Here is a 144179-nt window from a genome sequence, read left to right on the forward strand (position 1 = left end):
CCAGGACATGGGTGAGAGGAAACCCCCATCTCTCATGAAGGGGGCCTACCCAGCATTCCCGCCTCCCCCTCCTCTTCTGATGGAAAAATCAGGGCCCTCCATGTTTGCCTGGTGTAACTTTTCTTCTGTATCTGGGAGTGAGAGGCAGTGAGAAGGCTCTCTACTTATCTTGAGGGGATCATCTTCCTTCCGACCAGCCACCTCTATCTGAATATGCTGCTCTGAGTCAGTATCTGACACCACCATCTTTATGGCCCGTGCTCTCTTCTCAGCCTCCGGGTCCTGTGCTGGATGTAGCTAGGGCAGTTGACAATGTGGAAGGGGATGGGGGGGGGGGGGAGCAGGGACATGCTCTCTTACCAAGTCTTCACTGTGGGGGATAATCATGCATCATCAACTCCCTCTATGACTCCTGTGCCACAATCTCTGAGCTTGTTGCCGAACTAATAGGGTGTTCCATTTCTCCTCCTTCCACCTCCTATGCTGGGTAAAAGACAGTCAGCTGCTAGGGTGCAAATGCGCTCCTCTTCTCCTTGTCATCCTGAGGTTGGTAAATGTTGTTTATTCTCTGTTCTGGATGTCCTCGGGTGTTCACTTCTGTGTCATTTAGGCTTCGTCTTGCGGAGCTCACAGCCATGCATCTGCTCTTTCCACCATCCAGGCCACGCCCCCCAAATTTAAAAATACTCGATCCTTTAAATCCATGAAAAATACTTGAATCTTTTCCTAGCCGCATGTCCATGGGATACGCCACTTACTTTTTTTTTAGTATTAGCTAGTGTAGGATCCATGAGTTGGGTGATTCCAAATTTTTCTTGGGCGACTGGCAAGTCAGGAAAATGGATATCAGGTTTACAGCATCTCCTGTAAATATCTCTAGAGGGAAGCTCTGTTTCACTAAGGGTCACCCCTAGAGATTTAACATCAATAAATTCCATCAGTGGGATAGATTCAACAACGGACACATTTACATTAGTTTGACAATGAACCAGTATTTTCCACAGTTGTCAAGATGAAGGAAAGTTACTTTCAAGGGGTGGGGGGTGGAGAAGTTGAAGGGGAGTCTGTAGTTAACATAAACTTCTTGACCAGGGGGAAAGTGCCTGGTCTACTGCTGAACAAGCTAAAGGGTGTTATCGTGTGGATCAGAAGCACCCCGACAACCCCACTAGGTGGATTTCTGTTGTCGGTGTCTTTCTCATCGTGGGTAGTAGACTCACTCATGTGTGAAGATTCCTCTGGTGGTGTGGGGTCCCTTGATATCTACGGCCCTATCCGCACCGTCCAGAAGTTCTTTCCGTCTCTGTGGGTGAGCTTAACGTCACACCGTGAGAGGCAGAGCGCTTTGACCTGTGTGTGGGTAAAGAGAGAAGCAGAGACAGAGGGTAGGTGAGATTGGGGGGGGGGGGGGGGGTGGAGGCAAAACATAACATGGAACAACAAATGCAAAGTGTCCCCCTCATTCTTACTATATCTCAGTACCATGTAATATTTATTGTAACTAGATAGCTCATATACTATTCTTTTGTATTCTATGTTTTTCTATATACGGTCCCCCAGGTAGAGGACCCCGGGTGGTCGACCCCCGTACGACCCCAGGGGCCCTGCCCACCGCAGGCACCGCCTTCTCTATATATTGTTAACCTATCTAACTGTAATCGTAGGTCATGGTTCCCTCTTCCAGAGACACGTCCGTCTCTTTCTTTCGCATCGTCCAATTCGGCCATCACCCGAAAGCTCGCCTCTTTAAACCGGAGGCTCCATCTGCCTCCGTGTGTTGGCGGCAGCGTGCAATAGCTCAGCAAATTAAGGACCTATTATGGGTTATGTGAGTCCTATTAGCAGTCCAGATATAGGGGATGGTGTCCGAGCCATAAACGTCCTAGGCTATGGACAGGTCGCGGCTTTGGTCAAGGGTTTAAACAGTCTCGTAACCGTGCTTCTCTCTAACTGGTCTTATGCGCTGCTCTCCCGAGCATTTGTCACATTGTGAGGTGAGTCTCTTTTAGTGTCTTAAGACGAAGGTTTTGTACTGTATTTCTTACTTTTTGGAGATTTAAACTTTGTGATTGTTTTCCAAGGCCCTCCCTCTGGTAATGGAGGAAAGGTTAAGTCGTATTGTGTAGGCAGCCAGGAGGGTATTTCAATTGGGTCGATTTTCATATGTTGCCAGATCACTTTGAGGTCCCCTGGGGTTCTGACTGTCATTCTGCGCCCTGAATCATTAATTGCCAGACCAAGTGGGAACAGCCAGGAATACTGGATTCCTTTTGATTTCAGAACTTCTAGTAGTGGTCATAGTAACCGCCTTTTCGCCAGAGTTGAGGGTGCAATGTCTTGAAAAAATTGAATTGGAGAGTCACTGTACTTGAGTGGCTGGTGTGTTCTTGCGGCATTCAGTATAGCTTTTGTATCTGTGAAGGAGAGTAAACCACAGATTACGTCTCTTGGTAGGTCTTCTGCTTTGGGTTTGGGTCTAATTGCTCTGTGAATTCTCTCTATTTGGATTTGTGTAGCTCTCTCTTCTCCCAATAAATCTGTAAAGATTTCATTAGCCACTTTACGTAGAGACTCTGCTGCCCAGGATTCAGGGAGGCCTTTTATCCGGATGTTACAGCGCCTGCTACGGTTCTTTTGGTCCTCAATTAAGGTGAGGGCCCGATCTAGGTATGAGCGGTGGATCTCCACCATCTGTGAGGTGGCTTTTGCATGTTTGATGATGGCAGAACAAGATCCCTCTAGGTACTACACTCTGTGGCCAATTTGGTTTAGCTCGGATTTAATGTCAGCCAATTCTGACATTATTGGTTGAGTAACTTTGAGGAGTGCTTTCTGCAGGAATGATTTAGAGATTTGGGCACCTAGGTCACATTCTCCTTCTTCAATTTCGCTGTCAGGCTCTGAGTCTTGAGGCACATGGTCTGGTGCGCTTTGTGATGGAAGTGGTTTTGCTAGAGCGCTTGGGGATTGTGAGCTTTTTCTCTTTAGAAATTTCTGCATGTCTGCTTGATTTTTTTGTCTTTTCGGTGTATCTGGTGGATTGCAACTGCGTTCTCTGGTGCCTTTCACCATTTTATGCTATAATTAAGTTTGAGCAGGGTTGTGACTATTTTTTAGGAGAGCCTTGGAGTGTGATGGTCTTAAAATATTTCTCACGTTGTGAGCTGGGGGGTGTCTTCCTCCACACTATTTTGGTTCAGACAGTCATCTATGCGGGCAGTACGCCACCCGTGAGTAGGTGGTATTGCTAAGATGCAAAGAAAAATTGGGATTTTATAGTTAGGGCAGACTTACAATCTGAAGTCCTTAAAAATTGTGTTTGCTATAGAGCTGGGTGAACTAGTTGCGGAAAAATTAGAGCTGCGCCCTTTTGAAGGTTTCTGCCTCTCTGCAAATCAAGCAAGTGGTTTATTTTAAGGTGCAGGCTCCTCAGGTCTGATCTCTCTTCCCCTGCTCACAAATGCAGAGCCAGAGGGGGAGGTGGGGGGGGGGGGGGGGGAGATGGCGGCGAGTTCGGGCGGGAAAACAGGCTTGGAGGGGACCAGCAGGGAGGAGGGATGTTATGGCTGCTCCCTGGGCTCTGATGGAACCGACCCCTATATGGATGAGTGAGCTCTGTGGGGTCACTGGTACTCACTGCTCTCGCGGTCGTCTCGGCCCTCCTCCGTGTCGGGTGCTGTCACTTCCGCTTGCGGGTCCGTCTAGGCCAGCTCTGTGCACTTCTGCCGGGCGTGTGCAGGTCTCTCCCCAGCTCCTCTCTAACGTCGCCGCTGTTGGAGGCTCTTTGGGGTAGGTCTGCTTCAGTCCCCCTCTTGTTCGGTGCACCCAGGGGAGGCCGCGTAGGAGATCTGGCAGGTTACCTCTCCGAACGCTACTACTGCCGCTCGCGGGCCCGTCTGGGGATAATTGTTCTGTCGCCGGATGTCTGAGGGATTGCTCTTCCACCTCCTCGACCACCGCGTAAGCTCCGGGCTATGTCCGCTGCTTTCTTTTCCTGTTACCAGCGCTTCTGTAGGGACTTTCACGCTCCGCTCCTCCCCGTGACCCGGAAATTTAGTCCGCGGCTCTGTGGAAGCTGCTAGTCCCGGAATTTCCCGTGCAGTCAATTTAATTGAGACGCCACTCAATCTGTTCCTCACTCTGCGGGGGTGCGGATGGTGGTTTTGTACTCGACGTCTGCAAACTTGAAAATGCCAAAAGATACAGTCAAACTTTTATGGCTTAGGAGCCTCGGGTCGGTGCGTCTGTACACTCCGCAGGTTAGGCCACACCCCCTAAAAAATGTTTTTAAAATGACTAGAGATGAGCGAGCGTACTCGTCCGAGCTTGATGCTCGTTCGAGTATTAGGGTACTCGAGATGCTCGTTACACGAGGCGAGCACCACACGATGTTCGAGTCAATTCCATTTTCTTCCCTGAAAGTTTTGCGCCATTTTCTGGCCAATAGAAATGCAGGGAAGGCATTACAACTTCCTCCTGTGACGTTCCAGCCCTATCCCACCCCCCTGCAGTGAGTGGCTGGGGAGATCAAGTGACCCCCGAGTATTTAAAGTGGGGCCGCCCGCGGCTCGCCACAGTAAGACACTGGGAGAGATCAGGGACAGTGCTGGTGCTGCTATAGGGAAAGTGTTAGTGTGGGATCCTGTGTACAAGAACCCCAACGGTCCTTCTTAGGGTCGCATCTGACCGTGTGCATTACTGTTGTGGTTGCTGGTAGCAGTTTTGCACATTTTTTTTTTTTGTATATCCGGCGTGCAACCCCATTACAGCTATAGCGTTCTCAGGCTGCAGTCTGTACTATATAATATAGGGACAGCGTTGCTGAGATAGGGAGAGTGGGGCGCTGCATTGGGACAAACAAGAGGAGCGATACAGCGCTAATGAGACGTTCACAGCTACGCTAGCATCGGAGTCCGCTCTATGCCCGTAATTGCTGAGGGTTTGTGCAGAGGCATATGTCCTGGGCGCAGTGAAAGTCTGCCATGCTTGGGCACTCTGATTTCTTTATGTGTACTGTCTTTAAGTTCCTTGGGCCCACCCATGCGGTGGGTGCACACATACTTCCCATAGAGGTGTTTTACCTGTCTGTCCTCAAAAGACTCACAGTAGTAAGCAAAAGACCACAGCACTCACTCTACCCCACCAGAGTAAAATACTAAGGGGGAGGCAAATTAGAGAAAAATAATATTTATAAATAGAGGAGAATCTTAGTTCTCTGTAGCGAAAAAAATCTAGTTAGATAGATGCAGAGCCACCAACAGGGTTATGGACACAAGCCCCTTGGGGAAACACGTATAGCAGAAAAGGTGGCAGCATATAGTGATGCACAAAAAAAACTCCTTGTCTAAAGGAACATGCTTTATTGTTTCATAGTTTAAAAATTAGGGACGTTTCGACCTGTAAATGTGTTTTTCAAGCCTATAAAGACAATGACAAAAGTGTGTAAACACTAAACAAATATCTCAACGTACATACATATCATAAAATATTTACATAGATAAAAACCAAAGAGAACATACTAAAAAACAAGATGATACACGCCAAAAACCAGATGAAACAAGGTATGGAGTCCATGTTCCGCATGTCCACAGGGTGCAGCAGCTAGCTATTAAATAGCATAGTGATAAGGAAGTAGTGAACAGAGCTCCACCCTTGTGATGTCACATCCAGCTTGCAGTAAATAGGGAGTTGCCTAGTAACCAATCAACCAAGAAAAAAACCTATCCCTAGTGCAGTCAGTGTGTGAAGAGTATAGAGAAATGTACTAATGATGCAGTATTGCATAATAAAGTAACCGCAAATGATTATATGGTGCCAATATATATATATATATATATATATATATATATATAAACAGGACATACAGGACATACAGATTGGTTTCAACTTGATCTAGATCTAAAGCGATTCTTTCGCAATCTACGGCTCAAAAATTCTTTTTCGGGTAGATTAGGTGGTGCTGTTGCGCAGTCCAACGCCCGTAACGCTTTTTCGTTGATGGGCATTGGACTGCGCAACAAGAGCCACTATCAGCCCCCACGTTCTGATCCATGCCTTGAGGCATATATTTCTCTAGTTCAAAAGGATGTGGCTAAATTGAGGCGTCAAGATGGTGGTAAAAAATTTGACAGCCCTAATATGAATAAAGTGGAGTTTAAAGCTCTGAACTCTCTTGCAAAAGACCAAACCATCATTATAAAACCAGCAGACAAGGGAGGGGCTGTGGTTGTCATGGATGCCATCCAGTATCAAAATGAAATCATGAGGCAGCTAAATGATAGGGAAGTATACAAGGTTTTAAAATATGATCCTACCTCGAGACTGCAAATCCAATTTAGGATTATTTTGAATGATGCAGTTATGGACGGAATCATTGATTCCGTTTTATTACGCTTTATCGATGTTGACACGGCCCCATGCGGCATCCCGTACCAGGGTTACCTCCTATGTGTCATCGCCCCCACATACGTCACCATGAGGCTTCCATATACATATCTATGCTATTGTGCGCCGTTTATCCCGGCTGGTACGTGATGATATGTACATGTGACACTTCATCTTACCCAGTAGCTTCTTATATGTGTGTGTATGTATATATATATATATATATATATATATATATTGGCACCATATAATCATTTGCGGTTACTTTATTATGCAATACTGCATCATTAGTACATTTCTCTATACTCTTCACACACTGACTGCACTAGGGATAGGTTTTTTTCTTGGTTGATTGGTTACTAGGCAACTCCCTATTTACTGCAAGCTGGATGTGACATCACAAGGGTGGAGCTCTGTTCACTACTTCCTTATCACTATGCTATTTAAGAGCTAGCTGCTGCACCCTGTGGACATGTGGAACATGGACTCCATACCTTGTTTCATCTGGTTTTTGGTGCGTATCATCTTGTTTTTTAGTATGTTCTCTTTGGTTTTTATCTATGTAAATATTTTATGATATGTATGTACGTTGAGATATTGTTTAGTGTTTACACACTTTTGTTATTGTCTTTATAGGCTTGAAAAACACCTTTACAGGTCAAAACGTCGCCTAATTTTTAAACTATGAAACAATAAAGCATGTTCCTTTAGACAAGGAGTTTTTTTTTGTGCATCACTATATGCTGCCACCTTTTCTGCTATACGTGTCTCCTCAAAAGACTGACAGACTCGGGTAGAGTCCAAAATGCAGATGGTTTACCCCTTGCATTGTCGATGAGGTATCCGACACCCAAACAGAATAAGTAGTGTGTGGACACATAGATTCCCCATTGCTTTGTCACTCGCAGCACCTTGGGCCACACAAGGTGTTTGCTGGGACTGAGCTTGGCCAAGGGCCCTCTCACATCCTTTCAGCACAGGCTACAGCGGGTCCTGGTCATGGTTTCTTGGCCTTGTGACGCCACTTCCTCCTCCTGCTTGGGGTCAGGGGGTCAGCATTGCGCATCATGTATTTTCTCTCGTGTTACCACAGTTATCTGAGAAACTCGTTTGGGCCACAGGAGAGGAGCATAACTGCATTAATGAGACCTTAACAGTTGTACTAGCATCGAAGTCCACTTCCTGCCTACGATTGCTGAAGCTGTTGGCCGAGGCCTATGTCCCGGGGGAACTGCAACGGTGCCAGGTTGGGCCTGTGGAACTTTTTCCTGGCTAATCCAGTCTTTGGAGCGGTGAAAGAAAACGTTACGGATTTACTGAGACCTTCACAGGTGTACTAGCATCGAAGTCCGCTTCCTGCCTACGATTGCTGAAGCTGTTGGCCGAGGCCTATGTCCCGGGGGAACTGCAACAGCGCTAGGTTGGGCCTGTGGAACTTTTTACTGGCTAATGCAGTCTTTGGAGCGGTGAAAGAAAACGTAACAGATTTACTGAGACCTTCACAGGTGTACTAGCATTGAAGTCCGCTTCCTGCCTACAATTGCTGAAGCTGTTGGCAGAGGCCTATGTCCCGGGGGAACTGCATTGGCGCCAGGTTGGGCCTGTGGAACTTTTTTCTGGCTAATGCAGTATTTGGAGCGGTGAAAGAAAACGTAAGTGACTTACTGAGACCTTCACAGGTGTACTAGCATCGAAGTCCGCTTCCTGCCTACGATTGCTGAAGCTGTTGGCCGAGGCCTATGTCCCAGGGGAACTGCAATGGCGCAAGGTTGGGCCTGTGGAACTTTTTCCTGGCTAATCCAGTCTTTGGAGTGGTGAAAGAAAACGAAAGTGATTTAATGAGACCTTCACAGGTATACTAGCATCGAAGTCCGCTTCCTGCCTACGATTGCTGAAGCTGTGGCCCGAGGCCTATGTCGTCGGCGCAGTGTAAGTCTGTCAGGTTTGGCCACTCTGAATTTTTTATTGTTCATGTCTTGGGTAGCATTGGACCCACCTATGCTGTTGGTGCACACAGACTTCCCATTGCAGTGTTTGACCTGTCTGGCACAAAGACACTGACTTACTTGGGCAGAGTGCAGATGGCTTTCCCCTTGCGGTGTCGATTAAGCTATCTGACACCAAGACTGAATGAATACTGTGTGGGCACATGGATTCCCCATAGCTATGTAACTCATGCCCACGTTTGCAGCTCCTGATGGAGGTTGGCACTTTATTGGAATGAAGATCGAACGTCAATTTCTCATTGATTCTCAACTGCATTGTGGGCTATCGCCCCACCCCTTTTAAAGAGGGTCACTACCTGGCCCTGCCAACCCTGTGCAGCGTGTGCCTCCGGTTCCTCCTCATCACAGACGCACTTATAAATAGACATGAGGGTGGTGTGGCTATGAAGTGAGCGTGTGGCATGAGGGCAGCTGAAGGCTGCGCAGGGACACTTTTATGTGTGCTGCGGACGCAGGGTCGTGCGAGGGGGTGGGGTGGGGGGGGGGGGGGGGTTGGGCAGCCTGTAATCCAGGAGAGGAGGCAGCGGTGTGTCCCGCAGGCAGTGATTGTGCTTAGTTGGAGGTAGTGTGGTGCTTAGCTAAGGTGTGCCTTGCTAATGAGGGTTTGTCCGAAGTAAAAATTGTTGGGGGGGGGGGCCCACTCTTGCCGCTATTGTGGCTTAATAGTGGGATCTGGGAAGCTGAGATGCAGCCCTGATTGTTGCCCCATGCCTGCCCTATCCATTTCTGTGTCGTTTCCATCACTTTCTTGGGTTTTCCAGATTTTCACAAATGAAAACCTTAGCGGAGCATAGGTCATATACAAAAATGCTCAAGTAGCCCATTGACTTCAATGGAGTTCGCTACTTGAAACGAACTCTCGAGCATCGCGAGAAGTTCGACTCGAGCAACGAGCAGCAGAGCATTTTGGTGCTCGCTCATCCCTAAAAATGACACAATTGCCAAAAAATAAAAATTGTAATTATGTCCTTTTGCTTTGCTTAGATTCATTCAAAAACTGCCGGGCCAAAAATACACGATACAGCTAGATAAATTTGATAAGGGGTCTAGTTTTCAAAATGGGGTCATTTCTGGGGGTTCTATAAAGTTTTGGCCGCTCAAGGGCTCTACAAGTGGGCTATGGTCCTAAAACACCTTCAAGCAAAATTTCTGTTATGAAAGCCACCAGCTACTGCTTTAATTTTGTGCCCCATTGCACATACAGACATAAGAATAGGGCCATAATGGGTATGTTTCTGAATACAGGACAAACAGGGGTATCCATTTTGGGGTGGAAATTCTCATTTTCATGTGCTCTTAAGGAAAAAACCTACCTTAGAACTTATTCAGACGTCTGTATATCGTCCGGGTTTTCACACCTGGCCGATATACGCTGTCCATCTCTGGAGGGGGAGGAAGCGGGATGGGCTGGGAGCTGTGCACTGAGCTCCCACCCTCTCTTCGCCCCTCGTTAATATTTACAATGGGAGCAGGCGGGACGGGGCGGAACTTAGCTCTGCCCCTGTCCTGCCTTCCCATTGCAAATAGTGGCGATGGGCGGAGAGGGGGTGGGAGCTCAGTGCACTGCTCCCAGCCCATCCTGCCTCCTCCCCCTGCAGAGAGGTACAGCATATATCGGCCGGGTTTTCGTCTTATACAGATGTCTGAATAAGCCCTTAAAATGTCATATTTGCAAAAATATGAAATGTTATTTTTTTCTCCTCTAAATTGAATTAACTCCAGAAAACAAACTGTGGGGTGAAAATACTCATTACCCCCTCAGTGAATAAATTAAAGGGTGTAATTTTTTAAATGGGTCATTTTAGGGGGTATCTATTATTCTGACACCTATGAGCCAGAATTGGTGTAGGAAAACAAAGTGTTCCTCAAAATGTTGATAATCAATGTTAAATTTGTACGTCTTCTAAGTGGTTAAATAAAGACCGTTTTTCAAATGTCCATCCAGAATAAAGTAAGCAAACAGAAATATATATCTTACAAAAAATGTGTACAGTATGTTTGCACATATTTGAGATATCGCAATTGAAAATGTGAAAAAATGACAATTTTTTAAAACATTTTTACAATTTTGGCACTTTTAATAAATATACACAAATTCTATCAGACTATTTTTACCATCTAAATGAAGTACAACATGTACTTAAAAAAACCAATGTCAGAATCACTTGGATATGCAAAACCTTTATGGAGTTATTCTATGTAAAATTGAAACATGGCAGATTTTCAAAATTTGGTCTGGTCATTAAGGCACAAACAGGCTTGGTTACTAAGGGGTTAAAACATACCTCAGCTTTTCAAATGATTATCCCCAGTCACCTGAAATACTTTGAGTGGAGAAATGGAAAAGGGACCCACCCAAGTCTCCATGCTGCAGTAAAGGGGGCTTTTTAATACAATTTGCCTAAACACTGAAGGAAGGAGATAGACTGTTTCCTTTCCTCCACAACATTTTGTCTGCCTTTTAGAGCTCTTTCCCACGAACGTATATCAGCTGGCTGTTTACACGGCCAGCATACGCTGTGATCTGATGCATTGGATTCCAATGCATCAGATCACATGGCCATATTCCTGAGACGTAAAAGCGCCCAGCCAGGCCAATATAGCGCCAGGCGTTTTTACATCAGGCCCAAAAGATAGTCCTGGAACTATCTTTTCGTCCGAAATACGTCGACCTCTGGGAGCCTATGGCAGCGGCCGGAGGTGGAAGGGAGTTTAGCACCTCTGGCTGCTGCTAAACTCCCTCCCTCTGCTCTCCTCATCCCATACATGCTCACCTCTGCTCTACTCCCCACTTGTTCTTTGCAATGGAAGGGTTTGGGATGGGGGCGGAGCTAAGTACAACCCCGTCCTGCAAACAAGGGGCAGGATGGGGGTGGAGCTAAGCTCCCAGCTTTGTCCATAGACATCAATAGGGGGAGGCAGGATGGCGCTTAGCTCTGATCCCTCCCATTGCAAACAACAAGCAGGGAGGAGAGCAGAGGTAAGCCTGTGATGGGGAGGGAGTGGAAAGGGTGACAGCATGTCATCGGGTCCCATGCCGTGTGACCGGGTGCACAAACGTTAGATTTGTGCGCCCGTCCACAAGCTTCTAGCCCCAGATGATAGCGTATATCGGCCGGCCGTGAAAACGCCGGGCGATATACACTCATGGGAAAGAGCCCTTAAAATGTATAAGACAGGAATCTGGGAGATATGGACACACCTTAAAACACTTCTCCAATGGTCTTGTTAAAGTACCGTTGCCAATAGTATAGACATAATATGATAACTCCTCAACACACATGATCTTCTGATAATGAATTTACATCTGCATGTGCTGTCCAAGCTGTATTTTATGAAATGTAGTGATAAAATAGAAGTATTAGTTTTAAATATCATTTAAAATAATGTAATTATTAACCTATATTTTTTCCAGCGTGCCCAAAATGAGATGTTATACGTGCAGTTCTTGACAGAATGCAGAGATTATCTGGTAAGGATTTTAACATACTAAAGTATTTTAAAAATTCAACACAGAAATGTGTTAATTTATTTAGAACTAGCTTACCCGTCGCGCGTTGCTGCGAAGACAAACAGACAGACATACATACCTTTTTTATATATATAGATAACCAATCACAGCGCAGCTTTCATGTTACCTCAGTGGTATAATATATAACAACCAATCGCAGCGCAGTTTACATGTTACCTCAGCTTTATAATATATAACAACCAATCACAGTGCAGCTTTCATGTTACCTCAGCAGTAAGAGAAATAACAACCAATCACAGCGCAACTTTTATTCTGCCTCAGCAATATAAAAAATAGCAAACAATCACAGCGCAGCATTCATTTTACCTCAGCATTCTCAATATCCAGCAATTGTCTTGCGAAACGTTCGGCGGATGCATCATTTTGTAGTTGAACGAGCTTGCTCGTAATGCCTTTTGTTTTCGTGCTTGAGATGGAAATCAAACGATCTTTGTCTGGGGGAATAACAGTCGACGATGCTCGCACGTGCTCCACCTATCATAGGATAGATGTACTATGCCAGTAATCTTCCCAGGAGTGTACTCAACAACTTCCCAAAGTTTCATGGCGTTTGGATGAATGGTGTAGTAATGCATAAAGGACAGGCAGACAGACATTCATTTTTATATATATAGATGACATCAGGAAGTGAGAGAATTAGATTCCGTACGTAAAATTTGGACGCTAATTCTTTTGTGCTTAGAATTGACTAATCGAGTTGGGACCCATTAGCTTTTCCTATTTTTTTTTATTTTTATAAATCAATCTTTATTGAGTTTTATATTTTTCTCCAACATTAAACCCAGAGGGTCTAGACATAATAGCGCATTTACATGACAAACTTCACTGGGGTGGGATACATCAAATTATCACCTTTGCCATCCGCTAATGTGCGACTATAGGTCAGCATGTCTGTACCTCTATTAACACATCTATATCTGCAATACAATAGTGTTGTAACCAGTTGTAAATAAAGAACGGGGGGGGGGGGTGAGGGAAACTCTCAGGGCGAGGGGGTGGGGGTGGGGGTGAGGGAGAGGATAAATACTCCTACCTTCTGTCTCCATTCTCTTTGTTTCGAAGAGTTCCTGGGGCTCTCCCACCCGACTTGCTTAGTAGGGTTATTGTCCACTTCATCCGTCTATCCTCTGTCCGGGGCATCTCCACATTCAGCTTCCACAGGTGAAGGGGTGGGATCTCTGCCCCTTACCCTCTTTCTTTATGAGCCAAGGGGCTCACTAATAGTATGTTCATTATGCTTTGTTTGAATGCTTCTTTTTAGGGTATCCGCTTCCAGGGTGTCCACATCTCCACAAAACCATCCCATCTCCCGCTTTTCCAGCTGGAGAGTTCCTGTAGGTTGCATATTAAATCAACCTTCCCTTTCCACTGTGAGATTGAGGGAGGAGATTTTTGTAGCCACATTAGGGGAATCAGTGCTTTCGCTGCGTCAATGAGAATTGCAATTAATCTGTGTTTGAGCGGATGGAAATACGCAGAAGGTTTCCACAGGAATATTTTTTCAGCTGTTAGGGCAAAACCGGGTTTTATAGTCCTCAGTATATTCTCCACCTCTCTCCAGAAATTAAGTAGTTTTGTACAGTCCCACCAGATATGTCGGTAGGATCCCGTCATGGTGTCACACCTCCAGCACCTGTCGTGGGGCGCTAATTTGTATGCGTGTAGCCATTGAGGGGTTTTGTACCACCTCGATAGTAGTTTGTAATGCCCCTCTTGAAGAAGGACACACGGAGAGAGGCCGAAGGATAGCTTAAAGGAGATGTCTCGAGGAAGCAGTTAATTTTTTTTTTTTTGCCCAGTCCCCCCCATTAAGTACACATTACTAAGCCCCCCTGTAAATGACATTTCTAGCTGGTTCGTACTTACCGTTCCAGCAACTTATAAAAGTTTCCTCAAGATGGCCGCCGGCTCTTTCCCCGTCGCTCGCTGCAGCCCGACGTGCGCGCTCCCGAGACGCCGCCAGCTGTGTCTCCATGGCAACCGGACGCATCGCAGCCGCCGACCAGACGCCCTGCAGCCGCCGACCAGACAGCAGGTAACCGGCGCTAGCCCCCGGCTCCCCAGCGCTAGACCCTCAGCCCAGGTGAAGGCCCCGGAGCCCAGCGCTAGGTTCCGGAGCCCAGCGCTAGTTCCCCCGGCCTAGCGGCAGCCCCCCTCGGCCTAGCGACAGCCCCCCCGGCGCAGCCCGGCGCAGCGGCAGCCCCCCCCGGCCTAGCGACAGCCCCCCCCGGCGCAGCCCGGCGCAGCGGCAGCCCCCCCCGGCCTAGCGACAGCCCCCCCATCACAGCGGCAGCCCCCCCCGGCCTAGCGACAGCCCCCCCCGGCGCAGCCCGGCGCAGCGGCAGCCCCCCCCGGCCTAGCGACAGCCCCCCCATCACAGCGGCAGCCCCCCCCCGGCGCAGCGACAGCCCCCCCCCGGCGCAGCGACAGCCCCCCCCCCGGCGCAGCGACAGCCCCCCCCCCCGGCGCAGCGACAGCCCCCCCCCCCCGGCGCAGCGACAGCCCCCCCCCGGCGCAGCGACAGCCCCCCCCCCCGGCGCAGCGACAGCCCCCCCCCCGGCGCAGCGACAGCCCCCCCCCCGGCGCAGCGACAGCCCCCCCCCCCGGCGCAGCGACAGCCCCCCCCCCGGCGCAGCGACAGCCCCCCCCCCGGCGCAGCGACAGCCCCCCCCCCCCGGCGCAGCGACAGCCCCCCCCCCGGCGCAGCGACAGCCCCCCCCCCCGTCGCAGCGACAGCCCCCCCCCCGGCGCAGCGACAGCCCCCCCCCCGGCGCAGCGACAGCCCCCCCGGCGCAGCCCGGCGCAGCGGCAGCCCCCCGACCCATCACTTACCTGGGAGGCTTCTCGGGGCTGCTGGGCTGGGCTGGGCTTCTCCGCTGGGCAGCTCCAGTTTCTGCACCTTCCTCTAACAGAGGATGGTGCAGAATGGCCGCTTCAGCGCGCTCCCGAGCAGTGACAGCTCGTCTGCGCATGCGCAGAAGAGCTGTAGCGGGGAGCACACTGAAGCGGCTCGTGCTGAATGGAGAAGACCGGACTGCGCAAGCGCGTCTAAAAAAGCAAGCTGCCAGCGAATTTAGACGGAACCATGGAGACGAGGACGCTAGCAACGGAGCAGGTAAGTGGAATAACTTCTGTATGGCTCATATTTAATGCACAATGTACATTACAAAGTGCATTAATATGGCCATACGGAAGTGTATACCCCCACTTGGTTTCGCGAGACCACCCCTTTAAGGATGAGTTTTACCTCTGCTTCTGATAGGGATATGTTCAATTCCTTCTCCCATGAGTTAATAAAACCTGGTCTAGAGGTTATTGATGATGAGTAGAGATGAGCGAGCGTACTCGGAAAAGCACTACTCGCTCGAGTAATTTGCTTTATCCGAGTATCGCTGTGCTCGTCCCTGAAGATTCGGGTGCCGCTGCGGCTGACAGGTGAGTCGCAGCGGGGAGCAGGGGAGAGCGGGCGGGAGAGAGGGAGAGAAAGATCTCCCCTCCGTTCCTCCCCGCTCTCCCCTGCAGCTCCCCGCTCCGTGCCGGCACCCGAATCTTCAGGGACAAGCACAGCGATACTCGGATAAAGCAAATTACTCGAGCGAGTAGTGCTTTTCCGAGTACGCTCGCTCATCTCTAATGATGAGATAAATTTCCTGTGGATTTGTGAGATTATTTTATGGCGCGGGAATCCCTTTTCTATTGCTTTTTCGAATGTAGTTGTTGGTCTAGTGGATTTGTATGACTTAAGAAAATTCTCTAGAATCTTTATCACGTGTGCTTTCTGTAGAAATGGGAGTTGAACATCCGGGCATAGTATTTGTAAGATTTCACCCGCTTCTTTGTGTGCTAGTGCCTGAATGTCACCCACTCTTAACTCCGGCAAGCGCTTCCAGATCCCTCTAGTCACAGGGTCTGTGGGGATGTTCATTAGTTTGCATAGAGTTCCTACAGGGGCCACTGGGGATGGGTCTGGGGCTAGTGTGTTTTTCAGTTTATCCCAGGCCTCACAGGGGTCCTTCAACTGAGGGTGAAAACCCTTGGAGTTATATTGGTTCTTTCTTGGGAGCCAGAGGTCTTCTATCAGGATCTCTCCGTATGTGCTCCCTGCTAATTGTTGCAGCATTGGGTCTCTTACGGGGCTCACCAGCTCCAGCCAATAGCTCGGCTGTGTGGCTCTGTATACATAGTGAACGCATGGCATATCAATCCCACCCTCCCATCTCCTCTTGATCAGCATGTTATGGGCTAAGCGGGGTCTTTTCTGTTTCCATACATAACTGGAGAATGTCATGCGTATGTTTTTGAAAAATGCACTGGGTATATAGATAGGGAGCATGCGTAATTTGTATGTAATGGTTGGTAGAACGTAAGATTTTATAATATTTTTTCTTCCAAACCAAGAGATATATGGAATATCAAATGAGCGGAGCAGGTTCTTGACATGTAGGAGGAGTGGTTGGAAGTTCACGGCAAAGAGGCTTTCGGCTTTTTTAGTGATCTTTATACCTAAGTAATCTATGGAAGTTTCGGACCACACAAATGGTGAGTTGGCTTTTAATATTTCACTACTGGCCTTTGAGACCGAAACGTTTAGTATATTAGACTTGGAGTAGTTGACCTTGAAATCTGAGATCTCACCAAAGTTCTCTAGGAGTGATATTAGGTTTGGGATCCCTTTTTCCGGTTCCGTGAGCAGAAACATAATATCATCCGCAAACGCAGCCAGTTGGAGCGAGTGCGGTCGAATGGAAATCCCTTTTATTCCTGGATGAGATCTCACCTTTTGTAAAAGGAGTTCCAGTGCTAGCACGAAAAGTGTCGGGAAAGTGGACACCCTTGGCGGGTGCCATTCCGTATGTCAAAGGTGGGGGAGAGGGTATTGTTAATACTCAATCTTGCATGCGGGTTACTATATAATGCGAATATTGCTGATATGAATGCTGGGGGGAAATTAAATTTCTCTAAAGCGCTCTTCATATACAACCAGTTGACCCGGTCGAACGCTTTTTCAGCGTCTGTTCCTATCAGTAACATTGGGATCTTTTTTGATTGTGCGTATCTGACTGCGTGTAGCAGTCTATAACAATTTTCTTTTCCTTCCCTGCCTCTAATGAATCCTGTCTGTTTCCTGTTTATCAGGGAAGGGATAAGGTCCTCCATTCTCTTAGATAAGAATTTGGCCCACAGTTTTACATCCAAATTAATTAATGAAATGGGCCCGTAATTAGCGTATGATTCTGGATCTTTGTTATCCTTATGAATGAGTATGATGTGGGCTTCCTGTGCTTGTATGGGTAATCTACTTCCTTGTAATAGGGAGTTAAATAGTTCTTTTAGTCTTGGGGCTAGCGATGCTTTGAAGGTTTTGTAGCAAGCCGATGATAGACCATCAGGTCCTGGAGATTTACCTGACGGACTAGAAGTGATTAAGTCTTCAACTTCCTGATCTGTCGCTTGGGACAGCAGGAACTGTGAGGCCTCATCCCCTAATTTTGGTAATTTGACTGTGCTCAAGAATAGATCAATTTTCTTTTTGAGGGTCAATTGTTCGGTCACTCCTCCCCCCTCTCTTAGGTTGCATAGTTGCGAATAAAAGTGCTGGAATGCTTTGGCTATTTCTTGGGATGAGGTAACCGTGGTTCCTGTTTGGTTTTTAACCGACCTAATGAAATTCCGTGACCTTGATTTTTTTGAGCATGGCTGACATGAACCTGCTCCCCTTATTCCCATGCAAATACACAGTCTGCTTCAGGAAGAGGTGTCTCTTGTTGAATCTTACCTCCAGTAGACGTTTAAGGTCTCGTCTCTTGGAAGTCAGTTCCTCCTGTACCTTTATAGTTTGTGACAATTTTGAGGTTTGCTCCAATTTTGCTATCTGCGATAGCAGGCTATCAATCTCCCCCTGTTGAAGTTTTTTCATTCTGAATCCCAGCGATATGAGTGCCCCCCTCATGACGGCTTTATGAGCCTCCCACACCACGGGATACTCCATATCCTCAGTAGTGTTCACGTGAAAGTATTCTTCTATTAATTCAGTTAATTTGGCTCTCTCCGACTCCGAGTCCAGCAAAGACTCGTTTAATCGCCATCTCCATTCCCCGGGCCCTTCCGAACCTATTTTAACATCTACGTGTGTGGGGGCGTGGTCTGAGATTGATATTGTGTCGATGTTTGTTTTTACTACTTTTGTCAGGAGGCTCGAGGAGATACAAACATAGTCTAGCCTCTGATAGGATAGATGAACTTGTGAATAGAATGTGAAGTCTTTTGAGGAGGGGTTTAGCATTCGCCACGCGTCCACGATGCCCAATTCTTGTAATGCTTTGTTCAATTTGTTTAGACGCCCCTGCGATACCTGGGATTTTCCTCTTGATGAGTCTAGGATAGGGTTCAGTGTTACATTCCAGTCTCCCCCGGCTATTATATACCCCACTGCAAACTCCTTCAATACTTTAACCTGTTTGATTAACCACTCGGTTTGGTTGACATTTGGGGCGTACATGTTGGCAATAGTTTTTTTTTACGTTATTAATTGTGCCTTTTAGTAGGAGGACCCTCCCCATTTCATCCGAATATTCCGCTGCAGGGACAAAGTTAATGGATCTGTGAAATAGTGTGGAGACACCCTTGGAAGCGGAGTGAGGATGTGAGCTGTGGAAGGCCTGGGAAAATGCCTTACCCGGCATGGCAATGCATTTTCCTCCCTTAAAATGTGTCTCCTGTAGAAGGAGGATTTTGGTGGCGTGTTGAGGCCCCGGACATTGAAGGTCGTAATGCGAAGTGCTTCCGTGGACATTGTGGTCAGAGTTGGACGGGACAGCCGGAGGAAGTCTCGATTCCTGTTTCAAGAGATACAGAGGTTATAGCAATAAAATACGTTAATGATATTGTTTATATACTCTCCTACTAGATCGTTCTATCCCTTTGTTATCTCGGCTCAATTTAAGTAGGGGTTTAGTGTTTTCGTTCCAATGGGGAATGATGGAATAAGATGCTCTGGGAAGGAGATTGGGAGGAAGAGTAGGTAGGTGGGTGAGGGACTTGGAAAGGAAAGAAGGAAATAGGGAGGTGTAGAAAGTAAATATAACAAATATACTTAACAGTCGGAAGTATAGCAACAAACACCCTTTATCAAGGGCACGGACGTATGCGGTAAACTCTTGGCTACGTCCGTAAAAAAACTTGGGGTGGTGCTTTTATTGTAAAGTCCTCTTTAAACTTCTCTTTGCCTGATCGGGTTGAGGCGCCCAGGCACCCTGATCCTTAATGGGCAAAATTTTGAGTTCCTTCTTCAGGTGATAGTGAAATGGTTAGACCCGCAACGGGCCTAAAATTCTGTCAAACTTTGTGTTGCCCTGAATGATGAACTGCTCAAACCAACAGTGTGTGTGTGTGTGTGTGTGTGTGTGTGTGTGTGTGTGTGTGGGGGGGGGGGGGGGGGGGGTTAACTGCATAATGCTGGGTGAGGGTTCTTCTCCCCTCACTCTTCCTTTTAAACTGGGGTTCAAAGTCCACCTTGAGGTCCTAGTTGTTCAGTCAGGTATTGCCATTTTCTCCATCTTCTTTGGTTCTTTTATTTTGTTTGTTCTTTGGGGATTTTGCTTGTCCCACTAGGCTCCACGTGTCGGGTGTTGCTAATCTGGGCATTCTGGGGAATTCCGGGAGCGGCAACCAGTTAGGGAGGTCAATGGGTTCTAAGTCCAAGTATTGCCAGCACATCTGAAGGTCCTCAGGTGCGCGGATGTTGTGTCTCTTGCCCTTGTACGTTATTCCCAGCCCGTAAGGGAACAGCCATGCATACCTGATATTCTTGGACCTCAAGACGTCCAGTAGGGGTTATAGTAGCCGTCTTTTAGCTAATGTTGTGGGGGACAAGTCCTGATTGATCTGTATGTCCGCATCAGCGTATTTCAGGTTTCTGCTATTCCTAGCTGCTTCTAAGATGGCGGCGGCATCCGGGAAGGCCAGAAATTTACATATGATATCTCTCGGTGGGTCAGAAGCTGTAGGTTGTGGTCTCAGTGCCCTGTGTGCTCTCTCGATTGCCATAGTAGCCGCTCTATCTGTACCCACTAGAGAAGAGAAGATTTCCAGCAGCACTTTTGGTATCGCTTCTGCCGCCCACGACTCTGGGATACCTTTTATGCGCACATTGCTGCGGCGGCTGCGGTTCTCCAGGTCTTCTTGGAAAAGGAGAGTTTTATTTAAATATGAGTGTTGGTCTTTCAGAATTTGCTCCATCTCCAGGAAATGTGATGTTATGGCTGCAGATGTGCACTCTAGATCCTCCACTTGTCTCCCCAGATGTCTTAAGTCCTCCTTGATCTCTGCTAAGTCAGCTCTCACTGGTTTCATAGCTTTGTCCATCAGTTCTTTCATAAATCCCCTGGAAATCTGGGCCCCATCTTCCTCCAAGGAGGACTCATCCCCTCTCTCAGCCTCAGGCATAGCAGTGGTGGCAGATGTCATCTTGCCTGCGGGACGGGGGGAGCGTGCGCTCTGTTCTTTCAGGTATTTCTGCATACCCGTCTGGCACTGAGCTTGGCGAGGGGTCCCCAGCTGTTCTTCACTCTTTTCTTTGCTTATTTTACCCATTTTGGGTTAGTGTAGCTTCTGCAGGGTGTCTGTATCGGCGCCTCTGTGATGGAGCTTTCAGCCTAAGCAGTCATTACCTTTCGCGGTCAGGCTCCGCCCCAAGTCTTATGTTTTTAAAGCTATAACTCCCAACCCGTGAGGGGAAGGATCTGAGCTTTATAGGTAGGTGAGTGAGACATGCTTGTCCTCATCAGCTTACGTGCAGTTTTTCTTTCGTGGCCTCTTAATGGTAGAAAGGCAATAGTATCTCAGGCTCCTCAGCCTAATGGCAGTTTTCTTTATTGTTCTGGTCTGTATCTTTATGCAACTGTAAGGGGGAGGGTGTGCAAGTCCAGTGTTTCAGGCTGCAGTTTATGAGGGGGGGGGGTATCTGTGGATGTTTGTGAAGGTTTATTGCAGGCACCTAGTCAGAGTCCACCAGACTGCAGGGGGTTAATAAAGGGCCCTGCTGTGTGAGCTTTCCCGCTGCAGAGAGCGGTTAATATTGCGGCTGCTGTTTAGTGAGGTCTCCTGTCGGCACTTAGAGGTATTTGGAGCGGCGACTGGGGTCTCCTGAGAGGTGTTGTGTACTCACAGCGTGTGGTATGATGCTGCTGTGCCACCGCTGGTTCCCGAGCGCTCGCGGACCGGAAGTGAAGCTCCGCCGGGGTCAGCGCTGCAGAGGGGACCGCAGCTCTCAATGGTGAGCATCTCACCTGTACCTCAGTTTCCTGGGCACGCCTGGTGGTCAGTGGGGCCGAGCGGTGGGTCTCCAGCCAGGTAAGAGGGCTGTCTTGTGTCTGCGCGGCGCTCCGCTGTTTCGCGCGCTTCCGGCCGGGTCAGAAATTTAGTCCCCGGCTTTCTTCAGGCGCTAGGCCTCAGTTGCCATATGTCGCCCAGGCGCTCGTGGAACTCACTGTTTGTTCCCGGTCCTGCGGGGGTGAAGGTGGGGTGCAGGGAGAGGCGTCTGGAGGTTCGGAGAAGCTGGGGGAAGCTTCTTTTTCTTCCTTGGCTAAGGAGCCCCGGAGCAGCACGTCTGCTTAGATTTTAGGTTAGGCCACGCCCCCGCTTTTCCTATTTATGACATAATCAATGCTCGTGCCAAATTTCAAGTTTTTATGATATCGAGAAGTGAGAAAATTAGATTTCGTACGTAAAATTTGGACGCTAATTCTTTTGCGCTTAGAATTAAATAATTGAGTTGGGACCCATTAGCGTTTCCTATTTAAGACATAATCAATGCTTGTGCCAAATTACATCGGGAAGTAAGAGAATTCGATTCTGTACGTAAAATTTGGACACTAATTCTTTTGCGCTTAGAATTGAATAATCGAGTTAGGACCAATTAACTTTTCCTATTTATGACATAATCAATGCTCGTGCCAAATTTCCTGTTTCTATGACATTGGGAAGTGAGAAAATTAGATTCCGTACGTATAATTTGGCCGCTAATTCTTTTGCGCTTTAAATTGAAAAATCAAGTTGGGACCCATTAACTTTTCCTATTTATAACATAATTAAAGCTCGAGCCAAATTACATCAGGAAGTGAGCTAATTAGATTCCGTACGTAAAATTTGGACGCTAATTCTTTTGTGCTTAGAATTGAATAATCGAGTTGGGACCCATTAGCTTTTCCTATTTATGACATAATCAATGCTCGTGCCAAATTTCAAGTTTCTATGACATCGGGAAGTGAGAAAATTAGATTTTGTACGTAAAATTTGGACGCTAATTCTTTTGCGCTTAGAATTGAATAATCGAGTTGGGACCCATTAGCTTTTCCTATTTACGGCATAATCAATGCTTGTGCCATATTACATCGGGAAGTAAGAGAATTCGATACCGTACGTAAAATTTGGACACTAATTCTTTTGCGCTTAGAATTGAATAATCGAGTTGGGATCCATTAAATTTTCCGATTTATGACATAATCAATGCTCGTGCCAAATTTAAAGTTTCTATGACATTGGGAAATGAGAGAATTAGATTTGGTACTTAAAATTTGGACGCTAATTCTTTGGTGCTTAGAATTGAATAATCGAGTTGGGACCCATTAACTTTTCCTATTTATGACATAATCAATGTTCGTGCCAAATTACATTGGTAAGTGAGAGAATTAAATTCTGTACGTAAAATTTGGACGCTAATTATTTTGCACTTAGACTTGAATAATCGAGTTGGGACCATTAACTTTTCCTATTCATGACATAATCAATGCTCGTGCCAAATTACATCGGGAAATGAGAGAATTAGATTCCGTACATAAAATTTGGACGCTAATTCTTTTGTGCTTAGAATTCACTGATCGAGTTAGCTCCCATTAGCTTTTCCTATATACGACATAATCAATGCTTGTGCCATATTACATTGGGAAGTAAGAGAATTTGATTCCGTTCATAAAATTTGGACACTAATTCTTTTGCGCTTAGAATTGAATAATCGAGTTGGGACCCATTAACTTTTCCTATTTATGACATAATCAATGCTCGTGCCAAATTTAAAGTTTCTATGACACTGGGAAGTGAGAGAATTAGATTCCGTAGGTAAAATTTGGAAACTAATTCTTTTGCGCTTAGAATTGAAAAATCAAACTGGGAACCATTAACTTTTCCTATTTATAACATAATTAAAGCTCGAGCCAAATTACATCGGGAAGTGAGATAATTAGATTCCGTACGTAAAATTTGGACGCTAATTCTTTTGTGCTTAGAATTGAATAATCGAGTTGGGACACATTAGCTTTTCCTATTTATGACATAATCAATGCTTGTGCCAAATTTCAAGTTTCTATGACATCGGGAAGTGAGAAAATTAGATTTCGTACGTAAAATTTGGACGCTAATTCTTTTGCTCTTAGAATTGAATAATTAAGTTGGGACCCATTAGCTTTTCCTATTTACAACATAATCAATGCTTGTGCCATATTACATCGGGAAGTAAGATAATTCGATTCCGTACATAAAATTTCGACACCAATTCTTTTGCGCTTAGAATTGAAAAATCGAGTTGGGACACATTAACTTTTCCTATTTATGACATAATCAATGCTCGTGCCAAATTTAAAGTTTCTATGACATTGAGAAGTGAGAGAATTAGGTTCCGTACGTAAAATTTGGACGCTAATTATTTTGCGCTTAGAATTGATTAATCGAGTTGCGACCTATTAACTTTTCCTATTTATGACATAATCAATGCTCGTGCCAAATTTCAAGTTTCTATGAAACCGGGAAGTGAGAAAATTAGATTTCGTACGTAAAATTTGGACGCTAATTCTTTTGCGCTTAGAATTGAATAATTGAGTTGGGACCCATTAACTTTTCCTAGTTATGACATAATCAATGTTTGTGCCAAATTACATCGGGAAGTGAGAGAATTAAATTCCGTACATAAAATTTGGACGCTAACTCTTTTGTGCTTAGAATTGAATAATTGAGTTGGGATCATTAAATTTTCCTATTTATGACATAATTAATGCTCGAGCCAAATTTCATGTTTCTACGACATTGGGAAGTGAGAGAATTAGATTCGGTAAGCAAAATTTCCACGCTAATTCTTTGGCACTTAGAATTGAATAATCGATTTGGGACCATTAACTTTTCCTATTTATGACATAATCAATGCTCGTGCCAAATTACATCGGGAAGTGAGAGAATTAGATTCCGTACCTAAAATTTTGACGCAAATTATTTTGCACTTAGAATTGATTAATCGAGTTGGGACTAGAGATGAGCGAGCATGCTCGTCCGAGCTTGATGCTCGTTCGAGTATTAGGGTGCTCGAGATGCTTGTTACTCGAGACGAGCACCACGCGGTACTCGTCTCGATTAAATGAGCACTGACCATTGAGTTCAATGGAGACGGCAATACAGCTGGCTCCATTGAAAGCAATGGGCTGCCGGCGATCGCCGGATGAATTGTCGGGAAGGGCTTAAATATATAAGCCCTTCCCTGCAATTCATCCAGAAATGTGTAAAAATAAAAAATATATATATACTCACCTTGTCCCGGCAGACGGAGTTCAGCGCGGCTGGCCTGCAGTGGGTGTGAAGGGGGTGTGAGTTAGACATGCCCCTGATTGGCTCAGCGTTGAGCCAATCAGAGGCAAATCTCACTCACACCCATTCATTAATTCATGAATGAGTGAGTGTTGCCTCTGATTGGCTCAGCGCAGCTCTCAGCTGAATGACAGCAGTTCAGTACCACAGTGCAGGGGACAGCAGGAGAACACGAGGCTGTGCCCCAGCAGCTGAAGGGAGGTGAGCATCTATTTTTTTTTTGTTTTTTAAATCACTTTTAATTCATTTCCAGGCAATGGCTTATATGTAAGGTCCTTCCCTGAAAAATAATTCAGATGTGCCAGCGGACCATTGTCTTCAATGGAGTCTCCGGCAGCAGCAATGGCTCCATTGAAGAGAATGCCTGCATTTTTATTCTTTCTTACACTAAAATCTTTCTTTTTCAGGTAAGGGCTTATGTTTTTAAGCCCTTCCCGAAAATTCATCCCGCGCTGCCAGCAGCCCATTGCTTTCAATGGAGCTGGCTGTATTGCCGGCTCCATTGAATTCAATGAGCTAACATCGTTCTTCTCTGACACAGCTGTTACAGCTGTGGCAGAGGAGAACGATCGTTATGCTGACAGTGCGGGGGGGGGGCTCACTCTTGCCACTATTGTGGCTTAATAGTGAGACCTCGGAGCCCGAAATGCAGCCCTGCATGTTGCTCCTCGCCTGCCCTATCCATTTCTGTGTTTTTTACATGACTGGTGATTTGCTAAGATTTTCACAAATGAAAACCTTAGCGGAGCACCAGTCATATACAAAAATGCTCGAGTCGCCCATTGACTTCAATGGGGTTCGTTACTCGAAACGAACTCTCGAGCATCACTGAAAGTTCGAATCGAGTAACGAGCACCCGAGCATTTTGTTGCTCGCTCATCTCTAGTTGGTACCTATTAACTTCTTACTATTTATGACATCATCAATGCTCGTGCCAAATTTCAAGTTTCTATGACACTGGGAAGTAAGAGAATTAGATTTGGTACGTAAAATTTGGACGATAATTCTTTGGCGCTTGGAATCAAATAATCGAGTTGGGACCCATTAACTTTTCCCATTTATGACATAATCAATGTCCGTGCCAAATTACTTCGGGATGTGAGGGAATTAAATTCCGTACGTAAAATTTGGACGCTAATTCTTTTGCGCTTAGAATTGAATAATCGAGTTGGGACCTATTGACTTTTCCTATTTATCACATAATCAATGCTCATGCCAAATTTTAAGTTTCTATGACATCGGGAAGTGAGATAATTAGATTCCGTACGTAAAATATGGACGCTATTTCTTTTGCGCTTAGAATTGAATAATTAAGTTGGGACCCATTAGCTTTTCCTATTTACAACATAATCAATGCTTGTGCTATATTACATCGGGAAGTAAGAGAATTTGATTCCGTATATAAAATTTGGACACCAATTCTTTAGCGCTTCGAATTGAAAAATCGAATTGGGACCCATTAACTTTTCCTATTTATGACATAATCAATGTTCGTGCCAAATTACATAGGGAAGTGAGAGAACTAGATTCCTTACGTAGAATTTGGACGCTAATTATTTTGCGCTTAGAATTGAATAATCGAGTTGTGACCATTAACTTTTCCTATTTATGACATAATCAATGCTCGTGTCAAATTACATCGTAAAGTGAGAGAATTAGATTCCGTACGTAAAATTTGGACGCTAATTCTGTTGCGCTTAGAATTGAATAATCGAGTTGGGACCATTAACTATTACTATTTATGACATAATTAATGCTCATGCCAAATTTTATGTTTCTACGACATTGGGAAGTGAGAGAATTAGATTCCGTACGTAAAATTTGGACGCTAATTCTTTTGCGCTTAGAATTAAATCGAGTTAGGACCCATTAACTTTTCCCCTTTATGACATAATCAATGCTCGTGCCAAATTTCATGTTTCTACGACATCGGGAAGTGAGAGAATTAGTGGCAATGATAGAAATCGAATGATCTACGTGGGGGGGGGGGGCGTAACTGTCAACGGCACCCGCACGCGCGCCATTTATTATAGGATAGATGTACTATGCCAGTAATCTTCCCAGGAGTGTACTCAACAACTTACCAAACTTTCATGGCGATTGGATGAATGGTGTAGTAGCGCATAAAGGACAAACAGACAGACAGACATACATTCATTTTTATATATATAGATCAGTGTCCACTGATATATGCTGTTTCTTCATTTGCTAGTCTCTATGTATTTAGTTACATATATTGGTGAGTGGTCATAAGCTGGTTGTAATGCTATAATTGTTAGTTACTTTTATTTTCTTTTAAGAAAGGTGCAGGTTGTACAGTGGATGAACTTCAGTTTCTTGAAAGTGTGCTGGTAAGTATATGATAATATAAACAATTATTTGCCTTTTTTTTTTTATTACTAGCTTACCCGTCGCGCGTTCCTGCGAAGACATACATACATACATACGTTTTTATACATCTAGATAACAACCAAACACAGTGCAGCTTTCATGTTCCCTCAGTATAATATATAACAACCAATCACAGCGCAGCTTTCAAGTTACCTCAGGAGTATAATATATAGCAACCAATCACAGCACAGCTTTCATGTTACCTCAGTGGTATAATAGATAACCAATCGCAGCACAGCTTTCATGTAACCTCAGTAGTATAAGAAGTAGCAACCAATCACAGCACAGCTTTCATGTTGCCTCAGCAGTATAATATATAGCAACCGATCACAGTACAGCTTTCATGTTGCCTCAGCAGTATAATATATAGCAACCAATCACAGTGCGGCTTTCATTTTACCTCAGCATTCTCAATATCCAGCAATTGTCTTGCGAAACGTTCGGTGGATGCATCATTTTGTAGTTGAACACGCTTGCTCGTAATGCCTTTTGCTTTCGCGCTTTAGATGGAAATTAAACGATCTTTGTCTGGGGGGCATAACTGTCGACGATGCTCGCACGCGCGCCACCTATCGTAGGATAGATGTACTATGCCAGGAATCTTCCCAGGAGTGTACTCAACAACTTCCTAAAGTTTCATGGCGATTGGATGAATGGTGTAGTAATGCATAAAGGACAGACAGACATACATACATTCATTTATATATATATAGATGAGATCAGGAAGTGAGAAAATTAGATTCCATACGTAAAATTTGGACGCTAATTCTTTTGTGCTTAGAATTGAATAATCGAGTTGGGACCCATTAACTTTTCCTAATTAGGACATAATCAATGGTCGTGCTAAATTTCAAGTTTCTATTACATTGGGAAGTGAGAGAATTAGATTCCATACGTAAAATTTGGATGCTAATTCTTTGGCGCTTAGAATTGAATAATCGAGTTGGGACTAGAGATGAGCGAGCACCAAAATGCTCGGGTGCTCGTTACTCGGGACAAAATTTTCGCGATGCTCGAGGGTTCGTTTCGAGTAACAAACCCCATTGAAGTCAATGGGTGACTTGAGCATTTTTGTATATCACCAATGCTCGCTAAGGTTTCCATTTGTGAAAATCGGGGGAATTCAAGAAAGTGATGGGAACGACACAGCAACGGATAAGGCAGGCGAGGGGCTACATGGTGGGCTGCATCTCAAGTTCCCAGGTCCCACTATTAAGCCACAATAGCGGCAAGAGTGCCCCCCCCTCTCCCAACAACTTTTACTTCTGAAAAGCCCTCATTAGCAATGCATACCTTAGCTAAGCACCACACTACCTCCAACAAAGCACAATCACTGCCTGCATGACACTCCACTGCCACTTCTCCTGGGTTACATGCTGCCCAACCCACCCCGCCCGCGCACGACGCAGTGTCCACAGCGCACACCAAAGTGTCCCTGCGCAGCCTTCAGCTGCACTCATGCCACACCACCCTCATATCTATTTATAAGTGCGTCCGCCAGAGGAACCGCAGGCACACACTGCAGAGGGTTGGCACGGCTAGGCAGCGACCCTCTTTAAAAGGGGCGGGGCGATAGCCCACAATGCTGTACAGAAGCAATGAGAAATATAATACTGTGCCACCTCCATCACGAGCTGCACACGTGGGCATAGCAATGGGAAACCTATGTGCCACACACTATTCATTCTGTCAAGGTGTCTGCATGCCCCAGTCAGACCGCGGTTTTTTATAAATAGTCACAGGCAGGTACAACTCCGCAATGGGAATTCCGTGTGCTCCCTGAAACCCACCGGCTGTACATAAATGTATCCCATTGCAGTGCCCATCACAGCTGAGGTAACGTCCGATTAAATGCAGGTGGGCTTCGGCCCACAATGCATGCCCCAGTCAGACTGGGGTTTTTTAGAAGTGTACATATGGAGTTACAACTCCGTGTGGACTGACAGCATGGGTGGGTGCCAGGAAGCCACCGGCGGTACATAAATATATCCCATTGCATTGCCCATCACAGCTGATGTAACGTCAGCTTTAATGCAGGTGGGCAAAAAATTAATTGGATTATACTGTATGCGAGGGCCCCAAATAATTGGTGTACCAACAATACTAATGTACCTCAGAAAAATTGACCATGCCCAACCAAGAGGGCAGGTGAAACCCATTAATCGCTTTGGTTAATGTGGCTTAATTGGTAACTAGGCCTGGAGGCAGCCCAGTTAAAATAAAAATTGGTTCAGGTGAAAGTTTCAACGCTTTAATGAGCATTGAAACATATAAAAATTGTTTACAAAAATTATATGACTGAGCCTTGTGGGCCTAAGAAAAATTGCCCGTTCGGCGTGATTACGTCAGGTTTCAGGAGGAGGAGCAGGAGGAGGATGAATAGAATACACAGATTGATGAAGCAAAAAGGTCCCCGTTTTTGATGGTGATAGAGAACGATGCTTCCATCCGCCGGTGCAGCCTACATATTGTTTAGGTATCGCTGCTGTCCGCTGGTGGAGAAGAGAAGTCTGGGGAAATCCAGGCTTTGTTCCTCTTGATGAGTGTAAGCCTGTCGGCACTGTTGGTTGACAGGCGGGTACGCTTATCCGTGATGATTCCCCCAGCCGCACTAAACACCCTCTCTGACAAGACGCTAGCCGCAGGACAAGCAAGCACCTCAGGCCACGTGTCCAGCTTCGACACCCAGTAGTTGTAGGGGGCAGAGGCGTCACCGAGGACGGTCGTGCGATCGGCTACGTACTCCCTCACCATCCTTTTACAGTGCTCCCGCCAACTCAGCCTTGACTGGGGAGCGGTGACACAGTCTTGCTGGGGAGCCAGAAAGCTGGCAAAGGCCTTGGAGAATGTCCCCCTTCCTGCGCTGTACATGCTGCCTGATCTCTGCGCCTCCCCTGCTACCTGGCCCTCGGAACTGCACCTTCTGCCACTAGCGCTGTCGGATGGGAATTTTACCATCAGTTTGTCCGCCAGGGTCCTGTGGTATAGCATCACTCTCGAACCCCTTTCCTCTTCGGGTATGAGAGTGGAAAGGTTCTCCTTATACCATGGGTCGAGCAGTGTGTACACCCAGTAATCCGTAGTGGCCAGAATGCGTGTAACGCGAGGGTCTCGAGAAAGGCATTCTAACATGAAGTCAGCCATGTGTGCCAGGGTACCTGTACGCAACACATGGCTGTCCTCACTAGGAAGACCACTTTCAGGATCCTCCTCCTCCTCCTCCTCCTCCTCCGGCCATACACGCTGAAAGGATGACAGGCAAGCAGCATGGGTACCCTCAGCAGTGGGCCAAGCTGTCTCTTCCCCCTCCTCCTCATGCTCCTCCCCCTCCTCCTCAACATGCTGAGATATAGACATGAGGGTGCTCTGACTATCCAGCGACATACTATCTTCCCCCGCCTCCGTTTCCAATCGCAAAGCGTCTGCCTTTATGCTTTGCAGGGAACTTCTCAAGAGGCATAGCAGAGGAATGGTGACGCTAATGATTGCAGCATCCCCGCTCACCATCTGGGTAGACTCCTCAAAGTTTCCAAGGACCTGGCAGATGTCTGCCAAGCAGGCCCACTCTTCTGTAAAGAATTGAGGAGGCTGACTCCCACTACGCCGCCCATGTTGGAGTTGGTATTCCAGTATAGCTCTACGCTGCTCATAGAGTCTGGCCAACATGTGGAGCGTAGAGTTCCACCATATGGGCACGTCGCACAGCAGTCGGTGCACTGGCAGATTAAACCGATGTTGCAGGGTCCGCAGGGTGGCAGCGTCCGTCTTGGACTTGCGGAAATGTGCGCTGACCCGGCGCATCATTCCGAGCAGGTATGATAAGTGTGGGTAGCTTTTCAGAAAGCGCTGAACCACCAAATTAAAGACATGGGCCAGGCATAGCACGTGCGTGAGGCTGCCGAGCTGCAGAGCCGCCACCAGGTTACGGCCGTTGTCACACACGACCATGCCCGGTTGGAGGCTCAGCGGCGAAAGCCAGCAGTCGGTCTGCTCTGTCAGACCCTGCAGCAGTTCGTGGGCCGTGGGCCGTGTGCCTCTTCTCTCCTAAGCTGAGTAGTTTCAGCACGGTCTGCTGACGCTTGCCCACCGCTGTGCTGCCACGCCACGCGACACCGACTTCTGGCGACGTGCTGCTGCTGCTGACACATCTTGATTGCGAGACAGAGGTTGCGTTGGAGGAGGAGGAGGAGGAGGAGGGGGAGGGTGGTTTAGTGGAGGAAGCATACACTGTCGCAGATACCAACACCGAGCTGGGGACCGCAATTCTGGGGGTGGGTAGGACGTGATCGGTCCCAGGGTCTGACTCTGTCCCAGTCTCCACTAAATTCACCCAATGTGCCGTAAGAGAGATATTGTGGCCCTGCCCGCCTGTGCTTGTCCACGTGTCCGTTGTTAAGTGGACCTTGGCAGTAACCGCGTTGGTGAGGGCGCGTACAATGTTGCAGGAGACATGGTCGTGCAGGCTGGGACGGCACATCGGGAAAAGTAGTGGCAACTGGGAACCGAGTAACGCGGGGCTGCCGCCGCCGCCATCATGCTTTTGAAAGCCTCCGTTTCCACCAGCCTATACGGCAGCATCTCCAGGCTGATCAATTTGGCTATGTGCACGTTTAACGCTTGAGCGTGCGGGTGAGCGGCGGCGTATTTGCGCTTGCGCTCAAACAGTTGCACTAGCGACGTCTGGACGCTGCGCTGAGAGACATTGCTGGATGGGGCCGAGGACAGCGGAGGTGAGGGTGTGGGTGCAGGCCGGTAGGCACTCGTGCCTGTGTCCTCAAAGCGGGGTTGGATCTCAGTGGCAGGTTGGGGCACAGGGGGAGAGGCAGTGGTGCAAACTGGAGGCGGTGAACGGCCTTCGTCCCACCTTGTGGGGTGCTTGGCCATCATATGCCTGCGCATGCTGGTGGTGGTGGCTCCCCAGCTGATCTTGGCGACAAAGGTTGCACACCACTGTTCGTCGGTCGTCAGGCATCTCTGTGAAAATGTACATTCAGCCAATCACAGCCAATGACAATGATGTCATTGAATGGCCGTGATTGGCTGAAGGCACGTGTGTTTTCTGGAGGCAGGGATTTCAAGCCCTGTGTCCAGAAAGCAATGCTGATGTCATTACAGAGGAGAACAATCTTTATGCTGACAGTGTGTGTGTGGGGGGGGGGCACTCTTGCCGCTATTGTGCCTTAATAGTGGGACCTGTGAACTTGAGATGCAGCCCAACATGTAGCCCCTCGCCTGCCCTATCCGTTGCTGTGTCGTTCCCATCACTTTCTTGAATTGCGCAGATTTTCACAAATGAAAACCTTAGCGAGCATCGGCGATATACAAAAATGCTCGGGTCGCCCATTGACTTCAATGGGGTTCGTTACTCGAAACGAACCCTCGAGCATCGTGAAAAGTTCATCCCGAGTAACGAGCACCCGAGCATTTTGGTGCTTGCTTATCTCTAGTTGGGACCCATTAACTTTTCCTATTTATGACATAATCAATGCTCGTGCCAAATTACATCGGAAAATGAGAGAATTAGATTCCGTACGTAAAATTTGGACGCTAATTCTTTTGCGCTTAGAATTGAATAATCGAGTTGGGACCTATTAGCTTTTCCTATTTATGACATAATCAATGCTTGTGCCAAATTTCAAGTTTTTATGACTTCGGGAAGTGAGGAAATTAGTGGCAATGATGGAAATCGACCGATGTACATGGGGGGGTGTAACTATCGACGATGCTCGCACGCGCGCCATTTATTATAGGATAGTTGTACTATGCCTATAATCTTCCCAGGCGTGTACTCAACAACTTCCCAAAGTTTCATGGCGATCGGATGAATGGTGTAGTAGCGCATAAAGGACAGACAGACAGACATACATTCAATTTTATATATATATATATATATATAGACTAATTTATTACTTGTTTTCTGATTATTTTGTGCTTGTCTGTAATTTCTAGGTGGCGATTGGAAACGATCTTGCAGTGATTGCACAACGGATTGTTGATCAACTACTAAACCTACTGGTAACCATATTTTCTGATCATGTAGTTTACTTTTCAAATTTATATCAACACTAGCTTATCCGTCGCGCGTTGCTGCGAAGACAGACATACATACATACATTTGTTTTTATATATCTACATAACAACCAATCGCAGCGCAGCTTACATGTTACCTCAGCTTTATAAAATATAACGCCCAATCACAGCGCAGCTTTCATGTTACCTCAGCAGAAGGAGAAATAACAACCAATCACAGCGCAACTTTTATTCTGCCTCAGTAATATAAAAAATAGCAACTAATCACAGCGCAGCATTCATTTTACCTCAGCAGTATAATATATAGCAACCAATCACATCACAGCTTTCATGGTACCTCAGCAGTATAAGAAATAGCAACCAATCACAGCACAGCTTTCATGTAACCTCAGTAGTATAAGAAGTAGCAACCAATCACAGCACAGCTTTCATGTTGCCTCAGCAGTATAATATATAGCAATCAATCACATCACAGCTTTCATGGTACCTCAGCAGTATAAGAAATAGCAACCAATCACAGCACAGCTTTCATTTTACCTCAGCATTCTCAATATCCAGCAATCACCTTGCGAAACGTTCGGCGGATGCATCATTTTGTAGTTGAACACGCTTGCTCGTAATGCCTTTTGCTTTCGTGCTTGAAATGGAAATCAAACTTTGGCGCTTAGAATTGAATAATCGGGTTGGGACTAGAGATGAGCGAACACGTTCGGCTCCGCCCCTTTTTCGCCCGAACACCGAACTTTGCGAACACTTCAGTGTTCGGGCGAAAAAGTTCGGGGGCCGCCGTGGCAGCGCGGGGGGGTGCGGCGGGGAGTGGGGGGGAGAGGGAGAGAGAGAGGGCTCCCCCCTGTTCCCCGCTACTGCCGCCCGCGCCGCCGCGCATCTCCCCGCCCCCCGGCGGCACCCGGACACTTACGCGCGAACACTGCAGTGTTCGGCAAAGCCGGTGTCCGGGTGCGGATGTGTCCGTAACGGACACGTTCGCTCATCCCTAGTTGGGACCTTTTAACTTTTGCTATTTATGATATCAATGCTCATGCCAAATTACATCGGGAAGTGAGAGAATTAGATTCAGTACGTAAAATTTGGACGCTAATTATTTTGCGCTTAGAATTGAATAATCGAGTTGGGACCCTTAAACTTTTCCTATTTATGACATAATCAATGCTCGTGCTAAATTTCAAGTTTCAATGACATTGGGAAGTGAGAGAATTGGATTCCATACGTAAAATTTGGACGCTAATTCTTTTGCGCTAGAATCAAATAATCGAGTTGGGACCCATTATCTTTTCCTATTTATGACATAATCAATGCTCGTGCCAAATTTCATCTTTCTACGACATCGGGAAGTGAGAGAAGTGGTGGCAATGATGGAAACCAAACGATCTACGTGGGGGGGGGGGGCGTAACTGTCGACGACGCTCGCACGCGCGCCATTTAACATAGGATAGTTGTACTATGCCTATAATCTTCCCAGGAGTGTACTCAACAACTTCCCAAAGTTTCATGGCGATCGGATGAATGGTGTAGTACCGCATAAAGGACAAACACACACAGACAGACAGACAGACAGACACATTCAATTTTATATATATAGACTAGCGTACCCGTCGCGCGTTGCTGCGAAGACAGACATACATACATACATACGTTTTTATATATCTAGATAGCAGCTTTCAAGTTACCTCAGCGGTATAATATATAACAACCAAGCACAGCACAGCAGCTTTCATGTTACCTCAGCAGTATAATATATAGCAACTAGAGATGAGCGAACGTACTCGTCCGAGCTTGATACTCGTTAGAGTATTAGCGTGTTCGAGATGCTCGTTACACGTAACGAGTACCACGCGATGTTCGGGTTACTTTCACTTTCATCTCTGAGACGTTAGCGCGCTTTTCTGGCCAATTGAAAGACAGGGAAGGCATTACAACTTCCCCCTGCGACGTTCAAGCCCTATACCACCCCCCTGCAGTGAGTGGCTGGCGAGATCAGGTGTCACCCGAGTATAAAAATCGGCCCCTCCCGCGGCTCGCCTCAGATGCGTTGTGACATAGCTGAGGGACAGTGCTGTTGGTGCCGGAGCTGCTATAGGGAGAGCGTTAGGAGTTAGTGTAGGCTTCAAGAACCCCAACGGTCCTTCTTAGGGCCACATCTAACTGTGTGCAGTACTGTGGAGGCTGCTTTTTGCAGTGTTGCACATTATTTTTTTTTGGTATATCGACCGTGCAGAGCATTGCGCTCTGCAGTAATACTCCAGGGACAGAATTGTGTAGGCAGGGCCAGAAGACATATATTATTGATTGAATATACGCAGTGGTCCTTTTCAAAAAAATATTGGGCAAAAAATCTATTTGGTCTGCCTGTCACTGTGCTCAGTGTTCTGGGTCCGTGTGTGCTGGGTGTAGTAGTTCTACAAATAAATACGCAGGCAGCTAAGTGTTACAGCAGGCTTGCGCCAAATTATTTCCTGGCTCAGAAATCACCGCTCTGTTGCAGTTAATAACAGTGCGACACTCTGCAGTTCTGTCACACACTCCAGGGCCAGAAGACATATATTATATTGACTGAATATACGCAGTTGGCCTTTTCAAAAAAATATTGGGCAAAAAATCTATTTGGTCTGCCTGTCACTGTGCTCAGTGTTCTGGGTCCGTGTGTGCTGGGTGTAGTAGTTCTACAAATAAATACGCAGGCAGCTAAGTGTTACAGCAGGCGTGCGCCAAATTATTTCCTGGCGTTCCGTAAACGAAGTCAGCCTCCAAGCACAGGCCAATAAGCGGCACATTTAATTACAGCGTTCTGTTTCTGCACTACTGCTAATACACCATGCTGAGGGGTAGGGGTAGGCCTATAGGACGTGGACGCGGGCGAGGACGCGGAGGCCCAAGTCAGGGTGTGGGCCCAGGCCAAGCCAGTGCGGTGGCCAGGGGTAGAGGCAGGGCCAGACCGAATAATCCACCAACTGGTTCCCAAAGCGCCCCCTCGCGCCATGCCACCCTGCAGAGGTCAAGGTGCTCTACGGTGTGGCAGTTTTTCACAGAGACGCCTGACGACCGACGAACAGTGGTGTGCAACCTTTGTCGCGCCAAGATCAGCTGGGGAGGCACCACCACCAGCATGCGCAGGCATATGATGGCCAAGCACCCCACAAGGTGGGACGATGCCCGTTCACTGCCTCCGGTTTGCACCACTGCCTCTCCCCCTGTGCCCCAACCTGCCACTGAGATCCAACCCCCCTCTGAGGACACAGGCAGTACCGTCTCCTGGCCTGCACCCACACCCTCACCTCCGCTGTCCTCGACCCCATCCAGCAATGTCTCTCAGCGTAGGGTCCAGACGTCGCTAGCGCCACTGTTTGAGCGCAAGTACGACGCCACGCACCCGCACGCTCAAGCGTTAAACGTGCACATTGCAAAATTGATCAGCCTAGAGATGCTGCCGTATAGGCTTGTGGAAACGGAGGCTTTCAAAAGCATGATGGTGGCGGCGGCGGCCGCGCGCTACTCGGTTCCCAGTCGCCACTACTTTTCCCGATGTGCCGTCCCAGGCCTGCAAGACCACGTCTCCCGCAACATTGTACGCGCACTCACCAACGTGGTTACTGCCAAGGTCCACTTAACAACGGACACGTGGACAAGCACAGGCGGGCAGGGCCACTATATCTCCCTGACGGCACATTGGGTGAATTTAGTGGAGGCTGGGACAGAGTCCGAGCCTGGGACCGCTCACATCCTACCCACCCCCAGAATTGCGTGCCCCAGCTCGGTGGTGGTATCTGCGGGGGTGTATGCTTCCTCCACTAAACCACCCTCCTCCTCCTCCTCCGCAACCTCTGTCTCGCAATCAAGATGTGTCAGCAGCAGCAGCACGTCGCCAGCAGTCGGTGTCACGCGGCGTGGCAGCACAGCGGTGGGCAAGCGTCAGCAGGCCGTGCTGAAACTACTCAGCTTAGGAGAGAAGAGCAACACGGCCCACGAACTGCTGCAGGGTCTGACAGAGCAGACGGACCGCTGGCTTGCGCCGCTGAGCCTCCAACCGGGCATGGTCGTGTGTGACAACGGCCGTAACCTGGTGGTGGCTCTGCAGCTCGGCAGCCTCACGCACGTGCCATGCCTGGCCCATGTCTTTTAATTTGGTGGTTCAGCGCTTTCTGAAAAGCTACCCCCACTTGTCATACCTGCTCGGAAAGGTGCGCCAGCTCTGCGCACATTTCCGCAAATCCCACACGCACGCTGCCACCCTGCGGACACTGCAACATCGGTTTAATCTGCCAGTGCACCGACTGCTGTGTGACGTGCCCACACAGTGGAACTCTACGCTCCACATGTTGGCCAGACTCTATGAGCAGCGTAGAGCTATAGTGGAATACCAACTCCAACATGGGCGGCGCAGTGGGAGTCAGCCTCCTCAATTATTTACAGAAGAGTGGGCCTGGTTGGCAGCCATCTGCCAGGTCCTTGGAAACTTTGAGGAGTCTACCCAGATGGTGAGCGGGGATGCTGCAATCATTAGCGTCACCATTCCTCTGCTATGCCTCTTGAGAAGTTCCCTGCAAAGCATAAAGGCAGACGCTTTGGAATCAGAAACGGAGGCGGGGGAAGACAGTATGTTGCTGGATAGTCAGAGCAACCTCATGTCTATATCTCAGCGCGTTGAGGAGGAGGGGGAGGAGCATGAGGAGGAGGGGGAAGAGACAGCTTGGCCCACTGCTGAGGGGACAGATGCTGTTTGCTTGTCATCCTTTCAGCGTGTATGGCCAGAGGAGGAAGAGGAGGAGGGGGAGGAGCATGAGGAGGAGGGGGAAGAGACAGCTTGGCCCACTGCTGAGGGTACAGACGCAGCTTGCCTGTCATCCTTTCAGCGTGTATGGCCGGAGGAGGAGGATCCTGAAAGTGATCTTCCTAGTGAGGACAGCCATGTGTTGCGTACAGGTACCCTGGCACACATGGCTGACTTCATGTTAGGATGCCTTTCTCGTGACCCTCGCGTTACACGCATTCTGGCCACTACGGATTACTGGGTGTACACACTGCTCGACCTACGGTATAAGGAGAGCCTTTCCACTCTCATTCCCGAAGAGGAAAGTGGTTCGAGTATGATGCTATACCACAGGGCGCTGGTGGACAAACTGATGGTAAACTTCCCATCCGACAGCGCTAGTGGACGAAGGCGCAGTTCCGTGGCCCAGGGAGCAGGGGAGGCGCAGAGATCAGGCAGCATGTACAGCGCAGGCAGGGGAACACTCTCTAAGGCCTTTGACAGCTTTATGGCTCCCCAGCAAGACTGTGTCACCGCTCCCCAGTCAAGGCTGAGTTGGCGGGAGCACTGTAAAAGGATGGTGAGGGAGTACGTAGCCGATCGCACGACCGTCCTCGGTGATGCCTCTGCCCCCTACAACTACTGGGTGTTGAAGCTGGACACGTGGCCTGAACTCGCGCTGTATGCCCTGGAGGTGCTTGCTTGTCCTGCGGCTAGCGTCTTGTCAGAGAGTGTGTTTAGTGTGGCTGGGGGAATCATCACGGATAAGCGTACCCACCTGTCAACCGACAGTGCCGACAGGCTTACACTCATCAAGATGAACAAAGCCTGGATTTCCCCAGACTTCTCTTCTCCACCAGCGGACAGCAGCGATACATAAACAATATGTAGGCTGCACCCGCGGATGGAAGCATCGTTCTCTATCACCATCCAAAACGGGGACCTTTTTGCTTCATCTATCTGTGTATTATATTCCGCCTCCTGCTCCTCCTCCTGAAACCTCACATAATCACGCCGAACGTGCAATTTTTCTTAGGCCCACAAGGCTCAGTCATATAATTTTTCTAAACAATTTTTATACGTTTCAATGCTCATTAAAGCGTTGAAACTTTCACCTCAACCAATTTTTATTTTAACTGGGCTGCCTCCTGGCCTAGTTACCACATAAGCCACATTAACCAAAGCGATTAATGGGTTTCACCTGCCCTCTTGGTTGGGCATGGGCCATTTTTCAGAGGTATATTAGTACTGTTGATACACCAATTTTGGGGGGCCCTCGCCTACAGTGTAATTAAACTAAATTAATTTTTAGCCCACCTGCATTACAGCTGACGTTACATCAGCTGTGTTGGGCACTGCAATGGGATATATTTATGTACCGCCGGTGGCTTCCTGGCACCCTCCCATGCTGTGGGTCCACAGGGAGTTGTAAATGCATCTGTTTCCACTTCTAAAGAACCCCAGTCTGACTGGGGCATGCCGTGTGGGCCGAAGCCCACCTGCATTAAGCACGACATTACATCAGCTGTGATGGGCACTGCAATGGGATATATTTATGTACCGCTGGTGGCTTCCTGGCACCCACAAATGCTGTGGGTCCACAGGGAGTTGTAAATGCATCTGTTTCCACTTCTAAAGAACCCCAGTCTGACTGGGGCATGCAGTGTGGGCCGAAGCCCACCTGCATTAAGCACGACATTACATCAGCTGTGATGGGCACTGCAATGGGATATATTTATGTACCGCCGGTGGGTTCCAGGGAGCCACCCATGCTGTGGGTGCACACGGAATTCCCATTGCGGAGTTGTACCTGCCTGTGACTAAAATTAAAAAACCGCGGTCTGACTGGGGCATGCAGACACCTTGACAGAATGAATAGTGTGTGGCACATAGGTTCCCCATTGCTATGCCCACGTGTGCAGCTCTAGATGGAGGTGGCACAGGATTGGATTTCTCATTGCTTCTGTACAGCATTGTGGGCTATCGCCCCGCCCCTTTTAAAGAGGGTCGCTGCCTAGCCGTGCCAACCCTCTGCAGTGTGTGCCTGCTTTTCCTGTGGCAGACGCACTTATAAATAGACATGAGGGTGGCGTGGCATGAGGGCAGCTGAAGGCTGCGCAGGGACACTTTGGTGTGCGCTGTGGGGGGGGGAGGGGGGGCGGTTGGTCAGCATGTAACCCAGGAGAAGTGGCAGCGGAGTGTCATGCAGGCAGTGATTGTGCTTTGTTGGAGGTAGTGTGGTGCTTAGCTAAGGTATGCATTGCTAATCAGGGCTTTTTAGATGTAAAAGTTGTTGGGGGGGGCCCACTCTTGCTGCTATTGTGGCTTAATAGTGGGACCTGGGAACTTGAGATGCAGCCCAACATGTAGCCCCTCGCCTGCCCTATCCATTTCTGTGTCGTTCCCATCACTTTCTTGAATTGCCCCGATTTTCACAAATGAAAACCTTAGCGAGCATCGGCGATATACAAAAATGCTCGGGTCGCCCATTGACTTCAATAGGGTTCGTTACCTGAAACGAACCCTCGAGCATCGCGAAAAATTCGTCTCGCGTAACGAGCACCCGAGCATTTTGGTGCTCGCTCATCTCTAATAGCAACCAATCACAGCACAGCTTTCATGTTACCTCAGCGGTATAATATATTACAACCAATCGCAGCACAGCTTTCATGTTACCTCAGCAGTATAAGAAATAGCAACCAATCAGAGCACAGCTTTCATTTTACCTCAGCGGTATAAGAAATTGCAACCAATCACAGCACAGCTTTCATTTTACCTCAGCATTCTCAATATCCAGCAATTGTCTTGCGAAACGTTCAGCGGATGCATCATTTTGTAGTTGAACACGCATCCCGTTGCTCGTAATGCCTTTTGCTTTTGTGCTTGAGATGGAAATCAAACGATCTTTGTCTGGGGGGCATAACTGTCAACGATGCTCGCAGGATAGGTGTACTATGCCAGTAATCTTCCCAGGAGTGTACTCAACAACTTCCCAAAGTTTCATGACGATTAGATGAATGGTGTAGTAGCGCAAAAAGGACAGACAGACATATATTCGTTTTTATATATATATAGATGACATCAGGAAGTGAGAGAATTAGATTCCGTACGTAAAATTTGGACGATAATTATTTTGCGCTTAGAATTGAATAATTGAGTTGGGACCTATTAACTTTTCCTACTTATGACATAATCAATGCTCGTGCCAAATTTCAAGTTTCTATGATATTGGGAAGCGAGAAAATTACATTCCGTACATAAAATTTGGACGCTCATTCTGTTGTGCATAGAATTGAATAATCGAGTTGGGACCCATTAGCTTTTCCTATTTATGACATAATCAATGCTCGTGCCAAATTTCACGTTTCTATGACACCGGAAAGTGAGAAAATTACATTCCGTACGTAAAATTTGGACGCTCATTCTTTTGTGCATAGAATTGAATAATCGAGTTGGTACCCATTAGCTTTTTCCTATTTATGATATAATCAATGCTTGTGCCAAATTTCAAGTTTCTATAACATTGGGAAGCGAGAAAATTAGATTCCGTACGTAAAATTTGGACGCCAATTCTTTTGCGCCTAGAACTGAATAATCGAGTTGGGACCCATTAACTTTTCCTATTCATAACATAATCAATGCTCATGTCAAATTTCAAGTTTGTATTACATTCGGAAGCGAGAGAATTCGATTCCGTACGTAAAATTTGGACGCTAATTCTTTTGCGCATAGAATTGAATAATCGAGTTGGGACTGATAAGCTTTTCCTATTTATGACATATTCAATGCTCGTGCCAAATTTCGAGTTTCTATCACATTGGGAAGCGAGAAAATTAGATTCTGTACGTAAAATTTGGACGCCAATTCTTTTGCGCCTAGAACTGAATAATCGAGTTGGGACCCATTAACTTTTCCTATTCATAACATAATCAATGCTCATGTCAAATTTCAAGTTTGTATTACATTCGGAAGCGAGAGAATTCGATTCCGTACGTAAAATTTGGACGCTAATTCTTTTGCGCATAGAATTGAATAATCGAGTTGGGACTGATAAGCTTTTCCTATTTATGACATATTCAATGCCCGTGCCAAATTTCAAGTTTCTATGTGAGAAAATTACATTCCGTACGTAAAATTTGGACGCTAATTCTTTGGCGCATGGAATTGAATAATCGAGTTGGGACCCATTAGTTTTTCCTATTTATGACATATTCAATGCCTGTGTCAAATTTCAAGTTTCTATGTGAGAAAATTACATTCCGTACGCAAAATTTGGACGCTAACTTTTTTGCGCATAGAATTGAATAATTGAGTTGGGACCCATTCACTTTACCTATTTATGACATAATCAATGCTCGTGCCAAATTTCACGTTTCTATGACACCGGAAAGTGAGAAAATTACATTCCGTACGTAAAATATGGATGCTAATTCTTTTGCGCAGAGAATTGAATAATCGAGTTGGGACCCATTAACGTTCCCTATTTATGACATAATCAATGCTCGTGCCAAATTTCAAGTTTCTATGACATTGGGAAGCCAGAAAATTAGATTCCGTATGTAAAATTTGGACGCTAATTCTTTGGCGCTTACAATTAAATAATCGAGTTGGGACCCATTAGCTTTTCCTATTTATGACATAATCAATGCTCATGCCAAATTTCATGTTTCTACAACATCGGGAAGTGAGAGAATTAGTGGCAATGATGGAAATAGAACGATCTACGTGGGGGGGGGGTCGTAACTATCGACGACGCACGCGCGCCATTTATCTTATCATATCATAAATGTACTATGCCTATAATCTTCCCAGGAGTGTACTCAACAGCTTCCCAAAGTTTCATGGCGATCGGATGAATGGTGTAGTAGCGCATAAAGGACAAACAGACACGCACACAGACAGACAAACACACACGCATACATTCAATTTTATATATATATAGACTAGCTTACCTGTCGCGCGTTCCTGCGAAGACAGACATACATACATTCGTTTTTATATATCTAGATAACAACAAATCACAGCGCAGCTTTCAAGTTACCTCAGCGGTATAATATATATCAACTAGAGATGAGCGAGCACCAAAATGCTCGGGTGCTCGTTACTCGGGACGAAATTATCGTGATGCTCGAGGGTTCCTTTCGAGTAACGAACCCCATTGTAGTCAATGGGCGACCGGAGCATTTTTGTATTTCGCCGATGCTCGCTAAGGTTTCCTTGTGTGAAAATCTGGGCAATTCAAGAAAGTGATGGGAACGACACAGCAACGGATAGGGCAGGCGAGGGGCTACATGTTGGGCTGCATCTCAAGTTCACAGGTCCCACTATTAAGCCACAATAGCGGCAAGAGTGGGCCCCCCCCCTCCCAAAAACTTTTACTTCTGAAAAGCCCTCATTAGCATGGCATACCTTAGCTAAGCACCACACAACCTCCAACAAAGCACAATCACTGCCTGCATGACACTCCACTGCCACTTCTCCTGTGTTACATGCTGCCCAACCGCCCCCCCCTCCCCCCACAGTGCACACCAAAGTGTCCCTGCGCAGCCTTCAGCTGCCCTAATGCCTCACCACCCTCATGTCTATTTAGAAGTGCGTCTGCCATGAGGAGGAACCGCAGGCACACACTGCAGAGGTTGGCATGGCTAGGCAGCGACCCTCTTTAAAAGGGGCGGGGCGATAGCCCACAATGCTGTACAGAAGCAATGAGAAATAGAATCCTGTGCCACCGCCATCAGGAGCTGCACACGTGGGCATAGCAATGGGGAACCTATGTGTCACACACTATTCATTCTGTCAAGGTGTCTCTGCATGCCCCAGTCAGACTGGGGTTCTTTACAAGTGGACACAGATGCATTTATAATTCCCTGTGGACCCACAGCATGGGTGGGTGCCAGGAAGCCACCGGCGGTACATAGAAATATCCCATTGCATTGCCCAACACAGCTGAGGTAGTAATGTCGTGCTTAATGCAGGTGGGCTTCGGCCCACACTGCATGCCCCAGTCTGACTGGGGTTCTTTTCAAGTGTACAGATGTAGTAAAAACTCCGTGTGCAACTACAGCATGGGTGGCTCCCTGGAACCCACCGGCGGTACATAGAAATATCCCATTGCATTGCCCAACACAGCTGAGGTAGTAATGTCGTGCTTAATGCAGGTGGGCTAAAAATTTATTTGATTACACTGTAGGCGAGGGCCCACAAAAATTGCTGTATCAACAGTACTAATGTACCTGAAAAAAATTGGCCATGGCCAACCAAGAGGGCAGGTGAAACCCATTAATCGCTTTGGTTAATGTGGCTTAAGTGGTAACTAGGCCTGGAGGCAGCCCAGTTTAACGAAAAATTGGTTCAAGTTAAAGTTCCAACGCTTTTCAGAGCATTGAAACATCTAAAAATTGTTTAGAAAAATTATGAGTGAGCCTTGTGGCCCTAAGAAAAATTGCCCGTTCAGCGTGATTACGTGAGGTTTCAGGAGGAGGAGCAGGAGGAGGAGGAGGAGGAATATTAGACACAGATTGATGAAGCAAAAATGTCCCCGTTTTGGATGGTGAGAGAGAACGTAGCTTCCATCCGCGGGTGCAGCCTACGTATTGCTTACGTATCGCTGCTGTCCGCTGGTGGAGAAGAGAAGTCTGGGGAAATCCAGGCTTTGTTCATCTTGATGAGTGTTAGCCTCTCGGCACTGTCGGTTGACAGGCGGCTACGCTTATCTGTGATGATTCCCCCAGCCGCACTAAACACCCTCTCCGACAAGACGCTAGCCGCAGGACAAGCAAGCACCTCCAGGGCATACAGCGCTAGTTCAGGCCACGTGTCCAGCTTCGACACCCAGTAGTTGTAGGGGGCAGAGGCGTCACCGAGGATGGTCGTGCGATCGGCTACGTATTCCCTCACCATCCTTTTACAGTGCTCCTGCCGACTCAGCCTTGACTGGGGAGCGGTGACAGTCTTGCTGGGGAGCCATAAAGCTGTCCAGGCCCTTAAAGACTGTTGCACTGTCTGGGCTTTACATGCTGCTCGATCTACGCACCTCCCCTGCTCCCTGGGCCTCGGAATTGCGCCTTCTGCCACTAGCGCTGTCGAATGGGAATTTTACCATCAGCTTGTCCGCCAGAGTCCTGTGGTATAGCAACACTCTCGAACCCCTTTCCTCTTCGGGAATGAGACTGGGAAGGTTCTCCTTATAGCGTGGGTCGAGCAGTGTGTACACCCAGTAATCCGTAGTGGCCAGAATGCGTTGAATGCGAGGGTCACGAGAAAGGCATCCTAACATGAAGTCAGCCATGTGTGCCAGGGTACCTGTACGCAACACATGGCTGTCCGCACTAGGAAGATCACTTTCAGGATCCTCCTCCTCCTCCCCCTCCTCCTCCCCCTCCTCAGGCCATACATGCTGAAATGATGACAGGCAAGCAGCATGGGTACCGTCAGCAGTGGGCCAAGCTGTCTCTTCCCCCTCCTCCTCATCCTCCTCCTCCTGAACGCGCTGAGATATAGACAGGAGGGTGCTCTGACTATCCAGCGACATACTGTCTTCCCCCGGCTCTGTATCCGAGCGCAAAGCGGCTGCCTTTATGCTTTTCAGGGAACTTCTCAAGATGCATAGCAGAGGAATGGTGACGCTAATGATTGCAGCATCGCCGCTCACCACCTGGGTAGACTGATCAAAGTTTCGAAGGACCTGGCAGATGTCTGCCAACCAGGCCCACTCTTCTGAAAAGAATTGAGGAGGCTGACTCTCACTGCGCCGCCCATGTTGGAGTTGGTATTCCACTATAGCTCTACGCTGCTCATAGAGCCTAGCCAACATGTGGAGCGTAGAGTTCCACCGTGTGGGCACGTCGCACAGCAGTCGGTGCACTGGCAGATTAAAGCGATGTTGCAGGGTGCGCAGGGTGGCAGCGTCCGTGTGGGACTTGCGGAAATGTGCGCAGAACCGGCGCACCTTTACGAGCAGGTCTGACAAGCGTGGGTAGCTTTTCAGAAAGCGCTGAACCACCAAATTAAAGACGTGGGCCAGGCATGGCACGTGCGTGAGGCTGCCGAGCTGCAGAGCCGCCACCAGGTTACGGCCGTTGTCACACACGACCATGCCCGGTTGGAGGCTAAGCGGCGCAAGCCAACGGTCGGTCTGCTCTGTCAGACCCTGCAGCAGTTCGTGGGCCGTGTGCCTCCTATCTCCTAAGCTGAGTAGTTTCAGCACGGCCTGCTGACGCTTGCCCACCGCTGTGCTGCCACGCCGCGCGACACCGACTGCTGGCGACGTCCTGCTGCTGCTGACACATCTAGATTGCGAGACAGAGGTTGAGGAGGAGGAGGAGGGTGCTTTAGTGGAAGAAGCATACACTGCCGCAGATACCACCACCGAGCTGGGGCCCGCAATTCTGGGGGTGGGTAGGACGTGAGCGGTCCCAGGCTCTGACTCTGTCCCAGCCTCCACTAAATTCACCCAATGTGCCGTCAGGGAGATGTAGTGGCCCTGCCCGCCTGTGCTTGTCCACGTGTCCGTAGTTAAGTGGACATTGCCACTAACCACATTGGTGAGGGCGCGTACAATGTTGCGGGAGACGTGGTCGTGCAGGGCTGGGACGGCACATCGGGAAAAGTAGTGGCGACTGGGAACAGAGTAGCGCGGGGCCGCCGCCGCCATCATAGCTTTGAAGGACTCCGTTTCCACAACCCTATACGGCAGCATCTCAAGGCTGATAAATTTGGCTATGTGGACGGTTAACAATTGAGCGTGTGGGTGCGTGATGGCGTACTTGCGCTTGCGCTCCAACATTTGCGCTAGCGACGGCTGGACTGTGCGGTGCGAGACATTGGTGGATGGGGCCGAGGACAGCGGAGGTGAGGCTGTGGGTGCAGGCCATGAGACGGTTGTGCCTGTGTCCTGAGAGGGGGGTTGGATCTCAGTGGCAGGTTGGGGCACAGGGGGAGAGGCAGCGGTGCAAACCGGAGGCGGTGAACGGCCTTCGTCCCACCTTGTGGGGTGCTTGGCCATCATATGTCTGCGCATGCTGGTGGTGGTGAGGCTGTTGGTGGTGGCTCCCCGGCTGATCTTGGCGCGACAAAGTTTGCACACCACTGTTCGTCGGTCGTCAGGCGTCTCTGTGAAAAACTGCCAGACCTTAGAGCACCTCGGCCTCTGCAGGGTGGCATGGCGCGAGGGTGTGCTTTGGGAAACACTTGGTGGATTATTCGGTCTGGCCCTGCCTCTACCCCTGGCCACCGCACTGCCTCTTGCAACTTGCCCTGCTGATGCCCTTGACTCCCCCTCTGAAGACCTGTCCTGAGTAGGCGTTGCACACCAGGTGGGGTCAGTCACCTCATCGTCCTGCTGCTCTTCCTCCGAATCCTCTGTGCGCTGCTCCCTTGGACTTACTGCCCTTACTACTACCTCACTGCAAGACAACTGTGTCTCATCGTCATCGTCCTCCTCAAAAGTTCTTGAGACAGTTGGCGGAAGTCCCCAGCCTCTTCCCCCGGACCCCGGGAACTTTCGAATGGTTGGGCATCAGTGACGATGAACTCCTCTGGTGGGAGAGGAACCACTGCTGCCCAATCTAAGCAGGGGCCCGAGAACAGTTCCTGGGAGTGTTCCCGCTCCTGAGCAGGTGTCATTGTAGTGGAGTGAGGAGGCTGGGAGGAAGGAGGAGCAGCAGAGGATTCGGATTTGCAGCACTGGACGGCGCAGAACTGTGGGTGGATGATAGCTTGCTCGAAGCACTTTCTGCCATCCAGGACAGGACCTGCTCACACTGCTCATTTTCTAATAAAGGTCTCCCGCGTGGACCCATTAATTGGGCGATGAATGTGGGGACACCAGAAACGTGCCTCTCTCCTAATCGCGCAGCAGTCGGCTGCGACATACCTGGATCAGGAGCTCGGCCTGTGCCCACACCCTGACTTGGCCCTCCGCGTCCTCGACCACATCCACGTCCACGTCCACGTCCTCTAGGCTTACCCCTACCCCTCAGCATGCTGTATTACCAGTGATTTGATTTCCCAGGCAGGAAATAAATTGGCGCAAGCCTGCAGGCCAAATATAATGTTTTCGCTTTTTTGCAAAGGGAAGACCCCACTGCGTATATTCAATGAACAAGAAGTTTAATATCTGTGGTGTGGCCCTCAAAAAGTGTCACACAACTATAGTGTAGCAGAGTTATTAACTCTAGCAGAGCAGGTATTTGCCAGTCAGGAAAGACAATGGCGCTAGGCTGCAGTAAAGCGTAGCTGGTTGCGTCTGATTTTTGTACGTTGTACACGCAGCACACACGTACACGCAGACCTTAGGACTGACACTGGCTGGCCAAATATAATTTTTTTCCTTTTTAGCAAAGGGAAGACCCCACTGCGTGTATTCAATGAATAATAAATGTCTTCTGGCCCTGCCTACACAATTCTATCCCTGTAGTATTAATGCCGGGTGCAATGGTCTGCACAGCCGGTTTTGAGAAAAAAAAAAATATATGCAACACTGCTAACAGCAGCCTGGACAGTACTGCACACGGATAGAAGTGGCCCTAGAAAGGACCGTTGGGGTTCTTGAAGCCTACACTAACTCCTAACACTCTCCCTGCCTAACCCCCACTTCTGTCCCTATTGCAGGGCGCAATGCTCTGTAGATCCAATTTTGGACAAAAAAAAATAAAAAATACTGTGCTAACACAGTACTGCACACTAGTAGATGTGGCCCTGAGAAGGGCCGTTGGGGTTCTTGAAGCCTACACTGACTCCTAACGCTCTCCCTACAGCAGCACCAGCAGCAGCACTTTCCCTCAGCTAAGTCACAAGGCATGTGTGGCGAGCCGCGGGAGGGGCCGATTTTTATACTCGGGTGACATCTGATCGCCCCAGCCACTCACAGCAGGGGGGTGGTATAGGGCTTGAACGTCACAGGGGGAAGTTGTAATGCCTTCCCTGTCTTTCAATTGGCCAGAAAAGCGCGCTAACGTCTCAGAGAGGAAACTGAAAGTAACCGGAACACCGCGTGGTGCTCGTTACGAGTAACGAGCATCCCGAACACCCTAATATTCGCACGAATATCAAGCTCGGACGAGTACGTTCGCTCATCTCTAATATCAACCAATCACAGCGCAGCTTTCATGTTACCTCAGCAGTATAATATATAGCAACCAGTCACAGCACAGCTTTCATGTTACCTCAGCAGTATAAGAAACAGCAACCAATCACAGCACAGCTTTCATTTTACCTCAGCATTCTCAATATCCAGCAATTGTCTTGTGAAACGTTCGGCGGATGCATCATTTTGTAGTTAAACACGCTTGCTGGTAAGGCCTTTTGCTTTCGTGCTTGAAATGGAAATCAAACGATCTTTGTCTGGGGGGCATAACTGTCTACGATGCTCGCACGCGCGCCACCTATCGTAGGATAGATGTACTATGCCAGTAATCTTCCCAGGAGTGTACTCAACAACTTCCCAAAGTTTCATAGTGATTGGATGAATGGTGTAGTAATGCATAAAGAACAGACAGACAGACAGTCCTATATATATATATATATATATATATATATATATATATATTATAGATGATATTGGGAAGTGAGAGAAATAGATTCCGTACGTAAAATTTGGACGCTAATTCTTTTGCGTTTAGAATTGAATAATTGAGTTGGGACCCACTAACTTTTCCTATTTATGACATAATCAATGCCCATGCCAAATTACATCTGGAAGTGAGAGAATTAGATTCCGTATGTAAAATTTGGACGCTAATTGTTTAGCGCTTAGAATTGAATAATCGAGTTGGGACCCACTAACTTTTCCTATTTATGACATAATCAATGCTCATGCCAGATTTCATGTTTCTATGACAACGGGAAGTGAGAAAATTAGATTCTGTACGTAAAATTTGGACGCTAATTGTTTGGCGCTTAGAAGTGAATAATCGAGTTGGGACCCATTAGCTTTTCCTATTTTGGCATAATGAATGCTCGTGCCAAATTTCAAGTTTCTATTACATTGGGAAGTGAATTAGATTTTGTACGTAAAATTTGGACGCTAATTTTTTTGCACTTAGAATTGAATAATCAAGTTGGGACCCTTTAACTTTTCCTATTTATGACATAATCATTGCTCGCGCCAAATTACATCGGGAAGTGAGAGAATTAGATTCCATATGTAAAATTTGGACGCTAATTCTTTTGGGCTTAGAATTGAATAATCGAGTTAGGACCCATTAACTTTTCCTATTTATGACATATTCAATGCTCATGCCAAATTTCAAGTTTCTATGACATTGGGAAGCGAGAAAATTGGATTCCGTACGTAAAATTTGGACGCTAATTCTTTTGCACTTAGAATTGAATAATCGAGTTGCGACCCATTAACTTTTCCTATTTATGACATAATCAATGCTCGTGCCAAATTTCATGTTTCTACGACATCGGCAAGTGAGAGAATTTGTGGCAATGATGGAAATCGAACGATCTACGTGGGGGGGCGTAACTGTCGACGACGCTCGCACACGCACCATTTATCGTAGCATAAATGTACTTTGCCTATAATCTTCCCAGGAGTGTACTCAACAATTTCCCAAAGTTTCATGGCGATCGGATGAATGGTGTAGTAGCGCATAAAGCACATACAGACAGACAGACAGACAGACAGACAGACACGCAGACATACATTCAATTTTATATATATAGACTAGCTTAGCCGTCGCGCGTTGCTGCGAAGACAGACAGACATACATTCATTCGTTTTTATATATCTAGATAACAACCAATCACAGCGCAGCTTTCATGTTACCTCAGTGGTATAATATATAACAACCAATCACAGCGCAGCTTTCATGCTACCTTAGCAGTATAAAATATACCAACCAATCACCGCGCAGCTTTCATGTTACCTCAGCAGTAAGAGAAATACCAACCAATCACAGCGCAACTTTTATTCTGCCTCAGCAATATAAAAAATAGCAACCAATCATAGTGCAGCTTTCATGTTACCTCTGCGGTATTATATATAGCAACCAATCACAGCGCAGCTTTCCTGTTACCTCAGTGGTATAATTTATAACAACGAATTGCAGCAAAGCTTTCATGCAACCTCAGTAGTAAAAGAAGTAGCCATCAATCACAGCACAGCTTTCATGTTACCTCAGCAGTATAAGAAATAGCAACCAATCACAGCACAGCTTTCATTTTACCTCAGCATTCTCAATATCCAGCAATTGTCTTGCGAAACGTTCGGTGGATGCATCATTTTCTGGTTGAACACGCATCCCGTTGCTGATAATGCCTTTTGCTTTCGTGCTTGAGATGGAAATCAAACGATCTTTGTCTGGGGGGCATAACTGTCGACGATGCTCGTACGCGTGCCACCTATCGTAGGATAGTTGTGCCTATAATCTTCCCAGGAGTGTACTCAGCAACTTCCCAAAGTCTCATGGCAATTGGATGAATGGTGTAGTAATGCATAAAGGACAGACAGACAGACATACATTCATTTATATATATCAGGAAGTGAGAGAATTAGATTCCGTACGTAAAATTTGGACGCTAATTGTTTTGCGCTTAGAATTGAATAATCGACTTGGGACCCATTAACTTTTCCTATTTATGGCATAATCAATGCCCGTGCCAAATTTCAAGTTTCTATGTGAGAAAATGACATTCCGTACGTAAAATTTGGACGCTAATTATTTTGCGCATAGAATTGAATAATCGACTTGGGACCCATTAGCTTTTCCTATTTATGACCTATTCAATGCCGTGCCAAATTTCAAGTTTCTATGTGAGAAAATTAGATTCCGTACGTAAAATTTGGACACTAATTCTTTTGCGCTAGAATTGAATAATCGAGTTGGGACCCATTAGCGTTTCCTATTTATGACATAATCAATGCTCGTGCCAAATTTCAAGTTTCTATGACATTGGGAAGCGAGAAAATTAGATTCTGTACGTAAAATTTGGACGCTAATTCTTTGGCGCTTACAATTGAATAATCGAGTTGGGACCCATTAGTTTTTCCTATTTATGACATAATCAATACTCGTGCCAAATTTCATGTTTCTACGACATTGGGAAGTGAGAGAATTAGTGGCAGTGATGGAAATCGAACGATCTACGTGCGGGGGGGGGGGCATAACTGTCGACGACGCTCGCACGCGCGCCATTTATCGTAGGATAGTTGTACTATGCCTATAATCTTCCCAGGAGTGTACTCAACAACTTCCCAAAGTTTCATGGCGATCAGATGAATGGTGTAGTAGCGCATAAAGGACAGACAGACAGACAGACAGACAGACAGACAGACAGACAGACAGACAGACAGACAGACAGGCACGCATACAGACATACATTCAATTTTATATATATAGACTAGCTGATATATCCAGCTTTGCCCGAGTTAATTTGGTACTGGCGTTTATCTGGTGTTCACACGGAAAATCTTATGAAGTCGTGGTTACTTTAGAGATACTGAGGAAAAACATATTCCCCATTTTGCATAGTTCTCTGCGTTACCCAGGAAACACCACGGGGAGGCAACCATGCGACGTTTCCTTTATATAAAATGACATCAGGAAGTGAGAGATTTAGATTATGTACGTAAAATTTGGATGCTAATTCTTTTGCGCATAGAGTTGAATAATGGAGTTGGGACCCATTAGCTTTTCCTATTTATGATATAATCAATGCTCGTGCCAAATTTCCTGTTTCTATGACATCGGAAAGTGAGAAAAATACATTCCGTATGTAAAATTTGGATGCTAATTCTTTTGCGCATAGAATTGAATATTCGAGTTGGGACCCATAAGCTTTTCCTATTTATGACATAATTAATGCTCGTGCCAAATTTCCCGTTTCTATGATACTGGAAAGTGAGAAAATTAGATTCCGTACATAAAATTTGGACGCTAATTCTTTTGCGCATAGAATTGAATAATCGAGCTGGGACCCATTAGCTTTTCATATTTATGACAATCAATGCTTGTGCCAAATTTCATGTTTCTATCACATTGGGAAGTCAGAGATTTAGATTATGTACGTAAAATTTGGACGCTAATTCTTTTGCGCATAGAATTAAATATTCGAGTTGGGACCCATTACGTTTTCCTATTTATGACATAATTAATGCTCGTGCCAAATTTCCAGTTTCTCTGACACCGGAAAGTGAAGAAATTACATTCCGCACGTAAAATTTGGACACTAATTCTTTTGCGCATAGAATTGAATATTCGAGTTGGGACCCATTAGCTTTTTGTATTTATGACATAATTAATGCTCGTGCCAAATTTCACGTTTCTATGATACCAGAAAGTGAGAGAAATACATTCCGCACATAAAATTTTGACGCCAATTCTTTTGCGCTAGAATGGAATAATCGAGTTGGGACCCATTAGCTTTTCCTATTTTTGACATAATCAATGCTCGTGCCAAATTTCCCGTTTCTATGACACCGGAAAGTGAAAAAATTACCTTCCGCACGTAAAATTTCGACGCTAATTCTTTTGCGCTAGAATTGAATAATCGAGTTGGGACCCATTAGCTTTTCTTATTTATGACATAATCAATGCCCGTGCCAAATTTCCTGTTTCTATGACACCGGAAAGGGAAGAAATTACATTCCGTACGTAAATTTTGGACGCTAATTCTTTTGTGCATAGAATTGAATAATTGAGTTGGGACCCATTAGCTTTTCCTATTTATGACATAATCAATGCTCGTGCCAAATTTCCCATTTCTATGACACCGGAAAGTGAAAAAATTACATTCCGCACGTAAAATTTGGACGCTAATTCTTTTGCGCATAAAATTGAATAATCGAGTTGGGACCCATTAGCTTTTCTTATTTATGACATAATCAATGCCCGTGCCAAATTTCCTGTTTCTATGACACCGGAAAGGGAAGAAATTACATTCCGTACGTAAATTTTGGACGCTAATTCTTTTGTGCATAGAATTGAATAATTGAGTTGGGACTAGAGATGAGCGAACGTGTTCGGCTCCGCCCCTTTTCGCCCGGACACCGAACTTCGCGAGGAATTCCGTGTTCGGGCGAAAAAAGTTCGGGGGTCGCCGTGGCAGCGCGGGGGGTTGCGGCGGGGAGTGGGGGGGAGAGGGAGAGAGAGAGAGGGCTCCCCCCTGTTCCCCGCTGCTGCCGCCCGCGCCGCCGCGCCTCTCCCCGCCCCCCGGCGCCCCCCGAATACTTACGCGCGAACACGGAAGTCCTCGGAAAAGCCGGTGTTCGGGTGCGTAAGTGTTCGTTAAGAACACGTTCGCTCATCTCTAGTTGGGACCCATTAGCTTTTCCTATTTATGACATAATCAATGCTCGTGCCAAATTTCCCATTTCTATGACACCGGAAAGTGAAAAAATTACATTCCGCACGTAAAATTTGGACGCTAATTCTTTTGCGCATAAAATTGAATAATGGAGTTGGGACTAGAGATGAGCGAACACCAAAATGTTCGGGTGTTCGTTATTCGAAACGAACTTCCCGCGATGTTCGAGGGTTCGTTTCGAATAACGAACCCCATTGAAGTCAATGGGCGACCAGAACATTTTTGTATTTCGCCGATGCTCGCTAAGGTTTTCATGTGTGAAAATCTGGGCAATTCAAGAAAGTGATGGGAACGACACAGCAACGGATAGGGCAGGCGAGGGGCTACATGTTGGGCTGCATCTCAAGTTCCCAGGTCCCACTATTAAGCCACAATAGCGGCAAGAGTGGGGCACACCCCCTCCCAACAACTTTTACTTCTGAAAAGCCATCATTAGCATGGCATACCTTAGCTAAGCATCACACTACCTCCAACAAAGCACAATCACCGCCTGCATGACACTCCACTGCCACTTCTACTGGGTTACATGCTGCCCAACCGCTCCCCCTCCCCCCCACAGCGCACACCAAAGTGTCCCTGCGCAGCCTTCAGCTGCCCTCATGCCACACCACCCTCATGTCTATTTAGAAGTGCGTCTGCCATGAGGAGGAACCACAGGCACACACTGCAGAGGTTGGCATGGCTAGGCAGCGACCCTCTTTAAAAGGGGCGGGGCGATAGCCCACAATGCTGTACAGAAGCAATGAGAAATAGAATCTTGTGCCACCGCCATCAGGAGCTGCACACGTGGGCATAGCAATGGGGAACCTATGTGCCACACACTATTCATTCTGTCAAGGTGTCTGCATGCCCCAGTTAGACCGGGCTTTTTAATTCATAGACACAGGCAGGTACAACTCCCTATTGTGAAGTCCCTGTCGACCGACAGCATGGGTGGCTCCCTGGAACCCACCGGCGGTACACAAAAATATCCCATTGCATTGCCCAACACAGCTGAGGTAGTAATGTCGTGCGTAATACAGGTGGGCTTCGGCCCACACTGCATGCCCCAGTCTGACTGGGGTTCTTTAGAAGTGGACACATGTAGGTTAAACTCCCTGTGGACCCACAGCATGGGTGGGTGCCAGGAAGCCACCGGCGGTACATAGAAATATCCCATTGCATTGCCCAACACAGCTGAGGTAGTAATGTCGTGCGTAATACAGGTGGGCTTCGGCCCACACTGCATGCCCCAGTCAGACTGGGGTTCTTTAGAAGTGGACACATGTAGGTTAAACTCCCTGTGGACCCACAGCATGGGTGGGTGCCAGGAAGCCACCGGCGGTACATAGAAATATCCCATTGCATTGCCCAACACAGCTGAGGTAGTAATGTTGTGCGTAATACAGGTGGGCTTTGGCCCACACTGCATGCCCCACTCAGACTGGGGTTCTTTAGAAGTGGAAACAGATGCATTTATAATTCCCTGTGGACCCACAGCCTGGGTGGGTGCCAGGAAGCCACCGGCGGTACATAAATATGTCCCATTGCATTGACCAACACAGCTGAGGTAACGTCAGCTGGAATGCAGGTGGGCTAAAAATTAATTTGATTACACTGTAGGCGAGGGCCCACAAAAATTGCTGTATCAACAGTACTAATGTACATCCCAAAAATTGGCCATGGCCAGCCAAGAGGGCAGGTGAAACCCATTAATCGCTTTGGTTAATGTGGCTTAAGTGGTAACTAGGCCTGGAGGCAGCCCAGTGTAACGAAAAATTGGTTCAAGTTACAGTTCCAACGCTTTTAAGCGCATTGAAACTTTTAAAAATTGTTTAGAAAAATTATTTTAGTGAGCCTTGTGGCCCTAAGAAAAATTGCCCGTTCAGCGTGATTACGTGAGGTTTCAGGAGGAGTAGCAAGAGGAGGAGGAGGAGGAATATTAGACACAGATTGATGAAGCAGAAATGTCCCCGTTTTGGATGGTGAGAGAGAACGTAGCTTCCATCCGCGGGTGCAGCCTACGTATTGCTTACGTATCGCTGCTGTCCGCTGGTGGAGAAGAGAAGTCTGGCGAAATCCAGCCTTTGTTCATCTTGATGAGTGTTAGCCTGTCGGCACTGTCGGTTGACAGGCGGGTACGCTTATCTGTGATGATTCCCCCAGCCGCACTAAACACCCTCTCCGACAAGACGCTAGCCGCAGGACAAGCAAGCACCTCCAGGGCATACAGCGCTAGTTCAGGCCATGTGTCCAGCTTCGACACCCAGTAGTTGTAGGTGGCAGAGGCGTCACGGAGGACGGTCGTGCGATCGGCTACGTACTCCCTCACCATCCTTTTACAGTGCTCCCGCCGACTCAGCCTTGACTGGGGAGCGGTGACACAGTCTTGGTGGGGAGCCATAAAGCTGTCCAGGCCCTTAAAGACTGTTGCACTGCCTGGGATGTACATGCTGCTCGATCTCCGCACCTCCCCTGCTACCTTGCCCTCGGTACTGCGCCTTCTGCCACTAGCGCTGTCGGCTGGGAATTTTACCATCAGCTTGTCCGCAAGGGTCCTGTGGTATAGCAACACTCTCGAACCCCTTTCCTCTTCGGGAATGAGAGTGGGCAGGTTCTCCTTATAGCGTGGGTCGAGCAGTGTGTACACCCAGTAATCCGTAGTGGCCAGAATGCGTGCAACGCGAGGGTCACGAGAAAGGCATCCTAACATGAAGTCAGCCATGTGTGCCAGGGTACCAGTACGCAACACATGGCTGTCTTCACTAGGAAGATCACTTTCAGGATCCTCCTCCTCCTCCTCAGGCCATACACGCTGAAAGGATGACAGGCAATCAGCCGGTGTACCGTCAGCAGCGGGCCAAGCTGTCTCTTCCCCCTCCTCCTCATCCTCCTCATGCTCCTCCTCCTCCTCCTGTACGCGCTGAGAAATAGACAGGAGGGTGCCCTGACTATCCAGCGGCATACTGTCTTCCACCGCCCCCGTTTCCGAGCGCAAAGCAGCTGCCTTTATGGTTTGCAGGGAATTTCTCAAGATGCATAGCAGAGGAATGGTGACGCTAATGATTGTAGCATCGCCGCTCACCACCTGGGTAGACTCCTCAAAATTACCAAGGACATGGCAGATGTCTGCCAACCAGGCCCACTCTTCTGAAAGGAATTGAGGAGGCTGACTCCCACTGCGCCGCCCATGTTGGAGTTGGTATTCGACTATAGCTCTACGCTGTTCATAGAGCCTGGCCAACATGTGGAGCGTAGAGTTCCACCGTGTGGGCACGTCGCACAGCAGTCGGTGCACTGGCAGCTTAAAGTGATGTTGCAGGGTGCGCAGGGTGGCAGCGTCCGTGTGGGACTTGCGGAAATGTGCGCAGAGCCGGCGCGCCTTTACGAGCAGGTCTGACAAGCGTGGATAGCTTTTCAGAAAGCGCTGAACCACCAAATTAAAGACGTGGGCCAGGCATGGCACGTGCGTGAGGCTGCCGAGCTGCAGAGCCGCCACCAGGTTACGGCCGTTGTCACACACGACCATGCCCGGTTGGAGGCTCAGCGGCGCAAGCCAGTGGTCGGTCTGCTGTGTCAGACCCTGCAGCAGTTCGTGGGCCGTGTGCCTCTTATCGCCTAAGCTGAGTAGTTTCAGCACGGCCTGCTGACGCTTGCCCACCGCTGTGCTGCCACACCTCGCGACACCGACTGCTGGCGACATGCTGCTGCTAACACATCTTGATTGCGAGACAGAGGAGGAGGAGGGTGCTTTAGTGGAGGAAGCATACACCTCCGCAGATACCACCACCGAGCTGGGGCCCGCAATTCTGGGGGTGGGTAGGACGTGAGCGGTCCCAGGCTCTGACTCTGTCCCAGCCTCCACTAAATTCACCCAATGTGCCGTCAGGGAGATGTAGTGGCCCTGCCCGCCTGTGCTTGTCCACGTGTCCGTTGTTAAGTGGACCGTGGCAGTAACCGCGTTGGTGAGGGCGCGTACAATGTTGCGGGAGACGTGGTCGTGCAGGGCTGGGACGGCACATCGGGAAAAGTAGTGGCGACTGGGAACTGAGTAGCGCGGGGCCGCCGCCTCCATGATACTTTTGAAGGACTCAGTTTCCACAACCCTATACAGCAGCATCTCAAGGCTGATGAATTTTGCTATGCGGACGGTTAACGTTTGAGTGTGTGGGTGCGTGGCGGCGTACTTGCGCTTGCGCTCCAACAGTTGCGCAAGCGACGGCTGGACGGTGCGCTGAACTACACTGCTGGATGGGGCCAGAGGACAGCGGAGATGAGGGTGTGGGTGCAGGCCATGAGGCTGTAGTGCCTGTGTCCTGAGAGGGGGGTTGCATCTCAGTGGCAGGTTGGGGCACAGGGGGAGAGGCAGGGGTGCAAACCGGAGGCGCTGAACGACCTTCGTCCCACCTTGTGGGGTGCTTGGCCATCATATGTCTGCGCATGGTGGTGGTGGTGAGGCTGTTGGTGTTGGCTCCCCGGCTGAGCTTTGCGCGACAAAGGTTGCACACTACTGTTCGTCGGTCGTCAGGCGTCTCTGTGAAAAACTGCCAGACCTTAGAGCACCTCGGGCTCTGCAGGGTGGCATGGCGCGAGGGGGCGCTTTGGGAAACAGTTGGTGGATTATTCGGTCTGGCCCTGCCTCTACCCCTGGCCACCGCACTGCCTCTTGCAACCTGCCCTGCTGATGCCCTTGACTCCCCCTCTGAAGACCTGTCCTCCTGAGTAAGCGTTGCACACCAGGTGGGGTCAGTCACCTCATCGTCCTGCTGCTCTTCCTCCGAATCCTCTGTGCGCTGCTCCCTCGGACTTACTGCCCTTACTACTACCTCACTGCAAGACAACTGTGTCTGATCGTCATCGTCCTCCTCACCCACAGAAAGTTGGTGAGACAGTTGGCGGAAGTCCCAAGCCTCTTCCCCCGGAACCCGGGAACTTTCGAATGGTTGGGCATCAGTGACGATAAACTCCTCTGGTGGGAGAGGAACCGCTGCTGCCCAATCTAAGCAGGGGCCCGAGAACAGTTCCTGGGAGTGTTCCCGCTCCCGAGCAGGTGTCATTGTAGTGGAGTGAGGAGGCTGGGAGGAAGGAGGAGCAGCAGACAGAGGATTCGGATTTGCAGCAGTGGACGGCGCAGAACTGCGTGTTGACGATAGGTTGCTCGAAGCACTTTCTGCCATCCAGGACAGGACCTGCTCACACTGCTCATTTTCTAATAACCGTCTCCCGCGTGGACCCATTAATTGGGCGATGAATGTGGGGACGCCAGAAACGTGCCTCTCTCCTAATCGCGCAGCAGTCGGCTGCGACACACCTGGATCAGGAGCTCGGCCTGTGCCCACACCCTGACTTGGCCCTCCGCGTCCTCGGCCACGTCCACGTCCTCTAGGCCTACCCCTACCCCTCAGCATGCTGTATTACCAGTGATTTGATTTCACAGGCAGGAAATAAATTGGCGCAAGACTGCAGGCCAAATATAATTTTTTCCCTTTTTTGAAAACGAAAGGCCCCACTGCCTCTAGTGAATGAATAATCTAAGTTTAATAACTGTGCTGTGGCCCTGCTAATGTGTCACAGAACGTGAGGGTAGCAGAGTTATTATAACTCTGGCAGAGCAGGTATTTTTTTCCCAATTAAGGAAAGCAAATGGCGAAGCCAGCAGTAAACCGTAGCTGGGTGCGTCTGATTTTTAAACGTTGCACACGCAGCCGACACGTGTCCACCGCCCTTAGGACGGACAGAGGCAGGAGAAATAGAATTATTTTCAGTTTTTTTCCACCAAAAGGCAGCACTGCGTATATTCAATGAACATGAGAAGTTTAATAACTGTGCTGTGGCCCTGCTAATGTGGCACAGAACTTGAGGGTAGCAGAGTTATTATAACTCTGGCAGAGCAGGTATTTTTTTTCCAAATTAAGGAAAGCAAATGGCGAAGCCAGGAGTAAAACGTAGCTGGGTGCGTCTGATTTTTAAACGTTGCACACGCAGCCGACACGTGTCCACCGCCCTTAGGACGGACAGAGGCAGGACAAATAGAATTATTTTCAGTTTTTTTCCACCAAAAGGCAGCACTGCGTATATTCAATGAACATGAGAAGTTTAATAACTGTGCTGTGGCCCTGCTAATGTGGCACAGAACTTGAGGGTAGCAGAGTTATTATAACTCTGGCAGAGCAGGTATTTTTTTTCCAAATTAAGGAAAGCAAATGGCGAAGCCAGGAGTAAAATGTAGCTGGGTGCGTCTGATTTTTAAACGTTGCACACGCAGCCGACACGTGTCCACCGCCCTTAGGACGGACAGAGGCAGGACAAATACAATTTTTTTTCACTTGTTTTACAAGCAAAAGGCCGCACTGCGTATATTCAATGAATAATAACTGTGTTGTGGCCCTGCCTACACAATTCTTTCCCTGCAGTATCAATGGAGGGTGCAATGCTCTGCAGAGGCGATTTTGAGAAGAAAAAAAATATGCAGCACAGCTAACAGCAGCCAGCACAGTACTGCGCACGGTTAAATATGGCCCTAGAAAGGACCGTTGAGGTTCTTGAAGGCTACACTCACTCCTAACACTCTCCCTGCTTATGCAACACTTCTGTCCCTAATGCCGGGTGCAACGCTCTGCAGAGCCGATTTTGAGAAAAAAAAAAATTGCCACTGCTAACAGCAGCCAACACACAGCTATCAGTGGCCCTAATAAGGACCTTTGGGGGTCTTGAAGCCTACACTAACTACCAATTCTTCCCTACAGCAGCTCCGGTACAAACAGCACTGTCCCTAATCTAACTCACAAGGCATCTGAGGCGAGCCGCGGGAGGGGCCGACTTTTATATTAGGCGGACACCTGATCTCCCCAGCCACTCACTGCAGGGGGGTGGTATAGGGCTTGAACGACGCAGGGGGAAGTTGTAATGCCTTCCCTGTCTTTTAATTGGCCAGAAAAGCGCGCTAACGTCTCAGGGAAGGAAGTGAAAGTAACCCGAACACCGCATGGTGTTCGTTACGAATAACCAACATCCCGAACACCCTAATATCCGCACGGATATCAAGTTCGGACGAACACGTTCGCTCATCTCTAGTTGGGACCCATTAGCTTTTCCTATTTATGACATAAGCAATGCTCGTGCCAAATTTCCTGTTTCTATGACACCGGAAAGTGAAAAAATTACATTCCGCACGTAAAATTTTGACGCCAATTCTTTTGCGCTAGAGTTGAATAATCGAGTTGGGACCCATTAGCTTTTCCTATTTATGACATAAGCAATGCTCGTGCCAAATTTCCTGTTTCTATGACACCGGAAAGTGAAAAAATTACATTCCGCACGTAAAATTTTGACGCCAATTCTTTTGCGCTAGAATTGAATAATCGAGTTGGGACCCATTAGCTTTTCCAATTTATGACATAATCAATGCCTGTACCAAATTTCCCGTTTCTATGACACCGGAAAGTGAACAAATTACATTCTGTACGTAAAATTTGGACGCTAATTCTTTTGCGCATAGAATGGAATAATCGAGTTGGGACCCATTAGTTTTTCTTATTTATGACATAATCAATGCTCGTGCCAAATTTCCTGTTTCTATGACACTGGAAAGTGAGAAAATTACATTCCGCACGTAAAATTTGGACGCTAATTCTTTTGCGCATAGAATTGAATAATTAAGTTGGGACCCATTAGCTTTTCCTATTTTTGTCATAATCAATGCCCGTGCCAAATTTTAAGTTTCTAAGGCATTGGGAAGTGACAGATTTAGATTATGTACGTTAAATTTCGACGCCAATTCTTTTGCGCTAGAATTGAATAATCGAGTTGGGACCCAACTACTTTTCCTATTTTGGAGATAATCTATGCTCGTGCCAAAATTCATGTTTCTACGATATCGGGAAGTTGGAGAACTTTTGGCGAGTCAGTCAGTGAGTCAGTGAGTCAGTGAGTCAGTGAGTCAGTGAGTCAGTGAGTCAGTGAGTCAGTGAGTGAGTCAGTGAGTCAGTGAGTCAGTCAGTGAGGGCTTTCAGCTTTATATATATAGATTGAGAACTATATGATATGCATAGGGCTTGTATCAGGGCTTAGTCGCACGGGCGCATCGGTGCCCGTGTTACTGCAGGAAGAGAACGGCCACACTTTAGGATGGACATCTCTCTGCAGCGCCAGAAGAAAGAACATGTGGCCGGCTTCATTGCTGGTCATTTATTCTTTCTTCGGCGCTGCGGGGAGTCGTCCGTCCTGAAGTGCCGCTGTCTTCCCACAGTAGGGGTTCAGTCACAGGGGTGCATCGGCGCCTGTGTGACTAAGCCCTCACACTGAATCTTTTTACTACAAACTGCCTTATCTATTCATAGTGATTAGTTAAGGAAATCTTCATTGAACCTGTCTACTTTAATGGTCATTTAAAGGGACCATATCACCACATTTTTGCTATTAACAAAAAACAGATCTAGAAACATTTTCCATTTTCTAATTTCTTTATTTTCTAAATGAGAAATTCTTTCCATTCTGTACTCAGTATATGACTATGGGGGTTGTCAGCTTTCCTGAGCTACATTTTACAGCATTTAGAGTATTAAGAAATATGCTTTACAGCAGCTTCATGTGCCATTCACACAATGGACAGAAGCTGACCCATTAATTTGTATAGGAGTCTGTTCTAGAAATGCTATGTGACCTTTGCAGAGGTCATTTTGCTTTTACTTACATTTTTTATCTATTATTTAGAACAGTTTAAAGAGATGTTATGCAGCTTACTTAACGTTTTCAGTGCCAAACACTGAATGAAGCATAAGAGTGGATTCACATGAGCGTACATAGGTGTGTACATAAGTGCGCACCCACGTACGTGCGCAAACACGCATGAATGCAGGTCCGTTTATTGCTTTCAATGGAGCCGCGGCTGCTGATACCCAGGCACTGGTCTGCTGATACCCGTATTTGTTTTTCAGGAAATAGCTTTAAATATAAGACATTTTAGTGTAAGAAAAAAATAAAAAAATATATACTTACCTGGTCGCCGCTGCTGTGTCCCCCGTGGGGATGAATGCGGCATGCGACAGATGTTTTCTTCATCCCCGCAGGGAATAAAGAATTCCCTGCTGCACCTGTCACACATGTGGCAGATGCAGCAAAGGAATTCTAAATCCCTACGGGGAATAAAGAATTCCCTACCGCAGCTGTCACATTCGACAGCTGCAGTAATAGATCCAGCTTCTGGCACACAGTAATTGTTTTTCAGGGAAGGGCTTTAGGTATAAGCCCTTCCCTGAAAAACAAGGCATAGTAGTGTGAAAAATAATAAACACGACATACTCACCTTCCTTCAGCTGCCAGGGCTCAGCCACATCCTCTCTGCACTGTCCCCGACTCTGAAAAGCTGTTCTTTCAGCAGACGGGGATTTAAAATCCCAGCCTTCTAACAGAGCTGCTTGTGATCGGCTGAGCATCTCAGCCAATCACAGGCAGCTCTAGCCTGTCATTCATTCAGCAAGAGCTGCCTGTTATTGGCTGAGGTGCTCAGCCAGTCAGATGCAGCTGTCTGTGATTGGCTGAGCACCTCAACCAATCACAGACAGCTCTCACTGAATGAATGATAGGTGAGAGCTGCCTGTGATTGGCTGAGCGCCTCAGCTGATCACAAGCAGCTCTTTCAGCAAACGGGGATTTTAGCTGAAGAAAGGTGAGCATGTGGTGTTTATTATTTTTTACACTACTTTGCTTTGTTTTCCAGGGAAGGGCTTAGGTATAAGCCCTTACCTGAAAAATAATTACTGAGTGCTGACAGCTGGATCCGCTACTGCAGCTGTCATCTATGACAGCTGCGGTAGGGAATTCTTTATTCCCCAAGGGAATTTAGAACTCCTTTGCTGCATCTGTCACAGATATGGCAGGTGCAGCAGGAAATTATTTTTACTCCTGTGGATGAAGAAAACATCTGCTGCATGAGGCCAATGTGTTCCTTATCCCCACGGGGGACACAGCAGCAGCGGCGACAGGTAAGTATATTGTTATTTATTTATTTTTTTTACACTAAAATGTTTGTTTTTCAGGGAACAGCTTATCTTTAAAGCTCTTCCCTGAAAATCGATTACAGGGTGCTGGCACACCATTGTCTTCAATGGAGCCGCTGGCAGTAGCCACGGCTCCATTGAAGACAATGTGTACATTCCCTATGGTACATGCATGTCCTACCTTTGCAGGTGCATGCCTGTAAAGCACAGACATGTGAACACACCATAGGTAATGCATTGCATCACAGAAGGGGAAATCAAGAATTAAAAACAATCACAGAAAAATGGCCATTACTTACTGACTGAGGAGTGCATATAGATGCATCCTCCTGTCACCATGCAGGTAGCTGACTACCAAATGGAGGAGCCAATAACACCTGTGTGAGACACCGATAAAGCAACCACTCACACTGCCTCCTGATAATGAGGGGGGTGGCTGCTTGGTGTATACTCCCACACATAGTGGGTACAGGGTGCCAGACTGATATATGTAGTTCACCATGCAGACCAGCAGCCTATTAATGACGCTATGATAATTCGGCGGGTTGCCCTGCATATCCATCAGTGAACCACATTGGTACTGCCACCCTGGGCTCCCCCTGGAGTCTTAATGCCACACTGCATGTGAATAATAGATAATAAATGCAAGGCATTGGTTGGATGTTGGCCAAGATACATGAGCCCACTAACCACTTCACGGTTCCTTGCGTTGTAGTGGGTCCCTACACTAATATAAATGCATCACAGAAGAGGATATGCAGGGTAACCCAAGATACAATTTTTTCGCACGCCTTTTGTATGTGTTTACCTTTCAATGTAATTCTGCCAGTGATGTTATTGAGATGAGTGCTTCAAAGCTCTCTCAACGGGCTCTTTCACATAGCCGTGTTTTTACATGCGCCCACCAGTGCCATAAAAATGCATTGACGGCGCACAAATGTAACGTTGAGCCTGCAATGCCGTTGGGCCTCCCTTCCCTCTTTCTCTTCCCTCCCCCTCGCGGGCTCACCTTCTCTCTCCTCCCGTCTGGCTGTTTGGGAGGAGAGAGAAGGTGAGGGGGTGAAACGGGGAGGAGTTTAGCCCTGCTCCACCCCCTCCCATTGCAAAAAGCCAGAGAGGAGGAGAGAAGAGGGAGGTAATTTAGCAGTCACGCTGCTAAACTCCCTCTCACCTCCCTACTCCGGCTTCTGTCATTGGCTCTCATAGGAGCCCATGCAGCGGCTGACATATTTTAGTCCGAAAGATAGTTCCAGGACTATCTTTTGGGCCGGCGTAAAAGCACTCGGTGCTATATTGGTCCTGCCGCATGCTTTCACGCTATGGGAATACGGCCATGTGATCTGATGCATTGGAATCCAATTAATTTAATCGTAGCGTATAACGACCGGCCGTTAAAAACAGCGGCCGATATATGCTCGTGTGAAAGAGGCCTACAGACTCTTAAGATCTGTGCTTACTGTGAAAGGATTTCTGATGACACATTCCCTTTCAGATCCTATGCACTTCACACAATCCCTATCCAGCTGTAGCCTTTCCTGATGATGCACTGATTCATTATCATTGTGAATATGAGCCATCTATCATTCATTAGTGGAGGTGAAATGAACTGAATGAAGTTAATACTTGTCTTCCAAAAATAGAGATGCTATTTCTAGTAGCATCCTATTCTGGATAAAATAAAAATCTCCTAAGCAGTGAATCCCTTCAATTAAGTCCACATGATCTATATTTAAAGATTTGGCTTGTTATATGGTTTAACTTCAAACTATATAAAAGCAATACTATTATGTATAGAAATAAGACTTTTTTTCTTCTTTCAGAAATATTAAGGCATTGCTAGTACTTCCTCCCATATTATGCATTTCATTATTCTTCTATTTTCTTTTAGCGCAGTCAAGGCTTACTACTCCTTCTGTTGAACGCTGTTTGTGATACATTGGTAAGATCCCAAATAATCTGAATAGTATTCCTATATTAAAGTAAGTTATCTTTCTATATTCATTTGTGCATGTTATATATTTTTTCTTATAGGGAAACCTATTTGGATTATTGGTAAGACATGCATATAGTTAATTTCAGTAAAATTAAAATATAAATTATGTGACTCAGTTAGAAATATACACTTCTTATATTACCCCTTTTCGTAATAGTCTATTACCCCTTTTTGCTGAAAATAAGACAGGGTCTTATATTAATTTTTGCTACAAAATATTTAACTTTTTTACATGTATAGCTGCCTGGACACTCTCTTGATTGTCTTTTTTTATTAACTGTAACTAGGGCTTGTTTTTGGAGTAGGGCTTATAAAATAAAAAATCATGCTTCATGCTCAAATATCCTGAAAAATCATGCTAAGGTTATTTTTGGGATAGGTCTTATTTTCAGGGAAATGGGGGTATTTGTTTTGAATGCATACCTTTTTGTAAAACTTATAACTTTTTTTTCCTGTGTTTGTCAATGATCCAAACTTTAGGTTTTCTAAAGCTTTAATTATTTCTTTGGGAAATGCAAGTTTCAGAATTCAGACAATATAGTTTACGAAAAAGCCACAAAAGTTCTTCAACTTAGAAGATGGATTTTTTTTAACAGATTTTCTTATGCATAAATAAAAATTCCTCTAATTGAAAATCTACATTTAGTTTTCATTGTATTACTTTTCAAATAAGGTAACTAAGCCAACTGATCTAACTGAAATTTAGAGGGTAGACAGACTAATAATTGCTTCCCTCAGTTGTTCCTGTACTGGTTTGCCCAATTTCATTTTTATAAATTTCATGGAAAAGTTTTTTGACTGTTGCTTAAATACATTGTACCATATACTTTACATTGTCTGTGAAATAGACGAGCGTGTGTGTGTGTGTGCGTACATAGGTCCGCACAAAACCACGCGTCTATTAAAACCACTGGTTCCTTATGTTGTGTTCACATGTTTTAGTTTTACAGACATGCAAATGAACGTACCTGCAAAACATAGGACATGCATGCACCATAGGTGTGTGGTGTGTGTTAATATTCCCCAGGGGGAATCCCCTTATCACTAAACACTGTGACAGCACTGTAAAGAATCCTCTGCCACAACTGTCACAGCTGTGGTAGAGGATCGCTTTCAATGGGACTGGCACTTCTGCAGTCTCATTGCAAGCAATGGTCAGATGGACCATTATGTAACATAAATTGATGTTGAAGTAACCTTTCTGTTATTCATAATAAATAATTTAAATTCTGAATCTTGTACTGTGTTTCTAAAAAAACAAACACCTTATATAATTTTTTTTCCCCAAAAGAGGTGCTAGGTCTTATTTTCCGGGGAGGTCCTATTATACTTACCTAGCGGACTCGATCCAGGTTGGGGTCCCTCCTCTTCATAACTCTAGCACGCGCTTCCCCACAGTCCTCGGTGCTTATACAACATCACTTCCTGGTTATGGGTTTAAACAATCCCACCTCCAGGAAGCGATGGCTGTGATTGGTTCTTCAACTACTGCTCAGCCAATCAATGCAGTGCTGGATCCAGTGCTGCATTGATTGGCTGAGCAGCAGTCAATGAACCAATCACAAGCAAAATATGATGTACAGCAGCACTCACCACCACCAATCGGGGGGGAAAAAACTTAGAAGAAGATGTAGCTTTAAAGCTGGTCTGCACGCCTAGACCGGATCGGGTCCAAATTCCCAAGGAGAACAGCGTCATATAATAAAAAGATGTCAGGCAGCAGATTGGTGCACTTTGAATTTTATGTATCCAGATGCATACACCAACAAATGTGCCTCCTCCACACACAAAAGACAAAGACTCGGTCATTGAGTCGAAACGTCGCATCTTTTGTGTGTGGAGGAGGCACATTTGTTGGTGTATGCATCTGGATACATAAAATTCAAAGTGCACCAATCTGCTGCCTGACGTCTTTTTATTAAATGAACCAGTCACAAACATTGCTTCATGAAGGTGGGATTTATGAACTGATGAAGCGGCGACTCAGCCAATTCAAAGAACCCGTCTTCATACAGCGATGACTGTAATTGGTTCTTCGAGCACTGCACTGATTGGTTGAGCAGCACTCGAATAAACAATCGCAGCTATTGCTTCCTGGAGGTGGGATTAATAAATTTCATAACCAGGAAGCTATGTTTTATCGATAGCCGAAGACTGAAGCAAGCATACTGGAGCTCCGGAGAGCAGCAAGAGGACCCCGACTCTGTTTTCTCAGTAATGTATTATTTCTTGTTATGTAATCTAGCCAGGACTTATTTTTGGGTAGATTTATATTTCAAGCCTCCCCGAAAGTTCTGTAAAATCAGGGTAGGGCTTATTTTGTGGGGTGCACAGTATTATATAACAGCATGATCGTAATTTGGCGAAATGTACAGTTTGAAAAATTGGAAAATCACATGCATTCAAAGCACATCAGTTCCTGACTATTAAGAAAGAAAGTAGTAGTTCCTCTGCAATAAGGATGTGTAACTAATTTCTTCAGTAAAAACATGATATTTTTAGCTCTTATTTTCTATTTCTGATTATATTTTATAAGTATTTTCTAATAACTGCTGATATAACTTTGTTTTTCTATTAGGGTATCCTTACAATGGGCTGAATAATTCAAATCTTCCTGTGAGTTACAGTTACTATAGAGACTAACTATATTTATATTTTTTGTTTTTATTAAGAACATTAAAATATTTTAAAATACTTCTATGGTAAAGATTTAGCAAAGTTTAACTTGATGCATAATGATGACTTTATGTGCAACTGTTTGTTTATTCTTTCATTGTTACAATGGATTTTGTCATCTTAAGAAAAGAGATCAAGAGCCTTTGAATGGCTTAATATAAAACTTTTGCACATGTACAACTTCTAGGAGTGGGTTTGTTACGGAGCAGGAATGTGGGCTAACCCTGCTCCATATGTGGTGAGTGCCACGTGTCTTTGAAATCTGCCACCTACCCACAGCAGCCTAAATTCACGCACAGATCATAGCTGTTAACCCTTTAAATGCCACTGTCAATTCTAACAGCGGCATGCATTCCAATGGCTCGATTTCCATTCAGGGATCCCAAACAGCCCCCTTGTGATGAGGTCAGCAGGTGCTTTTCGGTGATATGTCTTGATAGACTGTGTGTAAGAATACCGCATAATGTTATACTATGCTATTGCATTAGATTGCATGAGCGATTGAATGATCGCAAACATAAAGGGGTTGTCTCGCGATAGCAAGTGGGGTTAAACACTTCTGTATGGCCATATTAATGCACTTTGTAATATACATCGTGCATTAAATATGAGCCATACAGAAGTTATTCACTTACCTTCCTTGCACTGGCGTCCCCGTCTCCATGGCTCCGTCTAACTTCAGCGTCTAATCGCCCGATTAGACGCGCTTGCGCAGATGGGTCTTTTCCCTTCGGCTCGGTCCGGCACCAGCTGCGTTCTGGCTCCGCCCCCTCCTACGCGGCATCGCGTAGCTCCGCCCCCGTCACGTGTGCCGATTCCAGCCAATCAGGAGGCTGGAATCGGCACACGTGACAGGGCGGAGCTACGCGATGACGCGTAGGAGGGGGCGGAGCCAGAACACCGCTGCTGCCGGACCGAGCCGAAGGGAAAAGACCCATCTGCGCAAGCGTGTCTAATCGGGCGATTAGACGCTGAAATTAGATGGCACCATGGCGACGGGGACGTCAGCAACGGAGCAGGTAAGTGAATAACTTCTGTATGGCTCATATTTAATGCACGATGTATATTACAAAGTGCATTAATATGGGCATACAGAAGTGTATAACCCCACTTGCTGCTGCGAGACAATCCCTTTAAGTGCCTTTAGTGGACAAAAAAATGTAAAGATGAGTGAAATTTTTTTTTATTATATATTTAAATATAAAGAACATTAAGCATTTTTAAAACTCCTTTTTGTTATTATAATACTAAATACTGATTGTGTTTAGTATTATAATATTGATACTGATTGTGTTTGAATATTATAATAATTATTAGCGAACACTGCTTGAACTGACTACCTGCCTTGAGCTGGTAGCTGAGCTTGATGGTCCAACACCAGCTGATTGATGTACTCTGCAAATATCCTGCTCTCTGCATATTTTGCTTGCGTGTTTTAAGCCCACAGTGAGAGACTCTTAAGTTCCCTTTATACAGGACTACTAACAGGCAAACAATGCCCGACACTCGTCCCTGTGTCTCCGTGTTCCCGTGCTGTTACACGGGAGCTACTGGTGATGGCTCGCTCACTGAGCGACCAACAGGGGGGCGGGGCACTGCAGGAGATTTCTCTCCTCTCGCTTCCTCCGCCCTCTCCATAGAGATAACACAGCAGCCATTCACTACTGAACGGCCGCTGTTTAAGCTGGTATTTTGACCCTACAGTTTTTTTAAATCAATCTAAGCAAAGGAGAAAGACAAGATTACAATTTTCATTTTTTTGGCAATTGCGTGACTGGAGCGGGGCTTCTAGTGATTTCCCCTCCCCCATGACAGCTGCAGGTTGTCGTTTACCTCCAGTAGCTGACTGCATGGAGTTGTCATGTTCACAGTCCATGTGGCTTTAATCCCCACAGAGAGTGTGTTTTTATGGCCCTGGGGATTAACCCTTTCCAATCCACTGTCTGACCTCTGAAGACATTATGATTTATGGCTGTACAGCTCCGATGTTGGAAGACATCCGTCGGGGTTCTCTTACTGTATATTGCCAGCCTCTCTGCTGTCGGAGCCTATCCAACATATCACCTCATGCAGTACTGGCTTTAGCCAGCATATAGTGCTGTTGTTTAACGGCAGAAAAAGAGTAAGCCCCCTAGGAAAACCAGGATACAAATTGGATTGGAAAGGGTTAAAGCTCCCTAAAGCAGGACATAAAAACTCTATGATGTGCTCACTACGCGGTTAAATTTTAAGAGCTTGAACAGTCTGTTTAAACATAGCTCACTTTGGCATGAGGCCCTCAAGGTATATGCTGATGTATCCTTTGCTCAAGAACCCATTTTATAGAATATAAACCCCCTAAATGATCTCTTTTTGCTACAAACCTTGATAGGAATAAAAGGAGTACTAATTGCAATCACTAATTCAATATCATTTTCTCAGCATGACTTATATGTAGACCCTTTATGTCATTTCATAATTCTTGTCTGTGCCATTTTTTCACATTTTTTAATGGAAACTGCTAAGGTACAAAAAGGCACCTTAATAATTGGGCATGACTTCAGTTATGGATCTGACTATAAATTCCACTTCTGGATCTAGATTACCTTCAACTATAGTCCTGCTCTTGCATAGAGAAGATTTGTATGATGTTTGGCACTGTCTTCTTTGAGAGATACTATACCTTTTTATCTTTGTCCCATTCTTCCTATTTAAGAATTGATTTCTTTCTCTTGGTTGCCAGAGGATTGAAAGAGGTTATACGGACCAAGATCATAACCATCACCTGGTCAGATCAAGCCCCAGTGTCTTTATCACTGGAGATTTAATGAATATATTCTTTCCCATCCAGAGCACAAATATAACTTGAAAACCAAATTGGAACTGTTTTTTGCCATCAAGGCCTCATGGCCACGGGCAGGTCAGGTTCCGTGAGTGGGAGCCCACCATGTGATCCCACCCTGCCTGCAGCATGGGGACATTACTTACCAGCCTGGATGCGTGTGGGTTGTCCGCTGTCTCCTCCGGCACAGCTCCCACACATGCGCAATGGAGATTTTAATATTTTTTTTTAAACTCCTGCTTTCCCGCAGGACCCACAGCACACCCGGAGTGACAGTTCTGGGTGTGCCGCAGATTAGAGTTCTTCCATTGACTTCAATGGAAGCCATCCCCACAGGACCTGCGGCAAAAGGCAATATTGTATGTAAAACAAATGCACATGCTTTAATTTAAACTACGGGCGTCTATGAATAGTCTATGGGTGGCTTGAACTCTGGATCATCTGCGCGGGTGCCCCACGCGGATCCTGGAATTCAAACCCACCTGTGGACATGAGCCCCAACTCTTAGTCAGTTTCTAGTATCTTCTCACTGTAGAATGCTCACAAAGCCTATATGAGAGGTTTATTTATAAAATACTGTTTTAGGGCTAAAATAAAGAGAGAGGAAGGCTTAAACTTTCCTGACCTCTCAAATTAACCCCTTCAGTGGCACGCCTGGAAATTCTGAGCTCCACTGCCCATTGTAATATAGACCAGCTCCACTGGCCATTGCAATATAGTCCGGAAGATTTCAGGGCTATGTTTCACTATCGGACCTGCAGAGCACAATGCCATAAGGTGTGGCAGTGTGCTCTGCCTGCACAGACCCACAGAGAACACTGCAGGACTTTAAAAAAATGAAGCAGGAAGATATAACTAATCTGCTGGCAACTTCCAGCTTCTTTTTTAACCCCTTAGTGATGGAGCTTTTTTGCCTTTTCATTTTTTCCTCCTCCCTTTTAAAAAATCGTAACTCCTTTATTTATCCATCGACGTCGCTGTATGAGGGCTTTTTTTTGCAGGATGAGTTGTAGTTTTCAATGGTAGTATTTATTATACCATATAATGTACTGAAAAACTTTAAACAAAATTCTAAGTGGAGAGAAATGAAAAAAAAAAACAACATTCCACCATCTTTCGGTGCGTCCTGTTTCTACGGCGCACAAACTGCAACAAAAATGACATGATAGCTTTATTCTATGGGTCAGTATGATTACTACGATACCAAACTTGTATAGTTTTTTTTGCTGTAGTCCTATTTTTTTTAGGATATTTAAGTTTTTTTAAATTATTTTTTGTGTCGATTTTCTGTGCACAATAACTTTTTTATTTTTCCACCGACATAGTTGAGTAAGGGCTCATTTTGTGCGGTACATCCTGCCATTTCCATTGGTACCCGTGTTGCATACAATTGACTTTTTGTTTGTTTTTTATTACATTTTTTCTCTGAGATAGGGTGACCAAAAAGTGAATTTCTGGCGTTCTTTATTTTATTTTATTTTTTGGACCACGTTCATTGTGCGGGTAAAATAATGCATTAATTTGATAGGTCAGTCTTTTATGGATGCAGTGATACCAAATACATATTTTTAGTTTAATATTTTGATTTTTTAATTGCAAATATGTCAAAAGTTTTTTTTTTAACTTTTATTATTTTTACACTTTCTTTTAGTCCTCCTAGAGGACTACAACCAGCGATACTTTGGTCGCTCCTGCAGTATGACGTACAGGCAGTCTATCAAGCCACCCCACAGGGATGAGAGGGTTAATAGCTGCGATCGGCCATATGGACGATCGTGGCTATTGCCCCGCCAGCTCGGAAACACAGAATTTTAGCAGTGTTTTTGAACACATTTCACAGGTTTTGACAGCACTTTTTAACGCACCCCATCAATGTAATGAGTGATGAGGTGCATTAAAAAATGCAAAAACATACAAAAATAGAACAGACAGCACTCGAAAATTGCAGCATTAGAAACACTGCATTGGAGCGCAGGTCTGCGAAGCCCCATTGAAGTCAATGAGAGTGTTGTATCATGATTAGCATGGTGCTTGGGATGCCACATTAATTACAGTTAAAATCAGTCAGTGTGAGAGTGGCCTGACTCTTTGGTTCCTAAGCGGTCAAGGCCAGAAACTGCTATGATAACAGTAGAAATAATTTAAAAAACTGGCTAGCTGCATGATGGGTGTCCATGGGAAAGGAGTTATTTAATTTTTATGTTTTCCTCCTCCCTTCACATAGAAATTGTAATGGAAATAGTTATACTGTAGCAGCATATTTTTACACTGAACTAACACAGTAAGACACAAGTGAAAAACAGCTACACAGACAACAGGCACCAAAATACTTACCAATAGTACTAAACTAACAGACAGGTGGAAATATCTATAGAAAATAAGTACAAGGTAGTGGTTTGTATTTTGGCTAGAATACATAAACTCACAAGCCAACATCAAGGGTCCCCATTGGGTTGTGAGTCCAAACTCTAATAAGACAACTAAAACCACAAAAACATGGCATTAGTCTCAATAGGCATGGCCCCAAGTTGGAACCTGGTTTGCCCTAGATGGTAACAAGCAGGGACACCACACAAGTGAAATAACATAACAGGCATCTGGTGACCTACAGTTAGAAGGGAATACAACACAGAACATACAACGTACCAGATGTCTGCACACCTACAGACATAGACATCACACCCGTTTCGCCCGTCATTCATTTGGGGAGAGCTGCCTGTGATTGGCTGAGCACCTCAGCCAAGCACATTCAGCTCTTTCAGCAGGCAGGGATTTTAAACCCCCGCCTGCCGATAGATCAGCACCACAGTGCAGGGGACAGCAGGAGAAGACACGGCTGTGCCCCAGCAGCTGAAGGGCGGTGAGTATCTATTTTTTTTGTTTTTTAAACCACTTTTACTTGATTTTCAGGGAAGGGCTTATATTCAAAGCTGGTTTTACTGCTCTGCGATTCCTTGAGCTCTATTATATGCGCTCAATGGGGCCGGCGGCAGCAGCGCCGACCCAATTGAGAACATATACTACAGAAATCATTCTCCTCTGATTTTAAGGGAAGGGCTTATATTTTTAGGCCCTTCCCGAAAATTCATCCTGCGCTCGCCCGCAGCCCATTGCTTTCAATGGAGCCGGCTGTATTGCCGGCTCCATTGAATTCAATGGGCGGACATCGTTCTTCTCTGCCACAGCTGTTACAGCTGTGACAGAGGAGAATGATTTCTGTAGTATATGTTCTCAATGGGGTCGGCGATGCTGCCGCCGGCCCCATTGAGCGCATATAATAGAACACAAGGAATCGCAGATCGCAGATAGGCGCGATCTGCGATTCCTTGTGTCCTATAATTTATCGGACATCCGCATAAAAAGCGGCCATGTGTCCGATGCCATTGTGAAGCAATGGTTCTATTTATGCGCAGATCGCATGCGCAAATCGCGCGAAAAAACGCCCGTCTGACCGAGGCCTCACACTGCTTTTTTTTTAATACCACACTTTTCCACTGTAATTGGAGAATCCATAAGAGCCCTAGTCAGAGGGGAAAACATCCCCTCTAGTGTGACTGTAGTCACTGTCAGAGCGGGTCAAGGGTCTGCTCAGATCTTGTAGCTTTGACATATGACAATGCTGCTTCCTCCATTCTCTACATAGTGCTTATAAAGGAAAAGTCAGAAGTGTTTAAAAAACCTCTGATGTCTTCTTCTTCAGGTCTTTGGCTGTGTCTGGCAGCTGAGAACCCGACCTGCAAGAGCAGGAGCTTAAGGCCGGCTGCCCACGAGCGTGACGGGCTCCGCCGCGGAATATTCCGCGGCGAAGCCCGTCACGGCGCCCCCCAGAACCCCTATACTTACCAGCGGATCCGGCTTCTTCGTACCCGCATGACGCTTCCCCGCCCACCGCCGCCGCGTCATATGACGCGGCGGCGGTAGGCGGGAAAGCGTTTTCATGCTATCTTCCTCTGTGTTACAGCGGGAGATAGCGTGAACGGACGGCTTCCATTGACTGTAATGGAAGCCGTCAGCGCGTACACCCTCGGCAAATAGAGCGTGCCGCGGGTGAGTACGGGAGATTTCACGGTGCATAATTCCGCGGTGGAATTACGCACCATGAGCACTGAGCTATTAGGTTCAATAGAACCTAATAGCTGCGGGCAACGCAGCGGATTTTCACCGCGAATTACGCGGCGGAAATCCGTTCGTGGGAAGGAGGCCTTAGTCATATGCCACATATATTTATTATCCGGTGGATTAAAGCCAAGAACCAAGTGTTGAATATTTATTGTGCTTGGTCCTTAATGGGTTTATGATCAGATTATTTTAGTTAAATAACTAAAAACTGTTGTCACAAATATATTTTCTCTTTGCAGATTAGAAATTTGAAAGTGATGAAAACATAAAGAAAGACAAATCACAAAATTATCATAATTATATTAAATAAAAATGAATGATATTGATTGTAATAAATCTCATTATTCCTGATTTATCTAAGAGCTGGTTTTACTTTTATAAAATGTCTTTTTTTTATCACTATCTCTATTTATATGGACAGATTTTCTTATAGCATGCTATCATTATATAAAAAACACAATCACTCCTTTTGAACTTATAGATATGTATTCAATATAGAGCAGCTAACAACATTGAGGCACATTTATTACAGATATTGTGCCTGAATACTGACAGCGCAAAAACACATGGGCGCATGCGCTAATATGGTCACCGCTACGGAGTGTATTAGTGCATGAATCGGATTTTTTTTCAGACTATTCAATCTCCGTGCTATTACGTGCAAGTTTGAAAAAATAAACGGGATTGTAGGTCCTACCCTAACTTTCTCGCATGTAGTATTAACTACGTGCAAGAAAGATAGGGGAAATCCTATCTTTTCTCCCAGTTACTATTAACCCTTTCCAATCCAATTTGTATTCTGGTTTTCCTAGGGGGCTTACTCTTTGTCTGCTGTTATTCAATGGCGCTATATGCTGGCTAAAGCCAGTACTACATGAGATGACACGTTGAATAGGCTCCGACAGCAGAGAGGCTGGCAATATAAAGCAAGAGAACCCCGACGGATGTCTTCCAACATCGGAGCTGTACAGCCTTAAATCATAATGTCTACAGACATCAGGCAGTGGATTGGAAAGGGTTAATGCGCGAAAATCCCAATAGTGGAAACAATGGTTTGGGTTTTGTCCCACATAACAGGACTAAAACACGCTCATCTGTTTAAGTCCTAATGTTGGAAGTATTTTTCTACAAATCTCTTTAGAATATTGATTTGTAAAAAATCAGAACAGTTGTTAACTAGAGATGAGCGAGCACCAAAATGCTCGGGTGTTCATTATTCGAGACGAACTTTTCGCGATGCTCGAGGGTTCGTTTCGAATAACGAACCCCATTGAAGTCAATGGGCGACCCGAGCATTTTTGTATATCGCCGATGCTCGCTAAGGTTTCCATGTGTGAAAATCTAGGCAATTCAAGAAAGTGATGGGAACGACACAGCAACGGATAGGGCAGGCGAGGGGCTACATGTTGGGCTGCATCTCAAGTTCCCAGGTCCCACTATTAAGCCACAATAGCGGCAAGAGTGGGGCCCACCCCCTCCCAACAACTTTTACTTCTGAAAAGCCATCATTAGCATGGCATACCTTAGCTAAGCATCACACTACCTCCAACAAAGCACAATCACCGCCTGCATGACACTCCACTGCCACTTCTCCTGGGTTACATGCTGCCCAACCCCCCCCTGCACGACCCAGTGTCCACAGCGCACACCAAACTGTCCCTGCCCAGCCTTCAGCTGCCCTCATGCCACGCCACACTCATGTCTATTTATAAGTGCGTCTGCCACAGGAAAAGCAGGGACACACTGCAGAGGGTTGGCATGGCTAGGTGGCGACCCTCTTTAAAAGGGACGGGGCAATAGCCCACAATGCTGTACAGAAGCAATGAGAAATCCAATCCTGTGCCACCTCCATCTGGAGCTGCACACATGGGCATAGCAATGGGGAACCTATGTGCCACACACTATTCATTCTGTCAAGGTGTCTGCATGCCCCAGTCAGACCGGGATTTTTAATTCATAGACACAGGCAGGTACAACTCCCTATTGTGAAGTCCCTGTGGACCGACAGCATGGGTGGCTCCCTGGAACCCACCGGTGGTACATAAAAATATCCCATTGCAGTGCCCATCACAGCTGAGGTAGTAATATCATGTTTAACCCCTTGAGTGGCACGCCCGGAAATTTTCCGGGACGAGCTCCACTGCTCATAGTGACATAGCCCGGAAGATTTCCGAGCTATGTATCACTATGGGAGCTGCAGAGCACAATGCCACAAGCTGTGACAGTGTGCTCTGCCTGCACAGACCCACACAGAGCAGTGCAAGGGCTTTGAAAAACCAGCAGAAGATATTGCCGATATGTCGGCAACCTCCTGCTTTGTTTACAGGTTGCCATAGAGACCATCGGCTTGTCAGAAGCAAGCCGATGGTCTCTGTGGCAGGGAGAGCTGGTGCTTGGCTGTCAGATCTCTTACAGCAGAGATCAGAGAAAACTTCCGATCTCTGCTGTGTTAACCCTTTACATGCTGCAGTCTATGTGACTGCAGCATGTAAAGGGCTGTCACCATCGGACCCCTGGAATGTTATCAGGGGTCCTGATGGGTCCCTGTGGAAGTCCCCTAAAGGGACAAAAAAAACAAAATTAAAAAAAAAGGTAAAAAATTATAAAAAAAAATAATAAAAACACTTGTCTCCCTTTACTTTGTAAAAAAAAAACCAAAAATACAATCACACATGTGGTATCCATGCGTCGTAATGACCCAGAAAAGGAAGTTAATACATTATTTAACCCCTTAATGACATGGCCCCATTTTTTCTTTTTTCCCCATTTCTTTTTTTCCTCCCCCCTGTTTAAAAAAATCACAACTTGTCCCGCAAAAAACAAGCCCTTATATGGCCATGTCAATGGAAAAATGAAAAAGTTATGGCTCTTGAGATGCAACTGCAAAATTAGTTGAAATTCAATGATTAGACCATTTTAAAAAACCTGCCCTGGTGGGCACGACAGGGTGGTAGGAAACCCGCCACTCAAGGGGTTAATGCAGGTGGGCTTCGGCCCACACTGCATGCCCCAGTCAGACTGGGGTTCTTTAGAAGTGGACACATGTAGTTACAACTCCGTGTGGACCCACAGCATGGGTGGGTGCCAGGAAGCCACCGGCGGTACATAAAAATATCCCATTGCATTGCCCAACACAGCGGATGTAACGTCAGCTGTAATGCAGGTGGGCTAAAAATTCATTTGATTACACTGTAGGCGAGGGCCCACAAAAATTGCTGTATCAACAGTACTAATGTACCTCAGAAAAATTGGTCATGGCCAACCAAGAGGGCAGGTGAAACCCATTAATCGCTTTGGTTAATGTGGCTTAATTGGTAACTAGGCCAGGAGGCAGCCCAGTTAAAATAAAAATTGGTGGAGGTGAAAGTTACAACGCTTTAATGAGCATTGAAACGTATAAAAATTGTTTAGAAAAATTATATGAGTGAGCCTTGTGGGCCTAAGAAAAATTGCCCGGTCGGCGTGATTACGTCAGGTTTCAGGAGGAGGAGCAGGAGGAGGAGGAATATTATACACAGATTGATGAAGCGAAAAGGTCCCCGTTTTTGATGGGGATACAGAACGATGCTTCCATCCGCGGGTGCAGCCTACCTATTGCTTAGGTATCGCTGCTGTCCGCTGGTGGAGAAGAGAAGTCTGGGGAAATCCAGGCTTTGTTCATCTTGATGAGTGTTAGCCTGTCGGCACTGTCAGTTGACAGGCGGGTACGCTTATCCGTGATGATTCCCCCAGCCGCACTAAACACCCTCTCTGACAAGACGCTAGCCGCAGGACAAGCAAGCACCTCCAGGGTATACAGCGCGAGTTCAGGCCACGTGTCCAGCTTCGACACCCAGTAGTTGTAGGGGGCAGAGGCGTCACAGAGGATGGTCGTGCGATCGGCTACGTACTCCCTCACCATCCTTTTACAGTGCTCCCGCCGACTCAGCCTTGACTGGGGAGCGGTGACACAGCCTTGCTGGGGAGCCATAAAGCTGTCAAGGGCCTTAAAGAGTGTTGGCCTGCCTGTGCTGTACATGCTGCCTGATCTCCGCGCCTCCCCTGCTACCTGGCCCTCGGAACTGCGCCTTCGGCCACTAGCGCTGTCGTATGGGAATTTTACCATCAGTTTGTCCGCCAGGGTCCTATGGTATAGCAACACTCTCGAACCCCTTTCCTCTTCGGGTATGAGAGTGGAAAGGTTCTCCTTATACCGTGGGTCGAGCAGTGTGTACACCCAGTAATCCGTAGTGGCCAGGATGCGTGTAACGCGAGGGTCACGAGAAAGGCATCGTAACATGAAGTCAGCCATGTGTGCCAGGGTACCTGTACGCAACACATGGCTGTCCTCACTAGGAAGATCACTTTCAGGATCCTCCTCCTCAGGCCATACACGCTGAAAGGATGACTGGCAAGCAGCATGGGTACCCTCAGCAGTGGGCCTGGCTGTCTCTTCCCCCTGCTCCTCCTCAGGCTCCTCCCCCTCCACCTCCTCTTCCTCCTCCTCAACGCGCTGAGATATAGACATGAGGGTGCTCTGACAATCCAGCGACATACTATCTTCCCCCGCCTCCGTTTCCGAGCGCAAAGGGTCTGCCCTAATGCTTTGCAGGGAACTTCTCAAGAGGCATAGCAGAGAAATGGTGATGCTAATGATTGCAGCATCGCCTCTCACCATCTGGGTAGACTCCTCAAAGTTTCCAAGGACCTGGCAGATGTCTGCCAGGCAGGCCCAATCTTCTGTAACGAATTGAAGAGGCTGACTCCCACTACGCTGCCCATGTTGGAGTTGGTATTCCACTATAGCTCTACGCTGCTCATAGAGCCTGGCCAACAAGTGGAGCGTAGAGTTCCACCGTGTGGGTACGTCGCACAGCGGTCGGTGCACTGGCAGATTAAACCAATGTTGCAGGGTCCGCAGGGTGGCAGCGTCCGAGCTGGACTTGCGGAAAATAGCGCTGACACGGCGAACCTTTCCAACAGGTCAGACAAGTGTGGGTAGCTTTTCAGAAACCGCTGAACCACCAAATTAAAGACGTGGACCAGGCATGGCACGTGCGTGAGGCTGCCGAGCTGCAGAGCCGCCACCAGGTTACGGCCGTTGTCACACACGACCATGCCCGGTTGGAGGCTCAGCGGCGAAAGCCAGCGGTCAGTCTGCTCTGTCAGACCCTGCAGCAGCTCGTGGGCCGAGTGCCTCTTCTCTCCTAAGCTGAGTAGTTTCAGCACGGCCTGCTGACGCTTGCCCACCGCTGTGCTGCCACGCGGCGCGACACCGACTGCTGGCGACGTGCTGCTGCTGACACATCTTGATTGTGAGACAAAGGTTGCGTAGGAGGAGGAGGAGGGTGGTTTAGTGGAGGAAGCATACACCGCCGCAGATACCAGCACTGAGCTGGGGCCCGCAATTCTGTGGGTGGGTAGGACGTGAGCGGTCCCATGCTCTGACTCTGTCCCAGCCTCCACTAAATTCACCCAATGTGCCGTCAGGGAGATATAGTGGCCCTGCCCGCCTGTGCTTGCCCACGTGTCCGTTGTTAAGTGGACCTTGGCAGTAACCGCGTTGGTGAGGGCACGTACAATGTTGCGGGAGACGTGGTCGTGCAGGGCTGGGACGGCACATCGGGAAAAGTAGTGGCGACTGGGAACCGAGTAGAGCGGCTCCGCCACCGCCATCATGTTTTTGAAAGCCTCCGTTTCCACAAGCCTATATGGCAGCATCTCCAGGCTGATGAATTTGGCTATGTGAACATCTAATGCTTGAGCGTGCGGGTGCAAGGTGGCGTACTTGTGCTGCGCTCAAACAGTTGCACTAGCGTCGGCTGGACGCTGCGCTGAGAGACATTGCTGCTTGGGGCCGAGGACAGCGGAGGTGAGGGAGTGGGTGCAGGCCGAGAGACGGTCGTGGCTGTGTCCTGAGAGGGGGGGTTGGATCTCAGTGGCAGGTTGGGGCACAGGGGGAGAGGCAGTGGTGCAAACCAGAGGCGGTGAATGGCCTTCATCCCACGTTGTGGGGTGCTTGGCCATAATATGCCTGCGCATGCTGGTGGTGGTTAGGCTGGTGGTGGTGGCTCCCCGGCTGATCTTGGCGCGACAAACCTTGCACACCACAGTTCGTCGGTCGTCTGCAATCTCAGTGAAAAACTACCACACCTTTGAGCACCTCGGCCTCTGCAGGGTGGCATGGCGCGAGGGGGCGCTTTGGGAAACAGTTGGTGGATTATTCGGTCTGGCCCTGCCTCTACCCCTGGCCACCGCACTGCCTCTTCCAACCTGCCCTGCTGCTGCACTTGCCTCCCCCACTGAAGACCTGTCCTCAGTAGGCTTAGCAAACCAGGTGGGGTCAGTCACCTCATCGTCCAGCTGCTCTTCCTCCGAATCCTCTGTGTGCTCCTCCCTCGGACTTACTGCCCTTACTACTACCTCACTGATAGACAACTGTGTCTCATCGTCATCGTCCTCCTCACCCACTGAAAGCTCTTGAGAGAGTTGCCGGAAGTCCCCAGCCTCATCCCCCGGACCCCGGGAACTTTCCAAAGGTTGGACATCGGTCACGACAAACTCCTCCGGTGGGAGAGGAACCATTGCTGCCCAATCTGGGCAGGGGCCAGAGAACAGATCCTGGGAGTCTGCCTGCTCCTCAGAATGTGTCATTTTCATGGAGTGAGGAGGCTGGGAGGAAGGAGGAGCAGCAGCCAGAGGATTCAGAGTTACAGCAGTGGACGGCGTAGAAGACTGGGTGGTCGATAGATTGCTGGATGCACTTTCTTCCATCCACAACAGGACCTGCTCATACTGTTCATTTTCTAATAAAGGTCTACCGCGTGGACCCATTAATTGTGAGATGAATTTGGGGACCCCAGAAACTTGCCTCTCTCCTAATCCCGCAGCAGTCGGCTGCGATACACCTGGACCAGGAGCTCGGCCTGTGCCCACACCCTGACTTGGGCCTCTGCGTCCTCACCCGCGTCCACGTCCTCTAGGCCTACCCCTACCCCTCAGCATGGTGTATTACGAGTAGAGCAGAAACAGAACGCTGTAATTAAATGTGCCGCTTATTGGCCTGTGGTTGGAAGCTGACTTCGCTTACGGAACGCACAGCAGAGCCAGGAAACAATTATGTGCAAGGCTGTAGTCAGACCTAGGTGCGTATGACTGAGCTACTGGAATTCACAGGGCAGAACCAGTCAAGTGGCCAAAGGCCAGTGGTAGGCCTTAAGTATTTTGCTTCAATTTTTTAAAATAGTGATGTGAAAAACCAGACAGACACCCTATGCAGCGTATATATGTATACTCTTTCTCGCTGGCGGGATGACGGCGATCATATAACAGATACAGCAGAGCCAGGAAACAATTATGCGCAAGCCTGCTGTAACGCTTAGCTGGGTAATAATGAGTGACTACTACCCCCAGCAGACACGCAGTAAACTGTACACGGTCACAGCCTTCACTGGGTAATAATGGTCGACTACTACCCCCAGCACACTTGCAGTAAACTGAAGACGGTCACAGGCAGCCCAAAAATAGTATTTTTTTCCAATTTTTGGGAAAAAGCCCACTGCCTATATAGCCTGTATATGGATTTCCCTGTTGGAGGATGACTGTGGTTATTGAAAGCACAGTGCAGCCAGAAAAAATTATGCGCAAGGCTGGGTATTAATGAGCGACTACTACCCCCAACAGACACACAGTAAACTGTAGACAGTCACAGGCTTAGCTGGGTAATAATGAGCTACTACTACCCCCAGCACACATGCAGTAAACTGAAGACTATCACAGGCAGCCCAAATATAGTATTTTTTTTCCAATAATTGGGGAAAAGCCCACTGCCTATAGAGGCTGTATATGGATTTCCCTGTTGAAGGATGACTGTGGTTATTGAAAGCACAGTGCAGCCAGAAAAAAATTATGCGCAAGGCTGGGTATTAATGAGCGACTACTACCCCCAGCACACACGCAGTAAACTGAAGACGGTTACAGGCAGCCCAAATATAGTATTTTTTTCCCACTTTTTGGGAAAAGCCCACTGCCGATATAGCCTGTATATGGATTTCCCTGTTGGAGGATGACTGTGGTTATTGAAAGCACTGTGCAGCCAGAAAAAAATTATGCGCAAGGCAGGGTATTAATGAGCGACTACTACCCCCAGCACACATGCAGTAAACTGAAGACGGTCACAGGCAGCCCAAAAATAGTATTTTTTTCCAATTTTTGGGAAAAAGCCCACTGCCTATATAGCCTGTATATGGATTTCCCTGTTGGAGGATGACTGTGGTTATTGAAAGCACAGTGCAGCCAGAAAAAATTATGCGCAAGGCTGGGTATTAATGAGCGACTACTACCCCCAACAGACACACAGTAAACTGTAGACAGTCACAGGCTTAGCTGGGTAATAATGAGCTACTACTACCCCCAGCACACATGCAGTAAACTGAAGACTATCACAGGCAGCCCAAATATAGTATTTTTTTTCCAATTTTTGGGGAAAAGCCCACTGCCTATATAGGCTGTATATGGATTTCCCTGTTGAAGGATGGCTGTGGTTATTGAAAGCACAGTGCAGCCAGAAAAAAATTATGCGCAAGGCTGGGTATTAATGAGCGACTACTTCCCCCAGCACACACGCAGTAAACTGAAGACGGTTACAGGCAGCCCAAATATAGTATTTTTTTCCCACTTTTTGGGAAAAGCCCACTGCCTATGTAGCCTGTATATGGATTTCCCTGTTGGAGGATGACTGTGGTTATTGAAAGCACAGTGCAGCCAGAAAAAAATTATGCGCAAGGCTGGGTATTAATGAGCGACTACTACCCCCAGTACACATGCAGTAAACTGAAGACGGTCACAGGCAGCCCAAATATAGTATTTTTTTCCCACTTTTTGGGAAAAAGCCCACTGCCTATATAGCCTGTATATGGATTTCCCTGTTGGAGGATGACTGTGGTTATTGAAAGCACAGTGCAGCCAGAAAAAATTATGCGCAAGGCTGCAGTAACACCTAGCTGGGTAAAAGTGAGTGACTACTACCCCCAGCAGACACGCAGTAAACTGAACACGGTCACAGGCAGCCCAAAGATTTTTTTTTCCAATTTTTTTGAAAAAGCCCACTGCCTATATAGCCAGTATATCTCTTTCCCTGTACCACTGTCCCTGCCTCAGCAGTACTGCCCCTATACTCAGTAAAATGACTGCAGACTGAAGACGCTGTGGTCTGCACGCCCGATATACAAAAAAAAAAAGTGCAAAACTGCTAAAAGCAGCCTCAACAGTACTGCACATGATCAGATGTGGCCCTAAGAAGGACCGTTGGGGTTCCTGAAGACGAAGATAACAGCCTAACACTCTCCCTATAGCAGCTACAGCAGGACAGCACTTTCCCTAATGTCTCTCAGCGTGCATCTGTGGCGAGCCGCGGCCGGCCCCAGTTTACATACTCGGGTGTCACCTGATCTCCCCAGCCACTCATTGCAGGGGGGTGGGATAGGGCTGGAACTTCACAGGAGTTGTAATGCCTTCCCTGTGTTTCTATTGGCCAGAAAACGGCGCAAAATTTTCTGGGAAGAAAATGGAAGTGACACGAACACCGCGTGGTGCTCTTCTCGAGAAATGAACATCTCGAGTACCCTAATACTCGAACGAGCATCAAGCTCGGACGAGTACGTTCGCTCATCTCTAGCCTTTTTCCTTCTTTGTATTGTTTTTTGTAAATTACAACCCTCTATATAAGGGCGAGCACCCACTGGCGTTTGCGTTTTCCGCGGGAAAAAACGCAACGTTTTCGCCGCGTTTCCCGCGTTTTTCGCCGCGTTTTCGCGGCTTTTCCATTAATTTCCATTGACTTTCATGGGTGCATTAGGAGAAAAATAAGGACACATATGCAACTGACAGTTCCTATGTTAAAAACGCAAACGCAACGCAAAAAAAACGCCAGTGGAGAGGAACACATGTTATCTCTATGCCTGTGCAGGAAAAACGCAAAACGCAAAACGCAGGTAAAAAAACGCCAGTGGGTGCTCGCCCTCAGACTATATTTTCATGGCTGATAGCGAGTCATGCCTGAGATTCTTGGGCACGACTCACATTACACAGGACACAGACACTGCACATTTACATGTACTATTCTTGTGCGAGACTTGCATGAAAATAAGACATGCTGTGATTTTACCACCTCACAGCATCGCTACAAGAGAAAAATTGGATAAGGATTCTTACAATAGTAGCCCGGAACCAGAACAGGTAGTAATGAATTATACAATCATAGAATGGTAGAGTTGCAAGGGACCTCCAGAGTTATTGGATCTAATCCCCTGTTCAATGTAGGATTCACTAATGCATCCTAGACATATGTCTGTTTGAAAAATGATATTTCAGGAACATTGTTCTCCTTTATAACAATCTTCTACTGGTTCTTCTTCACCTGAGACAGTGGAGCATAACCTCGCCTTCAGAGAAGTTATTAAAAGAGGCGTCCCTGGCTTCCTACAGGCTTCCTTAAAAAGGGACCTTCATCTAGAAAATTTTCATACTGTCACTGCTGATGACCTAAATATGGAGAATCTCTTCTGCAATCTACAATCATACTAAGGGCTTATTCAGATGGGTGTATATCGGTCGGGTTTTCATGCCTGGCCAATATACGCTGCCCTTCTCTGCAAGGGGAGGGGGCGGGGTGGGAGCTAGTGCACTGAGCTGCCGCCCCCTCTACACCCTCCCTCCACCCCTAGCCACTGTTTGCAATGGGAGGGGGCGAGGCAGGACTTAGCTCCACCCCATCCTGTCCTCCAATTGCAAACAGTGGTGAGGGGTGGAGAGGAGGCAGGAGTTCAGTGCACCAGCTCCTGTCCCACCTCCCTCCATTGCAGAGAGGGGCAGGGGGTATATCAGTCGGGCGTGAAAATCCGACCGATGTACGCCCGTCTAAATAAGCCCTAAGGTACAGATTACCTCTTATCCACCAACACATAGAAACAGCGGTTTTTATATTTTCAGAAATACATTTCTCAAGATATGCAAAAGATTTCCTGTTACCTAGTATTAATCATCTTACTACACGTACATCTCATGTTTAATAACGAATTGGCAAATTTTCCACTGCGCACAATTAATTAGTAGGTTCTCATAATTTCTTGGAAAAAGAGGTCACCTGTCTATATGAAAAAGTCATCGATCTTGAAGATAGGTCATGAAGAAACATCAAATTTCAAAGAATTCCAGAATTTGGTATCTCCTGCTGATCTTCCTCATAACCTACTCCAGCTTTTGTAAACTTTGCTTCCTTCTTTATCTTGACTAGATATACTATTGAAAGAGCACATAGAATATTTAAAACTCATTGTGTCTTGGAAGATGCTCCAAGAGACATCTTGGCCTGAATCCATTTAAATCAGACCAAAGAGAAACCCATAAATGAGTAGAGGCCAAATGGATCTTTACTAGAGATGAGCGAACGTACTCGTCCGAGCTTGATATTCGTGCGAATATTAGGGTGTTCGGGATGCTCGTTACTCGTAACGAGTACCACGCGGTGTTCCGGTTACTTTCAGTTTCCTCTCTGAGACGTTAGCGCGCTTTTCTGGCCAATTGAAAGACAGGGAAGGCATTACAACTTCCCCCTGTGACGTTCAAGCCCTATACCACCCCCCTGCTGTGAGTGGCTGGGGCGATCAGATGTCACCCGAGTATAAAAATCGGCCCCTCCCGCGGCTCGGCTCAGATGCCTTGTGAGTTAGCTGAGGGACAGTGGTATCGTGCTGGAGCTGCTGTAGGGAGAGCGTTAGGAGTTAGTGTAGGCTTCAAGAACCCCAACGGTCCTTCTCAGGGCCACATCTAATAGTGTGCAGTACTGTGTTAGCACTGTAATTTTTTTTTTTTTTTTCAAAATTGGATCTGCAGAGCATTGCGCCCTGCAATAGGGACAGAAGTGGTGGTTAGGCAGGGAGAGTGTTAGCAGTGAGTGTAGGCTTCAAGAACCCCAACGGTCCTTTCTAGGGCCACATCTATCCGTGTGCAGTACTGTCCAGGCTGCTGTTAGCAGTGTTGCATATTTTTTTTTTTTTCTCAAAACCGGCTGTGCAGACCATTGCACCCGGCATTAATACTACAGGGATAGAATTGTGTAGGCAGGGCCAGAAGACATACATTATTCATTGAATAGACGCAGTGTGGCTTGTCCTTTTGAAAAACAAGGGAAAAAATTCTATGTTGGCTGCAGGCTTGCGCCAATTTTTTTCCTGCATGGGAAATCCCAGATCTGCTGTAGCGAATAACTTTGCATCACTGCAGTTCTCTGACACATTTGCAGGGCCACAACACAGTTATTAAACTTAGCAGTATTCATTGAATACACGCAGTGTGGCTTGTCCTTTTGAAAAACAAGGGAAAAAATTATATTTCGCCTGCCTCTGACAGTCCTCAGGGCTCAGCTACGTTTTACTGCAGGCTTGCGCCACTTTCTTTCCTGCCTGGGAAATCAAATCACTGGTAATACACCATGCTGAGGGGTAGGGGTAGGCCTATAGGACGTGGACGCGGGCGAGGACGCGGAGGCCCAAGTCAGGCTGTGGGCACAGGCCGAGCCAGTGCGTTGTCCAGGGGTAGAGGCAAGGCCAGACCGAATAATCCACCAACTGTTTCCCAAAGCGCCCCTCGCGCCATGCCACCCTGCACAGGTCAAGGTGCTCTACGGTGTCGCAGTTTTTCACAGAGACGCCTGACAACCGACGAACAGTGGTGTGCAACCTTTGTCGCGCCAAGATCAGCTGGGGAGGCACCACCAACAGCATGCACAGGCATATGATGGCCAAGCACCCCACAAGGTGGGACGATGCCTGTTCACCGCCTCCGGTTTGCACCACTGCCTCTCCCCCTGTGCCCCAACCTGCCACTGAGATCCAACCCCCCACTGAGGACACAGGCACTACCGTCTCCTGGCCTGCACCCACACCCTCACCTCCGCTGTCCTCGGCCCCATCCAGCAATGTCTCTCAGCGTAGCGTCCAGACATCGCTAGTGCCACAGTTTGAGCGCAAGCGCAAGTACGACGCCACGCACCCGCACGCTCAAGCGTTAAACGTGCACATTGCAAAATTGATCAGCCTAGAGATGCTGCCGTATAGGCTTGTGGAAACGGAGGCTTTCAAAAGCATGATGGCGGCGGCTGCCCCGCGCTACTCGGTTCCCAGTCGCCACTACTTTTCCCGATGTGCCGTCCCAGCCCTGCACGACCACGTCTCCCGCAACATTGTACGCGCCCTCACCAACGCGGTTACTGCCAAGGTCCACTTAACAACAGACACGTGGACAAGCACAGGCGGGCAGAGCCACTATATCTCCCTGACGGCACATTGGGTGAATTTAGTGGAGGCTGGGACAAAGTCAGAGCCTGGGACCGCTCACGTCCTACCCACCCCCAGAATTGCGGGTCACAGCTCGGTGGTGGTATCTGCGGCGGTGTATGCTTCCTCCACTAAAGCACCTTCCTCCTCCTCCTCCTACGCAACCTCTGTCTCGCAATCAAGATGTGTCAGCAGCACGTCGCCAGCAGTCGGTGTCACGCGGCGTGGCAGCACAGCGGTGGGCAAGCGTCAGCAGGCCGTGCTGAAACTACTCAGCTTAGGAGAGAAGAGGCACACGGCCCACGAACTGCTGCAGGGTCTGACAGAGCAGACCGACGGCTGGCTTGCGCCGCTGAGCCTCCAACCGGGCATGGTCGTGTGTGACAACGGCCGTAAGCTGGTGGCGGCTCTGCAGCTCGGCAGCCTCACGCACATGCCATGCCTGGCCCATGTCTTTAATTTGGTGGTTCAGCGCTTTCTACCCCCACTTGTCATACCTGCTCGGAAAGGTGCGCCAGCTCTGCGCACATTTCCGCAAATCCCACACGCACGCTGCCACCCTGCGGACACTGCAACATAGGTTTAATCTGCCAGTGCACCGACTGCTGTGCGACGTGCCCACACAGTGGAACTCTACGCTCTACATGTTGGCCAGACTCTATGAGCAGCGTAGAGCTATAGTGGAATACCAACTCCAACTTGCGCGGCGCAGTGGGAGTCAGCCTCCTCAATTATTTACAGAAGAGTGGCCCTGGTTGGCAGCCATCTGCCAGGTCCTTGGAAAATTTGAGGAGTCTACCCAGGTGGTGAGCGGCGATGCTGCAATCATTAGCGTCACCATTCCTCTGCTATGCATCTTGAGAATGTCCCTGCAAAGCATAAAGGCAGACGCTTTGCGCTCGGAAACAGAGCCGGGGGAAGACAGTATGTCGCTGGATAGTCAGAGCACCCTCCTGTCTATATCTCAGCGCGGTGAGGAGGAGGAGGAGGAGGAAGAAGATGAGGAGGAGGGGGAAGAGACATCTTGGCCCACTGCTGACGGTACCCATGCTGCTTGCCTGTCATCCTTTCAGCGTGTATGGCCTGAGGAGGAGGAAGAGGAGGAGGAGGAGGATCCTGAAAGTGATCTTCCTAGTGAAGACAGCCATGTGTTGCGTACAGGTACCCTGGCACACATGGCTGACTTCATGTTAGGATGCCTTTCTCGTGACCCTCGCGTTACACGCATTCTGGCCACTACGGATTACTGGGTGTACACACTGCTCGACCCACGGTATAAGGAGAGCCTTTGCACTCTCATTCCCGAAGAGGAAAGGGGTTCGAGAATGATGCTATACCACAGGGCGCTGGTGGACAAACTGATGGTAAACTTCCCATCCGACAGCGCTAGTGGCAGAAGGCGCAGTTCCGAGGGCCAGGTAGCAGGGGTGGCGCAGAGATCATGCAGCATGTACAGCGCAGGCAGGGGAAACATTCTCCAAGGCCTTTGCCAGCTTTATGGCTCCCCAGCAAGACTGTGTCACCGCTCCCCAGTCAAGGCTGAGTCTGCGGGAGCACTGTAAAAGGATGGTGAGGGAGTACGTAGCCGATCGCACAACCGTCCTCCATGACGCCTCTGCCACCTACAACTACTGGGTGTCGAAGCTGAACACGTGGCCTGAACTCGCGCTGTATGCCCTGGAGGTGCTTGCTTGTCCTGCGGCTAGCGTCTTGTCAGAGAGTGTGTTTAGTGTGGCTGGGGGAATCATCACAGATAAGCGTACCCACCTGTCAACCGACAGTGCCGACAAGCTTACACTCATCAAGATGAACAAAGCCTGGATTTCCCCAGACTTCTCTTCTGCACCAGCGGACAGCAGCGATACCTAAGTAATACGTATTCTGCACCCGCGGATGGAAGCATCGTTCTCTCTCACCATCCAAAACGGGGACATTTCTGCTTCATCAATCTGTGTATAATATTCCTCCTCCTCCTCCTCCTGCTCCTCCTCCTGAAACCTGACATAATCACGCCGAACGGGCAATTTTTCTTAGGGCCACAAGGCTCACTCATATAATTTTTCTAAACAAGGTTTATACGTTTCAATGCTCTTAAAAGCGTTGAAACTTTAACTTGAACCAATTTTTCGTTAAACTGGGCTGCCTCCAGGCCTAGTTACCACTTAAGCCACATTAACCAAAGCGATTAATAGGTTTCACCTGCCCTCTTGGTTGGCCATGGCCAATTTTTTGGATGTACATTAGTACTGTTGATACAGCAATTTTTGTGGCCCCTCGCCTACAGTGTAATCATAGCAATTTCTATGTTCTTCGCCTGCACTCATGGTACAGAAAGGTGTGTGGGGTTGGCCTACACTTTAGCTACATAAATGTAACTTGTGCCTTGTCTATACTGCAGCTACTGAAATGGAACGAAGACTGCGCTCCCACTATACTGCTGCTTCGGAATGGTTACTGGGGCCTGTCTTGAGTGCTACTATTACTGAAATGGAACGCATACTGTGCTCCCCCTATAATGCTGCTAGTGATATGTTAGTGGGGCCTGTCCTAATGCTACGGCTGAAATGTTACTAATTTTGGGCTCTGCCTATACCGCTGCTAATGGTATGTCTCTGGGGTGTGGAAACAGAGGCTTCCCAAAGACATGATGGCGGCGAGGCCATTTCCCACCAACGCGGTTACTGTTAAGGTGCATATAACCACGGACACGTGGAGAGGACACGTAGTGCCTCAAAAACATCCCCCGCCACAGCCCACTTAATCCTGGCCACATTCCGAAAACCAACAAAATAAAACCACGCTACTAGGTCCGCAGTCACCAACACATTACCACCAACGCGGTTACTGTTAAGGTAAATATTACCAGTCTGACTGGGGCATGCAGTGTGGGCCGAAGCCCACCTGCATTAAGCACGACATTACTGCCTCAGCTGTGTTGGGCAATGCAATGGGATATTTTTGTGTATCGCCGGTGGGTTCCAGGGAGCCACCCATGCTGTAGGTACACAGAGAGTTTAACCTACATGTGTCCACTTGTAAAGAACCCCAGTCTGACTGGGGCATGCAGTGTGGGCCGAAGCCCACCTGCATTAAGCACGACATTACTACCTCAGCTGTGTTGGGCAATGCAATGGGATATTTCTATGTACCGCCGGTGGCTTCCTGGCACCCACCCATGCTGTGGGTCCACAGGGAATTATAAATGCATCTGTTTCCACTTGTAAAGAACCCCAGTCAGACTGGGGCATGCAGTGTGGGCCGAAGCCCACCTGCATTAAGCACAACATTACTACCTCAGCTGTGTTGGGCAATGCAATGGGATATTTTTGTGTATCGCCGGTGGGTTCCAGGGAGCCACCCATGCTGTAGGTGCACAGAGAGTTTAACCTACATGTGTCCACTTGTAAAGAACCCCAGTCAGACTGGGGCATGCAGTGTGGGCCGAAGCCCACCTGCATTAAGCACAACATTACTACCTCAGCTGTGTTGGGCAATGCAATGGGATATTTTTGTGTATCGCCGGTGGGTTCCAGGGAGCCACCCATGCTGTAGGTGCACAGAGAGTTTAACCTACATGTGTCCACTTGTAAAGAACCCCAGTCAGACTGGGGCATGCAGTGTGGGCCGAAGCCCACCTGCATTAAGCACAACATTACTACCTCAGCTGTGTTGGGCAATGCAATGGGATATTTTTGTGTATCGCCGGTGGGTTCCAGGGAGCCACCCATGCTGTAGGTGCACACGGAGTTTAACCTACATGTGTCCACTTGTAAAGAACCCCAGTCTGACTGGGGCATGCAGTGTGGGCCGAAGCCCACCTGCATTAAGCACGACATTACTACCTCAGCTGTGTTGGGCAATGCAATGGGATATTTCTGTGTATCGCCGGTGGGTTCCAGGGAGCCACCCATGCTGTCGGTCGACAGGGACTTCACAATAGGGAGTTGTACCTGCCTGTGTCTATGAATTAAAAAGCCCAGTCTGACTGGGGCATGCAGAGACACCTTGACAGAATGAATAGTGTGTAGCACATAGGTTCCCCATTGCTATGCCCACGTGTGCAGCTCCTGATGGCGGTGGCACAGGATTATATTTCTCATTGCTTCTGTACAGCATTGTGGGCTATCGCCCCGCCCCTTTTAAAGAGGGTCGCTGCCTAGCCGTGCCAACCCTCTGCAGTGTGTGCCTGCGGTTCCTCCTCATGGCAGACGCACTTCTCAATAGACATGAGGGTGGTGTGGCATGAGGGCAGCTGAAGGCTGCGCAGGGACACTTTGGTGTGCGCTGTGGGGGGGGGGGGCGGTTGGGCAGCATGTAACCCAGGAGAAGTGGCAGTGGAGTGTCATGCAGGCAGTGATTGTGCTTTGTTGGAGGTAGTGTGGTGCTTAGCAAAGGTATCCATTGCTAATGAGGGCTTTTCAGAAGTAAAAGTTTTTGGGAGGGGGGGGGGGCCCACTCTTGCCGCTATTGTGGCTTAATAGTGGGACCTGTGAACTTGAGATGCAGCCCAACATGTAGCCCCTCGCCTGCCCTATCCGTTGCTGTGTCGTTCCCATCACTTTCTTGAATTGCCCAGATTTTCACACAAGGAAACCTTAGCGAGCATCGGCGAAATACAAAAATGCTCGGGTCGCCCATTGACTTCAATGGGGTTCATTACTCGAAACGAACCCTCGAGCATCGCGATAATTTCGTCCCGAGTAACGAGCACCCGAGCATTTTGGTGCTCGCTCATCTCTAATCTTTACCAGTGCCACATATTGATATATTAATGTTTCCTGATCTTTCTTTAGCAACATTGTAACTCCACCAACAATTTGCTCCAGTTACCTTTGCTCTTCCTGATGCCAACATTATGTACAAATGGGGCTTTTTACTAAGCTCCTTATTTCAAGAAATGGAGCATCCTATGTTGCAGCTTCTGTGACAAACAGATTGTCCCACCTAAAGAAATTGGACATCCCTATTGATCAAGCTGCACCTCCTTCAACAAGTAAGACCCCTCTTCAAATCACACAAGAATAATCCCCAGTGGGCAATAATGGTCATTACTCTTAACTAGAGATGAGTGAGCACCAAAATGCTTGGATGTTCGTTGCTCGAGTCGAACTTTTTGTAATGCTCGAGAGCTCGTTTTGAATAACGAACCCCTATTGAAGTCAATGGGGGACTCAAGCATTTTTCAAGGTGACCGATGCTCCGCATAGGGGAGGTTGTGTGAGTCACCTGAAAACATCAGAAAGTCATGGAAACACCACAGAAACAGATAGGGAAGGGCAGGGGCAGCATACATGGGTGCATCTGAGGCTCTCAGGTCACACTATTAAGCCAAATTGTGGGCAAGAGCCTGGCGGCCACCCCCCTGACAATTTACTTGGGACAGACCATAAGCAGCAAGGCACACGCGCTGGCACATCTTAGCTAAGAACCACACTAGGTGCAACAAAGGAAAATCACCGCCTGTGGGTGACACCACTGCCTCTTCTCCTGGGTTACATGCTGGCATTGCTGTCCAATTCCCCGCATGAGGCTGCGTCAACAGTGCACACATAATTTTCCCTACGCAGCATTCAGCTGTCCTCATGCCACACACTCGCTTGATAGCCACACCACCCTCATGTCGATTTATAAGTGCATCTTGGATGAGGAGGAACCAGAGACACACTCTGCAGAGGGTTGGCAGGGCCTGTCAGCGACCCTCTTTGAAATTGTGGGCGATAGCCCACAATGCTGATGAGAATTGCTGATAAATTAATGTACAATCATAATTACAATGCCGTGCCACCTCCATCACAAAATTGTCAGGAGCTGCAAACATGGGCATAAAGGGGACTCAGATGCCAGTACTTCTACACATCTCCACAATGCAGCAGTGCATACTAACACCAAACATTGGTTTGAAGCAATAGGTGTTGCAAAGGTAGCCACCACAGGTATACAGTGACCCTGTGAAAGTCTCATTTAATCAGTTACACTTCCTGTGAATGCTCCAATTCAGTATCTGGTATAACTGTAGTAACACGAAACACGAGAAATAATACATGCCGAACATCGCTGACCCCGAGGGATGCGTGCGTTTATCACACCTAAACCATCCGGCTGTTTACCACTCAGGGCATTGTCAGCGGACATCTAAAAACAGGCAGTGAAAACTGAGTTGACCTATTATAAAGCCGGGATGCTTGCGAAAGCCTAGTTCAAACTACTAGGTACAACAAATGTGGGCATAAAGCGGACATGGATAGTACTGCTGTGAATGTCTCATTTAGTCAGTTACGGTTCCTTTCATCGCTCCAAAGACTGCATGAACCACAAGGAAGTTCCACTGGCCAAACCTGGCACAGTTGCACCCCACCCAGGACCTCAGCCTTTGCCCACACCCGCATAACATTTCTGTAGCAAGAGTATAGGCAAACCCCTTAAACCTTTATGTAGCCAGAGTATAGTCAAACCCCTGAAACATTTCTGTAGCAGCAGTATAGGCGAACCCTTGAAACATTTCTGTAGCAAGAGTATAGGAAAACCCCTGAAACATTTCTGTAACAAGAGTATTGGCGAACCTCTGAAAAATTTGTGTACCAAGAATATAGGAGAACCCCTGAAACATTTCTTTAGCAAGAGTATAGGCGAACCCCTGAAAAATTTCTGTAGCAAGAGTATAGGCAAACCCCTAAAACCTTTCTGAAGCCAGAATATAGGCAAACCCCTGAAACATTTTTGTACCAAGAGTATATAGCTGACTCCCGGAAAAATTGGTGTACCCAGAGTATAGGTGAACCCCTGAAAAATTGGTGTACCCAGAGTACAGATGAACACCTGAAAAATGTATTTACTCAGAGTATAGGCGAAGCCCAGAAAAATTGGTTTGCTATGAGTGTAGGCGAAGGCCTGAAAAATCGGTTTGCTGTGAGTATAAGCAAGCCCGGAAAAATTGGTTTGCTCTGAGTATAGGCGAAGCATAGAAAAATGTGTGTACCAAGAGTACAGGTGTATCCCCTGAAAAATTGGTTTACTCACGGTGCAGGTGAAACCCAGAAACATTTTTTTAAAGATACAGCTCGTTGTTGCTTAATTTGCTAAAAGAGCCTGGAGGCAGCCCTCTGAAATTAATTTTAACAGAGCCTTTTGGCCCTCTGAAAAATTGGCTGTTTAGCGTGATGACATGCTGGTTTAGGAAGCAACTTCTCCCTTTTTTGGGGTGATAGAGGATGCATGGTTCTCCTCTTCCAGCTGAAAGAATCTTTATGTGCCGCTGCTTTCCACCGGTGGAAAGAGAAGTCTGGGGAAAATCAGCCTTTGTTCATCTTAATGAGTGTAAGCCTGTCGGCACTGTCAGTTGATAGGTAGGTACGCTTATCTGTGATAATCCCCCCCAGCAACACTAAACACCTTATCTGATAAGACGCTAGTGGCAGGGCAGGCCGACACCTCCAAGGCATACAGCGCAAGTTCGTGCCACGTGTCCAACTTTGACACCCAATAGTTGTATGGCGCAGAGGGATCATGAAGGACATCGGTACGGTCGGCAATGTACTCCCTGACCATTTTTTTACACTGTTCCCTAGACTGGGGAGTGGTGACACAGTCTGGCTGGGGAGCCATAAAACTGGCAAAGGCCTTGGAGAGTATTTCCCTGCCTGCGCTGGACATGCTGCGTGATCCCCGCGCCTCCCCTGCTACTTGGCCCACTGAAGTATGTCCTCTACCTCTAGCATTGTCACATGGGAACCTTAGCATCAGCTTTTCCATCGGGGCCTTGTGGTATTGCATCACTGTTGTACTCCGTTCCTCTTCGGCAATGAGAGTGGAAAGGTTCTCCTTATACCGAGGGCTGAGAAGGGTGAACACCTAGTAATCCTGGTTAGCCAGAGTGCGTCTAACGCGAGGGTCACAGGAAAGGCAGCTTAACATGAAGTCAGCCATGTGTGCCAGAGTCCCAGTATGCAACACATCGCTGTCCTCACTAGCAGAATGACTTTCAAGATCCTTCTCCTCCTCCTCTTTAGCCCATACATGCTGAACAGATGAAAGGAAAGTAGCATGGGTACCCTCTGCAGTATGTCTGTTCCCCCTTCACCTCCTCCTTCTCCTCCAATACGTGCTGAGAAACAGTCATCAGGGTGGTCTGGCTATCAAGCGACATACTCTCATCCCCCATCTCCTGTTCCAACCACAAAGCATCGGCCTTTATGCTTAGCAGCAAACTTCTCAGCAGGCAAAGCAGCGGGATGGTTATGCTGATAATGGCTGTGTCGCCACTCACCATTTGTGTAGACTCCTCAAAGTTTCCTAGGACCTGACAAATGTCTGCCATCCATGCCCACTCCTCTGTGAAGAACTGCGGAGGCTGACAACCACTCCGCAGGCCATGTTGCAGCTGGTATTCTTCAATGGCTCTATGCTGCTCATAAAGCCAGGCCAACATGTGCAACGTAGAATTCCAGCATGTGGGCAAGTCGCACAGCAGTCGGTGCATGGGCAGCTGGAAGCACTGTTGCAGTGTCCTGAGGGTGGCAGCATCTGTGGTGGTCTTCCTGAAATGGGCGCACATACAACGCATCTTGGTGAGCAGGTCAGACAAATGGGGGTAAAAACCACTGAACCACGTGGGCCAGGCATGGCCAGATTGAACACGTGGGCCAGGCATGGCTCGTGTGTTAGTCTGCCGAGCTGCAGAGCCACCACCAGGTTATGCCCATTATCACACACGACCATGTCTGGTTGGAGGTTAAGCGGCAAAAGCCACTGGTCGGTCTGCTCTGTCAAACCCTGCAACAGCCCTTGGGCAGTGTACCTCTTCTCTCCCAACCTGCTGACACTTGCCCACCACAGTGCTGCAGCGCTTCAAGCTACCGACTGCCAGCGACATGCTCATACGTGGTAATAGAGAGGTGGCGGGGGTGGAGGAGGAGGGGGGGTGATTGGAGGAGGTGGCATAATATGCTGGTGAAACCTTCACTGAGGTAGGACCCGCAATCATCAGTGTGGGTAGCATGTCAGCAGGCCAAGGGTCAGACTCGGTCCCAGCCTCCTTCAAGTTCACCCAATGTGCCATCAGGGAGATGTGGAGAAGTGCAGGCGGGCAGAGACACTACGTGTCCATCGTTAAGTGGACCTTCCCAGTAACTGCATTGGTGAGGGCACGTTTTATGTTGCGTGAGACGTGCTGGTGTAAAAATAGTGGTGACTGGGGACCGAGTACTGAGGGACTTCTGCTGCTATAGTGTTGCGGAAAGCCTCCATTTCTACTAGCCTGTATGGCAGCATCCCCAGAATGAGCTGTTTTACGATATGCACGTTTAAAGATTGTGTATGCAGGTGGGTGGCCGTGTATTTCCGCTTTCATTCCAACGATTGGGTTATTGACAGCTGAACGCTGACCTGGGACACATTGGTGGAGGCAGTGGAGGATTGTGGAGGTGAGAGTGTGGGTGCAAGCCGAGAGGCGCTCATGCCTGCGTCCTGGGAGGGGGATTGCATCTCTGTGCCAGGTTGTGACACTGGGGAAGAGGCAGTGGTGTGACCCACAGGTGGTGAATGGCTTTAGTTCCACCTCAAGGAGTGCTTAGCCATCATATGCCTGCACATGCTGATGGTGGTGAGGCTGCTAGTGGAAGCTACCCAGCTGATCTTGGTGCGACACAGGTTGCACACCACTGATCGTCGGTCGTCCGCACACTCTCAATAAAAAACCTCCAAACCTTCAAACACCTAGCCTTCTGCATGGAGGCTTGCCTCAAGGTGGTACTGTCGGGAAAAGTTGGTGGATTGTTTGCTCTGGCCTTGCTTCTCCCCCTGGCCAACCCACTGCCTCTTCCAACCTGTCCTGCAGCAGCACTTGCCTCCCCCTCTGAAGCCCTGTCGTTAGTAGGCTTTGCAAGCCAGGTGGAGTCAGTCATCTCATCCACCAGCTCTTCCTCTGACTCCTCAGTCTGCTCCTCCCTTAGACTTACTGCCCTAACAACCACCTCGCTGACAGAACTGTGTCTCATCCTCATCATCCACAAATAGCTCTTGAGACAGTAATTCGAAGTCCCCTCCCTCATCACCCTGTGAAAGTTCCGCATTTTCGGCATCGGTCACGACAAACTCCTCACGTGTCTGTGAAACCGTTTTTTCAGAGGGACCAGAGAAGAGTTCTTGGGTGTATGCCCGTTTATCATAATCTCTCCTTTTCCTGGAGTGACCAGGCTGGGAGGAAGGAGGAGCAGCCTGAGGATTCAGAGGTGCATTCCCTTGAGTGGCATGAGTGGACTGTGTGGAAGACTGGGTGTTGGGTAAAAGTAGTGGAGGCGTTATCCGCTATCCACATCAGCACCTGATCGCATTGCTGTGTCTATCACGTGAACCTGCAAAATGTGACATGAAGCTGGGGAGTGGAGATACGCGGCGCTCTACCAATCCCTCAGCAGCAGGCACTGTTTTATACTGCACAGGACCTCGGCCCCTGCCCACACCCTTATTGGGACACCCATGTCCACGTCCACATCCTCGGCCTCGACCCTTACCCCTATTCTTCACTAGGATAAAGGTTAGAGCAGGGACAGAAAAAATTTAATCAGTGGATAACGCTGATCCTTGAGGCTAATTCACTGCCTACAGAGACTGGAATATTTGAGAGACCCTGAGCAAGGCCAGAAACTATTAAACCAGTGTACAACACTGAGACCTAGGCCTAAATCACCGCCCACAAAGACTGGTAGATTTGACAGACTCTGAGCAAGGCCAGAATAAAATGAACCAGTGTAAGGCACTGGAATCTAGGCCTAATTCACTGCACACAGAGACTTTTAGATTTGAGTAACTCTGAGCAAGGCCAGAAAAAAATTAACCAGTGTATAGCGCTGATAACTAGGGATAATTCACCGCCCACAGAGACTGGTAGATTTGAGAGACTCTGATCAAGGCCAGAAAATATTTAACCAGTGTATAACTCTGAAACTTGGGCCTAAATCACCACCCACAGAGACTGGTAGATTTGAGAGACCCTGAGCAAGGCCAGAAAATATTAAACCAGCGGACAACACTGACACCTAGGCCTAAATCACAGCCCACAGAGACTGGTAGATTTGACAGACTCTGAGCAAGGCCAGAAAAAAATGAACCAGTGTAAAGCGCTGAAATCTAAGCCTAATTCACCGCACACAGAGACTTTTAGATTTGAGAAACTCTGAGCAAGGCCAGAAAAAAATGAACCAGTGTATAGCGCTGATAACTAGGCCTAATTCACCGCACGCAAAGACTTTTAGATTTGACAAACTCTGAGAAAGGCCAGAAAATATTTAACCAGTGTATAACGCTGAGACCTAGGCCTAAATAACTGCCCACAGAGACTGGTAGATTTGAGAAACCCTGAGCTGCACCAGAAATAATTAACCCACTGTTTACCGCAGATACCAAGCCCTAATTCAACGCCCATAGACTTGTAGATATGACAGGCTGTATGCAGACCCAGAAAAAAATGTAACCAGCGCGTAGCGCTGAGATCTAGGGTTAATTCACCGCACACAGAGACTTTTAGATTTGAGAAAATGTGAACAAGGTCAGAACAAATTTAACCAGTGTATAGTGCTGAGAAATAGGTCTCATTCACCGTGCACAGATAATTTAGACTTGAGAGGCACTGAGCTGCATCAGAAATAATTAAGCCACTGTATAACGCAGATACCTAGCCCTAATTCACCGCGCACAAACTTGTAGATATGAGAGGTGGTATGCAGGGGCAGAAAAAATTTAACCAGTGTGTAGCGCTGAGATCTAGGCCTAATTCCCCGCGCAAGAGACTTGTAGATTTGAGAAACTCTGAACAAGGCCAGAACAAATTTAACCAGTGTATAGCACTGAGAAATAGGGATAATTGACCGCACAAAGAGACTGGTAGATTTGAAAGACGCTGAGCTGCTCCAGAAATGATTAAAGGGGTTGTCCCGCGCTGAAACGGGTTTTTTTTTTCAATAGCCCCCCCGTTCGGCGCGAGACAAACCCGATGCAGGGGTTAACAAAAAAAAACGGACAGTGCTTACCTGAATCCCCGCGCTCCGGTGACTTCTTACTTACCTTGTGAAGATGGCCGCCGGGATCTTCTCCCTCGGTGGACCGCAGGTCTTCTGTGCGGTCCATTGCCGATTCCAGCCTCCTGATTGGCTGGAATCGGCACGTAACGGGGCGGAGCTACGAGGAGCCGCTCTCCGGCACGAGCGGCCCCATTCAGAAAAGCTGAAGACCGGACTGCGCAAGCGCGTCTAATCGGGCGATTAGACGCTGAAAATTAGGCGGCACCATGGAGACGAGGACGCTAGCAATGGAACAGGTAAGTGAATAACTTCTGTTTGGGACATATTTAATGCACAATGTACATTACAAAGTGCATTAATATGGCCATACAGAAGTGTATAACCCCACTTGCTTTCACGGGACAACTCCTTTAAGTCACTGTATACCTAGCCCTAATTCACTGCACATAGACTTGTAGATATGACAGGCTGTATGCTGGCCCAGAAAAAATGTAACCAGTGTGTAGTGCTGAGATCTAGGGCTAATTCCCCAAACACAGAGACTTTTAGATTTGAGAAAATGCAAACAAGGCCAGAACAAATTTAACTAGTGTATAGCGCTGAGAAATAGGGCTCATTCACCAAGCACAGAGACTTTTAGACTTGAGAGGCGCTGAGCTGAGCCAGAAAAAAATAACCTACTGTACAGCATTGGTAGATGCACTGCAAAGTAGCCCCCACACATGGACATATAGCGTACACCAATACACGTGGGCAGAATACAGCTGGGATGCTTGAAAAAAAAAATGGTGCACTACTGGTCCCCGCCAGCCAAAATAATAATGCACACAATGAGAGGAGTAGTCCTAAAAAGGACTGCTGGGTTTTTGTAGTCAGGATCCCTACACTAATCTTTCCCTATCTCAGCAGCTTTATCCCTAAACTCTGCCAGAATGCGTCTGAGGCGAGCCACAAGCGGCAACAGTTTAAGTACTCGGCGGTCACCTGATCAGCCCAGCCACTCACTGCTGTAGATGTGCAGGGAGTTGGCATGTCACAGCAGGAAGTGCTAAAGCCTTTCCTGCATGTTTATTGGCTAAAAAATGGCGCTAAACATGCGGGGAAGGGAAATGAAATTTACTCGAGCCCCACGTGGTGCTCGACTTTAGTAGGAAGTATCTAGAGTAGTCTAATACTCGATCGAGCATCAAGCTCGGATGAGTGTGCTCACTCATCTCTACTCTTAATAGATAGTTACTTTATAATGTTATTTCTTTTCTTACTATTCAAATTGCTTCTGATACTTATTTGTATTAAAGAGCTATTCGTGATGTTTGGATATGTTAATTCCCCTAAACTATTATTCAATTTTTGTGCAGTGCACACTAGGTGAAGTAATACAGTGATGCCTCATCTATCGCAGGGGTTACGTTCCAGAGACCCCTACGATACGTAAAAATCAGAGAAGCATGCTCGGACAGGTATGCAGTTACTCGAGACGAGCGATGCTCGCTTGTGTAACTGACTTATCCAAGTATGCTCGCTCATCTCTACTATGGTAGTGATGTACTGGATTTCCTGTATGTACCACAAAATTCCACAATATAGCAAGAGACTCTCCGAAAACAGAATTATATATGCTCTATCTAAAATCCGCAATGCACTGAAGCCGCAATCATTGAACCGCGATATAGCAAGAGATCACTGTATATTGCTTTGCAGTTTTTTAATTTGTTCTTCTTTTACCTGTTTTTGTTATATTGTTGGTCTTTTTGCAAGTTATGTGTCATGCATCTTACTCCAGATCTAGACTTCTCTATCCTATTGTTCCGATTTTACAAAAGGAGGAATTACATGATATTTCGCACTGTCTTCATGGCTCTGAGATGGACTATACCTTTCTATCTTTACCTCATTCTTCTTATTCAACATTGATTTATTTTTCTAGAATGCCAGGGGCTCCTTTGATTTCCCTCTTCAGTGTCAAACCCCCCCCTTTACAGTACCACACCCTAGTGAGCTTGCAAACTTCTCTCTGCCTAGCAACATTATATTTTCTCATCAGCATCCTTGGTTCCAATCTTGGTCCTCCATTTACATTTTTTATCTTTTATTCTTACAGACATTGAAATTGGATCTTGGTAATCTTTGGGCATAAAAAAAAAATTGGCGACCTATATGAAAATAATTCTATATTTGATTTTCCTACATCATGTAAGCTATATGAGATATAATAATGTTACTTGTTCTCTGACTTTTCAGGTCAAGCATTCTTGTCTCTACCTTGATAATTAAGCAGCTACACTTATAAACCTGTGAGTGGGATCCCCCAGAGTTGGAGCTCAAGTCTGTATACAATTGACAAGCTTAACACAGAATAGAAGAGAGAAGTCTGATCCGTAGGTCTCATTAAGAAGCGACTCCAAGTATTCAAGGGGACTACTCTACAGCAGTAGTGCACCCTCGTAGATTCTGTACTTCTGCATGTAACAAACTGAAGTCTGACTATAGAGCATCAATCTTTTCTGTAAGCTCTGATAGGCACTCTACTATCGCTTTTAATAACTTTAATAATGGTTGGAATAGCCGCAGGAGGCGTGGTTGGTGCATTGGAAAACCCTGAGATTCACTAGAAACACTAGGCTGAGAGTCATATTTTTTACGAGCATAATACGGACATTGTAATCCCCATGATTTTGCATTGGGGGATTCTGGTATTATTCACTTGTGTATTTTATGTGTGGGAAAAAATGCAGCATAATTTATTATGGTCTGTATTTTGAGGGGTGCATTTTTAAAATTGGTTAATACATACAGATCCCTCAAAGTCAATTCATAAGTAAATTGTTCCTGTAAAATATAGGTTTTGGATATTTTTTTTAAATTAGAAAAGTTGTCCCTGTATTTTATGTGATGGATGATGGGGTTTACGGGTCCGACAATGTGATGAATGGCACCCAGGGACAGACCACATGGTTGACTTATTTCCAGCTCCCATGATGCTGCACTCATGCAAAATAGAGCCCAATTCGCACCCTGAATTGCCTGGCACACCCCAACACAATTTGCTGCCACAACTCACCATTTCTGACAGGGAGGTCAACCACCTTTGTTTTTCACCAGTTGGTAGATAATTAATACTCTTCAGAGTTATAGATCGCTTAAAGCATCAAGAAAGCTGGCTAAATAAAGTTTAAAGCTTTATTCTAAAATTGGTTAGCAGTACGTAGAAAAGGAGATATTTATAAAGGGGTAAGGAGCATACAAATATACACAAAACAGTAAGAAAATAAAATAGAAAATACCAGTCTATGGAGTTGTTTCAAATAGTCCTGGGGCGAGGAGTGCGCAGAAAGGGGGACAGGCTGGCATTTAGATGCCACTCATAGGTCTGATAATTTGAGGAGGAGATCCCCATTTGTTTTAAAGCCTCTTTGAGTCATTCCTCCTTCAAGTTCTTTTTCTAGATGTGCTGGCTGAGTATATGCACAGATCTTCCAGATGGAAACATTTTGGCCATATTTCTCTAGGAGGCCATTCAGTAGGAAAGCTATGATGGTCATGTTTTATATAATGAATTTACCTACTCATGGGTACCTAACATGACATGCAACTACTGATTAGCTTCGCAGATATGCAATTCTGTGGTTTCCAGGGGTCGCACAGCAGTGGGAGGGACTGTGCTGCATCTGTGGTATACTCGTGGTTCCAAATATATTACCACAGAGTTGGGCTGGGTCCATTGAATGATCCATAATCCCCATTATTAATTCCTCTATAGATTGATAACAATATCAACCTCCATGCTGTAACATCTGGATTTGTGTATTGGACACAAGATGGGAGACAATGGTGGAGGGATATAAACATTTGACATCAAATTGTAACCTGGTAACTTTGTTATCACCACAACAAAGGGCTTCCTTGCTGGTCTCAAAAGGAGCAAGGGACATTAAAGGCACCTCCTTTATAGGTATGAAAGGAGTGGGATAAATAGAGCTATGAATGCAGCTTCTGCAGGGCCCACACAATGGCTAAACTCTCTTTATCTACTGTGGCAGAGGAGCTCTTCCCTGCCCACGTTTATAGGCTGGACTAGATGGACACTCTCTCCCTTCAGCCTAAAATACTATTTTACTATGTTATTATGTTACTATAAGAAGAGCATCTAGGCCATATGCACTGGCACCAATCTATACCACAAACCAATTGATGAAGTCTGGGGCATGCAGAATCGGAGCACGGGAGCCATCTGTTTGCAATCAGGTGCAATTTCACTACATGAGTCTGTTTTTTCTTGGTCAGGTCGGGGTAGGGCTTAGTCGGGGCATTGTAGTTAGTTATGAATATACAGTAGTACCCAGCAATACCCAAAAAGAACATTACTTGCTTGTTTGGTTTTGAGGGTAGGCCAGACAAGGATGGCATCCACTTTCCCAAGTTCTGGGTTTACAGTTCCTCCTCTTACTCAATACCCTAGGTGCTGAAGACAGCAATGTCATCCAAGTAAGCGACTACAAACTGTTCAAGCCCCTCAAGCTACTGATCCACCAAGTGTTGGAAAGTGGATAGAGCATTTTTAATGCTGAAGGGCATTACCCTGGGCTCGTAGAATTTGAATGGGGTGATGAAAGCAGACCTCTCCTGTGCTTTCTTGGTCATGTGTATATGCCAATGATAGTTATGTACTGAGCACTGGGCAGCTGGTCCAATAACTCATTGATGCATAACATTTGATAGGCATAAGATACTGTGATGGCATTCAACCTCCTGTAGTCCATGCAGAGCTAGGTCATCCGGTTCTTTGTTGGCACCAGAACTACAGGGGAGACCCATGCACTCTGGGACTTCTGGATAATGCCTAGACAAAGCCTCTCGTTAATCTCTTACTTCAAATCTGCCTGCAACTCAAGAGCAACTCGGTAGGTGGGCTGCCTAACAGGGGGTGTTCCCGAGTGTTTACATGGTGAACTGTCAACTTGGTCCTCCCCAGTTTCCCAGTGAAAGTCAATAGGAAGGAGAGAAGTGTGTCCAGATATAAAATGGGAAAATGAAACCAGCAAATCTCACAAGGGTGATAAGTTTTTGAGAAAAATGAAAGATAACTACTAGAGATGAGCGAGCACCAAAATGCTCGAGTGCTCGTTACTCGAGTCAAACTTTCAGTGATGCTCGAGAGTTCGTTTCGAGTAAAAAACCCCATTGAAGTCAATGGGCAACTCAAGCATTTTTGTATATGACTGGTGCTCCGCTAAGGTTTTCATTTGTGAAGTCACCAAAGTTATGTAAAAAACACAGAAATGGATAGGGCAGGCGAGGAGCAACATGCAGGGCTGCATTTCGGACTCCGAGGTCTCACTATTAAGCCACAATAGTGGCAAGAGTGAGACCCCCCCCCGCACTATCAGCATAAAGGTTGTTCTCCTCTGCCACAGCTGTAACAGCTGTGGCAGAGAAGAACGATGTTAGCCCATTGAATTCAATGGAGCCGGCAATACAGCCGGCTCCATTGAAAGCAATGGGCTGCCGGCGAGCGCAGGATGAACTTTTGGGAATGTGTAAAAATTAAAAAAAAATGCATACTCACCTTTCCGCTGCAGCCGGAGTTCAGCCGCATCTGGCCGGCAGTTCTCCTGAACTGCTTTCTGTAGTATTCAGCAGGTGGGGATTTAAAATCCCCGCCTGCTAAATGAGCTGCCTCTGATTGGTCACAGCCTCACCAATCAGAGGCAGCTCTCACTCACCCATTCATGAATTCATGAATGGGTGAGGGAGTGCTGCCTCTGATTGGCTCAGCGCAGGGACCAATCAGGGGCAGCTCTCAGCTGAATGACAGCTGAATGACAGCTGAGAGCTGCCCCTGATTGGTCCCTCCGCTGAGCCAATCAGAGGCAGCACTCACTCACCCATTCATGAATTCATGAATGGGTGAGTGAGAGCTGCCTCTGATTGGTAAGGCTGTGACCAATCAGAGGCAGCTCATTCAGCAGACGGGGATTTTAAATCCCCGGCTGCTGAATACTACTCACAGCAGTCTGCCGGGACAAGGTGAGTATATATTTTTTTTTACTTTTTACACATTTCTGGATGAATTTCAGGGAAGGGCTTATATTTTTAAGCCCTTCCTGAAAATTCGTCCCGCGCTCGCCGGCAGCCCATTGCTTTCAATGGAGCCGGTTGTATTGCCGGCTCCATTGAATTCAATGGTCAGTGCTCCTTTAATCGAGACGAGTACCGCATGGTGCTCGTCTCGAGTAATGAGCATCTCGAGCACCCTAATACTCGAACGAGCATCAAGCTCGGACGAGTATGCTCGCTCATCTCTAATAACTACCTTACCCAACTTGTACAGGAGCCAAGTAGAGAGGGATGGCCACTCTGGACTTAGTACTAACTAACAAACCGGACCGAATAATGGGGGTGCAGGTTGAGGGGCACTTGGAAAATAGTGACCACACTATGATTAATTTCCAGTTGTCATTTAATAAGAAACCTTACCAGGGAACAAAAAAAAAACTAAACTTTAGTAAAGCAAGATTTGAGAAGCTCAGAACTACTATTGGTAACATTAAAGGAGATGTCCCGAGGCAGAAAGCCAAAATTTCATATTAGCCCATTCCCCCTGTCACCCCCCGACATTAAGCAGCCCTTGTGAGCGGTTATAAACCGCATTGTACTTACACGTCCGCAGAAAAAATGACTTTTAAAACTTCTCCCTCTAAGATGGCGCCTGCTGGGTCCCTGGGTGCGTTCCACGGTGCACCGCTCGCTCTTCCTGGATGCCTCATGCGCGCTCCCGAGACGCCGGTCACGTGAGCAGGTGACTGACGTCATCGGTGGAGGCGTGTTCTTGTAAATGAATGGAACGCCGATCCAGCCGCCTGATTGGCTGGTCGGCAGAAAGCGTCACAGCGGGGAGGTGCTGTCTACCGGAGAAAACAGCAAACAGCTGTTTCTCCCATCTCTTCACTACACAGAAGCTCCGGTAAGTACACCCCCCCCCCCAGTGCCCACAGCACGGCAGACAACTCACCCCCAGCGCCCACAGCACGGCAGACAACTCACCCCCAGCGCCCACAGCACGGCAGACAACTCACCCCCAGCGCCCACAGCACCGCAGACAACTCACCCCCAGCGCCCACAGCACCGCAGACAACTCACCCCCAGCGCCCACAGCACCGCAGACAACTCACCCCCAGCGCCCACAGCACCGCAGACAACTCACCCCCAGCGCCCACAGCACCGCAGACAACTCACCCCCAGTGCCCACAGCACCGCAGACAACTCACCCCCAGCGCCCACAGCACGGCAGACAACTCACCCCCAGCGCCCACAGCACCGCAGACAACTCACCCCCAGCGCCCACAGCACCGCAGACAACTCACCCCCAGCGCCCACAGCACCGCAGACAACTCACCCCCAGCGCCCACAGCACCGCAGACAACTCACCCCCAGCGCCCACAGCACCGCAGACAACTCACCCCCAGCGCCCACAGCACCGCAGACAACTCACCCCCCCCCCCTCCAGCGCACACAGCACGGCAGACACCTCACTTACCCAGGCGGCTATATTGAGTTCGTCCCGGCTGGCGGCTGCTGATCGTCCCGGCTGGCGGCTGCTGATCGTCCCGGCTGGCTGCTCCTGGTCGGTTGTCCCGGCTGGCTGCTCCTGGTCGGTTGTCCCGGCTGGCTGTTGCTGATTAGGGGTGAATCACCCCTGTTTAAAGGGACGCCGGGAGCTGAATAGCCGCCCCTGCGCGCTCCCGTGCAGTGATAGCTCGTCTGCGCATGCGCAGACGAGCTGTATCGCGCGGGCACGCTGGAGAAGCTCGTACACAGAGGGAAGAGAGAAGACTGCGCAAGCGCGGCTAAAATGGCATGCTGTGGCAGAAATTAGTCGGCACCATGGCGACGGGGACACAGAGACAGCGCGAGAACGGAGGTAAGTAATTGAATAACTTCTGTATGGCTCATATTTAATGCACAATGTATATTACAAAGTGCATTAATATGGCCATACGGAAGTGCTTAACCCCACTTGCTGTCGCGGGACATCTCCTTTAATTGAGACAACATCCTCAAAAATATCAGTACAGATAACAAATGGTAAAAGTTTAAAAACATCCTAATCACGTCATGTGAGCAATGCATACCCTTTAACCCCTTAATGACATGGCCTATTTTGGCGTTGAGGACCAAGCGATTTTTTGGTATTTTTCCATCTCCATTTTTCAAAAGCCATAACTTTTTTATTTTTCCGTGGACGCGGCCGTGTAAGGGCTTGTTTTTTGCGTGGCGATCTGTAGTTTTTATCGGTGCCACTTTTGGGTATATAGACAATATCGTAAATTTTTTTAATGATAACAGGGAGAGAAAACGCATCAATTCTGCCATAGATTTTTTTTTTTTTTTACAGCGTTAATCATGCAGCATAAATGACACACTAAAATTTTTCTGCGGGTTGGTACGGTAACAACGATACCAAAATTGTTATATTTTTTTTAGGTTTTTACACTTTTTTGCAATAAAACCCCCTTTTTTTGGAAATCTTTTTTTTTTCTCTATAGCTGCATTCAAAGTCCTGTAACTTTTTTATTTTTCTATGTACGGAGCTCTATGAGGGCTTATTTTTTGCGAGACGAGCTGTAGTTTTTATTGGTACCATATTGGGAAATGTACGGCTTTTTTGATCACTTTTATTGCATTTTTTGTGAGGCAAAATGCTAAATATTAGCATTTTGCCTCTGTTTTTTAGTGGTTTTTTTAACGCTTTTTGTCGTACAAAATAAAAAGCGTGTTCAACTTTTTGTACACGTCGTTACGGACGCGTCAATACCCAATATGTGGGGTTTTAGTTTTTTTTCCCTTTTTTTATGCTAATATTAGAAAAAGCATAAAAAAGGGGTTTTTTACATTTTTTTTTTTACATTTTTATTTTTTTTACACTTTTCTTTTCTTTTTTTTAATACTATTTGAGTCCCTCTGAGGGACTTACATCACTGTGCCTATGATCGCTGTCATAAGGCATGGCAGAGCTACTGCTCTCCCATGCCTTATCGCTTGTACAGCGATAATAGGCACAGGCAATACAGGACGCCAGTGTCTGGCGTCCTGTTGCCATGGTGACAGGCCGGGCTCTCGCGATAACATCGCGAGTTCCGGCCGGAGACACACAGGGATCGCGATCCCTCTGTGGACTCTTTCCCTGCCGCGATCTACTTAGATCGCGGCAGGGAAGGGGTTAACAGCGGCGGGCGCATCTCCGATGCCCCCCCGCTGTTGGAGCGGGACGCCGGCTGTGACTGACAGCCGGCTCCCGCTGCGGGATAGCGCGGGATCACATGTGATCCCGTGCTATCTCCAGGACGTACCAGGTACGTCATGTTGCGGGAAGTACCAGGCTGCCATGACGTACCAGGTACGTCCAGGAGCGGGAAGGGGTTAAAAAAATAAACACAAGTAGAAGAAAAACCAATGTGGCTCGAAAAGACTGTAAGGGGGGCAATAAACTAAAAAGCGAAAGTGTTTAAACTATTAAAACAAGAAGGCAGCGAAAAAGCGCTAAAATCATACAGGGAAAAAACTAAGTATGTAAAGAAAAGATTAAAATTGCTAAGCAGGAGGCAGAAAGATTGATAGCCAAAGAAAGCAAAAATAACCCTAAACTATTCTTCAACTATATTAACAGCAAATGGATTTGCACTGAGAGCACTGGCCTTTTAATGAATGATGCAAGAGATCATAGAAGACGATGGGGGGAGGGCAAATCTATTAAATGGTTTCTTTTCAAGTGTATTCACGAACGAAAAGGAAATGTCACACGAGATGCAGAGGAGTAAAATGACCCCCCCCCCCCCCCCGCTATATATTGCATACCTAACACAGAAAGAAGTGCAGAAATGGAATACAACCAAGGGTTCTAAGGGAACTAAGTGATGTGATAGCTAGACCACTATTTCTTATATTTATGGACATTATCAAGACCAGGGTTGTACCATTGGATTGGCAATGCAATTCCAATTTACAAAAAGGGGTCCAAAAGAGAGCCTGGTTACTACAGGCCAGTAAGTCTCACTTCAATAACTGGAAAAATATTTGAGGGCTTTCTGAGAGACGCCATCCTCGAATACCTTAAGGAGAACAACGGAAGAACTCTTCACCAGCATGGGTTCATGAGGGATCGATCATGTCAGACCAATCTGATCAGCTTCTATGATGAAGTAAGTTCTAAGCTGGACCTGGGAGAGTCTATTGATCCCGTATATCTGGATTTCCCTAAAGCGTTTGACACCGGGCCGCATAATAGGTTGATATATAAAATGAGACAGCACATGATACAAATTATATAAGACAATTAATACAACAGAGGACAATGTGCGGCTACAAAAGGACCTAGATAAGCTGGGGGCTTGGGCAGAAAAATGGCAAATGAAGTTCAATGTGGATAAATCTAAGGTCATGCACATGGGCAGGAAAAATGGATGTCACCAATATACACTAAATAGGGTGCAGCTGGGGAAAAGTGATATGAAAAAAGACCTGGGGTACTAGTGGATTGTAGATTTAGGGGTCAGTCACAAGGGTGCCAATGCGCCCATGTTACTGCACGAAGAAGATGGTTGCATTGCAGGTGCGGATGACTCTCCGCAGTGCCGGAATAAAGAACACATGACTGGCGATGAAGCCGGTCATGTGTTCTTTTTTGCCGGTGGTGCGGAGTGTCATCTGCACCTGCAGTGCGGCTATCTTATCCTGCAGTAACACGGGTGCATCGGCGCCCGAATTCACCCGTGTTACTGAGCCCTCCACTGGAGCAATCAATGCCAGTCAGCTGCTGCAAAAGCTAATAGAGTCTTGGGGTGCATAAAAAGAGGTATAGGGGTGAAGGATGAGAACATTATTCTCTCACTATATAAGGCACTTGTCAGACCCCAAATGGAGAGCTGTGTACAGTTCTGGACACCAGTCCATGATGCGTGTACATATTCCACACGGGGAGTCCCGCATCACTGAACACTGTGACAGAACTCTCACAGTGTTCAGTGATGATGGCACTCCTTGCAAGGAGGAAAGAATCCCCTGTGACAGCTGTGGCAAAGGAACACAATGTTCTCCCATTGCTTTTAATGAGGCTTCTGTTGCTGCTGTGGCCCCATTGAAAGCAATGGATTCAGGCAACCCCTGTATTGATTTTCGCAGAAGGGCTTTAAATATAAGTCCTTTCCTGAAAATCATCTCTAAGTGTAGAAAAAAAGAAAAAAAAAACATAACTCACCTAGCAGCGCTGTCCGGGCTCTGGCGCATCTTCTCTCTGGCATCCCCAGCACTGTTCTGAAGCACTTTCCCTGAGCAGGGATTTAAAAGCTGAGCGCTGCCCCAGATTGAGTAAGCTGTCAATCAAGGAATGGCTGAGCGCTGCCTGTGACTGGCTGAGCGTTCAGCCAATTAGACCCAGCGTTTTTCCTGGGCGGGTGTCATGGCAGCCTTCTGAAAGGCCCCAGAGCTGTCCTGGCAGAATTCCTATCAAGCCATCCCCATGGGGAAAGATTGATAGACTGCTATGGCATTACATCATACTGCAGGAGCAATCAAAGCATCTCTAGTCGTGGTCCCCTAGGGGGCTAAAAAAAAAGAAAAAATAAGAGCAATAAAGTTTTACTAATTGTTAAAAAAATAAGTAATAAAAGTAAAAAGAGAAAACTTTTGCCATATTTACAATAAAAGAGTCTAAATAATACAATAAAAATACATATTTGGTATTGCTGTGTCTGTAAAAGTCCGATCTATCAAAGTAATGCATTATTTACCCCACACGGTGAAAGTTGTCCCCCCGCCCCACAAAAAAAAGAACGCCAGAAATGAACTTTTGATCACCCTGTCTCCCCAAAAAATGTAATAAAAAGAGATCAGTCTGCAAATCACGTCCTATGAGGAGCAGTTAAAGGAACTGGGAATGTTTAGCTTGCAAAAAAGAAAGCTGCGAGGAGACTTAATAGCTGTCTACAAATATCTGAAGGGTTGTCACAGTGCAGAGGGATCAACCCTATTCTCATTTGCATAAGGAAAGACTAAAACTAGAAGCAATGGTATGAAACTGAAAAGGAGGAGACACAAATTAGATATTAGAAAAAACATTCTAACAGTTAGGGGGATCAATGAGTGAAACAGGTTACCATGTGAGGGGGTGAGTTCTCCTTCAGTGGAAGTGTTCAAACAAAGGCTGAACAAATATCTGTCTGGGATGACTTAGTGAATCCCGCACTGAGCGGGGGGTTGGACCCGATGACCCTGGAGGTCCCTTCCAACTCTACTAGTCTATGATTCTATGACTCTTCAACAAGAGATATAGTTGTCCATTAAGGTAAATTCTTCACAGACTCAGAAGCAATGCCATTAGCCTTAAAGTATACCTGGTAGGCAATTTGTCCATCCTTGTGTGGGATGTTAGAATATACAGATTGTACATCTTTGGTGGTTGGGATGGCACGGCTGTGGAGGCAAACTATGACTGATAGTTTACTTAGTAGGTGTGTAATGTCCTGCAGATACTTTGTTGTATTTTTTACTCATCCTGAGATTTTTTTTTTGGTGAGGGTTCCAACACTGTAAATGATTGACTTCCATGGATTGCCACGGTTATGTATTTTGGGAAGCATGTGGATAATTGCACCTCTGGAATTTTTAGTTATGAAGGCAAAAAGTTTTGTAGTTTCCACTGACAAACTCCTGCTAACCCTTCTCAACTCTATTTTTTTTCAGTTGGGCCTTGATCCACTTTGTTGTAGTATTTTATATAAAGAAGCTGTCTGTCTGTGTCTTTCATGCAGTCTGAGATGTTCATAAGTAGTATGGTTCGTTGTGATCAGCCAGGTGATAAAAATTGTGGCAATTTTTGCAAATTGGCAGAAAATTGTTTTACAAGTGAAAGAGAGTGACTATATCTTTGTTCTATGATTGCGGCTACGGGCTTAGCAGTAGTATCTTTTAGTGCTGGGGTTCTAGAATCAAATCTGACCAAGAGAAATATCTGCATGTGCATGTGTAGTGGCCCAGAACATATATTATTGGCCCCTCCATAAATGTCATGCATGTAATGTCTTGTGTAGATGCACTGTGAAAAAATTGTCCTGTCATTTGTTATGTGTATTGCACAGCTGCAGTGGATGAAGAGTTAATGTCTGTCAATGTATCCATCTCATGTCATGTGGTTTATTTGGTGTCTATAAATATAAGTGATTGGGTGTGATAAGTAGTTCTTCAGAGAGTGCCAGCTGCATGGGGGTACCCTCATATGGTGGGTACCTTCAACCCTCATGTGGTGAACAGAATGGAAGAGGAAGAAATGTATCTTCAGGACATCAACGTGAAGAGCCAGTAGCAAATGAGGAAAGAGTGTGAGAGAGTGAGTAAAAAGGCAAGTCCAGACCACCGTGCAGAGGTACTGTGTCCAGAGAATATCTGTGGAGAGTGTACCCCTTCCCTTTTTCCAGGAGTGGTGCTGGACAGATAACTAGGACTACGCGTTTCATAAAGAAATCAATAATAGCTTGCTGACCTTGAAATTTACTTTATCACGTTCAGCTAAAGAAATGCAATTTTTTTGACATCTTAATTTATAAGGATAGCTGAGGGAAAGTGCTATCGTGTTGGAGCTGCTATAGGGAGAGTGTTAAGAGTTATTGTAGGCTTCAAGAACCCCAACGGTCCTTCTTAGGGCCACATCTAACCGTGTGCAGTACTGTGGAGGCTGCTTTTTGCAGTGTTGCACTTTTTTTTTTTTTTTTGGTATATCGGCCGTGCAGAGCATTGCGCCCTGCAGTAATACTCCAGGGACAGAAGTGCTTAGGCAGGGAGAGCGTTAGGAGTATTTTAGGCAGTGGGCCTTTTCTAAAAAATATTGGGCAAAAAATCTATTTGGCCTGCCTGTCACTGTGCTCAGTGTTCTGGGTCTGTGTGTGCTGGGTGTAGTAGTTCTACAAAATCATACGCAGCCAGCTAAGTGTTACAGCAGGCTTGCGCCAAATTATTTCCTGGCTCTGCCTGAGCTCTGAAATCACCGCTGTGTTGCAGTTGACCGTGCAACACTCTGCAGTTCTGTGACATAGTCCAGGGACAGAAGTGTGGAGGCAGGGACAGAAGACATATTCATTGAATATAGGCAGTGTGCCTTTTCTAAAAAATATTGGGCAAAAAATCTATTTGGCCTGCCTGTCACTGTGCTCAATGTTCTGGGTCTGTGTGTGCTGGGTGTAGTAGTTCTACAAAATCATACGCAGCCAGCTAAGTGTTACAGCAGGCTTGCGCCAAATTATTTCCTGACTCTGTCTGGGCTCTGAAATCACCGCTGTGTTGCAGTCGACAGTGCAACACTCTGCAGTTCTGTGACATAGTCCAGGGACAGAAGTGTGGAGGCAGGGACAGAAGACATATTCATTGAATATAGGCAGTGTGCCTTTTCTAAAAAATATTGGGCAAAAAATCTATTTGGCCTGCCTGTCACTGTGCTCAGTGTTCTGGGTCTGTCTGTGCTGGGTGTAGTAGTTCTGCAAAATCATACGCAGCCAGCTAAGTGTTACAGCAGGCTTGCGCCAAATTATTTCCTGGCGTTCCGTAAGCAAAGTCAGCCTCCAACCACAGGCCAATAAGCGGCACATTTAATTACAGCATTCTGTTTCTGCATTACTGGTAATACAGCATGCTGAGGGGTAGGGGTAGGCCTAGAGGACGTGGACGCGGCCGAGGACGCGGAGGACCAAGTCAGGGTGTGGGCACAGGCAGAGTTCCTGATCCAGGTGTATCGCAGCCGACTGCTGCGGGATTAGGAGAGAGGCACGTTTCTGGCGTCCCCACATTCATTGCACAATTAATGGGTCCACGCGGTAGACCTTTATTAGAAAATGAGCAGTGTGAGCAGGTCCTGTCGTGGATGGTAGAAAGTGCTTCCAGCAATCTATCGTCCACCCACAGTTCTGCGCCGTCCACTGCTGCAACTCAGAATCCTCTGGCTGCTGCTCCTCCTTCCTCCCAGCCTCCTCACTCCATTACAATGAGACATTCTGAGGAGCGGGCAGACTCCCAGGAACTGTTCTTGGGCCCCTGCTCAGATTGGGCAGCAATGGTTCCTCTCCCACCAGAGGAGTTTATCGTGACTGATGCCCAACCATTGGAAAGTTCCCGGGGTCCGGGGGATGAGGCTGGGGACTTCCGGCAACTGTCTCAAGACCTTTCAGTGGGTGAGGAGGCCGATGACGATGAGACACAGTTGTCTATCAGTGAGGTAGTAGTAAGGCCAGTAAGTCCGAGGGAGGAGCGCACAGAGGATTCAGAGGAAGAGCAGCAGGACAATGAGGTGACTGACCCCACCTGGTTTGCTACGCCTACTGAGGACAGGTCTTCAGAAAGGGAGGCAAGGGCATCAGCAGGGCAGGTTGCAAGAGGCAGTGTGGTGTCCAGGGGTAGAGGGCCAGACTGAATAATCCACCAACTGTTTCCCAAAGCGCCCCCTCGCGCCATACCACCCTGCAGAGGCCAAGGTGCTCAAAGGTCTGGCAGTTTTTCACTGACAGTGCAGACGACCGACGAACAGTGGTGTGCAAAATTGTCGCGCCAAGATCAGCCGGGGAGCCACCACCAGCAGCCTCACCACCACCAGCATGCGCAGACATATGATGGCCAAGCACCCCACAAGGTGTGACGAAGGCCATTCACCGCCTCCGGTTTGCACCGCTGCCTCTCCCCCTGTGCCCCAACCTGCCACTGAGATCCAACCCCGCTCTGAGGACACAGGCACTACCGTCTCCTGGCCTGCACCCACACCCTCACCTCCGCTGTCCTCGGCCCCATCCAGCAACGTCTGTCAGCGCAGCGTCCAGCCGTCGCTAGCGCAAGTGTTTGAGCGCAAGCGCAAGTACGCCGCCACGCACCCGCACGCTCAAGCGTTAAACGTGCACGTAGCCAAATTTATCAGCCTGGAGATGCTGCCGTATAGGGTTGTGGAAACGGAGTCCTTCAAAAGTATGATAAAGGCGGCGCCCCGCGCTACTCAGTTCCCAGTCGCCACTATTTTTCCCGATGTGCCGTCCCAGCCCTGCACGACCACGTCTCCTGCAACATTGTACGCGCCCTCACCAACGCGGTTACTGCCAAGGTCCACTTAACAACGGAAACGTGGCAAGCACAGGCGGGCAGGGCTACTATATCTCCCTGACGGCACATTGGGTGAATAGTGGAGGCTGGGACAGAGTCAGAGCCTGGGACCGCTCATGTCCTACCCAACCCCAGAATTGCGTGCCTCAGCTCGGTGCTGGTATCTGCGGCGGTGTATGCTTCCTCCACTAAACCACCCTCCTCCTCCTCCTCCAACGCAACCTCTGTCTCGCAATCAAGATGTGTCAGCAGCACGTCGCCAGCAGTCGGTGTCGTGCGGCGTGGCAGCACAGCGGTGGGCAAGCGTCAACAGGCCGTGCTGAAACTACTCAGCTTAGGAGATAAGAGGCACATGGCCCACGAACTGCTGCAGGGTCTGACAGAGCAGACCGACCGCTGGCTTGCGCCACTGAGCCTCCAAACGGGCATGGTCGTGTGTGACAACGGCCGTAACCTGGTGGCGGCTCTGAAGCTCGGCAGCCTCACGCACGTGCCATGCCTGACCCACGTCTTTAATTTGGTGGTTCAGCGCTTTCTGAAAAGCTACCCACGCTTGTCAGACCTGCTCGGAAAGGTGCGCCGGCTCTGCGCACATTTCCGCAAGTCCCACACGGACGCTGCCACCCTGCGCACACTGCAACATCGGTTTAATCTGCCAGTGCACCGACTGCTGTGCGACGTGCCCACACGGTGGAACTCTACGCTCCACATGTTGGCCAGGCTCTATGAGCAGCGTAGAGCTATAGTGGAATACCAACTCCAACATGGGCGGCGCAGTGGGAGTCAGCCTCCTCAATTCTTTTCAGAAGAGTGGGCCTGGTTGGAAGACATCTGCCAGGTCCTTGGAAAGTTTGAGGAGTCTACCCAGGTGGTGAGCGGTGATGCTGCAATCATTAGCATCACCATTCCTCTGCTATGCCTCTTGAGAAGTTCCCTGCAAAGCATAAAGGCAGACGCTTTGCGCTCGGAAACAGAGCCGGGGGAAGACAGTATGTCGCTGGATAGTCAGAGCACCCTCCTGTCTATATCTCAGCGCGGTGAGGAGGAGGAGGAAGATGAGGAGGAGGGGGAAGAGACAGCTTGGCCCACTGCTGAGGGTACACATGCTGTTTGCCTGTCATCCTTTCAGCGTGTATGGCCTGAGGAGGAGGAGGAGGAGGAGGAGGAGAATCCTGAAAGTGATCTTCTTAGTGAGGACAGCCATGTGTTGCGTACAGGTACCCTGGCACACATGGCTGACTTCATGTTAGGATGCCTTTCTCGTGACCCTCGCGTTACACGCATTCTGGCCACTACGGATTACTGGGTGTACACACTGCTTGACCCACGGTATAAGGAGAACCTTTCCACTCTCATACCCGGAGAGCAAAGGGGTTCGAGAGTGTTGCTATACCACAGGACCCTGGCGGACAAACTGATGGTGAAATTCCCATACGACAGCGCTAGTGGCCGGCACAGTTCCGAGGGCCAGGTAGCAGGGGAGGCGCGGAGATCAGGCAGCATGTACAGCGCAGGCAGGGGAACACTCTTTAAGGCCCTTGACAGCTTTATGGCTCCCCAGCAAGACTGTGTCACCGCTCCCCAGTCACGGCTGAGTCGGCGGGAGCACTGTAAAAGGATGGTCAGGGAGTACGTAGCCGATCGCACGACCGTCCTCCGTGACGCCTCTGCCCCCTACAACTACTGGGTGTCGAAGCTGGATACGTGGCCTGAACTCGCGCTGTATGCCCTGGAGGTGCTTGCTTGTCCTGCGGCTAGCGTCTTGTCAGAGAGGGTGTTTAGTGCGGCTGGGGGAATCATCACAGATAAGCGTACCCGCCTGCCAACCGACAGTGCCGACAGGCTAACACTCATCAAGATGAACAAAGCCTAGATTTCCCCAGACTTCTCTTCTCCACCAGCGGACAGCAGCGAAAACTAAGCAATGCGTAGGCTGCACCCGCGGATGGAAGCATCGTTCTCTATCCCCATCAAAAACGGGGACCTTTTTGATTCATCAATCTGTGTATAATATTCCTCCTCCTCCTGCTCCTCCTCCTGAAACCTCACATAATCACGCCGAACGGGCAATTTTTCTTAGGCCCACAAGGCTCAGTCATATAATTTTTCTAAACAATTTTTATACGTTTCAATGCTCATTAAAGCGTTGAAACTTTCACCTCAACCAATTTTTATTTTTACTGGGCTACCTCCAGGCCTAGTTACCAATTAAGCCACATTAACCAAAGCGATTAATGGGTTTCACCTGCCCTCTTGGTTGGGCATGGGCAATTTTTCTCAGGTACATTAGTACTGTTGGTACACCAATTTTTTGGGGCCCTCGCCTACAGTGTAATCCAATTAATTTTTTGCCCACCTGCATTACAGCTGACGTAACATCAGCTGTGTTGGGCACTGCAATGGGATATATTTATGTACCGCCGGTGGGTTCCAGGGAGCCACCCATGCTGTAGGTCCACAGGGAATTCTAACTGCATGTGTCCACTTCTAAAGAACCCCAGTCTGACTGGGGCATGCAGTGTGGGCCGAAGCCCACCTGCATTAAACATGACATTCTTACCTCAGCTGTGATGGGCAATGCAATGGGATATATTTATGTACCGCCGGTGGGTTCCAGGGAGCCACCCATGCTGTGGGTCCACAGGCAGTTCTAACTGCATGTGTCGACTTCTAAAGAACCCCGGTCTGACTGGGGCATGCAGTGTGGGCCGAAGCCCACCTGCATTAAACATGACATTCTTACCTCAGCTGTGATGGGCAATGCAATGGGATATATTTATGTACCGCCGGTGGGTTCCAGGGTGCTACCCATGCTGTGGGTCCACAGGGAGTTGTAACTGCATGTGTCCACTTCTAAAGAACCCCGGTGTGACTGGGGCATGCAGTGTGGGCCGAAGCCCACCTGCATTAAACATCACATTATTACCTCAGCTGTGATGGGCAATGCAATGGGATATATTTATGTACAGCCGGTGGGTTCCAGGAAGCCACCCATGCTGTGGGTGCACACGGAATTCCCATTGCGGATTGTACGTGGCTGTAACTATTTATAAAAAAACGCGGTCTGACTGGGGCATGCAGACACCTTGACAGAATGAATAGTGTGTGGCACATAGGTTCCCCATTGCTATGCCCACGTGTGCAGCTCCTCATGGCAGTGGCACAGGATTATATTTCTCATTGCTTCTGTACAGCATTGTGGGCTATCGCCCCGCCCCTTTTAAAGAGGGTCGCTGCCTAGCCGTGCCAACCCTCTGCAGTGTGTGCCTGCGGTTCCTCCTCATGGCAGACGCACTTATAAATAGACATGAGTCTGGCGTGGCATGAGGGCAGCTGAAGGCTGGGCAGGGACAGTTTGGTGTGCGCTGTGGACACTGGGTCGTGGGGGGGGGGGGTTGGGGCAGCATGTAACCCAGGAGAAGTGGCAGCGGAGTGTCATGCAGGCAGTGATTGTGCTTTGTTGGAGGTAGTGTGGTGCTTAGCTAAGGTATGCATTGCTAATGAGGGCTTTTCAGAAGTAAAAGTTGTTGGGGGGGGGGGGGGGCACTCGTGCCGCTATTGTGGCTTAATAGTGGGACCTGTGAACTTGGGATGCAGCCCAACATGTAGCCCCTCGCCTGCCCTATCCGTTGCTGTGTCGTTCCCATCACTTTCTTGAATTGCCCAGATTTTCACAAATGAAAACCTTAGCGAGCATCGGCGATATACAAAAATGCTCGGGTCGCCCATTGACTTCAATGGGGTTCGTTATTCGAAACGAACCCTCGAGCATCGCGAAAAGTTTGTCTCGAGTAACGAGCACCCGAGCATTTTGGTGCTCGCTCATCTCTAATTGAAGGTTTAATACCACCATGAACATCACAGGGATGATTTCATTATCTATCAATGGTGATCTTTGTGTAGCTTTGTATGGACTATGTCAACAATTTATAAAATTATTTTTTATGGCCAATATGCAATTGCAATTTGCAATATCTTGAAATTAAAGGGGTTTGTGAAAGGTTTATCAAGGTTTACTTGTTCAAGTTTTGTGCTTTAGGCGATATCCTCTGGAGTATTTTATAATGTGTATTCACTGTCACTTATGAGATGGGTGGGGTGATAGACATATTTCTGAATTTCAGTGATTTGGATGTTGTGTCCAAATAAATATTAAAAACAAATTAAGAGGAAGATCTCTTCACCATGCTACACAAATATGGGTTTAGATCTCACTGTATGGCATTTTAAAAGTGAGCAGAGCTTGAACACATATCTGGGGCAATGTGCCGGTATGAGTGAGGCTGGTGGTTTTCTTTGTATTAGCATATAGCAAAAAGTATCTCACCTTTGTTGTTGCCTGCTGATCTGTCTGTTTTCAAATGCAAAGATGTTATACTCACTTTCCACATACCATTCGATCAGATAGTCTTTTTCATAAGTCATAGTAGATACAGGGAAGTGTGGACACTTGTGGTATATTCTTTGCTTTATTTTAAATTCATGCTTCACATGGTTAGGCACGCGAAAGAAGTACGCGCTTCAGCTTTACAGCCTTGTTCACCTTAATACAACATATTGCTGCCCATTCTTTTAAACTCTAAAAACAATTAAAGGGGTTGTCCGGCCAGAAACGTCATAGCTCATTACTTCTGTTTGCCCATTTCCATGCACTTTGTAATATACATTGTGCATGGAAAATGAAGCAAACAGAAGTTTTGACCCTGTGTTGACCCTCGGTCGTCCCAGGTTACGACAAGAAATCTTCTGCATTTCTTGTCGGGCCGGCAGCAGCTCTCGTCGGCGCTGGAACGCTCCTCTTCCCTTCCGCGCATGCGCAGTCCTTCTTTCTTCTGCCGGGACCGCGCTCTTTACCTCATCATCGCAGGGGACGCGAGCCGGTCGGCGCATGCGCAGTACACTCACTTCCTGGTTTCATATACCAGAGCGGAGTGAGTGACTGCCTGCCGCTGCTGCTTGGACAAGAGCCAAGAAGACACCGTCGGGACTTTAAAAGTATGTGAAAGGGGAGAAGGGGAGTAGGGGAGAAGGGGAGAAATGTTGGAGAGATGGATGGATGGATGTGTGCACGGGGGGGGGGGGGGGCAGTGATGTGTGTGTGGTGTGCACGGACCGGCTGTCAGAAGTCCCGGGGGAAGGGGGGGGGTGTGGAGTGGGAGAGATCGATGGATGGATGGATGGATGGATGTGTGCAGGGGAAGGGGGGGGGGTGCAGTGATGTGTATGTGCATTGACCCGGCTGACAGAAGTGTGGGGGGGGGGTCATTGTGAGAGGGGCACTATGAGGGCATGTGTGTGTGGGGAAATGTTTTACTTTACTTTAGCAGGGGGCGGGGCCTGGGCGGGGAGAGACTGTAGAGCAGTTCAATAGAGGTGGGCGTGTCGTGGGCGGGGCTAGGACGTGAGCTGAGGGAAATCCTGCCTTTTCATGTCTTACTACCATCGGGAGCGCGCACACAGAAGAGAGGGGGGGCGCAGGGCATGTGAGAAGGCAGCACAGAGGCGCCATCTTTGAAAACTGCAGAGAAGATCAGTCTAAGGTAATAAACTGACATTGCAGCTGATCTGCTGGCCGGTTTGAGCCCCTGTATGCTGTCTGTTACTATCCTTACTGAAAGGGAAGCAGCAGCATTATAAAAATTTTTACCCTGTGTGGCCGGACAACTCCTTTAACTCTGATTGCAATGCACCTGACCCTTTAACTCCTTCTTTGTAATTGTTAAGTGTCTGTTCCCTTCCCTCAGAACATCCACCTTACCATTTCACATATAACATGGACCTTTAAATGATGGCATAATATAATATAATAGGTGTTACTTTTTATAGACAAAAGAATAATAAACTGTTATACTATACATGTCTGTTTTTTGCAATCAATTATCCACAGTTAGTTGCTCTTATATATCAATCCGTTTCCTGCATGCAAAAGAAACACAAGGCTCCTTAAATGCTATTGCTTCATTATTATTTTTCATTTGCCACACAATTTTTTGTTAAATTAACAGTATTCTGAACCTATTTTTTCTTTTTCCTTTGTATGCAGCAAAACCACATGCAATAGCGCTAACTAGCACATATTTAACATTGTAACTAGAGATGAGCGAGTATACTCGCTAAGGGCAATTGCTCGAGCGAGCATTGCCCTTAGCGAGTACCTGCCCGCTCGAGACAAAAGGTTCGGGTGCCGGCGCGGGGGAGCGGTGAGTAGCGGCAGTCAGCAGGGTGGAGCGGGGGGAAGAGAGGGAGAGAGAGATCTCCCCTCCGTTCCTCCCCGCTCTCCCCCGCAGCTCCCTGCCCGCCGCCGGCACCCGAACCTTTTGTCTTGAGCGGGCAGGTACTCGCTAAGGGCAATGCTCGCTCGAGTAATTGGCCTTAGCGAGTATACTCGCTCATCACTAATTGTAACACGTCACAATTTTCTGTTATATTGACAATATTCTAAAACGTTTTCTTATCTCTAACATGCAGTAAAGCCGCATGCAGGAAAACAGCATGTGGTTATCTCTTACCTATTACTCAATTTTATCCATTCATTCCCTGCATATAATAGGAACAAAAGGCTCAATAAATGCTGTTATTTCATTATTATTTTTCATTTGCAGATTTTCTTTTTGTCTTAACCATATTTTGAACTCATTATCTTTTTACCTTTGCATGCAGCAAAACCGTATGCGATAGCGCTAACTAGCACATATTCAACATCGTTCAATGTCACAATATTTTGTTACATTGATATTATTCTAGACATATTTTTTCTTTTCTTTAGCATGCAGAAAAACCGCATGCGGTACCGTTAGCTGATATATTTCCAGCATTGCTGCATGCCATCTATTTATTTTTGTACTGACTAATATATGTGAGATTACATTCTCCATTAATTTGCATTCTGTATATCTAATCAATATTACAATACTTTTTTTACATATTTAATTTTCTATGTGAGACACATACTGCCTTGCTTTTATCCCACAGATTGTGGTGAGCCGCGTAAGTTCCATATATAAATATTTTATATTTTATATTCACACTCTTAGGCCTCGGTCACACGGGCGTTTTTTGCCGTGATTTGCGGATCGCATGATCATTCTGGAACAGCTGTGGCAGAGAAGAACGATGTTCGCCCATTAAATTCAATGGAGCCGGCAATACAGCCGGCTCCATTGAAAGCAATGGGCTGACGGCGAGCGCGGGATGAATTTTCGGGAAGGGCTTAAAAATATAAGGCCTTCCCTGAAAATCATCCTGAAATGTGTAAAAATAAAAAAAATATATATAATCACCTTGTCCCTGCAGCCGGAGTTCAGCCGCGGCCGGCCGGCAGTTCTCCTGAACTGCTCTGTGTAGTATTCAGCAGGCGGGGATTTAAAATCCCCGCCTGCTGAATGGGCTGCCTCTGATTGGTCACAGCCCTCACCAATCAGAGGCAGCTCTCACTCACCCATGAGCTCATGATTGAATGACAGCTGAGAGCTGCCCCTGATTGGTCCCTGCGCTGAGCCAATCAGAGGCAGCACTCACTCACCCATTCATGAATTCATGAATGGGTGAGTGAGAGCTGCCTCTGATTGGTGAGGGCTGTGACCAATCAGAGGCAGCCCATTCAGCAGGCCGGCTGGCCGCGACTGAACTCTGGCTGCAGGGACAAGGTGACTATATATATTTTTTTTATTTTTACACATTTCAGGAGGATTTTCAGGGAAGGGCTTATATTTTTAAGCCCTTCCCGAAAATTGATCCCGCGCTCGCCGGCAGCCCATTGCTTTCAATGGAGCCGGTTGTATTGCCGGCTCCATTGAATTCAATGGGCGAACATCGTTCTTCTCTGCCACAGCTGTGGCAGAGGAGAATGATCTTTGTAGTATATGTTTTCAATGGGGTCGGCGCTGCTGCCGCCCGCCCTATTGAGCGCATATAATAGAACACAAGGAATCGCAGATCGCAGATAGGCGCGATCTGCGATTCCTCGTGTCATTTTGCTGCGACGATAAACGCAGCTAGGGGCAGATTTTTTCCGGCAATTTTTCGGCCCCGGTCACGCGATTTGCGGATGCGCATCCGTCATGCGATCCGCAAATCGCGGCAAAAAAAAGTCGTCTGACCGAGGCTTCAGTGAATTTACTTGTAGGTTTGCTTGAAAAAGACTCCAGTAGGAGTTGAAACGTTGCTGCCTATCTAAGTATATGGAACAATAAAGAACTTTGTTTTTGGAAGAAACAGGCTGTGCTGCTCAATCACTTTGGTTATGCAGTAGATAACTAGGACTGTCCGGCCATAGTCATTCTGAGTATACCCATTCCTGGAGTGGTTCCGTAGAAGTCCTAAAGATTGTAGGGCTAGCATCAGCCTGAGTTCCTCCCAGACCATCTTTCTCTGTGTTGCCTGCATTGGTGTATCATTGTACCTTTGTGAAGTGTTCTAGTTATTAAAGTTTTCTCAGGCCTTGACCATTCCCAGGGACTGAGGTATGAAAAAGTTAACAGTGTGTGGACTCTGCTTATTACTGCTGACATCTTATACCGGTGGTAAAGGAATGGTGGCATCACCTGTGGCAACCTAAAAATCTCATTAAATGTTTATTGGCCATCCCTATCCTAGGGGTGTCTGGAAGCGGCCTAGTGGCACTTGGGCTGAGGTCACGCGTAGCCCTCTGGGAAGAAGACCGGTGAATGCCACCATGACCCGTGATGGTTTTACCCTCCCAGCTCCTCCGCAGGAGGGGTGGGGGGGGTGGGTGTCATGTCCCAAGTGGACTCTCTGGGTCACCACACATGGACTTTGAAAATCTTCGACCAGATGTTTCCCTTGGCCAGCTTTAAAGCTACAACTCCAGCACTGAAAAGCAGCAGTGCTAACAACTGAGCCATCTCACATATCTCATCTGTGCTGGAAGAGGAGGAGCACAACTACAAGCATAAACACAAAGAGAACGTAAAAAACATGCACATGTTGTCTTTGGACAGATTTGACCCTACACCTCCAGTTCAGCAACGCAGCAGTGTTAACAACTGAGTCACCACACTTGCCTGTTTAACTTGTATTTCCTCTGGAGCATAACAGATGAGTCTAATGGCTCAGTTGTTTGCATTGCTGCTTTAAGGCACTGTAGATACCTATCTGACCAAGGGTAATACCTGAATGGTTGTCCATTGTACGTGTGTTTATTTCTGTTGTTTTTTACCTTGCATGGAGCTAAACAGACAAGTGTGGTGGCTCAGTTTTTAGCACTGCTGAGTTTGCAGTGCTGGAGTTGTAGGTTCAAATATTACCAAGGGCAATATCTGGATATAATGTTTATGTTCTCTTTGTGTTTTTTTCCCCTCCTCTAGCATCAATCAGAAAAGTGTGGTGGCTGAGTTGTTAACAATACTGCTTTACAGTACTGGAGTTGTAGGTTCAAAACTGCCCAAGGGCAATATCGGTTTGGGTGTTTTACATACTCTTTGTCTTTATTCTTGTTGTTCTTCCTCTTCTTCTAGAGAAAAATGTCAGATTATGGACAACATCTGCATGGAATTTGTATTTTAGCTTTTTGTTTATTGATCTTCTTCATCTTCTCCTCCTTTGGAGAAGGCATAAAAATTAACAGTGCTGAATCAGTTTTTAGCACTGCTGCTGGAGTTTTAGGTTGAAACAAGTCCAAGGGCAACATCTGTATATTGTTTTTATGTTCTTATTGTGTTTGCTTTTCCTATTCTCCTCCACTAGAGCAAAAAGGAAAGCAGTGGTGACTCAGTTGTTACCACAGGCATTTCTATTTTGGGAGCAGCATCCTGTGGGCAGTTAATACATTCACCCTGTCTTTTCCTGTGTCATCAATGGGGAGGAGCAGGTTCATTCTTAAATGAAATGATACATTTTTTTCTAATACATTTTTTCTGCGGGTTGTTATGATGGCAATACCAAGGTTTTTGTCTGGGACGCCAGAGAGATGCAATTTATCTATTTTTGAAGAAATTATCCAAAGCCTGTTTACTAAAGAATAAATTAAGTTCTTTAGTGATTTTAAAAGTTCTCTTACAGAAACACCCATATTTCAGCTCATTTTAAAAACGGTATTTCTCAAAGTTTTCAAAACAGCTTTTTAGGAAATCTGTGAACTCTAAATTGAATTTTACATTTATCTTGCAGATTTTCAAGTTTATTTTTTTCTATAACAAAGCAAGAAATAGCAGATAAATAAAGATAAATAAACTCAATATTTTACCTTGATTTTGTAGTCTGTAGAAATATCTCACAAATAGCCTTCAAAGGACTCCATTTTGTGAACTACACTCCTCAAGAAATTCCTAAAGAAGTATATTGAGTGTTTTGAGACCCACAAATGTTTTAGATTTGTCCTGAGAAAATAATTATTGTCCAATTGTAAACTATTAATGTACTATTCACAAAATATGTGAAGACCAAATAACTGTTATCAGTAGAAAAAAAAGGAAAAAGATGCAATTGAGATGCAATGGGGGGTATTTATTATTGGAGGATCTTTGTTATAACTGTTATGACAGCTTCTTTTTTTCCACTCCAGTTTAAAATCTGAAAAAAGCATCAAACGTTGCATGATGATGATTAGAGATGAGCGAGCACCAAAATGCTCGGGTGCTCGTTACTCGAGACGAATTTTTCGCGATGCTCGAGGGTTCGTTTCGAGTAACGAACCCCATTGAAGTCAATGGGCGACTCGAGCAGTTTTGTATATCGCCGATGCTCGCTAAGGTTTTCATTTGTGAAAATCGGGGCAATTCAAGAAAGTGATGGGAACGACACAGAAACGGATAGGGCAGGTGAGGGGCTACATGTTGGGCTGCATCTCAAGTTCCCAGGTCCCACTATTAAGCCACAATAGCAGCAAGAGTGCCCCCCCCAACAACTTTTACATCTGAAAAGCCCTCATTAGCAATGCATACCTTAGCTAAGCACCACACTACCTCCAACAAAGCACAATCACTGCCTGCATGACACTCCGCTGCCACTTCTCCTGGGTTACATGCTGCCAAATCCCCCCCACGACCCAGTGTCCACAGCGCACACCAAACTGTCCCTGCCCAGCCTTCAGCTGCTCTCATGCCACGCCACCCTCATGTCTATTTATAAGTGCGTCTGCCACAGGAAAAGCAGGCACACACTGCAGAGGGTTGGCACGGCTAGGCAGCGACCCTCATTAAACGGGGCGGGGCGATAGCCCACAATGCTGTACAGAAGCAATGAGAAATCCAATCCTGTGCCACCTCCATCTGGAGCTGCACACATGGGCATAGCAATGGGGAACCTATGTGCCACACACTATTCATTCTGTCAAGGTGTCTGCATGCCCCAGTCAGACCGCGTTTTTTTATATATAGTCACAGGCAGGTACAACTCCGCAATGGGAATTCCGTGTGCACCCACAGCATGGGTGGCTCCCTGGAACCCACCGGCGGTACATAAAAATATTCCATTGCATTGCCCATCACAGCTGAGGTTGTATTGTCATGTTTAATGCAGGTGGGCTTCGGCCCACACTGCATGCCCCAGTCTGACTGGGGTTCTTTAGAAGTGGAAACAGTTGCATTTACAACTCCCTGTGGACCCACAGCATGGGTGGCTCCCTGGAACCCACCGGCGGTACATAAATATATCCCATTGCAGTGCCCATCACAGCTGATGTAATGTCGTGCTTAATGCAGGTGGGCTTCGGCCCACACTGCATGCCCCAGTCAGACTGGGGTTCTTTAGAAGTGGACACATGTAGTTACAACTCCCTGTGGACCCACAGCATGGGTGGGTGCCAGGAAGCCACCGGCGGTACATAAAAATATCCCATTGCATTGCCCAACACAGCTGAGGTAGTAATGTCATGTTTAATGCAGGTGGGCTTCGGCCCACACTGCATGCCCCAGTCAGACTGGGGTTCTTTAGAAGTGGAAACAGATGCATTTACAACTCCCTGTGGACCCACAGCATGGGTGGGTGCCAGGAAGCCACCGGCGGTACATAAAAATATCCCATTGCTTTGCCCAACACAGCTGAGGTAGTAATGTCATGTTTAATGCAGGTGGGCTTCGGCCCACACTGCATGCCCCAGTCAGACTGGGGTTCTTTAGAAGTGGAAACAGATGCATTTACAAATCCCTGTGGACCCACAGCATGGGTGGCTCCCTGGAACCCACCGGCGGTACATAAATATATCCCATTGCATTGCCCATCACAGCTGAGGTAGTATTGTCATGTTTAATGCAGGTGGGCTTCGGCCCACACTGCATGCCCCAGTCAGACTGGGGTTCTTTAGAAGTGGACACATGTAGTTACAACTCCCTGTGGACCCACAGCATGGGTGGCTCCCTGGAACCCACCGGCGGTACATAAATGTATCCCATTGCAGTGCCCATCACAGCTGATGTTATGTCAGCTGTAATGCAGGTGGGCCAAAAATTTATTGGATTACACTGTAGGCGAGGGTCCACAAAAATCGGCGTACCAACAGTACTAATGTACCTCAGAAAAATTGCCCATGCCCAACCGAGAGGGCAGGTGAAACCCATTAATGGTTTTGGTTAATGTGGCTTAATTGGTAACTAGGCCAGGAGGCAGCCTAGTTAAAATAAAAATTGGTTGAGGTGAAAGTTTCAACGCTTTAATGAGCATTGAAACGTATAAAAATTGTTTAGAAAAATTATATGACTGAGCCTTGTGGGCCTAAGAAAAATTGCACGTTCGGCGTGATTATGTCAGGTTTCAGGAGGAGGAGCAGGAGGAGGAGGATGAATATTATACACAGATTGATGAAGCAAAAAGGTCCCCGTTTTGGATGGTGATAGAGAACGATGCTTCCATCCGCGGGTGCAGCCTACGTATTGCTTAGGTATCGCTGCTGTCCGCAGATGGAGAAGAGAAGTCTGGTGAAATCCAGGCTTTGTTCATCTTGATGAGTGTAAGCCTGTCGGCACTGTCGGTTGACAGGTGGGTACGCTTATCCGTGATGATTCCCCCAGCCACACTAAACACACTCTCTGACAAGACGCTAGCCGCAGGACAAGCAAGCACCTCCAGGGCATACAGTGCGAGTTCAGGCCACGTGTCCAGCTTCAACACCCAGTAGTTGTAGGGGGCAGAGGCGTCACCGAGGACGGTGCTGCAATCGGCTACGTACTCCCTCACCATCCTTTTACAGTGCTCCCGCCAACTCAGCCTTGACTGGGGACCGGTGACACAGTCTTGTTGGTGAGCCATAAAGCTGTCAAAGGCCTTAGAGAGTGTTCCCCTGCCTGCGCTGTACATGCTGCCTGATCTCTGCGCCTCCCCTGCTACCTGGGCCGTGAAAAGGCGCCTTCGGCCACTAGCGCTGTCGGATGGGAAGTTTACCATCAGTTTGTTCACCAGCGCCCTGTGGTATAGCATCATTCTTGAACCCCTTTCCTCTTCGGGAATGAGAGTGCAAAGGCTCTCCTTATACCGTGGATCAAGCAGTGTGTACACCCAGTAATCCGTAGTGGCCAGAATGCGTGTAACACGAGGGTCACGAGAAAGGCATCCTAACATGAAGTCAGCCATGTGTGCCAGGATACCTGTACGCAACACATGGCTGTCCTCACTCGGAAGATCACTTTCAGGATCCTCCTCCTCCTCCTCTGGCCATACACGCTGAAAGGATGACAGGCAAACTGCATCTGTACCCTCAGCAGTGGGCCAAGCTGTCTCTTCCCCCTCCTCCTCATGCTCCTCTTCCTCCTCCTCCTCCTCCTTCTCTGGCCATACACGCTGAAAGGATGACAGGCAAGCAGCATCTGTACCCTCAGCAGTGGGCCAAGCTGTCTCTTCCCTCTCCTCCTCATGCTCCTCCCCCTCCTCCTCAACGCGCTGAGATATAGACATGAGGTTGCTCTGACTATCCAGCGACATACTGTCTTCCCCCGCCTCCGTTTCCGAGCGCAAAGCGTCTGCCTTTATGCTTTGCAGGGAACTTCTCAAGAGGCATAGCAGAGGAATGGTGACGCTAATGATTGCAGCATCCCCGCTCACCATCTGGGTAGACTCCTCAAATTTTCCAAGGACCTGGCAGATGGCTGCCAACCAGGCCCACTCTTCTGTAAAGAATTGAGGAGGCTGACTCCCACTGCGCCGCGCAAGTTGGAGTTGGTATTCCACTATAGCTCTACGCTGCTCATAGAGTCTGGCCAACATGTGGAGCGTAGAGTTCCACTGTGTGGGCACGTCGCACAGCAGTCGGTGCACTGGCAGATTAAACCGATGTTGCAGAGTCCGCAGGGTGGCAGCGTGCGTGTGGGATTTGCGGAAATGTGCGCAGAGCTGGCGCACCTTTCCGAGCAGGTATGACTAGTGGGAGTAGCTTTTCAGAAAGTGCTGAACCACCAAATTAAAGACATGGGCTAGGCATGGCACGTGCGTGAGGCTGCCGAGCTGCAGAGCCGCCACCAGGTTACGGCAGTTGTCACACACGACCATGCCCGGTTGGAGGCTCAGCGGCGCAAGCCAGCGGTCGGTCTGCTCTGTCAGACCCTGCAGCAGTTCATGGGCCGTGTGCCTCTTCTCTCCTAAGCTGAGTAGTTTCAGCACGGCCTGCTGACGCTTGCCCACCGCTGTGCTGCCACGCCGCGTGACACCGACTGCTGGCGACGTGCTGCTGCTGACACATCTTGATTGCGAGACAGAGGTTGCGTAGGAGGAGGAGGAGGGTGGTTTAGTGGAGGGAGCATACACCCCCGCAGATACCAGCACCGAGCTGGGGCCCGCAATTCTGGGGGTGGGTAGGACGTGAGCGGTCCCAGGCTCTGACTCTGTCCCAGCCTCCACTAAATTCACCCAATGTGCCGTCAGGGAGATATAGTGGCCCTGGCCGCCTGTGCTTGTCCACGTGTCTGTTGTTAAGTGGACCTTGGCAGTAACCGCGTTGGTGAGGGCGTGTACAATGTTGTGGGAGACGTGGTCGTGCAGGCCTGGGACGGCACATCGGGAAAAGTAGTGGCGACTGGGAACCGATTGGCGAGGGGCCGCCGCCGCCATCATGCTTTTGAAAGCCTCCGTTTCCACAAGCCTATACGGCAGCATCTCTAGGCTCATCAATTTTGCGATGTGCACGTTTAACGCTTGAGCGTGCGGGTGCGTGGCGTCGTACTTGCGCTTGCGCTCAAGCTGTGGTGCTAGCGACGTCTGGACGCTATGCTGAGAGACATTGCTGGATGGGGCCGAGGACAGCGGAGGTGAGGGTGTGGGTGCAGGCCGGGAGACGGTACTGCCTGTGTCCTCAGAGGGGGGTTGGATCTCAGTAGCAGGTTGGGGCACGGGGGAGAGGCAGTGGTGCAAACCGGAGGCGGTGAACGGGCATCGTCCCACCTTGTGGGGTGCTTGGCCATCATATGCCTGCGCATGCTGGTGGTGGTGCCTCCCCAGCTGATCTTGGCGCGACAAAGGTTGCACACCACTGTTCGTCGGTCGTCAGGCGTCTCTGTGAAAAACTGCCACACCGTAGAGCACCTTGACCTCGGCAGGGTGGCATGGCGCGAGGGGGCGCTTTGGGAACCAGTTGGTGGATTATTCGGTATGGCCCTGCCTCTACCCATGGACACCGCACTGGCTCGGCCTGTGCCCACACCCTGACTTGGGCCTCCGCGTCCTCGCCCGAGTCCACGTCCTATAGGCCTACCCCTACCCCTCAGCATGGTGTATTAGCAGTAGTGCAGAAACAGAACGCTGTAATTAAATGTGCCGCTTATTGGCCTGTGGTTGGAGGCTGACTTCGTTTATGGAACCCCTGGAAATAATTTGGCGCACGGCTGCTGTAACACTTAGCTGGCTGCGTATTTATTTGGAGAACTACTACCCCCAGCAGACACGGACCCAGAACACTGAGCACAGTGACAGGCAGGCCAAATAGATTTTTTTTCAATATTTTTTTCAAAAGGACCACTGCGTATATTCAATCTATAATATATGTCTTCTGTCCCTGCCTACACAATTCTGTCCCTGGACTGTGTCACGGAACTGCAGTGTTGCACTGTTATTAACTGCAACAGACCGGTGATTTCAGAGCAAGGAAATAATGTGGCGCAAGCCTGCTGTAACACTTAGCTGGCTGCGTATGAATTTGGAGAACTACTACACCCAGCAGAGACCCAGAACACTGAGCATAGTGACAGGCAGGCCAAATAGATTTTTTTTCAATATTTTTTTCAAAAGGACCACTGCGTATATTCAATCTATAATATATGTCTTCTGTCCCTGCCTACACAATTCTGTCCCTGGACTGTGTCACGGAACTGCAGTGTTGCACTGTTATTAACTGCAACAGACCGGTGATTTCAGAGCCAGGAAATAATTTGGCGCAAGCCTGCTGTAACACTTAGCTGGCTGCGTGTGAATTTGGAGAACTACTACACCCAGCAGACACGGACCCAGAACACTGAGCACAGTGACAGGCAGGCCAAATAGATTTTTTTTCAATATTTTTTTCAAAAGGACCACTGCGTATATTCAATCTATAATATATGTCTTCTGTCCCTGCCTACACAATTCTGTCCCTGGACTGTGTCACGGAACTGCAGTGTTGCACTGTTATTAACTGCAACAGACCGGTGATTTCAGAGCCAGGAAATAATTTGGCGCAAGCCTGCTGTAACACTTAGCTGGCTGCGTGTGAATTTGGAGAACTACTACACCCAGCAGACACGGACCCAGAACACTGAGCACAGTGACAGGCAGGCCAAATAGATTTTTTTTCAATATTTTTTTCAAAAGGACCACTGCGTATATTCAATCTATAATATATGTCTTCTGTCCCTGCCTACACAATTCTGTCCCTGGACTGTGTCACGGAACTGCAGTGTTGCACTGTTATTAACTGCAACAGACCGGTGATTTCAGAGCCAGGAAATAATGTGGTGCAAGCCTGCTGTAACACTTAGCTGGCTGCGTATTTATTCGGAGAACTACTACCCCCAGCAGACACGGACCCAGAACACTGAGCACAGTAACAGGCAGGCCAAATAGATTTTTTTTCAATATTTTTTTCAAAAGGACCACTGCGTATATTCAATCTATAATATATGTCTTCTGGCCCTGCCTACACAATTCTGTCCCTGGAGTATTACTGCAGGGCGCAATGCTCTGCACGGCCGATATACCAAAAAAAAAAAAAGTGCAACACTGCTAAAAGCAGCCTCCACACTACTGCACACGGTTAGATGTGGCCCTAAGAAGGACCGTTGGGGTTCTTGAAGCCTACACTAACTCCTAACACTCTCCCTATAGCAGCTCCAACACGATACCACTGTCCCTCAGCTATGTCACAACGCATCTGAGGCGAGCCGAGGGAGGGGCCGATTTTTATACTTGGGTGACACCTGATCTCCCCAGCCACTCACTGCAGGGGGGTGGTATAGGGCTTGAACGTCGCAGGGGGAAGTTGTAATGCCTTCCCTGTCTTTCAATTGGCCAGAAAAGCGCGCTAACGTCTCAGAGATGAAAATGAAAGTAACCCGAACATCGCGTGATGCTCGTTACGAGTAACGAGCATCTCGAACACGCTAATACTCGAACGAGTATCAAGCTCGGACGAGTACGTTCGCTCATCTCTAATGATGATATATTTTTCAGATCTTTAAATATGTGTAGGGATGTGGTTTCATCCTGTACACCACCAAGCTACTGGAGTAAGTGTGAACAATAATATTTTTTTGTGTGTAAATCACTTGTGAAACTGTCAAAATAAATGTGTGCAAATAAAGCTGCGACTTGAGCTAGAATTCTGCTACAACACCAGTAATAAATGTACTCCAATTTTTCTAGCTGCTTAAATTTTGTATAATGGATCTTTATTTAGAGATGTAATATACATCTACAGATTCAAAAGAAGTGATTGTGATCTTTTTTCATAAGAGCATGCTAAAAGGTAATTGCCTATATAAACAGAAATAGCAATAAAACAGACATTTCATTAAAGAAATACTAGTACTCAGATATATCATGAAGAATGAGATTTATTACAATCAGTATCACTCATTTATGCTCTAAAATAATGACAATGATTTGATGATTTATATTTCCTTATGACTTTTAAATCCGTTATCTGTGAAGAGAAAAAATATTTATCATAATAGTTTTTGGATAAATAGCAATAATAATCTAATCATTAAACAATTTACTTTCATATTGGTCATAATAGTAGGTGGTATATAATTTTAATTCTAATTCAGATTTTTCATGGCATGTAAATCCTATCAAAAGGGGCATTCTTAGGGATAATTATTAGAGATGAGCGAACGTACTCGTCCGAGCTTGATGCTCGTTCGAGTATTATGGTACTGGAGATGCTCGAGACGAGCACCACGCGATGTTCGAGTCACTTTCATTTTCTTCCCTGAGAAATTTGCGCCCTTTTCTGGCCAATAGAAACACAGGGAAGGCATTATAACTTCCTCCTGTGAAGTTCCAGCCCTATCCCACCCCCCTGCAGTGAGTGGATGGCGAGATCAAGTGACCCCCGAGTATTTAAATCTGCCCCGCCCGCGGCTCGCCACAGACACACACTAAGAGAGATCAGGGAAAGTGCTGTTGCTGCTGTTGCTGTTATAGGGACAGTGTTAGCATCTTCAAGAACCACAACGGCCCTTCTTAGGGCCACATCTGACCGTGTGCAGTACTGCTGAGACTGCTTTTAGCAGTTTTGCACAATTTGTTTTTTTGGTATATCGGGCGTGTAGAGCATTGCGTCCTCAGTCTGCAGTCATTTTACAGAGTATAGGGGCAGTACTGCTGAGGCAGGGACAGTGGTACAGGGAAAGAGATATACTGGCTATATAGGCAGTGGGCTTTTTCAAAAAAATTGTAAAAAAAAGTCTTTGGGCTGCCTGTGACCGTGTTCAGTTTACTGCGTGTCTGCTGGGAGTAGTAGTCACTAACTATTACCCAGCTAGGTGTTACTGCAGCCTTGCGCATAATTTTTTCTGGCTGCACTGTGCTTTTAATAACCACAGTCATCCTCCAGCAGGGAAATGCTTATACAGGCTATATAGGCAGTGGGCTTTTTCCCAAAAATTGGTAAAAAAATACTATATTTGGGCTGCCAGTGACCGTCTTAAGTTTACTGCGTGTGTGCTGGGGGTAGTAGTCGCTGATTAATACCCAGCCTTGCGCATAATTTTTTCTGGCTGCACTGTGCTTTCAATAACCGCAGTCATTGTCCAACAGGGAAATCCTTATACAGGCTATATAGGCAGTGGGCTTTTTCTCAAAAATTGGTAAAAAAATACTATATTTGGGCTGCCTGTGACCGTCTTCAGTTTACTGCGTGTGTGCTGGGGGTAGTAGTCGCTGATTAATACCCAGCCTTGCGCATAATTTTTTCTGGCTGCACTGTGCTTTCAATAACCACAGTCATCCTCCAACAGGGAAATCCATATACAGGCTATATCACAGGCAGTGGGCTTTTTCCCAAAAATTGGAAAAAAATACTATATTTGGGCTGCCTGTGACCGTCTTCAGTTTACTGCGTGTGTGCTGGGGGTAGTAGTCGCTCATTATTACCCAGCTAAGCGTTACAGCAGGCTTGCGCATAATTGTTTCCTGGCTCTGCTGTGCGTTCCGTAAGCGAAGTCAGCCTCCAACCACAGGCCAATGAGCGGCACATTTAATTACAGCGTTCTGTTTCTGCTCTACTCGTAATACACCATACTGAGGGGTAGGGGTAGGCCTAGAGGACGTGGTCACGGGCGAGGACGCGGAGGCCCAAGTCAGGGTGTGGGCACAGGCCAAGCTCCTGGTCCAGGTGTATCACAGCCGACTGCTGTGGGATTAGGAGAGAGGCAAGTTTCTGGGGTCCCCAGATTCATCTCACAATTAATGGGTCCACGCGGTAGACCTTTATTAGAAACTGAGCAGTGTGAGCAGGTCCTGTCGTGGATGGCAGAAATTGCATCCAGCAATCTATCGACCACCCAGTCTTCTACGCCGTCCACTGCTGCAACTCTGAATCCTCTGGCTGCTGCTCCTCCTTCCTCCCAGCCTCCTCACTCCATGAAAATGACACATTCTGAGGAGCAGGCAGACTCCTAGGAACTGTTCTCGGGCAACTGCCCAGATTGGCGGAGCGCACCGAGGATTCGGAGGAAGAGCAGCTGGACGATGAGGTGACTGCTCCCACCTGGTTTGCTAAGCGAACTGAGGACAGGTCTTCAGAGGGGGAGGCAAGTGCAGCAGCAGGGCAGCTTGGAAGAGGCAGTACGGTGGCCAGGGGTAGAGGCAGGGCCAGACCGAATATTCCACCAACTGTTTCCCAAAGCGCCCCCTCGCGCCATGCCACCCTGCAGAGGCCGAGGTGCTCAAAGGTGTGGCAGTTTTTCACTAAGAATGCAGACGACCGACGAACTGTGGTGTGCAAGGTTTGTCGCGCCAAGATCAGCCGGGGAGCCACCACCACCAGCATGCGCAGGCATATGATGGCCAAGCACCCCACAAGGTGTGACGAAGGCCGTTCACTGCCTCTGGTTTGCACCACTGCCTCTCCCCCTGTGCCCCAACCTGCCACTGAGATCCAACGCCCCTCTCAGGACACAGGCACGACCGTCTCCCGGCCTGCACCCACACCCTCACCTCCGCTGTCCTCGGCCCCATCCAGCAATGTCTCTCAGCGCAGTGTACAGCCGTCGCTAGCGCAACTGTTTGAGCGCAAGCGCAAGTACGCCGCCATGCACCCGCACGATCAAGCGTTAAACGTGCACATAGCCAAATTGATCAGCCTGGAGATGCTGCCGTATAGGCTTGTGGAAATGGAGGCTTTAAAAAACATGATGGCGGCGGCCCCGCGCTACTCGGTTCCCAGTCGCAACTACTTTTCCCGATGTGCCGTCCCAGCCCTGCACGACCACGTCTCCCACAACATTGTAGGCGCCCTCACCAACGCGGTTACTGCCAAGGTCCAATGGACATGTGGACAAGCACAGGCGGGCAGGGCCACTATATCTCCCTGACGGCACATTGGGTGAATTTAGTGGAGGCTGGGACCGAGTCAGAGCCTGGGACCGCTCATGTCCTACCCACCCCCAGAATTGCGGGCCCCAGCTCGGTGCTGGTATCTGCGAGGGGGTATACATCCTCCACTAAACCACCCTCCTCCTCCTACGCAACTGTCTCGCAATCAAGATGTGTCAGCAGCAGCACGTCGCCAGCATTCGGTGTCGCGCGGCGTGGCAGCACAGCGGTGGGCAAGCGTCAGCAGGCCGTGCTGAAACTACTCAGCTTAGGAGAGAAGAGGCACACGGCCCACGAACTGCTGCAGGGTCTGACAGTGTAGACCGACCGCTGGCTTTCGCCGCTGAGCCTCCAACCGGGCATGGTCGTGTGTGACAATGGCCGTAACCTGGTGGCGGCTCTGCAGCTCGGCAGCCTCACACACGTGCCATGCCTGGCCCACGTCTTTAATTTGGTGGTTCAGCGCTTTCTGAAAAGCTACCCACGCTTGTCAGACCTGCTCGGAAAGGTGCGCCGGCTCAGCGCACATTTCCGCAAGTCCCACACGGACGCTGCCACCCTGCGCACCCTGCAACATCGGTTTCATCTGCCAGTGCACCGACTGCTGTGCGACGTGCCCACACGGTGGAACTCTACGTTCCACATGTTGGCCAGGCTCTATGAGCAGCATAGAGCTATAGTGGAATACCAACTCCAACATGGGCGGCGCAGTGGGAGTCAGCCTCCTCAATTCTTTACAGAAGAGTGGGCCTGGTTGGCAGACATCTGCCAGGTCCTTGGAAACTTTGAGGAGTCTACCCAGATGGTGAGCGGCGATGCTGCAATCATTAGCGTCACCATTCCTCTGCTATGCCTCTTGAGAAGTTCCCTGCAAAGCATAAAGGCAGACGCTTTACGCTCGGAAACAGAGTCGGGGGAAGACAGTATGTCGCTGGATAGTCAGAGCACCTTCCTGTCTATATCTCAGCGCGTTGAGGAGGAGGAGGAGCATGAGGAGGATGAGGAGGAGGGGGAAGAGACAGCTTGGCCCACTGCTGAGGGTACCCATGCTGCTTGCCTGTCATCCTTTCAGCGTATATGGCCTGAGGAGGAGGAGGAGGAGGATCCTGAAAGTGATCTTCCTAGTGAGGACAGCCATGTGTTGCGTACAGGTACCCTGGCACCCATGGCTGACTTCATATTGGGATGCCTTTTTCGTGACCCTCGCGTTACACGCATTCTGGCCACTACGGATTACTGGGTGTACACACTGCTCGACCCACGGTATAAGGAGAACCTGTCCACTCTCATACCCGAAGAGGAAAGGGGTTCGAGAGTGATGCTATACCACAGGACCCTGGCGGACAAACTGATAGTAAAATTCCCATCCGACAGCGCTAGTGGCCGAAGGCGTAGTTCCGAGGGCCATGTAGCAGGGGAGGCGCGGAGATCTGGCAGCATGTACAGCACAGGCAGGGGAACACTCTCTAAGGCCTTTGACAGCTTTCTGGCTCCCCAGCAAGACTGTGTCACCGCTCCCCAGTCAAGGCTGAGTCGGCGGGAGCACTGTAAAAGGATGGTGAGGGAGTACATAGCCGATCGCACGACCGTCCTCCGTGACGCCTCTGCCCCCTACAACTACTGGGTGTCAAAGCTGGACACGTGGCCTGAACTCGCGCTGTATGCCCTGGAGGTGCTTGCTTGTCCTGCGGCTAGCGTCTTGTCAGAGAGGGTGTTTAGTGCGGCTGGGGGAATCATCACAGATAAGCGTACCCGCCTGTCAACCGACAGTGCCGGCAGGCTTACACTCATAAAGATGAGCAAAGCCTGGATTTTCCCCAGACTTCTCTTCTCCACCAGCGGACAGCAGCGATACCTAAACAATACGTAGGCTGCTCCAGCGGATGGAAGCATTGTTCTCTATCACCATCAAAAACGTGGACCTTTTAGCTTCATCAATCTGTTCATAATATTCATCCTCCTCCTCCTGCTCCTCCTCCTGAAACCTGACATAATCACGCCGAACGGGCAATTTTTCTTAGGCCCACAAGGCTCAGTCATATAATTTTTGTAAACAATTTTTATACGTTTCAATGCTCATTAAGGCCTTAGTCAGACGGGCGTTTTTTTGCACGATTTGCGCATGTGCATGCGTCCGGCGATTTTTGCAATGGTATCGGACACATGAGCGCTTTTTATGCGCTCGTCCGTAAATTATAGAACAGAAATCGCAGATCGCACCTATCTGCGATCTGCGATTCCTGTTCTCTTCTCTGTATGCGCTCAATGGGGCCGGCGGCAGCAGCGCCGACCCCATTGAGAACATATAGAAGACAAATCATTCTTCTCTGCCACAGGTGTAACAGCTGTGGCAGAGAAGAACGATGTTTGCCCATTGAATTCAATGGAGCCGGCAATACAGCCGACTCCATTGAAAGCAATGGGCTGCCGGCGTGCGCGGGATGAATTGTCGGGAAGGGCTTAAATATATAAGCCCTTCCCTGCAATTCATCCAGAAAAGTGTTAAAATAAAAAATATATACATACTCACCTGCTCCCGGCAGCCGGAGTTCTACGCGGCCGGCCTGCAGTGGGTGTGACGGGGGTGTGAGTCAAACCTGCCCCCTGATTGGCTCAGCGCCAATGACGTTCAAGCCCTATACCACCCCCCTGCTGTGAGTGGCTGGGGAGATCTGATGTCACCCGAGTATAAAAATCGGCCCCTCCCGCGGCTCGCCACACATGCCTTGTGACTTAGCTGAGGGAAAGTACTATCGTGCTGGAGCTGCTGTAGGGAGAGCGTTAGGAGTTAGTGTAGGCTTCAAGAACCCCAACGGCGATTCTTAGGGCCACATCTACTAGTGTGCAGTACTGTGTTAGCACAGTATTTTTTTTTTTTTTCCAAAATTGGATCTGCAGAGCATTGCGCCCTGCAATAGGGACAGAAGTGGGGGTTAGGCAGGGAGAGTGTTAGGAGTTAGTGTAGGCTTCAAGAACCCCAACGGTCCTTTCTAGGGCCACATCTATCCGTGTGCAGTACTGTCCAGGCTGCTGTTAGCAGTGTTGCATATTTTTTTTTTTTCTCAAAACCGGCTGTGCAGAGCATTGCACCCGGCATTAATACTACAGGGATAGAATTGTGTAGGCAGGGCCAGAAGACATTTATTATTCATTGAATACACGCAGTGTGGGTGTTCCTTGTAAAAAGCAGGGAAAAAATTCTATTTGGCCTGCCTCTTACAGTACTCAGGGCTCTGTGTACGTGTGTGCTGTGTACTGAACGCTCAGAAAAAATCAGACGCAGTCAGCTACGTTTTACCGCAGGCGTGCGGCAATTTTTTTCCTGCATGGGAAATCCCTGATCTGCTGTAGGTAGCGAATTACTTTGCATCACTGCAGTTCTGGGACAAATTGGCAGGGCCACAACACAGTTATTAAACTTAGTATTCATTGAATACACGCAGTGTGGGTGTTCCTTGTAAAAAGCAGGGAAAAAATTCTATTTGGCCTGCCTCTGACAGTACTCAGGGCTCTGTGTACGTGTGTGCTGTGCGCTGAACGTTCAGAAAAAATCAGACGCAGTCAGCTACGTTTTACCGCAGGCGTGCGGCAATTTTTTTCCTGCATGGGAAATCCCTGATCTGCTGTAGGTAGCGAATTACTTTGCATCACTGCAGTTCTGGGACAAATTGGCAGGGCCACAACACAGTTATTAAACTTAGTATTCATTGAATACACGCAGTGTGGGTGTTCCTTGTAAAAAGCAGTGAAAAAATTCTATTTGGCCTGCCTCTTACAGTACTCAGGGCTCTGTGTACATGTGTGCTGTGCGCTGAACGTTCAGAAAAAATCAGACGCAGTCAGCTACGTTTTACCGCAGGCGTGCGGCAATTGTTTTCCTGCATGGGAAATCCCTGATCTGCTGTAGGTAGCTAATTACTTTGCATCACTGCAGTTCTGGGACAAATTGGCAGGGCCACAACACAGTTATTAAACTTAGTATTCATTGAATGCACGCAGTGTGGGTGTTCCGTGTAAAAAGCAGGGAAAAAATTCTATTTGGCCTGCAGGCTTGCGCCAATTTATTTCCTGGCTGTGAAATCACTGGTAATACAGCATGCTGAGGGGTAGGGGTAGGGCTAGAGGACGTGGACGCGGCCGAGGACGCGTAGGCCCAAGTGAGGGTGTGGGCACAGGCCGAGCTCCTGATCCAGGTGTGTCGCAGCCGACTGCTGCGCGATTAGGAGAGAGGCACGTTTCTGGCGTCCCCACATTCATCGCACAATTAATGGGTCCACGCGGGAGACCTTTATTAGAAAATGAGCAGTGTGAGCAGGTCCTGTCCTGGATGGCAGAAAGTGCTTCGAGCAAGCTATCATCCACCCAGAGTTCTGCGCCGTCCAGTGCTGCAAATCCGAATCCTCTGTCTGCTGCTCCTCCTTCCTCCCAGCCTCCTTACTCCACTACAATGACACATGCTCAGGAGCGGGAAGACTCTCAGGAACTGTTCTCGGGCCCCTGCTCAGATTGGGCAGCAGTGGTTCCTCTCCCACCAGAGGAGTTTATCCTCACTGATGCCCAACCATTGGAAAGTTCCCGGGGTCCGGGGGATGAGGCTGGGGACTTCTGCCAACTGTCTCAAGACCTTTCAGTGGGTGAGGAGGACGATGACGATGAGACACAGTTGTCTTGCAGTGAGGTAGTAGTAAGGGCAGTAAGTGCGAGGGAGGAGCGCACAGAGGATTCGGAGGAAGAGCAGCAGGACGATGAGGTGACTGACCCCACCTGGTGTGCAACGCCTACTCAGGACAGGTCTTCAGAGGGGGAGGCAGCAGCAGGGCAGGTTGCAAGAGGCAGTGTGGTGTCCAGGGGTAGAGGCAGGGCCAGACTGAATAATCCACCAACTGTTTCCCAAAGCTCCCCCTCGTGCCATGCCACCCTGCAGAGGCCGAGGTGCTCAAAGGTGTGGCAGTTTTTCACAGAGACGCCTGAGGACCGACGAACAGTGGTGTGCAACCTTTGTCGCGCCAAGATCAGCCGGGGAGCCACCACCAACAGCCTCACCACCACCAGCATGCGCAGACATATGATGGCCAAGCACCCCACAAGGTGGGACGAAGGCCGTTCACCGCCTCCGGTTTGCACCGCTGCCTCTCCCCCTGTGCCCCAACCTGCCACTGAGATACAACCCCCCTCTCAGGACACAGGCACAACCGTCTCATGGCCTGCACCCACACCCTCACCTCCGCTGTCCTCGGCCCCATCCACCAATATCTCGCACCGCACAGTCCAGCCGTCGCTAGCGCAACTGTTGGAGCACAAGCGCAAGTACGCCGCCACGCACCCGCACGCTCAATCGTTAACCGTCCACATCGCCAAATTTATCAGCCTTGAGATGCTGCCGTATAGGGTTGTGGAAACGGAGGCTTTCAAAGCTATGATATCGGCGGCGGCCCCGCGCTACTCAGTTCCCAGTCGCCACTACTTTTCCCGATGTGCCGTCCCAGCCCTGCACGACCACGTCTCCCGCAACATTGTACGCGCCCTCACCAATGCGGTTAGTGGCAAGGTCCACTTAACTACGGACACGTGGACAAGCACAGGCGGGCAGGGCCACTACATCTCCCTGACGGCACATTGGGTGAATTTAGTGGAGGCTGGGACAGAGTCAGAGCCTGGGACCGCTCACGTCCTACCCACCCCCAGAATTGCGGGCCCCAGCTCGGTGCTGGTATGTTCGGCGGTGTATGCTTCCTCCACTAAACCACCCTCCTCCTCCTCCTCCTCAACCTCTGTCTCGCAATCTAGATGTGTCAGCAGCAGCAGGACGTCGCCAGCAGTCGGTGTCGCGCGGCGTGGCAGTACAGTGGTGGGCAAGCGTCAGCAGGCCGTGCTGAAACTACTCAGCTTAGGAGATAGGAGGCACACGGCCCACGAACTGCTGCAGGGTCTGACAGAGCAGAACGACCGTTGGCTTGCGCCGCTGAGCCTCCAACCGGGCATGGTCGTGTGTGACAACGGCCGTAACCTGGTGGCGGCTCTGCAGCTCGTCAGCCTCACGCACGTGCCATGCCTGGCCCATGTCTTTAATTTGGTGGTTCAGCGCTTTCTGAAAAGCTACCCACGCTTGTCAGACCTGCTCGTAAATGTGTGCCGGC

This window comes from Eleutherodactylus coqui, chromosome 2 (genome assembly GCF_035609145.1).
Source record: "Eleutherodactylus coqui strain aEleCoq1 chromosome 2, aEleCoq1.hap1, whole genome shotgun sequence".
Lineage (NCBI taxonomy): Eukaryota > Metazoa > Chordata > Amphibia > Anura > Eleutherodactylidae > Eleutherodactylus > Eleutherodactylus coqui.